Raw genomic sequence first — 144,179 nt, forward strand, 5'->3', positions numbered from 1 at the left:
CCCCTCTACCTATGCCTTTGATGCTTTCCTCTTTCATATTCTCTAGATGCTTTCTTCTTTGATCATTTCCATCATCCCTCTCATCTTCAATGTTTCTTTATCAATTTCTCCTTTCTTATTGCCTGCAACATACCTAGGTCTCTTCCATCCTTAAAAATATTCACTTCTCCCTGCCATGCCCTCTGGCTATTATCTTGTACCTTCTCTTCTTTTCATAGCCAAACTCCTAGAAAAAAAAATTATATTTGATGCTTCTACTTCCTTATTTCTTACTGATATTCAAGCTACCTGGCTTCTGACTCCACCATTTAAGTGAAACTGTTCTTGGCAATGTCACTGATAATCTTGCTGAAGTTAGTCTTTCAGATTTCATTCTACTTGACCTCTATGTAGTTTTTCATACTACAGACTATATATAGAAACAGGGGTCACTAAGACATACGTAAGGATTCCTGCAGTCACATATTAACATTTTAAAATGTAATGTTATCTTTTATTTTTATTTGTCAAATATTTCCCAATTACATTTTAATCTGGTTCCACAAACCAGGGTTTGACAACTCTGCTATATAACACCCCCACCTCTTTGACATTCTTTAAACCCTCTGCTTCCATCCTACCACTCTCTTCTGGTCCTTTTCCTGATTACTCTTCCATCTTACCCTTCTGTCTTTGCTGGATTTTCATTCATCCCCAGCATCCTAAATGTAGGTGTCCCACAATGCTCTGTCCTAAAATTTTTCTTCTTACATTGTCTCCTTTGATAATATCTCCTCCCATGGATTCGATTTTCACCCCTATGCAGCTAACACATTTATACACATATTATGGATGGATGGATGGATATATGTATGTATGTGTGTGTATGTATGTGTAATCTCTCTCCAGAACTCCATTCCTTCTCCAGTAACTGCTTGTTGGACATCTCCACCTAGATAGCTTATTACCATTTCAAATTCAATGTGACCAAAATGGAAGTTATCATCTGAGGCAGTTAGGTGATGCCACGGGTAGAGCTATCAGAAAGATGAGTTCAAATGCAGCCTCAGACACTTACTATGTAACCCTAGGCAAGTTTTTTACCCTCTGCCTCAGTTTCCTCAACTGCAAAATGGGGCTAATAATAGCACCTACCCACAGGTTGTTGCAAAGATCAAATGTGATGTTTGTAAAGCACTTGGCATAATGCTCTAATAAACACAGTACAATCTTAATGTTCATTCCTTTCTCCTACCTTCTCTCCTAAATCTATCCATTCTCCACATATCCTTATTTCTATTGACAACACCTCCACATATCCTTATTTTTATTGACAACACCACCAACCTTCCACTGACTCAGATTCAGTCATGGGGTCATCCTAATATCTTCCTGTACTTCATCCACCATAACCAATCAATTGCTAGGTCTTATCCACAATATTTCTCCTATCCATTCCTTTCTCTCAACTCCCACAACCACTACCCTAGTTCAGGTATTTATCACCTCCTACTTGGACAATTATAATAGCTATCTTATTGGTTTTTCTACTGTTCTAATTGATTCTCCACACTGCTACCAAAATAATATTCCTTAAGCAGCAATATGACTGTTGTTCCCCTGCTAAAAAACTCCAGGTTCCCTATTATCTCCAGAAAAAGAAAAATACAGATTTCTCAGCATGGCATTTGGAACCCTCAAGAATCTAGCTCCAACCTATCTTTCCAGGCTTATTTCACATTGTCATCACTGTTGTTCAGTCATTTTCAGTTGTGTTTGATTCTTTGTGACCTCATTTTGGGGTTTTCTTGGCAAAAATACTGGAGTGGTTTGCCATTTCCTCTCCAGCTCATTTTACAGATGAAGAAACTAAGACATACAGGATTAAGTGACTTGTCCAGGGTCACACAGCTACTAAGTGTCTAAACCCAGATTTGAACTTAGGAAGATGAGCCTTCCTGACTCCAGGCCCAACACTCTATCTACTGCACCACCTAGCTGCCGTTTTTCACATTACTCCCATTAAAGTATCCTGTATTTCAACCACAGTACCTAGCTATCCCATGAATTTGACAATCCACCTCCCATGTCTATGACTTTACACAGGCTTAATAAATGGTTGTCAGACTGGAATGGCTATCTCCCAAGCCTGGAACATATTCAATTCCTCCCCTTCAAATAGCTTCTTTTAAGACTCAGCTCAGATACCACCTTCTCCTCCAATCTTTTGCGATCCCATAGTTTATATCCTCTCCCTCCTCAAAATTATGTTTTATTGATTTACCTCTCTACTAGGTGCATTCTACCAATAAAACATACATTCTTGGGGGAGGGGTAACTTCTGGTTTTTCTCTATCCCTAGTGCTTGATGCTGTGTCTTGCAAATGTTTCTTTAAAAGCCTTAATAAAAAGGCTGGTATACTGGGAAAAGCACTATACTTGGTTTCCAAAGATCTGTATTTCAAATAAGGGTTCTGATTTACTATTTCAATGACCTCTGGCAAAATAACCTTCCTGGACTTCAGTTTCTCCATCTGTAAAATGTAGGTGATATGTTAAGTGATGACCAAGGTATGTCCCAGTACTTAATTTCCTGATCTTATCTGACTGAACAAGTGAGGTTGGCATCATTGTCAGTTACGTACTGCACAATTATTCTTCCCCTTCAATTTTCATCTTTTAAGTAAAAGGCATTGCAGATAAATGTTAGCATTATAAAATATTCCTCAATTAAGTAGAGAGTTATTTAATAGATAAATATTCTTAATGGGGCTTTCTAGTGGTTTTAAATAAGATGTGCAATCATTCTCACATGTCTCTTTGGCACAACCATATTTTTTACAAATGAGTTAAGACAGAGTGATCATAAAGAATGAATTAATCGGGAGGAGCCAAGATGGTAGAGGAGCATAAAACAGTACAGCTAAAATCTCTGCAACTCAACTCTAGTACAAAGATCGAGAAAATGTACCAGACCTACTCTTGACCAGATGATCTAAGAAAACAAAACACAGCGAGTCATAGTTCCAGTCCAAGTCAGCATAGAGAGACAAACAAGAGCTCCATGGCCACAAGGGATAGGGTCTGGACAATGGTGCAGAGCAATGAAGTTTAGAGGAACTGAAAGACATGTTAGGCTGTACACCAGGGCAAAATGAGATCCAGACCCATATAGGCCAAAAAAGTTAAAGAGAATGTCAGGTAGCACAGAGCAAAAACAAATGACCTGGAAATCAGATTAAGGAGAGAGAATTATATCTCTAAACTATCAGGAAACAGTCTAGTTTGGGTGTAGGATCTGAAAGGACAAGTGAATCATGTCCAGTTTGTTATCTTTCTGGTCAGCTGAGAGAATAGGAAGGCTTGACATTATTATCCCCAAATAGGGGATTGTTTTTCAGTTTAACCAAATGCCACAAAACACAGAAAGCAAGTCAAGGATCTGTGATTAGCTAGGTAGTTTTATCAATGACATTTTTATCAGCAATTTGGATAAAGACATAATTGGCAAGTTAATCAAATTTACAGATGGCACGAAGTTGACGGTAGGTTGCTAAAAATAACAGCTCAATATAATGCTTTCGAAAGTGATCTTCTGGAATAAAGCACAGGTCTGACCAGGTCACACACATACACACACACACACACACACACACACACACACACACAAAATCATCATTTAGTGTTCAGAGTTCATCATAACCTGCTCCCCTCCCCACTTTTCTAGTCTTCTTACATATTAAACCCCCATCATGTGCTCTGTGACCCAGTAACACTGACTTCCTCGCTGCTCCTTAGATAACAGTCTCCAGACTCTGGGCATTCTGACTAGCTTGTCCTCCATATCTGGAATGTTCTCCCTCGTTATTCATTTCCTGGCTTCCCTAGATTCCCTCAAGTTCCAGCTAAAATTCTACCTCTACAGGAAGCCTTTCCCCATCTCCATTAATTCTAGTACCTTCCCTCTGTTGATTAACTCAAATTTATCCTTGATATAGCTTGTTTATACTTGCCTTTTTGCATGTTGCCTCAAGAAACCATTAAGCTGTGAGCTATTTGAGAGGAGGAACTATCTGAGAGTCTCTTACCTTTTTTGGTGGGGAGGGTATCCCTACCACTTAGCACAGTGCCTGGCACATTGTTGCTGTTTTCAGTCGTGTTTGACTCTTCATGACACCATTTGGGGTTTTCTTGATACTCCAACTCATTTTACAGATGAGAAAACTGAGGCAAACAGGGTAAAGTGACTTTCCCAAGGTCACACAACTATTAAGTGTCTGAGGCCAGATTTGAACTCACAAAGCTGAGTCTTCCTGACTCCAGGCCCAGCACTCTATCCACTGTGCCACCTAGCTGCCCCTTTCTACCACCAACCCTTTCCCCCTGCCACCTGCCTGGCACATAGAAGGCATTTATCAAATATTTATTGAATGACTGCAAAGTACTTTGCAAACTTCATTTCATTTGATCCCCACAATCCTATAATGTAGGAAACACTTTTTAAAAAAATAAATTTTAAGCCAAGTTCACAGATCCTAGGCTAAGAACTCTCAGTCTAGAACAGGGGAGGTAATATTTCTATTTCTGCAGTGTTCTGCCTTGGTCAGGATACATCTGAAGTATAATATGTGATTCTGAACACCACATTTGATTGGGGATGTTGATAGGCTGAAACACACCCAAACAGGAAGGTGTAGAACGGTGAAATCATGACAAAGGAGAATCAATTGAAGGAACTAGTGATTATGGTGAATTGAAGCAGACTTGGAAGAACCATGAAAGCCATCCTCAAGTATCTGAAGGAAAGTATGGAAGTGAGATTAGATGCCCAGAAGGCATTACTAGGAGCAATGGGTGGAAGTTACAAAGAGACAGATTTAAGCTTGAGGTCAAGAAAAACTTAGTAATAATTAAGAGCAATACAAACCTGGAATGAACTGCTTGGAGTGATAATGGATTTATTCTCACTGGAGGCTGTCAAGCAAAGACTGGATGAGCACTTATTAGATTTATGGTAGATGAGGAATGGCTGGAACTAGAGAGACTATGAGACTCCTTTCAACTCGGATTCTGTGATTCATTACTCCAATTCAACCAATACTTATGTGTGTAGAACTACTGTACTGTAAAAAATAAACAAGTCAGATGCCTCATTTACAGCAATGGGGAAACTGAGAAAGTGCAGCTGTTGAAGGGAAAAATTATAAGCTAAGTTCTTAACCTCTCAGTTTCTGATGTTCTTGGGATATCTTTATTGTTTCCAAAAAGAATATGTTCCATTTTTCACACTTAAAAGAACAAGACCAAAGAAATTATCAAGGAAAACTTCCCTGACATCCTAGCACCAGAGGGAAAAATAGAAATTGAAAGAATCCACCTATCACCTCCTGAAAGAGATCCCAAAAGGAAAACTCCTAGGAATATTGTAGCCAAATTCCAGAGTTCCCAGGTGTAATGGTAATCAGGGAAGGAATTTTTGCTGTTCTTTTTTGGGATGCTAAGGCAACCAAGTGGCTTTAGTGAGTCTGGCTTTTGTTTGAATGGGGCAGGTAAAGTGAGATCTTTTGTCTTGGAAAGCTTCTCAGCACTGGGTCAGTGGAGAATCATTGATTTGTATATGATACGGTGCTGGTGGTTGAGGAGCTTTCCCACACCCTGGTTTCCCACACCCTAAATGCTAAGTTGGCCCCTGCCCTCGGGATCCCGAACAGGATATATGTACTGGAAGGTTAGTGTTTGACTTTTGGGGGTACACTCATTGAAAGGGTGTGGGTGACAAGACTCCAGGTGAGTTGTTGAAATAGTGCCCCCACCCCAACTTTGAAACCCAGATGTTAGTGCTTCTCTGGTAACTATTATGATTTGATCAGACAAGATGTCTTGATCTGTTTGTAATTTCTGTTTGTATTTGCCCTAACCCCTTGAAGTTGCTTTCCTTAGAAAAGTAGATCAAAGAACCTGTATTGGCAGCCTTTCTGTGTGCTCTTGTTGTTGGTCTTACACAGTGACAGTAGCTGCTAGCAACATTATTGTTATACCAGGTCAAGAAGAAAATATTGCAAGCAGCCAGAAAGAAACAATTCAAGTATTGTGGAAATACAATCAGGATAATACAAGATTTAGCAGCTTCTACATTAAGGGATCAGAAGGTTTGGAATATGATATTCTGGAGGCCAAAGGAGCTAGGATTAAAACCAAGAATCACCTACCCAGCAAAATAGTATAATACTTCAGGGGGGGAAATGGACGTTCAATGAAATGGAGGACTTTTTTTGCTTTTTTCTTTTTTCTCCTTTCTTTCTACTTGTCATTTCTATTTAATATTTTAGTTTTCAACATTGATTTCCACAAGATTTTGAGTTACAAATTTTCTCCCCATTTCTTCCCTCCCATTCCAAGATGGCATGTATTCTGATTGCCCCATTCCCCACTCAGCCCTCCCTTCTGTCACCCCACTCCTCCCCCCATCCCCTTTCCCCTTACTTTCTTGTAGGGCAGGATAGATTTCTAAGCCCCATTCCCTATATATCTTGTTTCCCAGCTATATGCAAAAAACTTTTTTTTAACCATCTGCTTTGAGTTCCAAATTCTCTCCCCTCTTCCCTTCCCACATACCCTCCCTAGGAAGGCAAGCAATTCAACATAGATCACACATGTATTATTGTGTAAAACACTTCCACAATACTCATGTTGTGAAAGGGTAACTGTATTTCCATCTTATCCTGCCCCCCTTCATTCAATTTTCTCCCTTGAATCTGTCCCTTTTCAAAAGTGCTTGCTTTTGATTACCTCCTCCCCCTATCTGCCCTCCCTTCTATCATCCCCCCTTTTTATATCCCCTTCCCCTTACTTTCCTGTGGAATAAGATACCCAATTGAGTGTGTATGTTATTCCCTCCTCAAGTTGAATCTAATGAGAGTAAGATTCACTCATTCCCCCTCATCTGCCACCTCTTCCCTTCCAACAGAACTACTTTTTCTTGCCACTTTTACATGAGATAATTTACCCCATTCTATCTCTCCCTTTCTCCTCTCAATATATTCCTCTCAACCCTTAAATTTATTTCATTTTTTTAGATATCATCCCTTCATATTCAACTCATCCCTCTGTTCCCTCTGTCTATATTCCCTTCAACTCCCCTAATACTGAGAAAAGCCTCATGAATTACACACATCATCTTTCCATGTAGGAATGTAAACAAAACAGTTCAACTTTAGTAAGTCCCTTACGAATTCTCTTTCTTGTTTACCTTTTCATGCTTCTCTTGATTTTTGTGTTTGAAAGTCAAATTTTCTATTCAGCTCTGGTCTTTTCATTGAGAAAGCTTGAAATTCCTCTACTTTATTCAAATTCCATACTTTGCCTTAGAGCATTATACTCAGTTTTGCTGGGTAGGTGATTCTTGGTTTGACCTTTGACTTCCAGAATATAATATTTCAAGCCCTTTGATCCCTTAATGTAGAAGCTCCTAGACCTTCTGTTATTCTGATTGTGTGTCCATAATATTCAAATTGTTTCTTTCTGGCTGCTTGCAGTATTTTCTCCTTGACCTGGAAACTCAGGAATTTGGCAACAATATGCCTAGGAGTTTTCTTTTTGGGATCTTTTTCAAGAGGCAATGGGTGGATTCTTTCAATTTCTATTTCACCCTCTGGTTCTAGAATATCAGCGCAGTTTTCCTTGATAATTTCTTGAAAGATGATGTCTAGGCTCTTTTTTTATTATGGCTTTCAAGTAGTCCAATAATGTTTAAATTATCTCTCCTGCATCTACTCTCCAGGTCAGTGGTTTTTCCAATGAGATATTTCACATTGTCTTCCATTTTTTCATTCCTCTGGTTCTGTTGTATAATATCTTGATTTCTCATAAAGTCACTAGCTTCCACTTGCTCCAGTCTAATTTTTAAGGTGGTATTTTCTTCATGGTCTTTTGGGTCTCCTTTTCCATTTCGTTAATTCTGCCTTTCAAGGCATTCTTCTCCTCATCGGCTTTGTGGAGCTCTTTTGCCATTTGTGGAGCTCTTTTGCCATTATTTTCTTCAGTATTTTTTGGGTCTCCTTTAGCCAGTCATTGACTTGTTTTCCATGGTTTTCTCACATCACTCTCATTTCTCTTCCCAAGTTTTCCTCTACTTCTCTTACTTGCTTTTCCAAATCCTTTTTGAGCTCTTCCATTGCCTGAGCCCAATTCATATTTTTCTTGGAGGTTTTTGATGTAGGCTCTTTGACTTTGTTGACTTCTTCTGACTGTATGTTTTGATCTTCTCTGTCACCAAAAAAGGAATCTAGAGTTTGAGTTTGAGTCTGTGTTTGAGTCTGAGTTCATTTTCGCTGCCTGCTCATGTTCCCAGCCAACTACTTCACCCTTGAGCTTTTTGTCAGGATATGACTGCTTGTAGAGAGTACTTTGTCCCAAACTTTAGGGTCCAAGCACTGCTGTTTTCAGTGTTACTTCTACTCCACCGTCACCCTAGGCTCTGCCACTGTAGTGCTCCTCCTCCCCCAAAAACCGCCAACCAGGACCGCAATACAGATCCAAGCAGGGTACAGCAAGAAAATCTATATTCATGCCCACAAAGCGCTCCTGGCACTCCCACTCTGATCTACTGCTAGATTCCTCCCACCATGTGAGCCAGGAACTCGGGAAGCAGCTGACACTGGAGCTCTGAAAGCAGCCTCAGGAGCTACCTGCTGCTGCCACTGCCACCACTGCAACACCTCCACCACCCCCGGGGCTGGTGGCCAGACCACTCTGAACTCGATCCTGCAGTTTCCCTCTAACCTGCTCTTTGGCGTTTGTGGGTTGAGAAGTCTGGTAACTGCCACAGCTCACTGATTCATGGCCCCAAGGCCTGTTCCGGCTTGCTGACTCTGGGTCTGGTCTGTCCTGGTGCAGCCCATGCTAGGCTGCGCTCCACTCCCAGCGACCTTCCAGGCTCTGCTATTTCCCTCTGCTATTTCAGGGGTTCCGCAGCACTAGAATTTGTTCAGAGCCATTTTTAACAGGCGTTTGGAGGGATTTGGGGGAGAGCTTAAGCAAGTCCCTGCTTTCCAGCTGCCATCTTGGCTCCCAAAATGGAGGACTTTCAAGCATTCTTGATGAAAATACCAGAGCTGAATAGAAAATTTGACTTTCAAATACAAGAATCAAAAGAAGTATGAAAAGGTAAACAGGGAAGAGAAATCATAAGTGACTTATTAAAGTTGAACTGTTTACATTCCTATGTGGAAAGATGATATTTGTAACTCATGAGACCTTTCTCAGTATTAGGGTAGTTGGAGGGAATGTGTGTGCATGTATGTATATGTATATGTGTGTGTGACACACACACACACACACACACACACATACACACACACGACACAGGGTAAGCTGAATACAAAGGGATGATGTCAAAAATAAAATGAAGGGGTGAGAGAGAAATGTATTGGGAGAAGGAGAAAGGGAGAGGTACAATGGGGTAAATTATCTCACATAGCCCTTTTCTCCTTTTCCTTCCACTCTTGCCCCTCTCCCTTCCCCTCCGTCCCCCTCCCTTCCCCCCTTCCTTTCCCCTTTCTTCGCCATCCCATCCTTCCCTCCATCCTTTCTCCTACCTCCCTTCCCCGGCCTAGATGATGCCGTGGTGGAGACAGCGGAGGAGGCCACGGAGCCCGCCGAGGCGGACATCACGGGGCTGTGCCAGGACATGTTCTCCAAAATGGCCACGTACCTGACGGGCGAGCTCACAGCTACCAGTGAAGACTATAAACTTCTGGAAAATATGAACAAACTGACTAGCTTGAAGTATCTAGAAATGAAAGATATTGCAGTAAACATAAGTAGAAACCTAAAGGACTTAAACCAGAAATATGCAGCACTTCAGCCTTATCTGGATCAGATCACTCTAATTGAGGAGCAAGTAGCAGCTCTTGAGCAGGCAGCTTACAAATTGGATGCATATTCAAAGAAACTAGAAGCAAAGTACAAGAAGTTAGAGAGGCGATGAAAGAATTCTTTAGCTCAGACTTTTAACTACAAGAATATTTTATAAGAGCTGAAATAAGTGGGATGGAACTTATCACTATGCTTCAATTCCTAAAAAGAAGCCGTGCTGCTCATCCAAGGAGAATCCCAGCCCCCACCTCTGGTTGGATGTGTAATTCTGGCCACCCCCACCCCCGCCGTGTTTTCCTAAACCTGTACCCCCCCAACCTCATCTTAATCATGTGCTTCGTTGTGTGCCCTGGACCAAGGCTCAGAAATCAGGATCAACCCCGTCTAGAGCAGACAGAGGAGAGACTCTGGTCTCCCTGTCTCTTCCCTCCCTCTCCTCTAGGCCCTCCCACACCCACCCCTTTCACAACCTGTTCTTGAACTTAAATAATAAATGCCAACATATGACCCTGAAAAAAAAAATTATCTCACATAAAAGAGGCAAGAAAAAGCTTTTACAATGGAGGGGAAGAGGAGGCCGGTGAGAGGGAATGAGTGAACCTTTTTCTCATTGGATTTGGCTTAAGGAGGAAATAAAATACACACTCAATTGGGTATGGAAATCTATCTTACCCTACAGGAAAGTAGTGGGGAAGGGGATAAGAAAGGGGGGATGATAGAAGGGAGGGCAAATGAGAGGAAGGGTAATCAGAAACAAAAACATTTGAGGAGCGACAGGATCAAAGGAGAGAATAGAATAAATGGGAGGCAGGATAAGATGGAAGAAAATATAGTCAGTCTTTCACAACATGACTGTTATGGAAGTGTTTGGATGACTACACATGTATAACCTATACTGAATTGCTTGCCGTCTCAATGAGGGTGGGTGGGGAGGGAGGAAGGGAGAGAATGTGGAACTCAGTTTTAAAAAAATGTTAAAAATTGTTTTTACATGCAACTGGGAAATGAGATATATATGCAGAGGGGTATAGAAATCTATCTTGCCCTACAGGAAAATAGAAGGGAAGAGAACAAGAGAAGTGGGGCGGGGGGCGGGGGTGATAGAATGGAGGGCAGATTGGGGAAAGAGTAATCAGAATATATGCTGTATTTGGGTGGGGGGAGGAAAGAGATGGGGAGAAAATTTGGAATTCAAAATCTTGTGGAAGTGAATGCTGAAAACTAAAAATAAATTAATAAAAAGAAAAGAAAAAAAAAGGACAAGGCCAAATATTTCATAAGGAGAGAAATAGCTACCAAATATGGTATTAACATGACATCAATTACAGAAAAACAAAATTGAATATAAATTGTACATGAAAAATGAAATAAAACCCAAGTCCATGGAGTTATTAAAAACCTCACAAATTAAAAAGTATATCTTTTTCACAAGCAGAAAACTTAAAGTTAGCACTCAATTTTAAGAAAATTATAAAATGATTACTAATATATATTAAGTATGTGTGTGTATATATATGTATGGATGTGTATATATACATATATATATATACACATACATATGTATTTGTATGTATGTATATATAATCAAAATCTTGGCAACAGAAGAGAACTGAAAGGTCATCTAGTCCAAAATTCCACTAAGTGTGGGAATTTCCTCGAGAGGCTCACTGGATACATGATCAACTATTCCTCATCCATACAATTCCAGTTATGGAAAGGTCATCACTTAACAAAGCAGAAAGCTCCTTCTAAAATTTAGTAAGTAATTCATAAAGATCCCTACATATATGAATGATACCTCTAAACAAGAAGCAAAAGTGAACATACACTCACACAAAGACACAAACACCACATTTGTAAAGATGTTAACAGCTTTTATTACAATAGTGCAAGGTAGTATTCATCCACCACTCACCAACACCAAAATGTTGTCTTCTATAAAACAGCTTCAGAAATTTCAAACAAGAAAACTAAAATAAATATCAGTTGTAATAACTCTTGTACAACACTGTTAGGTTTTTCAATTTCGTGTTACTCCAAACAAATCAGTATATCCTCTAGCAGATGTGTGGCAAACATTTTTGTCCAGTTTTGTCTTTCTGCCCACAAACACACTGGCACATGCCTTACAATGAAAAACTCTTTAGAACAGAACTCCATGACAGCGACATGGACTCGTGCTTATAACTCATCATCCAGTTGTACCAAATACCATAAAATACAAAATGATATGAAATATAAACATCAATTTGCATTTGTATTTTATTTACAAAAATAGGGTGGGGGAGAAAAGGTTTAGATCCCCATTTCCTTTCTAGGGGAGACAAGACTGCCAGTATCTCATTTCTTCTAATAATTATTTTAAACGATGTTTATATTTTCTCAGAAACTGAGATTTGCCTTTTAACTAGAAGCCCACATTTAGGAAGGAAGGAATGGGTAGGCTTAAAACAGTCAGGACATAAATGGCTTTCCTTGAAATGGTTCTGGATTGCATGTAGTGCTTCATCAACTTTGTGATCCAAGCACGCCCAAAGCTTATGGACATCAACATTTGACCATATCACTATTTACAGCAACTTGTATCTTCTTTGCTTTCAAAGGACACTTCTTGACCTACAAGAGACTACCTGAATCACTTTTTTCAAAAGGCAAACACTATGACATAACTCCAAAGACAGGATTGTGACGACAAATGCTAGGGCCATATTCCTCATAGTCCTTCTTGGTGTGGCAAACTTGAAAGAACTCCGGCTAAAAACAAACAAACAAAAAAAAAAAGTTAAGACTACAGACATGTTTCAATAAATAAATAAAATGAGTTACTAAACTAATCAGAAATCCAAACGATTTATTAAAAAACAAGTTATTCATACCCTTCTCTTTCCCATGACTATTGTTGTTTTTAAAAGCTTTACTGATACAGATTTAGAGTTTACATACATCGTATCACTTGAGCCTCACAACAAACCTGTTTGATACAGTGTCAAGATTATTTCCATTTTATAGATGAGGAAACTAAAGCTAACAGAGGAGAAACTACTTGTCTGAGGTCACATAATTTATTAGGTGGCAGCATCCAGCTCTTATCACTCCAAGTAAAAATCCACCACATTGCTTCTTTAGAATTTTTCATTTTATTACTTTTTATAACGGCTAAAAGGAACAGAAAGGGAATCTATTCTGCCTAGTGCTTGTAGCTTTTAATAAAAGGATGATTCACAAAGTGACTGAAACTACTGGATAACTTGAGATTTTTATACCATTAATGGATTTCACCTGTGCTTTCCCTGTTCTCTAATTAACAAAGGTATCAAAAGTTGACTAAGCTAAGATCATTAGTGTTGCAACTCATTTTTATGGAGTACAAAGTCAATTGTATAAATACACAGTATAAACATTTTCAGCAGTATACTGACAAAATATATTTAAAAATCATAAGTCAGCATAGAATTTTTTAAGTGTCTTTCAAATATACTTACAGTTGATGCAAGCATGGAGCCTCCAAACCATACAGCATAGCGCTGCATATGGTGTGTTATAACTTGAACTTCTACAGGCTTAGGCTAGAAAATAAAATGTTTTACATTTAGTTCAAGCCCTATCAATCATTTTTATTCCAATGTTCTGTCAACACAAAAGATACTTCAGTCTGATAACAAAGAAGTCTGGTCCCTAATCTGTGTTCCCTTTTCCCTATTACAGAACACAATTCTTACCTTTATAAAGTAATATCTCTCAGTCATATCCATTTCCAAAACCTTCTTCTTACTCTCTAATATTGAATAAACCTAGAGGAACTAAGCATATCTTCCTTCAGGTTGTAAAGTGAGGCTTTCTCTCCAAAAATCTAACCAACTGAAAATGTAAAAAATCTAGCCAGCCTCTAACTGAATTGACTGACAGTATTAAAATCACAGAGAAGATCACAAGTAATATTGCCCCAAAAGGCCAGAGAAAATTATATTCTAAGTGTCAGTATGGTCTCTTTCCTATAAAGCATCCGAAGTTTTTAATTACAGATAGCATATTTTACTGATACAATGGACAGCATCTAGAAAAGGGCAACCAGGAAATGCATCAAGATCATACCATATTAAAGTAATTAAGTGAAGGAAATGGAAATGTTTAGCCTAGAGAAGATTTAGTGAGATCATGATGGTTGTCTTAAAATATATGAAGGGATGTCCTTGAGAAGAGACTTGTTCTGTTTGGCCTCTGAGGGTAGAATTAGGAAAAATGGATGGAAGCTGCAAAGAGGCAGCTCAATATTAGAAAATTTAGGCTTGATGTCAAGAAAAACTCTCTAAGAATTAGAACCATCCAAAAGTGGAATGGGCTGACTAGAGGTCTTCAAAGGAGGCTGGATAAACTTGCTCAGCACGCTATGAAAAGAATTCTTGTTCAGGTATGGGTTAATGTGGATGGCCTCTGAGGTCCCTTCTGACTTGGGGATGGATCCTGTGACACCTCTATGTGTTCCTTCATAAGACCAGTAGCTCTAGTCAAAATCTCAAAGAAAAATAATAGAAAGTTAAGAAGCATATCTTTGGGAAGCACATTCTAACTCCCTGGTTATTCTAATTTAAGAGAGTATTTTTAAAGGATATTAAAGAACTGTATACTAAGTGAAGCTCCTTAGGATACTGGTCATTATCACTACATGCCTGCTCTCCTTCAATACAAAAAGAGAATTGCCTTCAAATATGGGTCAGTGACAGCATAAAATTGTTGTTGCCGCATCACTTGGTATATCACTCTTAAGTGCATACTTGGAATATGTTCAGACAACAAACTCTGAATGCAATTTCACAGTGTGGGTAGGAAAATGATAAAGACTTGTTTTTATTTCATGCTATTAAGCCAAGATTTTTCAGCTTCGTGTTAGAAGGTAAGAACCATTTCATTTCCAGTGTAGAGGCCACATTCCACTTATCACACATACAATTCTCATTTTGGACTACCTTTATCCTTCCACCACTGAGCTCCTCACTAAGTTTCAATCTGGCATCCACCACTCTTTTCAAATCTCTCTGTAGTCGACGTCCAAAGTCTCTGAACATTGTGGATCCTCCTGAAAGAACAACATTCTGAAAGGGTAAAAAGAAAAGAGTAGATAATCTTCCTTTAGAGCAAAATAAATGTTTATGGGGACAAATATAAATTGCTTTAAAATAGATATTGCTATGTGACCCCCCAAAATAAACTACAATTAACTACTTCACACAGCATACCCTAAAATTCCATAAAAGATGTTCATTAGATTTAAAGTTAATGTTACCAAACTAATTTAAGCTAATTTTACAACCCCACACATGTATACCTAGTTTATCTTCAGAAGCAGCAGGGGCATAATGTTTAGAAAGCTGGCCTCGGAGCCAGGACAACTTAAATAAGTCTACCTCTGACACATGGTTCTTTGACCCTAAGTAAGTCACTTAACTTCTCAGTTAACTATACAGCTGGGCAATTCTCTAAAACTAATAATTGCAAATCAGCTGCCAACCTGCACTCATAGAATTTCCTTATCTGGGAGTTCCTATAGCAACAAAATCATAGGTGCAATCCTATCTCTAATTTACTTGTAACTTTCTGGCATTTAAATTAGATAAAAATTCCAAGCTGCTGTTCTGGGCCACATTACAAATACTTGCAATATCTTTACACTATGAAACCAAAAGAAATGATATAAATCAGTATGCAAATCCTTGCAATCACTAAAAAATACACGGTCAAATCTCTATTGGTACTTAAAATGTTATTTTATATAATCATAAATTCTCTTCCTATGGGAAGCAAGAATTATGATCCCAGAAATAACATTAAAGTTCATATCAGATTTAGATAATAGTGTTCTCCCCATCCTATGAGAGCATATTATGGGATTCTCCAATCAGATCACTGTTCTCCTGAAACTAGAGCTTACAATCACATTTTACTGGATTTGTAAAGCTAATAGGCTGACAGTGTTAACCATGGAAAAGTATAGCACATGCAGCAGAGTTGCTCTGGTGGTAATGGGGTCTTGTGAAACAAAAACAAAATAAAAAGTAGCAATCCTATATATTAAATGGAATTTAATGTAGAAAAGTTATATGGCCTCTCTCTTTTGCTGAACTATGTGTTTATCTGGAATGTAGTTTTCCTTTAAATAGAGATGAATGCTGAAAAGGGTTTTATTCTTAACATATCTTTGTGCCCATGCCTATGTGTGCAGTTTTTAAAGCATATTTATAAAAAAGGAAGCACCAGGGCAGCTAGGTGGCGCAGTGAGTAAAACACCAGTCCTAGAGTCAGGAAGACCTGAGTTCAAATCTGACCTCAGACACTTGACACACTTACTAGCTATGTGACCATGGGCAAGTCAACCCCAATTGCCCTGCCTTCCCCACTCCAAAACAAAAAGGGAAGCACTGACATTTGGGGAAGAAAAATTTGACAACTGCATGATGGCTCTTCAACTTAAAACTAAATCATCAATAGCTCATGATGTTCAAAGCTTTTACTGGCAGTTGTCATGGGCTTTCTGAGTTTTTGCAATGTTTCATATTACAATGGAAATTTTAAAAATCAATGGCAAAGTGCTTTTTAGTCAAAAGACAGAAAACAAATAGAATTAATCAGTTTTAGAGGAAAAAATAAATAAGAAATGAACACATTTGATGTTTTAGATATTTCTAAAAATGTACTTAAATTTTTCTCAAATGCAAATTAATAGAGGTCAAAAACATTTTCAAGTAAATCTATAAGTGATAAATATGTGCTATCAGAGATATTACTAGCATTTGAGGGTGTTTTTTAATGGCATTTCTTATTTTTACATCTCCTTTATTTTCCAAACATATCCTTCCTCTCGCCCCTTTCCAAAAAGCAATCCCTTGAAACAAAGAATTTTAAAAAGTGGCATGGGGGGAGTGGGAGAGAGTAGTTTAACAAAACTAACCAACATATTTACTCAATCTAATAGGATATGCAGTGTTCTACATTCACAATGTTTTACATCACTTGCGCAGAGAGGGAAGTGCACTTTGGTCATTATAATTTCAAAGTGTTGTTTCCATTTACACTGCTGTAGTATAGATGATAGAGAGAGGCAGAGACAGAGATAGATTTATAGTGTGTTCCTGGTCTGCTTATTTTACTTTACATCAGTTTATATGTCTTCCTACACTTCTCTGTATTGTTTACATTCAAAGGACAATAATATTCCACTCCATTCATGTACCACAATTTGTTAAGTCATTCCTCAATCAATGGGCATCTATTTTTGTTTCCAGTTCTTTGCTATTACAAAACACAGTGCTATAAAATTTTGGCATATTTGGGACCTTTTGTCTATCTCTGACAGACTTATCTAATATGACTAGCAAGGGAATCTTTGGGTCAAAGGACATAGACATTTTGGTCACTTTCTTATTATAATTCCTAAACTGATTTCCACAATGCCTGGACCAATTCAACATTCTATATCATCTTTTCACAATCCCTCCAATGGTGCTATAGAGCTTTTGATTAATGACAGGAAAATTTAGACTGAAAGAGAGTAAAAAAAATTAGGACTAAGAATTTTTCTATAAGCATTTAATTCTAATTGACTGGCAACAATATCTCATACAAAGACAGTAACCTGCTCCTCAATTTACATTCCACATTGCTCCCCATTGCCTCAAAGGCCGATGATAGGAAAACTAAAGTTCTAGAGACCTCTGTTTAGAGCTGCTCTAATTACCCTCTTCCTTTGACTCCCTAAATTAAGGAACTTTTTCATAAAATGATTGCTTTCTATGGGAAAATTAAATCAGTATATAGCTACTCTTAGAATAAAATTAGTAACTCACATTTTAGAACTTTATAGTTACAAAGCACTTTCTATAATACTTTATTTGACCCTCATAATAATTAGGTAAACAGTGAGAGCATTACCATCTCCAGTCTATACATGAGTAAAGTAAGGGTCAGAGGAGTTGGGTGCCTAGTGAGGGAAGGAGCTTGTGTTTGAACTCTTGTCTTCTGCTACGAAATCTAGGACAGCTTATTTCACTATTACACAAGAAAAAGCACAACCTAAGATTAAATGCACTTTTAAAAAGCATATACATTTCTCATGGGAAAATTCAAGATGGTGTTAATCATTAAGACTATCCTGGGGAAACTAGATGTTAATAAAATGAGATCAATTCTAGGCATGTTTAATTTTAGGCACTGACAATACATATTAGGGAAGGTACCTTACAAATAACAAAAAATAAATGCCTGGAGAAAAGGGAGAAGGTCAGGACTGAAGATCTTTACACTTACACTCTTTATTATGACAAAAAAAAGTGTCTTTGGAAATAAAATGGACCTTTACATAAACTTCATTTCACTAATGAGGCAAAATGATGCCATATTCACAAACAGTCAGCTTCTTCTAGTAGGAAAAAACGTCATCTGTCTCAAAGTAAAACTAAAGTTTGGGGATCTAAAAAGTTGCTAGAAAGCTAAAAAGTAGGAAAGTGGTAGAGATTACCAGATATACACATTTTCAAACACTGCAAATGTCATTCAAAATATAAAATCAAAAGCATTAGCAAAATAGGTATTGAAATTTGCAAGGAAGAGTGCTGAGGAAGCAGCTACATGGCAGAGTGGATAAAGAGACAGACGTAGAGTCAAGAAGAAGTGAGTTCAAATCTAGCCTCAGACGTTTACCAGCTATGGGACCCTGAGTAATTCACTTAACTTTTGTTTCAGTTTCTCCATCTGTAAAATGGCACCTATCTCCCGGGGTTATTGTAAGAACGTATTTGTAAAGTGTTTTGCAAACCTTAAAGCACTATAAATGCCATGTACCATGTAATATCATATACTATATAAATGCTGCCAGTTATTATTATTCTCACTTCCAGGAGATAAACATCTAAGGTAGATCTTGTTTATAACAGCTCACTAAGTATTTCCTAATGATGACTGGTTGCTTATGTACTATTATTCATTAATTCACCATTACACTCTCAAAACCGATACAATGAAACAGCTAACATCACAGGCTTTTCTGTTGAGTGTTGCAGCAGATCAAACATTTACACAAGCCTTGGTTAAGTATGACTATGTTCACACTGAGTTCTTGGCACATCTCTCAAACAACAGCAGTTCAGTGCTCCTGACGAGAACATATACAAGGGTCATTGTGTATAGTGACAAAAAAATCTGGAGAGGGATGGGAGGGGAGAAAGAAAAAAAATAGAGGAGATAAAGAGAGAGATGGAAGTAGGGAGGTAGGGACGAAAGGAAGAACATTCTGACACTAACCCTACCTCTTGGGCCTAGGTCAGGGACAGACAGGACTTTGTCTTAGTCCATTATAACTCTCTGTAATGGAAAGCAACATGGGACTTTGCTGTTTTTTCTTTTGGAGTGCTTCTCAACACTAAGGCAATCAAGTACCTTTGATTGAGTCTTGCCTCTGAATCAAGAGTCCTTGATTGAATTAAGTGTCCTTCACTGGAAACCGTATGTGTACTCTGAGGTTAGCATTTTGCTTTGGGGCTCACTCATTGGAAGAGTGTTCACATGAGTTGGCAAGACGAGACTCTGGGTAGCCATTAAGGAGCCCCCCGGCTTTGAAAATCAAAATGTTGGTGCTTCTCCTTCTGGTAACTGTGTATGCATTGCTATGGACAGACAATTAGAAACCCTGTCTGCTGATCTGTGTTATTTGCTCTGTTTATATAATTTTTGCTTGTAGTTTCTGTTTCTATTTGCTCTGAAGTTTAGGGTGCTTACTTTTTCCCTTGAACTAAGTGAATGATATATGTATGTTTAATTAAAAGTAAGAGTGTTAACCCCTTAAAGTTGTTTTCCTTTAGAAAAGCAAATCAAAGAACCTGTGCTAGCAGCCCTCCTGTGTGCTGGTATTATTGGCCTTACACTTCCACAGTAGCTGCAAGTAACATTGTTGTTACACTCCCTACCCCCCTTTCTATAAAAGAAGTAGAGGAAATCTCTGAGACCAGCACTCATGCTCTCAGAAGCAACAATCAGCTCATTTTATAAGGGAAAACTTAAGTAAGCCCTGATTTCAAGTTTTAGGGTTCTGCATGGAACTGGGATCATTCATAAAACTAAACTAAGTGCCCCCCTTTTAATTTTCTATGACAGACCTGCAGAGAGTCCTAGCCAAGTAGTGAAATACAAAGCCCTTCATAGCTATCCCCCATTCCCCACACATATTCCAACTTCATTTCTCTAAAGACAATGGGAACAATAGGTTGCTGTGGGTTTTTTCAGTTACATCTAAATGGAGGAAGGAAGGAGACAGGGAGAAGAGAAAAAAGAGGCATCCCCAAGTACTTGGCTTTATGGGCAAAGAAGGAGAAGTGGAAAGTGGATAAATTTACCAGATCCCAGCAGTCACAGTCATAGTGTCATAAAGCATTTGGACAATGGAATTCATCCTACATCTAAAGTAGAAAATTCTAGATGTTTCCAAAGAACCAATGTATCAAAAATAAAGAGATTTCTTCATTATGGAAAAAAATTCATAATTCAGGTAGTAGTATAGAAGATAGATTAAAATGGTGAAACTAGAAGTTGTGATCCTATGTATGTGTCATATACACAGTGGGTGCTCAATCAACAATTGTTAAAGGTAATGACTTTGTAGTGACTTCCTCTATTTAGAATAATGAGGCACTCTTCAATATCTTCTCTATGAATTCTCTGTAATGTCTGCTAGAAATATAGATCTTAGTGATTTGAATATGAATATAGAAATCAAAGGAGAATTTTTGTAATTATATTGTATCTTTTTTAGGTAATGGGTATTCCATTATTTTCTGTCCATTTAAAAATATGAATTATTAGGCAAATACTAAATCTGATCATCTATTTCTTGGTCCTCAGTTTTTCATATGTAACAATAAGAGAGTTTTCAAATTCTATAGTGTATTCATTTGTCTTCTCTCTTCTCTCCTCCTGAACCCTCCCCTTTATACCCTTCCTCTGCCAGTAACCCTTTCTTCTCCCCTGGTGTATACCCTCCTTCTTGTAACTGCCCCTTCCCACCATGTGTAGGGGGAGGTAATGTACAGAGATATAAAGCATCTAATTTGAAGATTGTCCTAAGAAAATGTTTACTTATTTTTCTTTATAGAAATAGTTCAAGATTAGCTATATGTAGCATTAGACTAATAATTTATGACCTACAGATACAGATTCATCCTAAAAAGTAAAACTACTGCTTTATCTTGAAATACTATTAGTTCCTCTCAAACTTGGGAAAAAGACCTGGGGAAAATATATTTGCATTTAATCCCGTATTTTTCTTTTTGGTTATGTATTTAAGATGCCTGAGTAAATAAGAAAAAAAAACAGAAACAAAGAAAGCCTGTGAGGAAAAATTTTATAATTATCAAAATAACTTTTCCAACAAGCACTGGGTATCATAAAATAATAATTTTAGGCAGCATTCAAAATGTCTCCCCAATAGTATATCTGGGTGACAGAGTTTGGAGGAGATTACAAATAAATAGACCAAGTGGATTCTACCTTTCCTTCCTTCACTCCTTCTTATACCTGGTTTCTCCTGTGATATTCCCTGTTATTTAATCTATTCATCAAGAATATAGTTAATAAATTTTCAGAATGAAAGGCATTCTTTCAATCGTGTCATTTTCTCATATGAAATTTGATTATGAGATGGCAATAACATTACTTGTCATACTGAAAAATTGTTTGGAGTAGCCAAGTTGGGAGCCTGATAACTGACATTGTAGATGGCCACCTCATTTGTTTCTTTTATTTTAACATACCAGGAATAGGATTCTGGCCTAGAGAAATAGGATTGGAGCCTAGAGAATTATGTCCCTTTCTTCTATGTAAAACTCTATTTTGGTTTGAATTTAAGAGAAAAGAGGAAATTCAGAGAAGCCATTTTTAAATTAGGGTACTGTGAGTAGCAGGCAGTTTGAATGCCTGATATCAATTTAAAAAGCATTTACTAAACACCTAACATGTTCTAGGTACCAGAGATACAAAAACAAAAGTCAAACAATCCCTAATCTTAAAGACTTTAACATTTCAATATAGAAATAACATGTGCATACATAAGTATAAGCAGAATAAACTTCATAAAAATACAAGGTAGAGAGGAAGGACATGCAATTTGTGGGATCACCTGTGTTTTATGTGATGGTACTTGAGCTGAATCTTGAGAGAAGTGAGTGATTCTATACGGTGGAGGTGAAGAGTGAACGTTTTCCAGGCATTGGAGATAGCCAATGCAAAAGTAGAAATATTAGATGAAGTGCATTTGTGAGAAGCAGAAATAACACCAGTTTGGCTAGAATGCCGAGTGTGGATACGGGCACTATGTATAATAAGGCTAGAAAAACAGGTTGGGACTAGGTTGAATAGGGCTATAAAAGTTAGAGAAGTTTATATTTTATACTAGAGGCAATATGGAGCAAATGTAGTTTAACGAGTAGAGAATCTGTATTTAAGGGAAATCATTTTGGCAGTTATGTGAAGGATAGATTAGAGTGGGAAAGATTTGAGGTAGGAAGAACAATCTATCCGAATTTTTGTAAAATCAAGATTTTTACTTCATGTTTGTGGTTTCTAATATGGTTAGCAGTAGGAAGGGTCCAATCTTCTCATGTGGCTTTTTCATTAGCAAACCGTTTAATATCTATCATATACTCAAAGATGAGTTGTGATTTTATGTTTATGAAGAGGAGGGGAGAGGAGAGAGGAAGGAACAGAGGGAAAATGAAAGAGAGACAGAGAGAGAGACAGAGGCAGAGAGAGAGAGAATATGTTAGTGGTGGTATATCAGTTTAGTTCAGCGTAAAATCCCAGGGTCCAAGCCTAAAGAGTACAGTGGCCCATTGTAATATACACTGGTTCAAAGACATTAGGAATATTTGTTTTCAATTGCAGTGTCACAATTTTAAGAGAGATACTGGTGAACTGAAGTGAATTCAGAGAATGAACACCAGGACTGTGAAGGACGAAGAGGATGGGCAGGGGGGAATAAGATGACAAAACTGCTAACGTGAAACAGATGAAGGCCTAAGATGTGGGAGAGGGATTAGACTTATTCTATATAGCTCCAAAAAACAGAAACAAAAATCAATAGATGGGAGCTCTGGCCATAGATTCCACTACTCAAAAACCATCACTGGTTCCTGATCACCTATACCAAATGAAGTTAAAACTCATTAGGTTCATATATAGTTATCCAGAGTATGGCTGATCACTCTTTCTAGCTTTATCCCACTCTCCTCATTTTCACACACTTTACCCTACAATCAAATTGCTGCATTCATCATTCATCATACTCAAAATATATCCTGCAATCCTCAGCATTCCTATACATTACTGACAAAGCCCAACAGCAAGAGATAGAAAGAGAAATTCCATTCAAAGTTACTGTAGACACTATAAAATATTTGGGAGTCTATTTGCCAAGACAAACCCAGGGCCTATATGAACATAACTATGAAACACTTTTCACGCGAATAAAGTCAGATCTAAATAAATGGAAAAATATCAGTTGCTCATGGTTAGACCGAGCTAATATAATAAAAATGACAATTTTACCTAAATTTATCTATTCAGTGCCATACAAATTGAACTACCAAAAAATTATTTTACTGAGTTGGGCAAAATAATAACAAAATTCATCTGGAAAAACAAGAGGTCTAGAATATCTAGGGTATTTATGAAAAGAAATGCTAGAGAAGGTGGCCTAGCCATACCAGATATTAAACTGTACTACAGAGCAGCAGTCATCAAAACTACCTGGTACTGGCTAAGAAACAGAGGTGTGGATCAGGGGAATAGGATAGGAATACAAGATGGAGAAGTCAACAACTATAGCAATCCACTCTTTGATAAACCCAAAGAGGCCAGCTTCTGGGCTAATAATTCACTATTTCACAAAAACTGTTGGGAAAATTGGAAAATGGTAGGGCAGAAACTGGGCATAGACCAATACCTTACACCATATACCAAAATAAAATCAAAATGGGTTCATGGTTTAGGAGTAAAGGCTGATACTATAAGTAATTTGGGAGAGCAAGGAATAGTTTACTTATCAGATTTATGGAAAAAAAAAGAATTCATGACCTAACAAGAGATAGAGAGCATTACAAAATGCGAAATGGATAATTTTGATTATGTTAAATTGAAATGTTTTTGTACAAAAAAAGCCAATGCAACAAAAATTAGGAGGGAAGCAGAAAATTGGGAGAAAATCTTTACAACTAGTATCTCTGCTAAAGGCCTCATTTCTAAAATATACAGGGAACTGAGCCAAATATATAGGAATACAAGCCATTCCCCAATTGAGAAATGGTCAAAGGATATGAACAGGCAATTTTCAGAGGAAGAAATTAAAGCTATCTACAGGCATATGAAAAAATGCTCTGGATCACTACTGATTAGAGAAATGCAAATAAAAAACAACTCTTAGATACCACATCTCTCCTGTCAGATTGGCTAAAATAACAAAACAGGAGGATGACAAATGCTGGAGAGGATGTGGGAAAATTGGAACATTGTTACATTGCTGGTGGAGTTGTGAGATGATCCAGTCATTTTGGAGAGTAATTTGGAACTACGCCCAAAGGGCCACAGGAATGTTCATACCCTTTGACCCAGCAATACCACTTCTAGGGTTGTATCCCAAAGAAATCACACAAGAGGGAAAGGGACCCATATGTACAAAAATATTTATAGTGGCTCTTTTTGTGGTAGCCAAGAATTGGAAATCAAAGGGATGCCCATCAATTGGGGAATGGCTGTACAAGTTGTGGTATATGAAGGTGATGGAATACTATTGTGCCATAAGAAATGGGGACAATACGGACTTCATAACAACCTGGAAAAACCTACACGACATAATGCTGAGGGAGTGGAGCAGAGCCAGGAGAACACTGCACACAACCACAGATATATGGATTCCGTGAGGACCAACCCTGACAGACTTCGCTCTTCTCAGCAACACAAGGTGCAAGGACAACTCCAAAGGACTCACGATGGAGAATGCTATCTACATCCAGAGAAAGAACTATGAAGTTTGAATGCAGATTGAGGCACACTTCATGCTCGCCTTTTTTTTTCTTCTCTTTTGTTTTTGTTTCTGGTTTTTTTGGGGGGGGGGGTTCTGTTTCTTCTTTCTCATGATTCATTCCATTGGTCATAATTCTTCTCCACAATTTGACTAGTGTATAAATTAATTCAATGTGAAGTTATACGTGGTAGTTATATGAGATTCCATGCCATCTTGGGGAGGGAGGGGAGAGGGAGGGGAGAAAATTTGGAACTCAAAATTACGTAGAACTGTGTGTTGTAAACTAAAAATAAAAAAAAATATATCTTGCAGTTTCTCACTCCACTTAAATCTCATGTTCTTTTCACCACGCTAAGCTATTTCCATAAAAGATCTATTCTCATTGCTATTTTTCTTTCCTATAGAAAAGAGCTTTTAGTAAATAATAAGCCATAAGAACATATGAAGCCTACAAGCAACATTACAGAGGGTATCCCAAAAGCTTTGGTGCAGTTTTAAGCTATTAAGTCATAAAGCTTTAGCTATTAAAGCTTAAAACTGCACTAAGACTTTTAGGACATCCTGTGTAACTATCAAAATAACTTTTCCAACAATTACTGACTAGAATAAAATAACAATTTCAGGAAGCATCTAAAATGCACCCAATAATATATTTAGAAGGCAAAACCTATTTTCCTTCAAGACAATATTACAAATAGGTAGGCAAAGTGGTTCTTCCCTTCTTTCCTTTACTCCTTCTTATACCCCATTTCTCCTATAATATTGCATAGTGTTTGATTTACTTGACCCATGCCTGAAATGTCCTTCCCTTTAAGGAGTTGCTTTCATTACTGGGTTATTTTAGAAATCATAACTTCCATCAAATCCCATGCAAATATATTAAAAACATAATTTCAACACCCTATCTGGTAAAGCACAATCAAGATCAATGGCAAATAGCTCACACATTTGCTTTTTGTGTTTTAATGTTTTGTCTGCAAATACTGTTCTGGAATTTCAAGAAAAGCTATAACAATTACAAAGGTTATTTCTACTAACCAATTTATAAACTAACCTTCATAAAACAAAACAGATGAGTAATAGCAAGTGTTCAGAACACACAATGCATGCAGACAGCTTGAAGATCAAGGAGATATTAGAATGTGTAACTTGGTCACCAACTTCAAAAGGATTTAGAACTGAGGCAGAGAGGAAGGATGACTTTGAAAGCCACCTAGTCCAACCTCTTCATTTTACAAATGAGGAAACTGAAGTCCAGCAAAGGGAAACAGTTCACCCAAGAACAAAGAGGTTGTAAGTGGTGAACTCAGAAATAGACCCAGGGTCTCTGATTCTTCCTCCAGCTCTCTTTCCACTGTACCATACCGACTCTCTAGAACAAACCAAGGGATGCAAAGTGACCTGCATTAGTTTTAGCAACATCCATACCAATGGTGAAATTTCATTTATTGGAATCTGTTGTTACTCAACAGAAGATTACCAATCTTACAAAACACTGCCACTGATGTCTGAACAAATGATGAAGTACCTATGAAATGCAGGACAGAAATGTTCAACTTCACAGTGCTGCCAGGCTAATCTACAAATCAAAACTGTGGTTCACAGAAAAGAACAGAAGCTTATGACCTTCCCAGACCATATTGGAAAGAACCACATACAGAAATCTTACCACATGAATCATGATGAAGAGCTGTGAAGAACGGCAGGGGTAGGAGATACAGCGAGGGCAGCTTACTACATGAAGAGATCCATCGGTAAGTCACAAAGACAATGTGCGGACCATTAAACGTGTAGACTAGATCCCACAGGACCACAAAAGGCTAACTGAGACTGAAAATTCAGTGAAATAAGACAGTGGTCCAGCTGTTCTAACGGTATCATATATATATATATCATATATAAACACTGAGGACAAGATCATCAATTACAGCATTTGGTGAAATTTGTGTTCTCATTATGTCAAGTAGTAATAGATCTGCATAAACGGACAAACTCTTAACATGACTCCATTCCAAGATTATACATGAGTTTTCAGTTGCTTATCAGTCAGGGGACAAATTCTTCAGCTTCATATTCAGGGTCTTCCATCTTATCTATACAAACTCTTATCTTGTGACTACCATAACTCTTCCACTCTACCCTAGTTGTTCTCATTACTAATCATATGGAATGCTCCTTCCTGCATCCCTGCCTTTGATCACTCTGTATTGACTGGCTTTTTAAAGGAAAGAAAAAAAAGCAATTCAGCAAAATACTTCTTTTAAGGGCTTGGCTCAAAACCAACTTCGCCATGAAGTCTTCCTAGCTAGGATGGACTTTTCCAGCTCTTAATTCCTACAAAATCTATAGTTTGTATTAGGACCTTGAATTGTGAATCAATAACAAAAACAAAGGAAAAAAAATCACTGAAAACTGAATCAAATCTAAAGAGTGCTAGGTTTGGAGTCGGAAGATCTGGGTTCAAATACTAGCTCTGTCACTACATAGATAATCTGGGGCAAATCACCTTAGACTCTCTGGGCCTTGATTTCTTCATCTGTAAAATGAGGTTGAACTAGATAACCTTTAAGGTTCCTTCTCCTTCTAAATCAAAGATTTAGACCATTTTACTAATTGGGAAAAGGATTCCTGCCCTAACCAACTTATGCCCCCTACCCAAATCATCCATAGTTCCAGTTTTAAAAAAAGAAACAAATTTATTTATTTCCTAAGACCACTGAACCAGAATTAAAACAATTTAGTAGAACAACCTCTAAATGGTACCCTACCAAAACTGATTTCATTCACAATGAAACAATGATCTTAAAGAATGGGACTTATCTGTTCTATTTCTTTTATATCCCTTTCTACAATAAATGTCTGCTTAACTGATTATTTTCAAATACGAAGAAGACAAAGTTCCTTTATTTCTAAGTCCGAAAACACTCAGGACATATATTATGAAAATATGGGGAGATGGAATCCCAATGTACTTTATTCTAAAACTTAATTTAATTTCAACAGTAAGTAAAGTGATTTTCCATCATATAAAATTGGTACAATCAGTAAATTTTTCAGATCATAATACTGAATTCCATCAATAGTCCTATTAAAAATATCTTTCCAATACCCAATATTAATCCCTCTAACAAATCTACTGAAGATTCTAATTTGAAATCTAGTAACATTCAAATAGCTACTTAATCAGTAAAACATTTTGCCAGAAAGTATTTATTTTACAAGTTAGCAAGTGATGTAATCAGAGATTCATCCAATTATTATAAAAGATATTAAACACAGTCTTATTTGTCACATCAAGTTAAAACCAAATACAAACCCTGAAAATAAAAAAAATTCTTCACTTAAAACCAGAATACCAAAAAGTAATCAAACCCTTAAACTGCAATAATACACTACTCAAAAACATGAATTTTATACAAACTCCAATATGAAATTTTAAAATATATATGTGAAAGTGCTTTATACAGGATTAAATAAAACAATATTATTACTGAAGTGATCATTACTATTTCAGGTATGGATATTTTATTTCCAGTTTGATACTGGAACCATGAATGAAGTTCTAATCCTCACTCTCAGACTGTCGTAATAGGAAATCTCCACATAACATAACATCATTGACATCTTTGAGACATACAGGGATGAAATAAAAAGGCTGTTAAAATCAACTTTGAGATTTGTTGCTACAGAAATTGTTCAGGTCCATCTGACAATGGATATTTCAACAGAGTATGATTATACTGTTCAATACTTTGATGAAAAATATTGGCTATTTTTCACAAAAGTGATAATACTAATGACTTACCATCAAAACAGATTACATTTTACAACTGTTTGATTTGTATTGATTTATTCAACCTTTGAAACCTGTTTCCAGGCCCCCTTGTGACCAAAAAGCACATATATGTAAGAGAACTGGTCCAAGCAAAGAAAGTAACCAGTAGTTACAGAATACAGCAAAACTTTAGAGCTCCCATATGAAGCAACTATAAATTTATAACATTATTGGCTCAATTTTATAATCATGTAAGCAAGCCAGCCAGAGAAAATATAAGCATGTGATGCTGCTCAAACTTTACCGCAGTCAACAACATCTCCAAGTTGCTCAATGGAGACAGACTAAACCCAAAAGCCCTGGGAAGAACAGTGCTTCCCAGACCACCAGGCCTGCTTCCAGTCCATTCCCCATAGTCAGAGTGGCAAGCCCTATGGAGATGTGACCTGGTGGCTACATCTACAGGTGCTAAAGTCCCCACCTACTCAAGCAACTACAGCTACTGGAGAGATACAAACAAACATACACACACAGCCCAAAAAAAATCTTGACACCAAAGCACTGTCAAATGATTCAATATCAGAAATAGAAATGATTTTATAAGTGGAAACAATTTAAAAGAAGATGCATTATCATCTGCTTTGCTGCTGCACTTCATGGGCCATGGGACCTTTCAATTTAACTTGTATCTGGGACCTCTTCTACGATGTGCCTCCCATTAGAGTGTGAGCTCCTTGACAGTCAGGACCTTCACCATGTTTCCATACATGTCCCCAGTTCTTTGCCCACAGTAAATGCTTAATAAATGCTCTTTGTTTCATTCATTCTCTCTGTCATAAAAGGCACTTGTCTGTAGAGACCTATGAAACTATACCACCCCCTTCTGTGTTTTTGAACAAGTGAGAAACCAAAAGAGTAACAGAGTAAGGAGTTTATTATGGCTTCTATACCATTAGTAATAATATTACTATGCTCCTTATAGAATTCAGATTCAGAAGCCTCCACTTACTAGCCCAGAGTAAGGAGGAAGAATACTACAGAAAAGAACTAAAAGTGAGCTGAACTGCAAAACTAAATACAGTCACCTCTTCCACATCACAATTTTCCCCATTATGGTTCTGATATATCATGGGTTGGCATAAGAAATTAAATGAGAATTTTTGAGGAGTTTTGTAGAAGCCACAGACAACATGTGAAGGCCAGCAGGTGACAAAAAGCCTATGACCAAACACTTAACCCAAATTTTACAATAAAGTACTGTACACACCCCATAAAAGAAAAAGAAAAAAACTCAGACTTCTCTGGTACAAAGTGAGGGCCAAACAATTTTATGAGGATTTTCCAGATTGCAGGGGGCACCGTGCCCTTTACCCCATGATGTGGAAGGGATAACTATAAATACGTCTTAAATGGATCTAAATCTATGAAAGATAAATAAGTATCTTTAACAGACAAGGATTCCATCATATGATTCAAAATGAACTTATCAGGCCAAGTACCACTGACAGTACCCAAATTACCCAAGGATCTGTTAACATGAACTAAACCCTAGAAGCAATCTTTTTTGGAATATGAAATACAACAAGAATTAGGATTCTTTTACCTAATGATCCTACTATTAAGACTACAAACTGTAAAGATATTAGTAAAAGGCGGGGGGAGACTTCCCTGTACAAAAATATACATGATAGCTTAATTCTGTACTAACAAAACAATGTATGTAATCCAAATCTAATGATTGAGAAATAACTAAATAAATGCTGATATATCAATCAAATGGCATATTTTATTTTAATAAATTTAAAATATTTAGATTATAAAGAAACAGAGAAAGAATTACATGAAGTAGCACAGACTAAAGAAGGCAAAAATCAAAATAAACATTGAGTATATAAAATAATATCAACAACAAATTTCAAAAAAGTATGCAAGAAAATAGATTTTTAAAAAAGAAAACAAGAAGTTTACACTACTGTTTTAATAAAACTAATTATACTCTTTAAAAATAAACTATATAAAAAGACCTGGAGTCTGTCTCTTGGACAAGCCACAACCTCTCTGAGTCTTAACTTTCTTGATTTGTCAAAATAAAAGCAAACTTCTTCCATACTTCAGAGGATTATTTTATAAAATGAGATAATAGATGTGAAAGCACTTTTTTTAAAAATGGGTTTTACTGATGCCTTTTGTCTTTACGTCACAGTTACTTCCCAACCTACCACTTCAGAAAGAAAAAAGCCATAGAGCATAATGGATAGTAAACTGGTCTCAGAGTCAGGAAGACCTGGGCTCAAGTTTTGCCTTAAACAAATACTATCTATGTGAACAGAGGCGAAACACTTAACTGATCCACTCGCAACCCCTTTTCACCCAAGAAATTTCTAAGCTATCCTGGGTATATAGGCATATGAAATAGGTGTACAAATCAAACATTTACTGATAATAAATCATAAAGAAATTTATTTTAAAACAATTCTTTGTTATACATATAATTTTACCATTTATTAAAGACAAAAGCAAATTTGCACAGTAATGAGATGGATATGCTTGTTTATTTTTACATAAAGAATTAAATCCTGGCAGAATATTTGATACTGCAGGATATAGAGCATCTTCAACCTTTTTCAAAGTTGATTGATTGATTTTATAATCATCAATGCTGAAAACACCACTTCTCATAAATACGTAGCATAAAATGGCAGCAGTATGTTTAGGGCCATTTCAGAAATTGTTGAAAATTCTGTCCTAATCCCAAGCCAAAATTCATTTAACAATTTTGTATGTACAGTAAAGACACGGCAATTCATAACATTCAATAGTCTCAAATCTGAGCCGAGGTGTTTCTGGCAGCATTTGTTGGCGGTGAGTGGCATGACAGCATGGCACAGTGCAAAGTGCACATGTTGTGTGTTCAGAACCAAGGCTGCAGTGAAATTGTGTGATGCAACACGGGCAAGCACTGCCAGAAACATGTCAGATTTATTACACATTTGATTTTGAATTGTTAGTCGTTGTGCATTCAGAAACCTTTTACTGTCGCCAAATTTTTTCGTGACTCCCACATTCAGTTACACAACAGGGTCACAACCCACAATTTAAGAAGCACTGCTCTAGGCAACTGCTGACCTGCATTGGTAAAGAGAATTTCTAAATCTAGCAGTTCCCTATATCAATGAAACCACATGTCCTGTCCTTATCTTAACCTTTTCCTACAAACTGAACCTTTCCTTGTGACAAAGAAAAACCATTAAGCAAAAACATCTAACACAGAAACTACATCTGACAACATATAAAACATTCTGTCCTATTGGTCCTCTTACCTGTCAGCTGTAAGAAGGGATGTATATTTTCCTTATTTGGGATCTTTTCTTCTCTCTCTTACCAGCTTCCATAGATTCAATTATCTTCTCTATGCTCATGATTCTCAGATCTATTTATCCAGCCCCAATCTCTCTGCTGACCTCCAGTATCACATCTTCAACAGCCTAGAGGATATGTCACCTGGATATCGCATAGATATCTTAATCTCAACCTGTATAAAACTGAACTCTATTTTTTCTCTCAAAACTCTCCTGTCTTCCTAGTACTGCTGAGGGTATCACCATTCTCCCAGTCACCCAGTCTCACAATCAAGGTGTCACCTTCAACCCCTCACTCTCTCAACCTCAACATCCAATCTGTTTACAAGGCCTGGCAGTCTTACTTTCATGACATCTCTCAAATACTCCCACTTCTCTTCTCTGAAAGAAGTGCCACCACTCTGGTATAGGCCCTCTTCACCTCACGTCTGCACTACTGCAATTACCTTTTGGGTGGTCTCCCTACCAGATTCTCTTCTCCAGTATATCCTCCATTCAGCTGTCAAAGAGATCTTCCTAAAGTACAGGACTGACCATGTCACCTCTTTTTCTGGCCTTCAAAACCATTCATTACCTGCCTCCTCCTCCTGCCTTTCCAGTGTTATGCTTTATTCACTTCTATATACTCTGTGATCCAGTAACACTGACCTCCTTGGTGTTCTTCAAGCAAGATACGCTATCTTCCCACTCCATGCCTTTTCACTGGCTGTCCCCCGTACATCTCATCACACAGAAAGAATGCTCTCCCTCCTCATATAACAGTAATAAAGCATTTATATAGCTCCTACTGTATGCTAAGCATTTTACAAATATTATCTCATTTGAGACTCACAACAACCCTGGGAGGTAGATGCTATTATTCTCACCATTTTACAGATAAGGAAACTGAGACAGACAGAGGTTAAGTGACTTGCCCAAGGTCATATAGCTACTAAGTATCTAAGGCCATATGAGAACTCAAGTCTTCCTGATTCCAGACCCAGAGCTCTTTCTACTGTACCAGCTATAGCTGCTCCTAGACATCTTTGGCTCCTGGCTTCCTTCAAGTCTCAGCTAAAATCCCACTCCTACTGGAAGCCTTCAGCAATCCTTCTTAATTCTAGTGCCTTACCTCTTTTGATTATTTCCAGTTTATCCTGTACCTATATTGTTTGTACATGCTGTTTGCATGTTGCCTCTCTCATTAGACTATAAGTTCCTTGAGAGGGACTCTGCCTTTTTTTGTATCCCTAGCACTTTGCACAGTTCTTGGCACAGAGTAAGCTCTTAATAAATGCTTGTTGACTCACTGTTTTCTACAACCTTAATTGATTTTTTCAGTTTCCTCTTAATGATCTGTTTATTTGCACTGTTGCAAATATATTGTGTTTTACTGGTTCTGATTATTTCATTCTTCAGCAGTTCATACAAATCCTCTCACATTTCCCTGAATTCCTTATATGTATCATTTCTTACTGCCCAATATTATACTATTACATTCAAAAGTTTTTCATCATTCCCTCAAATGATGGATACTCACTTTGTTTATAGTTCTTTGCTTTCACAGAAAATATTTGGCTATGTCCTGGGTCTTATTTTCTGTCTTTGACTGCTTTAGCATATATGCCTAATAAGGGAATCATAGCTCTCCCCTTCTAATGAGTGGTAAGCTTCCTGGGGACACGTCTTATTTATGCTATATACCACAGCTTCCAGCATAGAGTTGTGCATATAGCAGGAGCTCCAGAAATGCTTATTAAATTGAACTACATTTCAAAAGTAAACATATGATTATGACAGCACGTAGCATACCACCTTCATACAGCAGACACACAGCCTAGTCTCTTCTTGCCTTTTCAGTATTCTCACACTTTGCTCCCCTCCACAGACTCTATAATCCAATAAAACCAGCCTACATGCTGTTCCTCAAACCCAAACCTCTCTTTCTCCTCTTTCCTGCCTTTGTCCTGCCTGTCCATTGTTCCTGGAATGCTCTTTCTCCTCATCTCTGTTTCTGGACATCAGTGGCTCCTGCACTACTCATTTAAATTGCAGGAGGCCTTCCCAATCCCCCCAGCCACTTTTGCATTCCCCTCTCTCTCTACTCTATTGTATACGTACCTATTTAGTTACATATTATCTCCCCCATTAGTACGTGAGCTCCTTGAGCACAGGGACTGCTTTTGCCTTTCTTTGTATCCCAGGGCTTAGCATAGTAACTGCCTCCTGGCTTCTTTCAAGTGCCAAATGAAATTCTACCTTCTACACATAATCTTTCCTAGTCCTCCTCTTAGTGCCTTCTCTTTTTTGATTATTTCCAATTTATCTTAGAGATAACCTGTTTGTAAGTAGTTATGTGCATGCAGCCTCCCCCATTAGACTGAGGGTTCCTTGAGAGCAGGGACTGTCTTCTGCCTTTTTTTTTTATCTTCAGTACTTAGCACAGTTCCAGACATGTAGTAGACACTAAATAAATGTTTATTGACTCACTGAGTGACTTAATAAATGTTTGTGCATACGTGGAAGAGTAGACTAAATGGACTTTGTTAGAATTAATTCGTTTTGAAAACAAATGTAGCTACAACTCACTAATGATTTCATGTTCTGCTATACCCAAAAATAAAAACCCACCCTCAAACACACAGAAACACAGTAAGTATGTGAAGCAGAAGTTCAATAAAAAGTTAAATCTTGAAATAAATGTTTGTTCATTAACTGATTTAATGAACTGAAAAATACAGAATGCCGGAAATACAAGCTCCTTTGATCTCCTCTCAGTTACCTATGGATCACAAATAGGCTTCTAAATAGGAAAAAGTGAGAGAGAAAAAAAATTAACAGATTGTTGAATATGCCTAACTAGAACTCAAGAGAACAAAGTTCTATTACCAATTTTGAAAGTACATGTATGATACTATAATAGCACCAAAATACATTTCATTTAAAGAGCATAATTCCTAAATTCTAAGGGTTATAGTCTAACACAGGAAGATGGCAATGTAGACAAAGTAAAGCTGCCATCTTTTTGATCCTTTATGTTTCCTTCTCCCCACCAAAAAGAAAATCCAAAGTGAAAACTCATAACCAGAAATGAAACAACAGATTAAGACAAGAAACTGGCTTCCAGGTTTTAACTAAATCCAAAAATATTTCTGCATACTTTTATAATTAAGCAGAAGCAGTATGGTATTGCATGTAGAGAATTTGATTTGGAGTCAAAAATGTTGGTTTCAAACTCTATTTCTTCCACTTACTACCCAGATGGTCTCCAAGGTTCTCTCAAGCCTTAAAGGGTAGGAACTAGAAAAATACTCTTAGAAGAGAAAGATGGTTAAAATGAGTTGAGAAGACTAAAATAACTTAAACTTTGTTCAGGAAAACACAGAAATCAGCATTAAGTAAACACAAGACCTAATGAGGGAAACAGACACTCTCTTAGCTGGACTGAAGAAACTAAGGAAAAAAAGTGGAAAACAAAAGAAAACAGAAGCTGAAGCAGACTAATAGAAGACTGAATTAAGAGGAAGATGCTTATTGATGAAGTGAGCAATGGCATACCTCTCATAGACTGGGTCTTCTTATCTTGCCCAGGCAATCTATGGGTCTAATTCTACGCCTAATCAGTAAAGAAGCTTTAACCTGCCCCATTTCCAACCTGGGTCAAATCACCCCTACTCAGACAGCCTAGTGGTCCCCTGCTCCCCCACAGCTCACAATATTGCCAGATTTAATGCAGACACTTAACACACTACAGTTCAGAATTCCAAGCTCAAACTATCCACCAGATTTAGCCTCCCCAGAGGCAGAAATTACAAGTGTGTTCCACCATGCTGCTCACACCACTGTTTTAAGAACAAGACTTAAAAGGACAGGTGAAAAAAATTATTTGAACATTTCAATTTGGTTCAAGAGTTTGCAAAAAAAAACAAACTACACGAATCCAAACCTTGTGTTACATGGTTAGAATGCTACCTCAGGCACAAGTAAGTCCAAAACCTAACTCTTTCCTCCTAGCTGTGTGACCTTAGACAAGTCACTTAACCTCTCTGAGAAGTTAAGCTGGGTGGCATCATGGATAGAGTGCAGAGCCTGCAAGGTTCAAATCCAGCCAAAGACACTTATGAGCTCTATAACCCTTGGTCTCAGTTTCCTCATCTGTAAAATAAGGATCATACTAGCAACTACCTCCCAAGGTTGTTGAGCATAAAATGAGATAATATTTGTAAAGTGCTTAGCATAGTGCCTCGCACATAATAAATACGTAATAAATGCTTGTCTACCTCTCCCAACTCAATTTGTTCATCTACAAAAAAAAACAATAGTACCTACTTCACAGGGTAGTTGTGAGGATAAAATTAATTAAGTTATGTAAAGAAATATGCAAACTTTAAAGCACATATGAGTTGTTGTAGTGGAGAAAACATTAGATTTCAAGTTAAAAGGCTTCAGCTTAAATCCTGGCTCTTCAACGTACTCTCTTACGTATCCTTGAAAGCTATATAAATATAAGATGCCATTGTTATCAATTCACTGGTCCACTGCTGAAATCTTAGGACATGATAGGTGCAAGAGTGTTCTGCCAAGATTCTTCGAGTACTTCTATTAATAAAGGCTCCTAAAACAGGATCCTAGTTTAAATCTGCCTAATATTGACTTCTATGCATTAGTAGAAAGCATTAGAGAGAGGATAAATTATAATTTACACGAGATTAATTTGATTTATTAAACAGTAATCTCACATAAGCCAACAATCTAATAATGAATGAATAATTAAAATACTCTAATACTTTACACATGAAAGGTACATAATATATATTTGTTGAAACATATATTCCATGTGATATATTAAGTCTTTAGAGGTAATATTAAGGTAATTTAAGAACTAGAGACTCAGAACAATAACAATGTTGTTATTGTTCTAAATAGAGTATTTTAAGGTTTACAAAGTACCTTATACATGTTATCTCTTTTGATTCTCATAAAAACCCTGTGAAATGGGAACCAGATGAATTACTTGTCCATTTTTTGAAGATGAGAAAACTCAAGCTTAGAGAGGTTATATGATCTCTTCAAGCTATTAAGTAGCAGAGAGAGAATTCAAACTCAGATCCCCTATGAAACTTGTATTTTTCCCATTACACCAATGCTACCAGGCCATGTTTGAGACTTAGAAGAGTGATATACTGTGTGAATATACCCTATGTCAGTTTCTCTATTTGTAAAAATGAAAGTAGATATTCCAATAATAGCTACTTCAAATAGGAAACTGAAAGACTAAGTGAGATAATTTTTGTACCATAAGGATTATTTCTAATAAAAGCATTGCACAGATCGTGATGGATTATTGTGGGGGAAAGAAAATGGATTCAGAAAATATAATAAAATGCAAACTATACTTGTCACTATTAATGAGTTTAGTTTTTAAAAGCATTTGATCAGTACGACAGAAATTAATATCTAATAAGATATAAATGCTTAAAGATAAAAAGAATTCCAATAATCACTACAATATTAAATATCAGTTTGACATTAGCGATTCCAATCTTACTTTCATTCTAAAGGACTCAAATCATCTTAGTTTGGCAGATACATAGTGCCATCTACCTTCCACTCAGTATAATTATAACTACTCCACAATTACTTATAAGATCAAGGATTCACAGAAAGAAAGTCTCTCTTTCTCCCTAGCTTTCCAGATTCCATGGTCATCATAAATTGAAATGTTTCACTTAGAACCTTGAGCCAATGAAATGCACAGAGTTGGGAAATGGAACACTAAGAAGGCTAGTACCATTGGAGCAATAAGGTATTTGTGCATCTTAAAATACAATAAAATGAACTTTACTAAAAAGGAAGGAACCAAATGTGAGAAACACTGCAGAGGTAGAGCAGATTGGATTTAGTAATTTATTCGATATGGGAGTTGGGGAGGAGTCAAAAATGACATAAAGGTTTCAAGCTTGGGTGGCAGAGGGGACAATGGTGCCACTGAGAGATATAAGGACACAGAGGAAGAACAGAACTTAGAAAATCCTAAGTTTAGTATGTTGATTCTGAGGTGTTGAGGCATTGCAGTTGGAAGTACATAACATAGGGTTGAAAACTCAGGAAAAGACATCAAGACCAGAGAAAAATGTTGGTGATGGTAGGAGCACTGGGAGTCAGGTGACCAAGGAACAGTGTGGAGAGAGAAGTCTGAGGACAGAACAACAGGAAGAGAAAAAAAAAGTACAAGCAGAAGAGATGGAGGAGTAGTCGGAGAAGTAAGAGGAGATCAGGAGAGTACAGCATCACACAAATCCAAGGCAGAGACTTTGAAGTAGGGGGAAATCAATAATGCCAAATGCAAAAGAAAGTACCAGAAGGAGTAGGCCTAAAACATGACCCTTGGATTCAGTGAGTAGGAGATCACCAGTAGTTTCTGCAGCCCATAGCCAACACAGAACCATCACTACTACTATGATGAAACAGCTGAGAGAGCAATTTCAATCTCTGCTCTAAGAAGATTTCAGCAACTTATCTATGGCAATCTAAGTATAGTGGGTGCTCCGCTCCCTTTACATCTCTCCGTGCTTCCTCATTTCACCAACTTGTATTCCAGAAACCTAGGATACCCTCAAGGGGTAGGTGCTACAACTACCCTCAGGCATCTAGGGGTAACCCGAGTAAATGGCATAGCTCCTGAGTCGCCACCACTGTGTTTACCACGAACATATCTCCTGGATGAACTCTTAACAAAAGCATTTACTCAAAGGGCAAAGCAAGAACAATAATTATATAACATTCTACCTATAAGCCCGAGGTGCACGCATCCAATAAGGAACACACTATCTATGAGAGAGAGTGGATACAAAGCAAGCATCATGGCAATGGGGTACAAGAAACATACATAGCCAAGGCTCCTCAGGACCTTGGCACTGCCAGTCTTAATGTTCTTAGGGACAATGCTCACCATGTGGGTCTGTACTGGACCAGGAGCTTTGCTGTAGTGGAGCCAGACTGCTCTGGTGCTGCAGGGCCATGCCACTCTACTGCTGGAGTGGGCCTCTCTGCTGCCAGGCTAATGCTGTACTCTTCCATAAAAGGCATAGCCCAGGATTTTTAGCAGCTCCTCCAGTTCTGCTGCCTTGGCTAGGCTCTAAGGGTCTCTACTTCCCAAGCATCAGGTGGCAATGCAGAGAACTATAGCTTTTCTTTTACTAGGCTCTAAAATCTCCTTTAACCCACCTTCCTTGGTTCATGGCTGGGTCTCCTCAGTAAAAGAATTCACCCTAGCTTATAGTGCTTATCTAGTGGATTTGAATATGGCTGGCTAAACCCTAAACAGGAAATATTCATTTGCCCATTATTCACAAAACAAAACAGCTCTAGAATTCAGGGTTCCCCAGCTTTTGACTCCAAAGTTTTCTTGCTGGTCCTGAACAAATGAGGAGCTGGGAAACAAAGTACTAAGTCAGTCTTTGCCTTGGGTGAGTCTACAGGGACTGTTTTCTTAAGCGGTCTTCACAAGCAAGTCTCAAAACTGTTTTCGTCTTTTTCCCTTTCAATCAGCAAAAGTAAGTTTGAAAGGCACATCCCCTTGGTATTCCATTAGTAAGCAAAAGGAATTTTGTATGAACAGCCCCTATTTACTCCAAAGACCAAATTTTTAAAAAGCTTTTGCTGTCTCTTTGCATTAATTTTTTTATCTGTCTTAAGAATCATCAAATCAATCAAGAAGTACTTGTTAGGTACCTACTGTGTTGTCAAGCGTTGTAGATACAAATGCAAAAGCTGAAACAATCTCATACTGCAATATATTTCAATTGTGAGTTATTACTGTTGTATCAAAACTAAACTTAGTCATATATTTCAAGCCTCTCTACTAAATGACTCTTCATTAGCTACCTGTTATTTCCTATTATACCAAGATCATTCTGCTCCTACACAAGGCAGATGGTCTGCCATCACATGTACACTTCTGGCTCAAAATCATCTTCCAATGCTTTCTACCAAATTACAATGCTACTTTCAAATCGCAGCTTAAATTTTACCTTTTTCATGAAGTTTCCTCGGACTTTGTCCACTCATCTCCAGTTATTCCAACACCCCACAACAGTTCTTAAGTATTTCTTTCTGTACAGTGTAAATGACCTTTATGTATGTTTATATTCCTATGATGTTACAGGTTAGAACTGTTAGATGACTATCCTATCACTCTCATTATTACAAAGTCCTCAAGGGAAAGGACAGTGTCTACTATATCCAGTGCAACTATGTATCAAAATAATTAGGTGTTTAATAACATCAGTTAAAATTATGACTCTGCTACCTGTATGACTCTGAGCAAATTACTTCACCTCTCTGGCTTTAGTTTCAACTGCAAAATAAGGGAGCTGAACTAGATAATCTAGGTGAAGTCCCTTCCAGCTCCAAATCTATGCTTTTGTGACATGTCCATACTGTCACATTATGAACGGAAGCATACTATAAGTAACACAAGGTGTTTTCCATGAATAAAGTAAAAGTTCTGAGGGGAAAAGGCACATCTTTATGTCCAATATTTAACTGTTGATAGGCAACTTCATTTCTTTTGGAATACTATTGAAAAAAATTTTTAATGGTATATGCTTCAACCTCATGACACAAATTCTGTCCACTGCCTTTGTCACCTACTTGGAGAGCATAGTTTAAAATTTTTAAGTGCTGAACAACAGAATAATAGGATCCAACATTTAGTTTTAGTATGGAGTGAACAACTTATATTATTTGTTAAGCCTTTATTACCTCAGTTTAAATTAGGCAGCTGTGAGATCTACCCCAGCAAACATTAAGCATGAAGTACGGCTAAGAACTATTTGTCTACTGATCCACTTTCTTCCCACTTTCAGTCTTTGTCAGGACTTAGCATTTTACTTGACTATTACACTGACTTAATTTTCTTATTATTCTTAAAAGAATTACTACACTGGAAGAAATTTAGGAAGAAAACACTGTAAGAACATGACTTACTTAAAAGTTCAAATTAGGGACACAGGAACTAATAATTACTGTCTAGTTCTAATATAAGCAAAAGCTTATAAAACCATAAAAATATACACAAGTTCAAAAAGTCTATGACATTTAGAATAAATATGGCAATTGCAGAAAACATAATTATTACTTTTAACTTTTAGTTACATGTGCATGGTCATAATCTAATTAAAAATACAGCTTTTCAGATGAAATAATAATATAAATGTTCCTTATTTACTATAGCAGTTGGTTTCCAAATACTAAAGTCCTCCATTTTTACTACATTTAATTTAACAGGTAGCTAGGTAGTGAAGTGGACAGAGAGCTAGACTTTGAGTCAGAAAGACCTGAATTCAAGTTCTTCCTAAGGAGTATTTCTATCTATATCATGGAAATGAATTCTATATATATTTATATTTCCAAGATAGGTTATAGGTTAGAACTGTGTTAGGTGATTGTTCTACTGCTCTGATTACTACAAATTCCTCATGAGAAGGGTCAGTATCTACTATATCCACTGCAATTATGCATCAAGATAATTAGGTATTCTGAGACAAGTCCCTTAACGTCTACTAGCCTATTTTCTCATCTATAAAATGAGGAAAACAGCACTTACCTCAAAAGAGTTCTTATGAGATATTTATAAAATGCTTAAAGTACTATATAAGCATTAGCTGTCATTATTACTACATCACTCCCTCCCCACCCCCCCAAAAAAAATCACACTCTTTAATTGTAAGGGCATGATTCCACTGATTATCAATCCATTTAAAAACTGAGTGATTAACTTTGTCAGGTAAAAACACCTCTTGACTGAATCAGTCCAACAAAATATGAGTATGAACACGGAGTGTACAGCTCCTTGAATCAATCAAAGCCTATGTACAAGAGATTTGGTTATATCCTAAGAACTTTATCTTTTAATCTGTCGCAGCTATCTCAGGAAAACCAGATATAGAGATTTTATAGAGATTTCTGAATTCAAGAGGATAGAGTAAGCATGACATTCTAGCCCACCTCTAAAGAGCAATGGTAGGACTGAGCTATGGCAGATCTGTCAAGGAGAGTAATAATTCTAAAGGTATGTCAGAGAAGAAGACCTAGGAGTCACAGACACTATAACAGAATATGCTATTTTGTTTGCCAAACACTTCCAGTAAAGTCAACTTCAAAAAGGCCAAGGCTTAACTAGAAATAGATATAAATATAAAGTTAGGTGGAGAGCCCAACCTCTGCCTAACCATTTGGAATTTTCCTACCTGGAGTTCAGAGGAATTGTGGCTGAACTTAGAACTTTCTACCGAAAATAAATTCCCTAAATGAAGAAGGAAACATGTGGATCTCAAGGGCAATTAAATCACCTCCTTGGCTTAAAACAAGCTAATTGTCGTAACCAGGTATTATATAAGTTTAACAGTCCTAATGATATATGGCATTTATGTATGTAAAATTCTAATAATTTTCTACTGAAACCAAAACATCTTACCCAAGTAGGTTTTACCTTATACAGTGGACGACGAACATCAATGGGGCAATTCTGAATAACTTCATCAACTACATCTGAAATGGACTCCATGAAATCTGGATTAGCAAACTAAACAAAAGGAATATAAGATTACACATTGTCTCAGAAAAAAAGAAAAGAACAAAAAAATTCTCAAAGTACTGCACAATGATTTATATTAGGAAGCCGGAACGGATGAAACATCAAAGTAAACCTAATTATATGTGAACAGTGTAAATAAAAAGCTGGCTTCCTCAAAGGATAAAATGTATGATAAAGAATTAAGAGAGACAGGCCAACAATGAATAATAAATAAGTAATGTGTCACCCTAAATAAGAGAAATTAAAACATGTAACTAACCTGAATAGCTAACATTTTTCTAACATTTGTGGAATATTAATATTATGAAACAATCACTAAAACTATGTCCAATGAAAGACTACCGCAAAACTAGGTTAAGAGGCTAAGGATTTTTTTTTCTTTTTAGAGAGAAGCATTTTTAAATAGAAAAGCATTAGTATTATCAAAAGAGGCAGCATGTAGCAAAGAACAGATTACTGGAAATGGAGTCAAGAATATTTGAGTTCAAAATAGTGTCTCAGAAATGTCCTAGCTTTCTGTCCCTGGATAAGTCACAACCTATCTCAGCCTCCGCTTCCTCATCTGTAAAACGGAGATCAATCCAATCAACAAGCTTGAGTCATTCCCCAACTGATAAATGGTCAAGGGACATGAACAGGAAGTTTTCAGAGGAAGAAATTAAAGTCAACAATAGTATTGTGAAAAAATTATCTAAAACACACATAACTAGAGAAATACAAATGAAAACAACTCTGAGGTACCTCCTCATGCCTATCAAACTGGCTAAGATAACACAGAAGGAAAATGACAAATGCTGGCGAGGATGTGAAAATATAGCTATGCTAATGCACCATTACTGATAGAGCTGTGAACAGGTCCAACCGGTCTGAAAAGCAACACGGAACTATGTACAAAAACTATAAAACTGTGCATACCTTTTAATCCAGTAATACCACTACTAGCTCTATAACCAAAGAGATCAAAGACAAAGGAAAAGAACCCATATATACACAAATATTTATAACAGCTCTATTTGAGCAGTGGCAACTGAGAAAACACCCAACAATTGGGGAATGGCTGCACAAGCATATGAATGTGATGGAATACTACTGTGATATCAGAAATGATGAAGGGGATGGTTTCCAAAAAATCAGGGATATTTATATGAATTGATGCAAAATGAAATGAGCAGAACTAAAAAAACAATCTATGCAGTAACAGAATTATTGTAAGGATAATCTACTGTGTAAACTTAGTAACTCTTATCAATACAATAATCCACCACAATTCCAGAGGACTTAGGATAAAAAATGCTATGTACTTCCAGATAGATTCAGAGTGCAATTTGAAACATTTTTTCTTTTTTTTCTTGTCCTCCAACACCCCCCTTTTCTCCAAGCATGACTAACACAGAAATGAGTTTTACATGACTTCATATGTGTGATGGGTGTTGTATTTCTTGCCTTCTCAATGAGTGGGAGAGGAGATGGAGGTTGGAGAGATTTTAGAACTGAAAATAAAACTGAATTTTAAAAATCAATCAACAAGCTTTATTAAATGCCTATTGTGTTAGAGGCACTGTATAAGGTTTAAAGAATGGACCCTGAGGACACAAAGACAAAAACAAAACAGATTGTATCCCCAGGTTCTGTCCTGGTTCCTGTTCTCTTTACTCTTTACTCTCCATCAGTGATTTCATCAGCTCCTGTGGATTAAACTATCATTTTTAAGCAGATAACTCCCAAACCTTTATCCAACTTTTATCTTTCTCCTCATTTGTATTCCTGAATATCCAACTGCCTTCTGGACATCTCTAACTAGATGCCTTTTAAGCATCTCAAACTCAATATGTTCAAAACTAAATTCGTCATTTTTCCCTCTAAACCAATCCTCCTCCAAACTTTCCTATTTCTGTCAACACGACCATTTTTCTAGTCACCCTGGTTCCCAACCTAAGAGTAATCTTCAAGTCTTCACTAAACTTCATGACTCTATCATCACACCCACTACCAAGTCTTGCCAATCCCACCTCCTCACCGTCTTTCAGATCTCTCTACTCACATCACAATCATCCTAGCTTTCTCTTAAACTATTATAGTAGTCTCCTAACTGGTCCCCAGCTTCCAATCTCTCCCTGAACTAATCCATTTTCCACACAGCTACCAAAACAACAGTCATAGGATGATGGCAGAGGGAAAGACCAGCTTAAAGGTTATCTAGTCTAAACCCTTCATTTTACGGATGAGGAAACTGAAGCCCGGAGAGGTAAAGTGATTTGCCCAAGGTCACACAGGTAGTGACAGAGCTGGGATTCAAACCCTCTAATTCCATGTTCTTTACACTATACCACAGATCTGATGATACCATTTTCCTACTCAAAACTTTTAGTGCCTCCCCACTACTTCTGGATTAAATGCCAACTCTGTCATTTAAGGCCCTTCACAATCTGGCTCCAACCTATTCTTTCACACACTGTTCTCTGTCAAGCACTCTATATTCTAGCTAAACTGGCCAGAACTGCTGTTCTCTCTACACGACATTCCATCTTCTGCTCTCATGCCTTTACATAAGCTGTTTCCCCATGGCTGGAATGTTTTTTCAATCGTGCCCTGGAGGAACTTCTGCTCTGATGCCTGCTGTCCTGACTGGCAACTGACTCTCCTGGACCACAATTTGAGGCAAACCCTATTCATGGTTCACTTCACATCCTACTCACCAGTTATCTCCTCCACAGACTTGCCAACCCACTTTACCACTCACTCCATCTCTTTTCTTCTGCCTCTCCCTATACACTACTCTCTCATGGAATTATGAACCAAAATCAAATCAACCTTGCCTTTGTTCTTAGATGGTGTGTGTAAATCTAATCTCCTATAGCCACACTCACCATTCTTGTACTTTTTAGAACCAAAGTGTCCTTTCCTGATCACAATTCTCTTACGTGTGTTGTCTCCCCTATCAGAATGTAAACTGCTTGAGAGCAGAGGCTGTCTCTGCTTTTTGTTATTTATATTCTCATTGATTAAACAAATTAGGGAGTCCCGGAAGAAATTACCAGTCAGATATATGGATAGAGGAAGAGTTCAGGACCAAACAAGGAATAGAGAGGATCACGAAAGGTAAAATGGACAATTTTGATTCTATAAAACATTAAAGTTTTTAAACAAACCAAACCAATACCTTCTAGCTAAAACTAGAAGAAAAACAAGTAAATGAGAAAAATCTTTGTAGCAAATTTCTGTGACAAAAGTCTCATTTAGTATGATATGCAGGGAACTGAGTCAAAATTTCTAAGAGTCGTTGATAAATGTTCAAAGTATATGACTAGGCACGCTACTCCTGTATTGTTGGCCTACTTGCAGTTCCTTAAACACATCACTACATCTCCCATCTCCATTGTATTTTGCTGTCCTCTATGCCTGAAATGCTCTACCCATCACCTCCACCTTCTAGTTTCTCTGGCTTCCCTCAAGATTCAATTCAAACCCTATTTTCTGCAGAAGACCTTTCCTTGCCAGCCCAGTTCCTGGTATCTTGCCCTGTCTTCTATCCAATCTATATTTTCATGTAGTTTCCCTTGTTAGAATGTAAGCTCTTTGAGGGCAGGAATTCTTTTTGTCTTTCTTTGTATCCCCAGAAATTAGCACAGTACCTGGTATATGGTAAGCACTTAATAATTACTCATTGGCAGACTGACTTACTGGGAGGACCAGGAAAGAACTCAAGCAGAATGTGGTGTTTTAATTGCGTCTCAAAGGAAACCAGTGATTACAAGGAGGAAAAGCATTCCAGGCATGGACAACTCATGCCAACACATGGAAACAGGAAATGGAGTGTCATCATATGTGAGTAACAGCAAGAAAGCTAGTTTATATGGACTGTAGAGTACATGGAAGGGAATAATGTATAATTAACTAAAAAAGGTAGGATGGGGACGGGTTTTCATAACCTGCTCTAAATGCCAAACAGAGGAATCTATATCTGATCCTGGAAGTAACAGGGGGCCACTGGCTTTTGAGGAGGAGGGTGGTGACATGATCAGACCTTCACTCTAGGAAAATACTTTGTTGGTGAAACCTGCCCTGTCTATCTCACAAGGCTGTTGAGGATCACACAAAATAATCTATGCGAAAGCATTCTGTAAACTATGACACATCTGTAACACGTTCTTTTTAAAAACAACATTTCTATAACCTTTTAAGGTTTATTCAGCACTTTCTTCCTAGCAATTCTATAAGGTAAGTCCTTGTTTTGCAGATGAAGAGACAGAGGCTCAGAATGGTAAAATGACTTGCCTAAGAATATGCATTAAGTGCTGGTCAGACGTAGAATGCAGATTTCCTGGTTCCCAGCCTAGCGTTCTCTCGAGTATGGTAGATGTGTGTGAGTTTAAAGAGATTTTTATATAAGTGGGTATAACAAGCCATCACCAGATACCCAATTTTCTCCACTGCACAGCTTTGTTGAAAACTTTTCTTTTCACAGTAGGTGGTGCTATTGCTCCAAAAAACACAATCTACAATTTATAAGCACACAAAAAAATTTCTTACCTCCGGATGAAAGAAAATTTCAGGTCCAAGAAACCTTTCATAACCAACATCTATAATGAACTTCTTCTGGTTGATTGCATTGATGCCGGTGTACTGTTTGATCCATTTACGTGAGTCTACATCATACTTCGCAAATTCTTTAACTATGTCAGGGCAAATATAACAGTACTTCTCCTGCACAAAATAGAAAGATCACCAGACATTAAGGACTAACTAAAGTGTATTTTCTCAATCAAAAAATACAGTAGCATTATGCAGCAGCCAAACCTGTTAATGTGCAACCTGTCTATGACTCTAACAAAAAATAAAAGGCTATATTTACTTTTACAGATTTTTTTACAGATGTTCCTTACTGTAATTTATCTAGAGCACAGGAATAACTAACAGTCTGATGTTCAACCAGCAAACTTTCTGATACTACAAAAATCCTTTGATTTGTAGCTTGATCCTACTGCTATTTGTAACTTAGTTATCGTCTTAGCTCTGCCCATCTCAGAATTCTGCCATATGATCTGATACTTCATTTCAAAGTATGGTTGTTAGCTTTCCACCCTATTGTTGCCTCACTTTAACTTCCCACACATCAAATGTCTGGATATCTTGCTGTCATCGATTTTTCATGTGGCAGCAAGCATTCCTTCCATGATGCATACTGGCTGGAATCCAGTGCTTCGTTGGTAGTCTTGTCTGTTCACTGTAGTTCACAGAGGGCACTGATCAAACTATGAGAGGCGTTAACATCTCTAGAGCATGGGTATATCTGGACACGACCAACCACCCTCAGCTTGATGCAGACTGCCTTCCAAACTCTTGTAGTCTTCTGAAAGACATTCTGGCTCCTTGAATATGTTTTCCAATTCCTTGTCAATCAGTATCTTTGCGACCAAGATAGCAAACTGCTTCGGTAATAGCATTCCACCATGGCTTAAAGCTCCACATTCTCAACACAAAGAATTGGCCATATACAGCTTTTCCTAGGAAGAAGCTTAACTATGAATCTGATCATCTTCAGATTTAGAATTCATCCACTGTGATTTGTAAACTCTACAGAGAAGTACATATAGTGTTTACCATGGCTTCTTGAGTATATAAAGAGAATCTTGAAGAATATCAGCCTACTGAATTTAAAACTTTTTAGACTTTCAGAATTACCAACTAGTAGAATATAAGCATCTTGAGGGCAGGGACTAATTTCATTTTTACCTTTATACGTCCAGTGTCTGGATCAAGGTTGCTGTTTATTAAATGCTTGCTGACTGAATTGAACCAAATCCTGGTGAATTTCTCATGACATCCCAACCACCAAAAGGCAAGGACAAAAATGGTACTATACTAAGATTGTGCTAAAAACTTTACAAAAGTTTATCAACCACCTACAGACACATACATTTGTGAGGTACAATGTAAGGGTGATTCTTTTTTCAGTATGACTTAAACTAGATGACCACTAGAAATCCTTTGCAACTCTAAAATTGTATGATTCTGATTTTTAGTTTGATGTGAATAGGACCGTTAAACATGAATAAATTTTGGTGATAGTATTTTCCTTCTAAAATGTTAAATATGAAATTATGTTTTTAAACATTTATTATGTGGGGGGGGTGAAAATTGGCTTAATTTTCTTTATTTTGCTTAAAAATTTCCTTGATTCCGATGTCATAATCAGGCATAATCAATGTGTTACTTTTAAGGGTTTTCTTCCCTTGTTTTCTCTATTACAAGGAAAGATTCAGAAAGCATAAGTAAAACTTTAACTAAAAAACAGAACAAAATATGACACCACCCCACACATATCCTAAGAGTATTCCATATCCCCAGATCTCCCTCCATTCCCCCCCCAAAAAAAAACCATCCCAAACTCCAATATTTATAAGCTCTGTCAATTCATTCCCACGGCAAAATTAGTTTCAGAAACATAATATGAAGGTAGAGCTGGGAGGTTCAAAGTAAAACACAAGAAAGCATAACCGCAGACTGTTTCCTTTAGGCAAGAATACTTTCTATAGCTTTCTTTTACCCTACTCCTCGAAGTTAAAAATTAAGGGAAATTAATATTTGATCCACATTGTAAAAGAACTGTGAAAATAAAATTCAAATTAAGCTTTATGACATGAATCTTCAAGAGTAAATATGGTGAATTTTCTGTTCAGTTAAACAATGCAACTGATTTTGTGACTGAGAGGAACATGTTGAATAAACCACTGAGAAAAAGGACAATCTCACTTTCCTATTTGTATCTCCAGCACCTGAGCACAGTGTTTGCCACTTAATAGGAGCTAAAAAGCCAGCTAGCAATAATTTATTAAGTACTTTCTATATGGCAAGCACTGTTCTAAGAGCTGAGGATATAAAGTCAAAAGACAGTCTCTGCCCTCAAGGAGTTCACAATCTAATGAGGGAGACAACATGAAAACAACTATGTACAAACAAGATATATAACTGGAGATAATCAACAGAAGAGTGTGCCCTTAAGGGGAATCAGGAAAGGTTTCCTGAAGGTGAGAGTTTAGCTGGGACTTGAAGGGGGGAGGGAAAGAGAAGGGGAGTCCAGGCATGTGGGATAGCCAGTGAAAAAGGCGAGTCAAGAGATGTAGTGTCTAGAAAAGGGAATATTAAGGAGGCCAGTGTCACTAGACCTCAGGGTTTGAGTGAGGTGGAAGAATACGAGGAAGGAGTAAAGTGTAAGAAGACTGGAAAAGTAGGATGGGACCAGGTGGTTCAGAGGATAGAGTGCCAGGCCTCAAGTCAGGAAGACTCATCTTCCTGAGTTCAAATCTGGCCTCGGACACTTACTAGCTGTGTGACCTTAAGTCATTTTAACTCTGTTTGCTTCAGTTTCCTCATCTGTAAAATAAGCTGGAAAAGGAAATGGAAAGGATCAATTAGTACTCCTGGGACCCCAAGAGAAATTTCAAGTGCCCTATAGGGACAAAGAACAATTTTCACTCCCCTAAAGTTAAATCAAATTTTTACATGCGGGTCGAGAGCAGAAGAGCCTCTTAGTGAGAGAGGGAGAGGATGAGTACTCCACCCTGCAAGAGTCAATGCTAATTTGAAATACTTGGTATCCAATTGAGCTCAGAGCAGGGGATATCCTTAATGGGAGAAGAAGAGGGTGAAGATTCTGAAGAGAAAAATGGTGACAGTAAGAGAACACTGAGCAGCCTCTGATAACTCAGATATCCTGGCCCAGATGAATTATGTCCTCTGGCACTGAAAGATCACAGATTATAAGATTTAGAGCTGGAAGGGATATTAGAGGTCATCTGGTTAGACTGATACATTGTACAGATGAGGAAATGAAGGCCTCAGAGGGATTAAGTGACTTATCATTTTTATTTCATTTTTTTTTACTTAAGCATTTATATTCTCTCTCTCTCTCTCTCTCTCTCTCTCTCTCTCTCTCTCTCTCTCTCTCTCTCTCTCTCTCACCTTTACCCAACTGGGGAAAAACAAACAAAGCAAATTAAAGCAAATAAAATTATAACAGATGTTCCTCAATGCAAAGATTGTATCAACTACAATATCGCCTACCATCTTTTACAACTCTTGGTAGTATTATGCAATAGTTTTTCAGAAGGGCTCTGCTGAGGTTTGGTTTTGGTTTGGTGGGTTTTTGTTTTCTTAAGTAACAAAGAAATGAGAAAAGTGAGGAATAACAATAAGGAACAGTAGTGACACAACCAGCGATACGGTGCTACTGATTTAAGGGAACAGGGAGCTGATGCCACTCCTGACTGCCCAAACTCATTGTAGACTTCTGGGCCAGCACTGAAAGATGGCTATCGCTACATTTTCTACCTAGTAGCCAACACTTTTCAGATTTCCCAGCTAGAAATCACTCAAGAAAGCATTCTCTTGCCTTTATAGAGTATGGGAGAAATGTCTTTCCATCAACTCCCCCTTACTTGTCCCTTTCACCTGAGCTGCCTAATGCCCAGAAAGGACTTCACCCAGAGGCCAAACCTCTAGGGTGTTGATAACCTACATGAACTTATTACTCAATGATTACCAAACTTTCACCTGGTCACATTCTCCCTACCCTAGTAATTCCGAATCCCCAGCTGTCATTATTCAAATTCATCTCTCATTGCCTGCTCTGTTATTACCATTCCTCACAAACCAGACCCTCTTCCCCTCCAATGTCCGACTCAAAAGCTATACACACTTTTTCATTACGCTATCTGAAAAATGCATGCTCCATGATAATAAACTTGGTTTTGTCTTAAATCTTTACCTTTCCTACTCCTTATATCTTCAGGCTTACATTGAAACCTGACTTCATCCTAAAAACACAGCTTCTTTGCTGACTCTTCCCAGTACTGGTTGTTCCAGTACTTTCTCTCATTCCCCCCAACTCATTGGTTGAGATGGAATTGGAATATTCCTTGCTCCCCACTGGCTCTCCTTCTGCCACCATCACTCAAGAACATCTCATTTGAGGTTCACTGAATCCACAGCTGCCACCCAATCAAAATTCTGGAAGCTGTGGTCTACTGACCTCCAGAATACCTCCCCACCACCACCTTTCCTTTTTCTCAATGAGTTCAGTGCCTAGCTTATAGTCTTTATCTCTTCCTTAACTCCTGCCCTCAAACTAAGAGATTTCAACAGATTCCCTCAAACACCCTAACCTCCAAGTTTCTTAATTTACTCATTTCCCATGACCTACTTTTCCACCCTACCTTAGATACACAGAGAGATGATCACACCCCTGATCTTGCCATCATACACAAATGCATTATTTCCATGTTTATGAGCTCTGAAATTTCCTTATCTGATCACACTCTTATCACTCCACCTTTCCGTCTGCCTTTCAACTTTAAACCCTGCTTTTTGTCCTCATCATAACTTCAGTCTCTTGACCCCTCAGTTTTTTTCTGGGGCCTTTACTGACCCCTTGGCAAACCAGTTAAACTCTATATACACTGTAGTCTTCTCTCGAGTCTCATGCCCCTTGTTCTATGGCTGATCTTGCTCTGACAAGCCTCAGCCTTGGATTACTCCTACCATCTGCTTCCCTCACTTCTATTTGTGTTGTTGAATGGAGCTGGAAAAAATCACAAAACCTTGCTTACTGGTTCTGCTACAGGTTTATGTTATATAATCTTAACTGGGCCCTCACTGCAGCAAGGCAGTCCTTTTACACCTCCCATTTTGACTCTTGGTCCCACTTACCACAGCAATTTTTACAAACTTTTTAATTCTTCCTCCAACCTCTAATCTAATTAGAGGGCTGAACTCACCTCTCCCTAAGACAAGACTTTAAAAAGAACTTTAAACTTTAAAAAGAAAACAAACTTTAAAAAGTCCAAAAGAGGCGTGGAGTTCCCCTACCAGAAAAGGAATTAAGTAGTTGGAATTAGTTACTCAGGGTTAGGCAAAGAGGAAAACATTATGCTGTGGACATAAGGTTCTTAGACAAATTGTCTGAACTCACGTTACACAGTAAGAGAAATGTCTAGATCTGCTCAATGTTTTGGTTTTTTGTTTTTTTTTTTTTAATGAGCAAAGATAAGTTCCCATAGTGTACTCCAGGAAAATTTCTAGTCACTAATATTCTATTTTTTTCATTCAATTTTATTTTATTTTCATTTCTAAATTCTCTCCCTCCTACCTCCATCTCCTCCACCTACTGAGAACTAGATAAACAAAACCCATTAAAAAATAATACCAAGCAAAACAAAACACACATATATATGCATAAACACTATTGTATGTGTATATATACATGTGAATACATATGTGTATACATACATATGTCTGCATGCTTCAGTCTACACATTGCACAACGGTCTATCACCTATCTGCAGGTGGACAGCATGTTTCATAATGAGTCCTCTGGAACTGTGGTTGGTTACAATGTGTCAAGTTCCTAAGTTTTCCAAAGTTGTTTTTCTTTAGAGTATTATTGTTGTATAAATTGTTTTCCTGGTTCCGCTCACTTCATTTTGTATCCGTTCATACAACTCTTCCCAGCTTTTTTTTAAAACCATCCTCTTCATCATTATGCACAAGAGAATTCCATCACACACACGTACATATATGTGTGTGTGCGTATAAATATACACCATAACTTGCTGAGCTTTTCATTAGTTTCCAATTCTTTGCCACACAGAAATAGCAGGCACCAGTGTTCTAGAGATACACTATCCATACTTTTCATATCAGCTTTCATATTCATAATGTATACAATAATAAACAGGCAATTCACACTTAAGTATTCAATAATGCAAAAGTATCAAAGCAACTGGTATGACTCATAAAGGAAATACATTAGAAGGCTAATCATCCAATCATAAAATTTTAAAATTCTTTTAAATTATAATTTTTCTTTAGTACATCCCAGCTAGGACATCCAAGAAGGAGAATTTCTCCAGCAGCCACCCAAATATATCCCACATACACTCTCTGGGCTCATTCCCCAAGGATGTCTGTTACTCCCAGGTTCTTTGGAGTAATCTGTGGTACTGTAACACAATAATTCATTGATTCCCCGACCTGTATGCATCCATTAGCAAACAGACAGTAGATATAATTTGCAACAGAATTTACTAAAATGGCATAGTAAGAATAATAGTTACAATATTCCCTCCATAAAACTGGGCACACTTCCACTCATATACACACTGTCCATGGAAAGAGTGGCTATAGAGTACAAGGGCAGTGAAGTACAAATGCAGAAATAACTGTGCAAAGGCAACTCATGACTCCAGAACTCCAAGGCCTAGCAGTCCTTTCTCTCTTCTGGGGATCCTCTCCACAGCCCAGCTCTGGATCACCAAGGCTAGCATTCTCTTCACTCCACAGCCAGCTCCCTTCTCTGCTGCCAGAGGATCCACTGCTGGGGACTGCTTCTTATCTTTCTGTACATTTGTCTGCCTAGAATGTGTTTTTGCTCCCCAATGGATACAGTCTCTCCTACCGATCAAGCAGTTCCCCTTAAAAGCTACATGGCTAATGGAGGGAGAGAGTGAAGAAAGAAGGCCCCTCCTACCACCCTGCCTTGCAGGGGAATCCCCCATAAGTAGCTCCTTATATTCACTCCCCCAAAACTGCTGAAATCATCCAGGGCTTAGCTATTCAAAGTCCGTAGGTATTTGTGCTTGTCCAGTGAGGCTGCTCCCTTTAATTCCATCAAAGAAAGGTGGCACTTTATAAAGGAAATCTTCAGGTATCAGCACATTGATGCCTCACTATCTCTATAGGTTAATCTTTAGTTTCTGTGACTTCATAAACTTGGGAGGAATTAGGAAGGAGATTTAAACCTCCCCTTCCATTCTTAACACTCTGCTTCATGGAATGTGTCATACATCTGTATTCATCTGAATGTCTTTGCTTCCATCTTCTGTGCATATCTTTTTAAAATACAAGTTATTTAGTAAATTCTTTGTACATTCACATCAATTCCTTCAGACAACTACTGCTCTTCCATGTCTCTGGAACTTTTTCTCTGTGATTTTACTATTTCATTCTTAATAATTTCCCATATCTCCTGGTCTAGCTAACCCCATAAAATTTTAGTCACTAAGATCCTACCTGTTTTTCCTATGAACCCTTTCAAATCTGCTCTCTTAAAATTTTGGTTTTATGTCAAGACTATATTCAACTTTCTTCTTTTCCTCTCTCACAAATTCTAGAGAAAAAATTTCCACCCCCATCCCCAGGTTCCCATCATTTCCACACAAGCAACCATGGAACTCTCCCATTCACAAAAAATTTCCAGAACACAATTTGGGAAATTTAGGAAATGCTAGATTATATTTACCCTTCTTCACTTATTACATTCCCAGTGATATCTGATGTTTTTTCCCCCATGGAAAACCCTACTTTTTGCTAAGGGTGATCGATGGCTGTTAATACCAATTCATACTCAGGAAATGATTGCAATAATAACCACCTATGCCTGAATAATTTCATTTTTGGACTTTTTTTTTGAGAAGCCAAGACAAAAGGAACAAAAATAAAAGACTGGGGTATGCCAGTGTCTAAAGTTCCTTCTAACTTGAGCTTCCTTTATTGGCTCCAACAATTGTTCCCCACCTTTGTTATGAGTCCTAGAAGCCTTTAAAGGACTTCCTGTATTTTTAAATAAAAGAAATTGGGCACTGGATAAATTTGTACTTTTCTTTAAAACTATCTTCATCTTTTTTTTAACTGCCAAAAAGATGACACCTTTAAAAAGTCAGTCAACTTCTCAAATCTGTATTATTTAACAATATAGAAGATTAGCACACCGGAACGCCAGCCTTCCAGTTAACTAGGTATTTTGTTTAACAGGGTTGAACAAAATAAATCTTTGCTTCAAACCTTATTATGAAAAGACTTTCTAAAATGTCCTGGATCCATATAATAATAAAGTACCATGAACATAATTAATTCCTTTTTTTTAAATCTTGCAATGAATGCCAACATTGATTATTTTTGGAAATGCAGCAGATATGCAACATGGTAGAATATGTACTGACTCCAGAACTATCCTGAAAGTAACAATATGCTAAACCCATGATGTTAGCTTTTTTTTCATTTGCCTCTTTCCAAAAAGTAAAGTGCTGAAAAAAATCCCAGTAAATTGAAAGTTATTACTTCATTAGAACTCATGTAGGTCAAGTTCCAATATATACATGTTCTTATTCATACTAATGATTAGAATGTCCTGCTTCAGACCTACAATACTAATTATAGATCCTAAATTTGATTCTTATTTAACACTCTAAAAGAATTTTGTTTACCTTCAGTTTAACCTTAAGAAACAGCATGGTATAGTATAGCTGGCCTTCAAGCCAAGAAGACCTGAATTCAAGTCCTGTCTTTCATACCACCTCTGTGATTCTCAGAAAAGCTCTTTAAAGCTTTAGGTGTACTTAAGTCAGGTGATAAATTCAGTGCATCTACATATTACTTTCAGGAGATTCTTCCCTCTCCCCACTGATTATCATCCCCATTAATCATCCCCTACAATGCTGACAACATTTGTTCAGCATATTTACTTCTCCCACCCATTTCCCTCTAAGGACTACGGGGCAAAGGGGGTCAGGGAGGAGGGGGAGACAAGGATAGAGCTTAGGATTCAGAACTCAGATACAGTTCAGAGAAGTTTAAGGTTACTAAGTGTCCTATTTCTGCTTCACAGAGGCTACTAAAAGTATTATTTCTGCTTCACAGTGGTTTAAACAGTTTTTTGTGGTTTAGCCTGGAACCCTAACCATCATTTAAAAATTGTTTCTATGGGAAAATGCATTCTGAATTCCAAACAATGGACTGAGAAATAAACTTTTGGAATATAAGCCACTCCCATATTTACTTTTAAAAAAAGAGAGAAAAAAAATATAAGAGAAGAGACATTACTTAAAAGAAAAAAATTATAGCCCCCCAAAAACCCAAAACCCATCTCTCTCATCCCCAAACTGACCAATTTTACATTAATTTTACCTTAATGGCTTTTGCTGTCTCCAGCGATTGCTCAGGAGGAATTCCCACCTCCCTCTCCCTTAGGAGCTGTTGAATGAAATATGTAATATCTCTACCTGCAATAGGGATGTGTTTGATGCAGCTTCCAATTACATAACCTTCTGCCTAGGAGGAAAGAAAAAGAGCTTGGTTGAAAAATTCCTTTTAAAGTTCTTCTACTCAGTATACATTTTTAGTTTACTTAGTCATCAATCACTTACTAAACTCCCATTGTGTGCAAAGCATTATATTGGGTGCCTTAAAAATCACCATATAAAAATTGCTTTAAAACTAAAACCTCAATAGCCTGAGAAATCAAAACAATTTAAGCAAAAATTGAGAAATTCCATTACTTACAAGATATGATGTCCAGCAAATACAAGTTTTCCTGCTAAAAGAAAGACTGCTTCATTTATAAAATGTTAATTCAATTGACTGCACATCTACTCTAGGCTATACCTCTAAAAAAAAATTTAGCTTGATGTAGTTGAGAACTCTTACTACTGACTCTACCTCTCTGAAATTCAATTTCTTCTGCTATAAAAATGGAATAAGTAATACTTATATTACCTAGTTGACAAGGTTGTTTCAGGAAGCAAATGAGTTGCAGTAGGCATAAAGCTTTGTAAACTATAAATTATTTTATAAATGTGAGCAGTTATTACTAATAATAACAAAACTGATTATTATTATCATTCAAAAATAAGCAACCTCAAGTACTAAAGAACAATGTTCTCTATTTAAAGCAATATGTCAATAGTACCTTAGTCATTTTTTTAGTCATGTCTGACTCTTCATTACACCATTTGGGGTTTTCTTGGCAAAGATATTGTAGTGGTTTGCCATCTCCTTCCCTGGCTCATTTTACAGATGAGGAAACTGAGGCAAACAGGGTAAAGGGGCTTGTCCAGGGTCAGACAGCTAGTAAGTGTCAGAGGTCACATTTGAACTCAGGTCCTCCTGATTCCAGGTCCAGTGCTGGACCTGGAAGGTAACATTACCTTAACCAAAATGTTACCTTAACCAAAAGCTGGCTGGTCTTACACATAAACAGATTTTCTCCCTCTGCCACTACATTATGCCATCCACATAGGGGAACTATTATCTATTAACATGAGAAAAAGGGAGATACCAAACATCACAAAGCATTAACAAAAGTTCCTCAATTTTTGAGCACTACTGTTCATAGGGATTCTAGTAGTAACCAGTCCTGACTCCAGAAGAACCCTAACACTAGCAGAAATCCAAAATTGGTCCAAGTAAAATCAGAAAATGCAAAGGCATCTCTCTAATCAGCCTTCAGGATAAATAATCTCAGGTGGGGAACTATTTAAAGCATCTCCACATTGCTCTAAACCTGAGGAACTTAACCTGGAATCCACCAACAATAGGTATCAGGAAGAACCTATGAATTTGGATTGGAAAAGATACACCTTTATTTTCACTAACCTCTAGGTTTCCTTTGTAATGCCTTGTATTTTATTTTGTACACTTAAAAACATTATTCTCAGAGCAGAGCCAAGACATCAGAGTATAGGCCAGGACCCAGCTGAACTCTCCCAACATTCCCCTCTAAACACCTTTAAAATAATGCCTAAAATCAAATGTTGGATGGCAGAGCCAACAAAAGGTCAGAGAGAGAAATTTATCCAGCCTAAGACAATTTAAGAGGTCCACAGGAGAGGTAGGTGCAGGCCCGGAGTACAGCAGGAACAGCAGTAGTGGCCATGACAGCAGAAGCAGCAACAGCTTCAGGAACTCTCAGACCAGAGAAGAAAATGGGGTTGGACAACTAGTCAGAAAATGATTAAAGAGCACCCTTTGCTGGCACTGGATGCAACTGGTGCTGATTGCCAACTCTATTGCCCATAAGCAGTTCTGGGTCACAGTTTCAGGTGGAGAGGAGCGCTAACACTTGCAGCTGTAGGGGAGCAGGGTAAAGACCAGAGCACAGACCTGAAGCACAGTGATGACATCTCTTCCTGGATCACATCACCTTAGAAGCACTGAAAACTTGCAGACCCCCAGAACCAGCTCTGAAAACAGCAGCATGAAAAAGTCTGAAGCTTGACACGGTACTTCCCAACCCCCAGGGTGAACACAGGCCAACTTTAACATAAAATTCAAAGTTAAGAAATAGTCAAGGAAAATGAGCAAACAACAAAAAAAGAACTTGACCATAAAAATCTACTAAGGTGGCAGGGAAGATCAAGACATAAACTCAGAAGACAGCAACATGACTACAACTACAAGCAGACCTTCATAGGAAAATGCTGATCAGATCCAAGCCCAACAAGAATTCCTGGAAGAGTTCAAGAAAGCGATAAGAGTAGGAGAAGAAAATTAGGGCAATGTAAGAAAATTATTAAAAGAGAATTGAGTTTAGTAAAAGAGGCACACAAAAAGAAAATACTAAAGAAAATAATTCCTTAAAAAAACAGAATTGGTCAAATGGTAAAAGAGGCACAAAAATCTACTGAAGAAAAGAACTTCTTAAAAAGTAGAACTGGCCAAATGGAAAAACAGGTACAAAAACTCACTAAAAAAAAATAATTCCTTAAAAATTAGAATTGTGTAAGTAGAAGCCAATGATTCCATTAGACTTCAGAAAACAATAAAACAAAGTCAAAAGAATGAAAAAAACTGAAGAAAAAATGTGAACTATTGATTGAGGAGCAATAAATTAAGAAATGCTGAACTACCTGAAAACCATGATCAAAAAAAGGGCTAAGAGATATATTTCAAGAAACTATAAAGGAAAAGTGCCACTGTATCTTAGATTCAGAGGGTAAAATAGAAATTGAAAGAATCCACCAATCAATTCCTGAAAAAGAGCCCAAAATAACAACTCATAGGAATATTATAGCCAAATTCCAAAGCTCCCAGGTCAAGGAGAAAATAATGCAAACATCTACAAAGAAACAATTCAAATATCATGGAGCCACAGTCAGGATTACACAAGATTTAGCAGCTCCTATGTAAAAGGAGCAGAGGGATTCTGAAAGGCAAAGGAGGTAGGATTACAACAAAGAATAACCTACCTTGTAAAACTGAGTATAATCCTTCAGGGGAAAAATGGACATTTAATGAAACAGAGGACTTTCAAACATTCTTGATGAAAAAACCAGAGCTGAATAATCTGACATTCAAATGGAAGACTCAAGAGAAGAATAAAAAGGTAAATATGAAAGAGTTATCATAAAATACTCAATAAACTATTTACATTCCTATATGGGAAGATGATACATCTAACTTCTAAGAATTTTATCGTTATTAGGACAGTTAAAATGAGTCTACATAGACAGAAGGCACAAGTGTGAATTGATTATGTTGGGATGATCTCAAAAAAAATTCAGGGGTGAAAAAGGGACACAGCAGAAAAGGTGGGAAGGGAAAGGTGGAATGGGGAAATTTTTTCACATAAAAGAGGCACATAAGGAAGAGCTTTTACAGTGAAGGAAAAAATGGGGGGGTGGCAAGTAATACTTGAATCACTCCCATCAAAACGGGTTCAAAGAGGGAAGAATACACACACACATATCTATATATTTATGTTTATATATTTACACACACAAAGTTGGCTATGGAAATCTATCTTACCCAATAGGGAAGTAGGAGGGGAAGGGGATAAGAGATATGAGATGTGCTGGGGAGGAGGAGGGTGTAATAGCAATTTAGATTTGAAGATCTTTCCCACCCATTGATAGGCCATGTGACCTGCTTACATCCCAGGAAGCCTAAGTCATATGTGCTAGGAGGAGCTTGCTGTGAGGAAAAGGAAAGTGTGTCACAGGAAATGCAGAGAGAGCAGTTAAGCCTAAGTCATATGTGCTAGGAGGAGCTTGCTGTGAGGAAAAGGAAAGTGTGTCACAGGAAATGCAGAGAGAGCAGTTAGAGCTGAGGAAAAAAGCAGACGTGGTGGCTGCACTGTGACTGTGATTGTTGGTGGCAAGGCCACAGCAAGGGGGGTGATGGCTTTGAGATGCAGTGGTTCTCTGCTGTGATATTGTATACTGAGTTCTTTGCTGCTGTGATGGATTGGGCTTAGTGGTTTGGGGATCTAGTTCTTTGGTGTCTGAATAAATGGTTTACTTCTACTTCTATATGGAGAGTCTCTTATATTTTGTGATACAGAACTACATAGGCATTTTGACAATTGTCATCTATATTGTGTTTATTGCCTTGCTAATACAGAGGGGAAGGTAGCACTGAGGATGATAAAAGGGAGAGTGGATTGAAAGAGACAGAAGCAAAACAGGCTATTAAGGAGGGAAAGGATAAAAAGACAGAGAGAAGGATTAACAGAAGAAAATAAGATGGATGAAAATACACAGTTAGTAATCATAACTGTGAATGTGAATGGTATGAGCTCACCCATAAAAGAGAAGTGGAAAGCAGAATGGGTTTAGAAACCAGAATCCAACAATATGTTGTATACGAGAGACACACTTGACACAAAAAGACACACAAAGAGTTAAAATAAAGAGCTAGAGGAGACTCCATTATTCATCAGCTGAAATTAAAAAAAAAAAAAAAAGGACAGGGGTTAGCAATCGTGATCTCAGACAAAGCAAAAACAAAAATAGACCTAATTAAAAGAGATAGCCAGGGACATCACATTTTGTTTAAAGGTACCACATACAATGAAGTAATATAAAAAATTTTACAGCAAATTTCTATAATAAAGGCTTCATTTCTCAAATACATAAAGAACTGAGTCAAATGTATAAAAATAAGAGCCATTCCCCAATTGATAAATGGACAAAGGATATGAACAGACAGTTTTCAGAAGAAGAAATCAAAGCTATCTATAGTCACATAAAAATGCTCTAAATCACTATTAATTAGAAGACAAAGTAAAAGAACTCTAAGGCACCACCCAGTGCTGGGATTCAAATGAATTAACAACTGGTTCTCCATGGAACCCAGCGGAGGCACTGCCCCCACTAACAACTGGTTCACAGCCCCACCCACCTCCCCATGAACAAGGGGTTCACAGAACTCAACCTAACATTAGGTACTGGTTCTACCAAATCGGTGTGAACTGGACGAATCCCACCACTCGTACCATCTTACACTTATCAGAAATGACAAATGCTGAGGAGATGAGAGAAAATAGGTATGTTAATGAGCCGATGGTGGAGTAATGAACTGGTCCAACCATTCTAGAGAACAATCTGGAACTATACCCAAAAGGCTATAAACTGTGCATATTCTTTAATCCAATAATACCACTATTAGGTCAATACCCCAAAGAGATCAAAGGAAAAGGAAAAGGATCTATATGTACAAAAATATTTATAGCAGCTCTTTTTGTGGTAGCAAAGAATTAGAAATTGAGGGGATGCTCATCAATTGGGGAAGGGCTGAACAAGTTGTGGCATATGATTTGACAGAATACTACTGTGCTCATAAGAAATGATGAGAGCGGTAGTTTCAGAAAAACACAGCAGGACCTATATGAACATATATATGTTAAGTGACATGAGAAGAACTGGGACATTATAGTACACAATAACAGCAATGTTGTCATGATGATCAACTATGAAAGACTTGGCTACTTGACCAATACAATAATCCAAGACAATTCCAAAGTACTCATGATAAAAAATGCTCTCTTTCTCCAAAGAGAGAACTAATGAACTCTGAATGCAAACTGAAATATAATTTTCTCACTTTATTTTGTTTGCTTTTTTTGTGATATGGCTAGTATGGAAATATGTTTTTCATGATTTCATATGTATTGCTGATATATTATTTGTCTTTTCAGTATGTACGGAAGGCGTGGGAGAGAGGGAAAGAATCTGGAACTCTAAATTTAAAAAGAAAAAATGTTAAAAATAAATAATAAACTTTAACATTAAAAAACAAAACAAAAAACACCTTATTTTGGGAAGGGGTCTATAGGCCTCACCAGACTGCCATAGGGGTTCACGACACAGAAAAGTTAAAAACCTCTGCACTAGACACTCTGAAGACTTACCACTATCAGGTAAACACTAAATGTAAATAAATGATTACAACAAACTATTAAAGGATCCAAAATGTTAGCAACTTTCTAATGTTAAAATTGTTAGTTGTAATGTCTATACTCTAACACATTAACAAATACATACTTACTAGTTATCAATACTAATAGTCATTTATTTATATAAGTACTAAATACCAGGGAGACCACAGAAAAAAATAAACATAAAAGTCTTTTTAATTAGTATAATTTTTTAGATTTCAGAGCTTGGGAGAAAAATGCTAAGACACACTAGATAAAACTCACACTCCTTGAAAAAAAAACCATTGAATTCTTCACTGCTTATAAGGAAACTGAAGAAGGAGAGGTGGTAGCAATACTCGATATTCCAAGTATCCACCCCTATTACCTGACCCTCTCTTGGCTTCCATAACTCTTTGTGGGAAGCACATCTCAAGAAATCAGAAAAACAGCCCAAAGCTTGAAAAAAAAATGCTCTATGTTTGGTCATAACCACATGGTATTAATAAAGGTCTATAAAAAGGACTGAGGGGCTTTTTGATGGATTTTGAAACTTTCAAATTCCATGTCTACCTCTTTAAAGGGATAGATGGTAAAAATCAAAGTGAATCTAACAACTTTATAATACCCACCTTGGACTAATTACAGAACCTGGAGTCCTTAAGCCAACTTTAGGGATCCTTGTTCTAGTATCTAAGGGGAAAATATCTATCAAAACCACTAGTGATTTTATGTACACTGTTGTATGTAAAGAGGATTTAGTTATCCTTTTAGAGTTCAGTTTCTTAGGATCCATGGCCATGGTAACGTTTAGTTTCCAGGTATTAGATAATAACTCTCAGAATAGGCCCAAGGATCCTAGATAGTAATTCCCAGAATCATAGTAATAGGCAGTCCTACTGAGACTGTGCTGTGAGATATAGGGGTAATATAATTAATATTTACTATGCTTGTGCAGAATGACAATATTGCTTAAGTTAACCTGTGAGCTTAATGTTGGTAAAATGCCTTCCTTGTCTGTTGCCCATAAAGCAAGTGGGCAGTGGGCAGTGAGTGGGGAAAGCATGGGGAACCTTTATGGTTGAATGCACAAGCTGGAAAGCTGTGTGTGCCTTTGGCCTCCATCAAGGCTTGGGGGGGAAATCAGTGTTTGCTTCAACTGACCCCCATTGAGGTTTGAGGGGATTTAGGGGAGTGCACAAGTTGGGCCTGTCTCGACTGACCCTATATAGACACAGAGGTAGTTGCCCCACTTCTCCCCTGTGAGAAGGGTGATTAGGGAATGCTGTAAGAGTTTGTGCTCATTATCAGCAACCTTTGTGAATAAAAGAAGATTATTAACCCCTTTAAACCTGTCTTTCCCGTCTGACGAGATCAAGAGTAAACCTGTGCTAGCAGCCATTCTGTGTGCTAGTGTTATCTGTCTTGCACCTGGCGTAATTGGCAGGATACAAGTGTTCTATAGCTAGGAAAAATTTTAGTCCTCTTTTATGTTGCTCTCTGTATCTTAAGATATTTGCATAAACTGAAAAAAACAATACTTGTATGAAGCAACTAATTTTAATACCTTTCTGTTTTTTTGAAAATAAAGAAAAAAAGAAAAAATCGTAAACTGACCAAAACCAACTTTTGCTCCCAAACCTGTATTCAGAGTGGACACCTCTAATACTTTGAAATCACATGTGAAGCAATAGTTTTCTTTAGTGAAAATACTAGGAGTTCAAGGTTTAGAACCTAAATAGCTGAAACTACCATGAGAGTCATTTATCACCGTAAAACTGCCAGGATGACAAAGCATCATCCTCTCTTCACCACAAATCGGAGTTTTATAGGATTCTTACAACTTTTTTAGTATTTTTTTTTTGCATAGGGAGAAAAGGGGATGACAGGGCAGTGGCCAGGTAGGCCAGAGAAGAGGACAGGGTCTGGTGATATACACATTTAATTTCATTGGTTTAAGAAACCACCAGCATTGAAACTCCTTCAAACAAAGCAAATAAAAAATTTCTATGTAACTTAGAGTCTTAAGAGAGCTGACTGGAATCACTGAAAGGCTGTGACTTGCCCAAGGTCACAAAGCTAGTCTGACTCATAGGCTATACTTGACTCCAAGGCTAGCTCTCTAACCACTACACCATGCTGCCTCCCTTTTAGAGTAACAGCATTTTAGGATTAAAGGAGGGGAAAAAAAGTAAAGAATTAGCATCTAAAGAGTATCTGTCAATTAGGGGATGGATGAACAAATTCCATACATGAATGTAATTACTAGCCTATATGAAATCACAAAAGAGATCATTTTGGAGAATCCTGGGTAGTATGTACTAACAAACACAGTGAAAAGAAGTAGGAGAACAATAAATATAAGAACAACAACATTTTAAAGGAAAAAAATACTGAAAGATTTTAAGAACTCTGGTCTCTAGAAGATCTATGAAGAAACATATTATCGTTCTTAAGACAAAACAGTGATAGACTGAAGGTATAGGAAAAAAAACCATACATTTTTGGACATAACCAATCTATAGATTCATTTTGCTTAACTATGCTTATGAATTACAATGGTTTGTGTTTTTTCTTTTTTTTTATTTAAGGGGAGATAGGAACAGAAAGAAGTTCATAAAGAAACACACAGATAAGCACATCAGGTTTTAAAGTAATTTGGAATTATATATACTTTTTAAAAAATATGCAAGGGGTATCATACTATCTTTTGGTGTTCTATTGTGTATGTCAAAAAGCTTTCTTTGGTGTTTAAGTTCAGAACTTTTTTAAGAGTACTATTATAAATTTTAAAAAAGATATCTAAAAAAATTGTCTTTCATTTTAAGGAAAGTTTACTGGGCTTTTTCCCCAACTTCTCCTCCTACCCCAATCAAAGAGCCTATTTACCAAGAAATTAAATATTAGAATAATATACCTACCACTGGGATGACATGGGTTACTCCATCCCCACTGTCAATGACTATTCCTGTCAAGGTGCGTTCACCAACTTGCCGAGATGTCCAAGATGCTGCTAAAGCTAATACTGCCTAAAATGATGAAAGGATAATTAACAGATTATGAGAAGGGAGGAAAAAGTACACTTATCCTGCTTATTCCCAAAATTAATCAACAAGTAGTTTCTCCTGTGATAGCAATGCTATCCTTTCCTCTATCCCTCTATTCCTCAGAATTTCAATTCAAATTTAGTTAATCACATTCTGATCAACTGTGTAACGATGTTAATAAGTCTATCATGGATCCAGCTTTCAATAAACTATTAAAAGGCCAAGATTTCTATAATTTGTACAACATCCTTCACGACATTCTTTAAAAGATAAAATTCATACACCAAAATAGCAAAGAAGCTAACACAAAGAAAAATGTTTTCCTTTTGCTTTACTACAGAATGAGAGGCCATGAAAGGTCATTTAGTCTAATGTCCTAAATCTGAATCAATATACCTAAAATACATCTAAACATATATACAAATTAGGAAAATGGACTAGAAGATCCCCCAAAATAAACATGGGTTTCCTAGGTCCTAAGATCTCCAGGAAATAACGGAAGAAAAAAATAAAAGCTATTAGAGGGTAAACCAACATAGAAAAAAATTTATCAGCATTTACAGCTCTTGTAGTTATATTGTTTCTGATGGGGGAAAAAAGGGACACTTTTGTCTTGGTGTACATAACTATGCTTCCCTGAATTCACCAAGATAAAGCAGGACAAAGAAAGACACGATGCCATTAAAAGGCATTTTAGCAAAGTAAAATGTTCCAATAAGTATAGTTTATGGGACATGTTTACAAAGAGAGTCCATATCACACTTCAGTACTTTTCTTCAACCCTGAACATAGACAGAAAATAAACCTTCTAATAATGACCCTTTGAAATTCATTTTACCAATTCATTTACCAATTATTATTTACCAATTATCATTATTAAATTCATTTACCAATTCATTTTACTAAACTCATTTTACCAGTCTGTTAGAGAGCTAAGGAGATTTAAGACAATGAAGAATACTTTTTTTTACCTGAACTGCAATGTAGAGTCCTGGCACATTAAATGATTCAAACATGATTTCTGCAAGGTACTCTCTATTTTCTGGTGTGTTCAGTGGAGGTTCTGTCTGTAAAAGAATCACTTTAATAAGCATTCTCTCTACTTTCTCCCAAATCTCATACAATTAAAATAATAAAATTTTAGAGCTCTAAGAGACTTTAAAGTGAGTCCAACACCTTCTCAATATAAATGAGGAAACTGGATCCCAGGGATATTAAAAGGCTTAAGTAATTTAGTTATAAGCTAGCCTCCTGCTTGACTACTCCAGGGATTCCTGTACAGAAACTAGCTTGAAATTCCTATAGAATATCTGCAGTAAGTAAGGTTACTCATTATAAATAGAATTAATTTATTTTCTGGTCACAGGAGAAATGGTCAACCTTTAAACTTAGATTATTAAAGCTACATTTTAAAAAGCTAATACAAAGAGGTGGCCAGAAGTTCTTAGCCATACATTGCTTAACTTCTAAGATTAATTTCACATAACAATATATATGTGCATGTGTGTATATATATATGTGTGTATATATACATATATATGTATATGTGTGTAACAGGTTCTGACTACAATATCTATACTACTTACCATAATAGGTGAAAGTAAACTTCATGTCAAAAAAATTAAAATACTCTATACTAAGTAGAGACATTAGACTTCATCAACAAAAGCCTTTCTCATCTTAAATATAAATGATAAAAATTAGAATTGATTAAAAGAAGGTAACCAAAGCTAATAACAAAAGACAAATTCTATTATTTCTTTTAACAAGACACTTATACTATGTCAGCAAAATAGCAAAAGGAAAGTATCTTTTATGGAGGTTTAATTCTTTTAGGAGAGGTATAACAGGCAAGAAGATTAGAAAAGCTATAGATATTGGACAAAAAAATTTTCCTACCAGCCAAAAGCTAACAAATTCCTACTTTAACTTGGATCTCTAATTTAAAGTTCAGTAAACAACTATAGCTCAAGTATAATATGATAGAGCAAGGGGCAATAAGTAGAGGTTGGAAAGAATTAGGTAGAATTAAATTTTTCCTAAGTCTCTAAGCTCTTTTAGAGTTCAAAACCAATGTCGAATCACATGTTCTTCCAGTAGCTTTGTACCTTCTACTTCCCAGTAAGCACTCTCTAAGTGTAGATGTCTTAAATAAAAATTTCCCCCAGCCTACACCCAGGCCATCAGGAAGCTTCAGACTAGACAAGAAGAGAGGGGCAACAGCAGACAGCCAAATCTTATGAGGACGCCAGGTTATTATAGCATATAGTTTGTTTCAATCACAAAACATCTTAAAACTTGCAGCTCTAGCCTCTTCTTCTCTCAGATTTCCCCCCCCCCTCTCCTTATGCTGTTCATAACTCTTAATTCCGGAAATGCTGACTTAGTCATATTAGAGAGATATTTATAGACTGAAATGAATGAATGGAATGGTTAACAGACAGAAATTCAGCAATGGAATAGGATTTATGAGCAATGCCCATAAAGGCAAAGACAAAACAGAGTTTATAAAACTTATGTAATACTGCTTTTGGAATTTAACAGTAATAAAACCTCTTAGAGCAGTAGCATAAGGTATGGAGTACTTGCCTCGAGTTCCAGTTCTGCCTCTTTTGGCTGTGTAACTCTGGACAAATAATTGCCCAGTACCCTCAGACAACTCACGAAATTGGCCGACAGTTACTAATCTACACTTATAGAGGGAGTTTTCTCACCAGATGCTCCCCTATACCTACGAAATCTCAAGTCTACACCTTCCCCTGCCCCTCCAAAAAAAGTCAGATGGAATATTTGTGAGAAGGATAATTAAGAAAAAGGGACAACAATAATAACAAAAATCCACAAATAACCCCCAATTTTTTTCTAGCCCCCGTTATAGCTTCAGGCACTTCCCCAACAAATTTAAACAGCAATGATTACGCTGACTGCTTTTTCCTGTTCTTGCTTCAGCTGTTCAGCATTCATATAAGCAGCAAAAGAGAAGTGATGTGAACAAATGCAGAAATAAGAAGGAAAAAAAACAAGGGATCTATGAAGTGGCAGGAGAAAAACTTTATAGATCCGACCATGAGATTTCAAGAGTAGGTTCTACTATAATATCCCAGGTACGACTATTTGACAGGTGTGACAATAGCTCTGAGACTGCGGTTCTTCAGGGCTTCCAGCTTCAATGCAGATGGGATAAAGAAATCAAACCTGGACAGATTTATGTCTTGGGTTCAAAAAAGCCATTTCACTGTTACAAGAAAGTGAGAGGTATGAAGTTCACTTTGAAAAATATCTTTACGTTTTAGTGCACTGATGGCTCTAAAAGAGTCAACAGTTAGACATGGCATAGTATCCAGAAATAGGGAGGTGAGTGTTCTATGCTGTACTCTAATATTCTAAGCCCCATATTTTATGAAGGAATAAAAAGCTAAAGAGCATGTAAAAGAAAGTGGACAGAAGGGGGAAGGGTCTCCACCTCCAGCTGGCGGAACTCAAGATGTTTAACACAGAAAAGACTTCTATCAAATAGGATTGTTTTGTTTTGTTTTCTGAAGGTCCGTCAAGTAAAACAGCCCTTAGAGTTAGTTCTGCTTGGCTCCAGAGGGAAAACTAATTGCAATGAATAGAAGCTGCAGAGAGATACCTTTTAGATCAATGTAAGGAAAAACTTCCTAACAATCAGGGTACTTCTGATATCTAACAAATGCACTGAAGATACTCAGAAGGTAGAAGGTTCCACCTCATAGGAAATCTTCAATAAAGGCTGGATGACCCCCTTCTCAAATATGCAGTATAGGTTCTTCTCAAGATAGTGCAGGTTCAGATACTGATAGGATTACGGTCTCTTCCAACTCTTAGATTTTTTTGATTTTATAGCTATATATAACTTGGGATAGGAACAAAAGAACAACTAGTAGATATGAAAGCAAACTTTCTGCCACCTATTTCTCTCTATTATATATATACATCACGGCTATAAGAGAATAAAAGATAGATTTTGGCCCAAAAAGCATAGTAAGTGCTGAGCTTGTATATAGGTACTATATAGCTTAAAAATCTTTGCGTTTCAAAAAAATAGCTTAAAAATCAGATTATTCTTATGGAAAAATCACTGAAAGTAACAATAAATATAAAGATTTATTAGTTATGGTAATATCACTATAAACAATATTTTAAAGCTAGAGAATAATAATCTCATATATTCCAATATTAGAAAAAAAAATTAAAAACTCAAACTTGAAATATTTGACAATGTACCTACATGGAAAAAATACAATAATAAATTAATTATAGATAGAGCTAGACTTTGAGTCAGAAGATTTGGGTTCAGATTCTAGTTCCACTACTTACTGTCTTTGGGCAGGTCACTTGCCGTCTCTGGGTTTGAGTCTTCTTATATATAGAAATAAAGAGATGAATCTAGATGGATTATAAGTCCATTCTAGCTCCAAATCTCTTGTTTTACGATCATGTCTCATTTTAAATATTTGGATCCTGTTACATAAACTTACTCTATAACATAAGCATTTTTCATGATGAAGTTAATTTTATCCTCAAAAAGATATTCCATGGTAATACATAATTTTGTATATGACAGCTAGATCTTCTATTATCAGACTAAAATCCTCTCATTTCTCTGTAATGTTTTATTTTGCTTAAGTAAAAGTAGTCAGGAATGTATCGATACTTTATCTTAAGACACACTGCATATTCTGAATGAAAGGTATTTTTAAAACTACTATTTTCAAGTATATAATAATGTGTTTGGTTCTAATTGCTGAAATAAATAGATGTGTAACTGTAAATAAATTACAAGATTTTACAGGTTATTCAATAAAACCCCTCTTTTGCAATTTTCTGGGGAAAATATAGTGGGAAAGTGTAAACCGAGAAAAACTACAACTAAGTAGTTAAGACAATGCTTGAGCTAACAAGTATAAAGCGGACTGTCAATTCTAACGGAGAAATGATTATTAAGAATCTCACTCATTTCAAAAAACCAAATGAGCCTTCTGGAAAGGAATATGATGACAGCTTCCCTTTCAATGCTGGCTCAAGCATGAATCCAGAAAGCATCTCCAAAGGTGAGGAACACCTGACACAGGGATGCCAGCCTGTGAGATTGCTACAAAGAAGCTACAATGTCTTACTAAATTACCCAGAACTCATTAGAAGCTTGCATATAAAGCACTGTCTGCTCATCAGCACTAGTTTCAAAAAGTATAAGAGACAAAGAACTGATTCATAAATCTTTTTAACCCCTCAGACTAAATAAAAGAAAAGATTTTTTTTAACTATGCACAGTCCAAGAAGATGTCTCAGGTCCTTCTGCCAATATATTTCAATATAATGTAGTTGCAGGGATGGGAAGCCAGAAGCCTCGAGGCCACAAGTGGCCCTCTAGGACCCTGACTAAATTCAAATTTCACAGAACAAATCAGCTTAATAAAAGGATTTGTTCTATGAAGTTTGGACTGAATCAAAGGGCTGCACCCAAGGACCTAGAGGGCCACATGTGGCCTCGAGGCCCCAGGTTCCCCACCCCTGGCACCCCTGTGTGCATCTCCCCATATAAGAAGACACTGAAAGACCCTTCCTACAACTTTCCTATACAATCTACCATGGGAAGGATAAAGAGGAGATTTTGTAACACATGTAAATAGAGGTCTAAAAAAAGTCCTAATAATTAAGAGGTCTGCACAGGCAAATGAACAGCAGTGATCAGAAAAGTAAATGGGGACACCAAGGAACTTGCACAAGTATTATGAGGAATAAAGTGCAAAGAATACATTAATAATACAGAAAATTTAAAGGGTTTGATGAAAATGTGCAAATTACAGAAAGTACAAATTTCTATTAGTTAAGAGGGTTTTCAGGTAATAGAAAACCTGACAGAAAAGTGTTTAAAAAAGGAAATTCCTAAATAAATGATTCCCTGTGATGAGAAAGTTTTGTTAAAAGGGATGGGTCTAAATTTTTTTTAATATAAAAAGAGATAATTTTCTGAGTACGGAAGGAGTATATTTAGAAATAAAGATAATATAAAAACAAAGATATCACTTTTTTGAGGTTTAAGAAAATGTAAAAATGACAACATGCTTCAGTTTTCTCTACCATAAAAATGGAAAAAATTCCTGTCATCCCCATCAGGATGCTCTTAAGAGGAGTTTAATATATCCTTAAGATTTCTCTAAAGGATACTAGCTTTTTAAATTTTCATGTCATTTTTAAATATGTACATCTTAGCATTCATAAAAAATATTTCATTCCAAAAAAAAAAATATTTCATTCCCCTTACTTCAAAATGCTCACCATTAAAAAATAGTGATCTTCAGGTTCAGCTCGAAGATATTTAAAAATTACTTGTTCCATGAATCTTTCCATAAGATCCCAATCTTCAATTATACCATGTCTTATAGGCCACTGATAGAAGATAAAGCAAAAATATGTGAAAGTTTAGTTCATAACATTGAACAATTGCCTAACAATAATTAATAGCATGAAAAGTTGTTAATAAAAAAATGTCTATTTTGTGGGAGTTAAACTTATATATGAGAATATATAAAAGCTACCAAAAATAATTTAGCTATATAACCAGACTTATTCTACCTACCTCTATGTTCTTCCTCATCCTCCCAGTAGCAAGTACCATATTTATCTTATACATTCTGGTGACAAGAGACTACTGTACTAATCATTAAAGAAAATCTGTTATTTCTTCATGTTTAGCCAACATTTAAGTCTATGAAACCAATTCTACCTGCAACCATAAATAAACTCCTCAAAGATAAGAGAAATTGAATTTAAATATCCTTGTAACACCTAGTAGAGGTCTCTCTCATATAATGGTGACACTCAAATGTTTACTAGCTAACTGAACTGGCTAAGAACCATAGTGGCACATTAGATAACAGATGAGTATACATTTGGTTGAAAAGTCTTACTCAAAAAAGGACTACATGATAAAGCTTATGAAAAATGCCAAAGAAATCAGGATTACTGATCCCAGAGAGAAATAGAATAAAGAGAGTATTGGGGCAGAGCAGGGACTTGCTTAAGCTCTCCCCCAAGTCCCTCCAAACACCTGCAAAAAATGGCTCTGAACAAATTATAGAGCTGCAGAACCCACAAAATAGCAGAGGGAAGCAGGTTTCCAGCCCAGGACAGCCTGGATGGTCGCTGGAAAGGGTCTATCACACAGTGTGGGCCACACTGGGACCAACCAGCCCGGAGAAGACCTTAGGGCCATGAATCATTTGAGTTGTGGCAGTTACAAGACTTCTCAACCCACAAACGCCAAAGACCACTGAGCAGGTTAGTGGGAAAACTGCTAGATCTGGTTAGAAAGCAGTCCGGCCCCAGCCCTAAGGGTGGCGGGGGTGGCGGCAGTGGCGGAGGTGGTGCACAGTGGTGTCAGCAGCAGCAGGAAGCTCCTGCAGCTGCTTCCAGAGCTCCAGCCTCAGCTACTTCCAGAGTCCCTGGCCCACACAGTGGGAAGAATCAAGCAGCAGACCAGAGCAGGAGTGCAGGGCTTGCCTTGCCCTGCTTGGATCTGGGTCGTGGTCCTGGTTGGCGGTTCTTGGGGGAGGAGGAGTGCTGCTGTGACAGAGCGTGCAGTGACAGTGGAGTAGCTCTGAAAACAGCAGTGCAGTACCTAAAGTGTGGGACAAAGCACTCTCTACACTACAAGCAGTCACACCCTGACAAAAAGCTCAAGGGTCGAGTAGTTGGCTGGGAACATGGCCAGGCAGCGAAAAAGATTCAGACTCAGACTCTAGAATCTTTTTTTGTGACAAAGAAGATCAAAACATACAGCCAGAAGAAGTCAACAAAGTCAAAGAGCTTACATCAAAAGCGTCCAAGAAAAATATGAATTGGGCTCAGGCCATGGAAGAGCTCAAAAAGGAGTTGGAAAAGCAAGTAAGAGAAGTAGAGGAAAAATTGGGATGAGAAATTAGAATGATGCAAGAAAACCATGAAAAACAAGTCAATGACTTGCTAAAGGAGACCCAGAAAATACTGAATAACACCCTAAAAAATAGACTAACCCAAATGGCAAAAGAGCTCCAAAAAGCCAAGGAGGAGAAGAATGCCTTGAAAGGCAGAATTAACCAAATGGAAAAGGAGGTCCAAAAGACCACTGAAGAAAATATTACCTTAAAAATTAGATTGGAACAAGTGGAAGCTAGTGACTTTATGAGAAATCAAGATATTATAAAACAGAAACAAAGGAATGAAAAAATGGAAGACAATGTGAAATATTTCATTGGAAAAACCATTGACCTGGAGAATAGATCCAGGAGAGATAATTTTAAAACTACTGGACTACCTGAAAGCTATAATCAAAAAAAGAGCCTAGACATCATCTTTCAAGAAATTATCAAGGAAAACTGCCCTGATATTCTAGAGTCAGAGGGTAAAATAGAAATTGAAGATCGCCTCTTGAAAAAGATCCCAAAAAGAAAACTCCTAGGAATATTGTTGCAAAATTGCAGAGTTCCCAGGTCAAGGAGAAAATAATGCAAGCAGACAGGAAGAAACAATTTGAGTATTGTGGAAACACAATCAGGATAACACAAGATCTAGCAGCTTCTACATTAAGGGATCAAAGGGCTTGGAATATGATATTCTGGAGGTCAAAGGAGCTAGGATTAAAACCAAGAATCACCTACCCAGCAAAACCGAGTATCATGCTCCAAGGAAAAATATGGACTTTCAATAAAATGGAGGACTTTCAAGCTTTCTCAGTGAAAAGACCAGAGCCGAATAGAAAATTTGACTTTCAAACACAAGAATCAAGAGAAGCATGAAAAGGTAAACAAGAAAGAGAAATCATAAGGGACTTACTAAAGTTGAACTGTTTTGTTTACATTCCTACATGGAAAGATGATGCGTGTAATTCATGAGACCTTTCTCAGTATTAGAGTAGCTGAAGGGAATATACATACATATAGACAGAGGGCACAGGGTAAGTTGAATATCAAGGGATGATATCTAAAAAAAAATTAAACTAAGGGATGAGAGAGGAATTTATTGAGACAGGGAGGAAGGGAGATAGAATGGGGTAAATTATCTCACATAAAAGTAGCAAGAAAAGGCAGTTCTGTTGGAAAGGAAGAGGAGGCAGGTGAGGGGGAATGAGTGAATATTGCTCTCATCGGATTTGACTTGAGGAGGGAATAACATACACACTCAATTGGGTATCTTACCCCATGGGAAAGTAGGGGGAAGGGGATAAAAAAGGGGGGATGATAGAAGGTAGGGTAGATAGGGGGATGAGGTAATCAAAAGCAAACACTTTTGAAAAGGGACAGGTTCAAGGGAGAAAACTGAATAAAGGGGGACAGAAAAGGATGGAGGGAAATATAGTTTGACTTTCACAACATGAGTATTGTGGAAGTGTTTTACATAATGATACATGTGTGGCCTATGTTGAATTGTTTGCCTTCTTAGGGAGGGTGGGTGGGCAGGGAAGAGGAGACAGAATTTGGAACTCAAAGTTTTAAAATCAGATGCTCAAAAGAAAAAGTTGTTTTTGCATGTAACTGAGAAATAAGATATATAGGGAATGGGGCACAGAAATCTATCCTGCCCTACAAGAAAGTAAGGGGAAAGGGGGTGGGGTTGGGGGAGTGGGATGACAGAAGGGAGGGATGACTGGAGAATGGGGCAATCTGAATATATGCCATCTTGGATTGGGGTGGAGGGGAGAAATGGGGAGAAAATTTGTAACTCAAAATCTTGTGGAAATCAATGTTGAAAACTAAAATATTGAATAAATTTTTAAAAAAAGAATAAAGAGAGTGTTTAAAAATAATGTCAAATACATAAAATAATGAATAGATGTTGATCAAAATACCCTAGTTTCCCTCTGTAACATTGTCATACAACAGAATTTCAAATAAAGTAGTCCCTTTCGAACCCTATTCAAAAAGGCTTGATTCCTGAAGACTGAATCAAAAGGAATTAGGTAAAGTAGGTTTTCCAGAACCTCATATGTCACAGATTGCAAAAATAACATTAGGGAGCATCTAGGATTTGCCATTTTCAAAAAAGAAAAAAAATGGAATCAGGAGAGTATTTAGATATCACATGGAAATTCTAGAGTAAAAGAGCTATTTGTCACTGAAATGTTTTGGCAAAAAAGGTTTCCTTCTCTGGAGTTACTAAAGAATGTCTAGGGATTTAGGTAAAGTAATGACTAGAAGTAGAGTTAAGATCACTTGCAGTCCTTTTCAAGCCTCTGATGCTTTGTCACCTTGCAATGATTACCCAACTCAACAAGCAAACTGATCAAATTTCGGGTCAGAGTATGAGTACACAAAATACAATCTACTTCATTTCTGGTAAGAATCCTCAGAGTGGGGGGCAGGGAGGTGAGAGTGGTGGAGGAATGTATTCCAGCAAAATTTTAATAGGGTACCAATAGTTTATAGAGGACAACTTTGAAACAAATATAAGATTTTTCTGAGGGGCAATTTTGGTTGTTTAACTAAGGCATAAGCATATACACATGATATCTCTTCAAAGCATAAGAATGATGAATTATTTATACGCATATAAAAGTAAGTAGGTATTACTATATCAGCAAAGAAGCCTTCCAGAAGATGTTACTATAATTCAATTACAGAGATATAATGTGATGTGGTGGGGAATGTCCTGGCTTTGGAAACAAAGGATTTGTATTCAAATCAGTTTGTCTAGACCAGAAAGTGAGGGAGATCCTGCAGAAGTCACTTAACCTCTCTGAGCCTCAATTTCCTCATCTGTAAAATGGGAAGACTGGACTGGATGACCTCTAAGGTGCCTTCCCCTCCAAAGCTATAAGCAAGTCTATGAAAAAAAGAAAAATGTACCTTCTAGAAATCCTAGAAGCTTGCAGATAGATTTATCTTGTATAAAATTAAAATTATATCTAGTGTGTTTTTTCAAATAAAACAAGTTTCTTTTTATTTGCACTTACTGTTGAAATTTATTTTACTTACATTTATTGTTGTATAGTTTTGAACTAACCACATAAGTGGGATAACATGCAGAGTATTGCTTCATTATTTTATCTTTAGTATTATTTCCCAGACGAGACATATTTTCAAAAATAATCACAAAAAACATTTCAAATTCCCCCAAAATTGGCAGATTATTTACCATTCTGCATCAATCGCTACACTTTAAATAAGCAAGCTTTTGCTTCAATTTTACCTTTGTAGCATATGTAGGTTTATCTATGGCTTCATCTCCTATGAAAAAGTCAAGGTCATCAACTCCCCTCAGTACCCTCCTTTGGGCCTGGTCAACTACTTTTGCTGACTCTCTGATAGCAATACCTAAAAACAAATGCACAAAAATGTCCAGCATGAACATCAATCACTTAAATGAACAAGGTAATAAACTGTAATTCTTAATTACAACGCATAATTTCAATACAGTACATTTCAATCATCATTCCTTTTCCTTTCCCTTACAACCACGCCCTCCTCCAAAAGAAAAATCATTCAGGAAACATGTTACAAGAGGTTCATGAAAACCATCTGTTATTTTCAGTATAGTTCAAAGGGACCAATCCATTCAGCTGCTATTAATGCCAACAGAAGATACATAGTTCAATCTCCCATTATTACTCTGAAAACTTCTGTAAGACAAGAAGTTCCCGGGTTACAACACATCAAGCAAGCTAGAAAATAAAAATGCAAGATGAGTCACAGCATGTAAAGAGTAAGTAAAAAGAAAAAAAATGCTTGAAAATCATCATCAATTAGGTATGATTCTGAGCAAGACCAAATCAATTTAAGTTTTTAGTGTGATTACTGAAAAACCTCCACTTTAAAGAAGAGGCCCAGGCCAGCCATGTCTTCTTTTCTCTCCAGGCTACACACCAGCCTCCAAGGCTTTCTTTACAATACACTACTGCAAGTGCCTTCACCTCCCCTACCCAACTCTTTTCATCTCCTTTTTGTGTGTTATCTTCCCCCTCTAGAATGTAAGTTCCTTGAGGATAAGGACTGTCTTTCTTTCTGCCCATATCTGTATTCCCAGCTCTTAAAAGCAGTGATTGACAGATACTGTGCAGTGCTTAACACATTTGCTTGCTGACTTGACATGAACCTTTGGATATGTAGAAGTTTCCCATTAAAAGGAAACAGTAGAACCAACAAGTTAAAGGACAACTCTGGCAAGAAAGTTTGAAGGCACCAACAATCCAAGATAAACAATGACCTAAAGTACTGCACTATATAATACATTGTTATTTATGGTTTCAGGATGTTATTTTAAATAAATTATTAACCCCATGCATATGACAGTGTATAACAACACTTACCTTCATCTCCGTTGTAAAACATATTTATTCATCTACAATTCAAGTTCCTCAAAAACGTTTTTCAAGTCTTTCCTAAAACTACACATTTCCCTGTAAATTCATGAGCTTGAAGTATCACCTGTTAACTCTTTATCTAAAGCCACAAAAGTGATTATTACACGCTTAAATATCCCTCTCTATACCTACACTTATTTAAATGTGATCCTAAAACATATTAACAGAATTATACTGCCCTTACAGTATTTATGATAGAATGCAAATGCACACACCTGACTATATCACTCTGCTACTCAAAAACCTTTAGAGGCTTCCTATTGTCTATAGGGTAAAATACAAAATCCTTACTCTAGCATTTAAAACACACCAATCTCTTCCACTCCTTCATTCCTCTCCAGGCTCCACTCCTGACTCTCCAGACTTCGTTCTCTATCATGTCCCAGCAGCCTTCCTCAACCAGAAAAATCCCTAGTCCCCTGAAGTAATTTCCTGTTTGGTAGGGGACTACTGGAGGTTAACCTCCATTATAAGACAGTGCCCAGGCCAGCCATGTTCACTCTTGCATTCCTCTCCAAGCTCAGCTCTTGACTCCATGCATTTTACCCCCATTCCATACTCCAAACCTATTTCAATGTCCTTTTTATGCCTTGTCTTTCCCCATTTGAATGTAAGTTCCCTGAGGGCAGGGATTATCTTTTTGCTTGCACAGTTCTTGTATACTTAATGCTTAGCATAGTGCCTTGAACATAATAAGCACTTAATAAATACTGACTAGACTACCTAGTTTCATGGTCTTATTTCACACTATGTTCCTTCATACACTAAACATCTCAAACAGGACTACCTCCACCTTGATTTCACTTTATACTTCTCTCCCTCCACAAAGCTGTGGAGATGGTTCTCCTATCCCTGGAATAGACTTCCTTTTCATCTATGCCTGCTTCAATCCTCTCCTTTTGAGGTTCAGCTTGAGAATCATATGCTCCATGAATCCTCTTCTGATGCCCCAAACTCCCAGATGAGAAGAGCTCTCTATTAAAACTATTCAAGAACATTTGGTCTCTACAACACTGTGCCTTTTATCATACTTATTTGTCTACATGTCCTGTTCCAAACATTCCCTCCCCATCCCTCCAGTTTGATTGGTCAGGGATAGTGAGGGTTTAAAAAAAAATCTTTACCTCTCAAGATATAGCAAACTATATAGATAATTAGTGCTTTAAATTAAACCACCAAGAATCTTGCTCTCATAGGACGTGGCTTAAGGAGGGAATAACATACACATTCAATTGGGTATCTCACCCTAAAGGAAAGTAGCGGGGAAGGGAATAAGATGGGGGAGGGGATGATAGAAGGGAGGGCAGATTGAGGGAGGAGGTAGTCAAAAGCAAACACTTTTGAAAAGGGACAGGGTCAAAGGAGAAAACTGAAATAATCGGGGGACAGGATAGAATGGAGGGAAATATAGTTAGCCTTTCACAACATGACTATTATGGAAGTGTTTTGCATAACGATACATGCATAACCTATATTGAACTGCTTGCCTTTTCAAGGAGGCTGGGTGGGGAGGGGAGAAGGGAAAGAATTTGGAACTCAAAGTTCTAACAACAAACGTTAAAAAAAATTGTCTTTACATACAAGTGGGAAATAAGATATACAGGTAATGGGGTATAGAAATCTATCTTGCCCTACAAGAAATTAAGGGGAGAGGGGATGGGGGAAAAGAGTGGGGGGACAGAAGGGAGGGCAGATTGGGGAGAAGGCAATCAGAATACATGCCATCTTGAGGTGGGGGAGGGTAGAGATGGGGAAAAAATTTGTAACTCAAAATCTTATGGAAATGAATGTTGAAAACTAAAAATAATTTAAAATAAAGTACAAGATTTTACAAAAATAATTAATTAATTAAACCACTAAATGGGAATTCATTTAACTGGCCTCAAACAAAAGATGTCAAATGATTTTGTAAAGTCAAAACACTCTTAACCAGAAAATAGTCCAATAGTGTTTAACTCTAATTCGTCACTACTTTAACAAAGGACAGTTTAGGTTTCCCACATTTCTGGGAGATTTGATTTGTGGTTGTGGGTTGGGGTTTGTTTTCCATACTGTCCACTATGTATTCAGATCTAAAGATCAAGATCAAAGAGAGTACTGGCTAAAGATACTATCACAAAAAGACATAACTATAAATTCATATTTCTGTTTATGTTCTTTGCTAGCACAAAATACATCTAAAATTTACTCAAAGCTTTTAATGTAGACTTGAGAACTGCCAGACACACGGTAAAGTGCTATATAAATGTTCACTATTATTAACTGAGCCAAATAAGATGCTAATTGGGTCGTACTTTGAAATAACTGTTTACAAAACATTCTAAAATAAAATTTCAAAAACATCAAAAAACTGCTGAAATAAATAGGTTATCTTATATTTCTGTAAGTTCCCACTTCATCAAGGCTAACCATCCACTTATAAGGGAAAAAATTAAGGAGAAACTGAAGACTTCCTGACCCCCCAAAAATGTATCTTGAGGTGACTAAGGGAAGGATAGGGAAGATGAAGGACAAAAGTTCCCCAGCCTAGTGCCCCCTTCACTACAGACTCTCAATATACTACTATTTACATATCCTTTGAGGTTTAGATTTGAAAGACCAGGGAGGCAACAAATAAGGAAGGGCTAAGGATATACTAGTTGGCACAGTGGAGAGAGTACCTAAATTAAGAGGCCCATAGACCTTTCTGGGCAGTCAGATGGTACAGTAGAGTGCCAGGCCTGGAGTCAGGAAGATTCATCTTCATGAGTTCAAATCCAGCCTCAGACACTTATTAGCCATGTGACCCTGGGCAAGTCACTTAACCCTGCTGGCTTCAGTTTCTTCATCCATACATGAGCTGAAGAAGGAAAGTAGCAAACTTTCAGCAACAACAAAGGGTATACTAGTGAGAGTGGTAGAAGGAGTCAGTGCTGGAAGTGAGTCTAGAAAATCGGGATGAAAAATTAGATTAAGTGATTAAATTAGAAATTGGATCTGAGGATACAGAAAACAAGAGTTATGAATGGACACAAGAGAAGACTCAGTTACAGGCAAAGTATTGGCTAAAGTTGTCTATGCAATAAAAATCAAAAGATCCATCTGGCCTGGCTGTTTCATTCAGTGACACATACAAAGAGTTTATGACAGACACTAACCAAACAGAACATGAGTTCAAATTAAATCTCTCAGCTAGTGGAGTGGTTTTATAGAGCAGTTATTTCCAAAAGTTTTGAAGACCTATTTCCACTCCAATTTAAAAGAAATTTTTCAACATACACCTCTAATTACGAGTATTTATTTGTGAATTTTATGTGTATATATATATGTATGTATATACATATACTATTGTACTATGAATTAAAGATTATAAAACATACACAAAGTAGAAATTTTAAAAATATGAGATAAAAATTAAATAACATTTTAAATTTTAATGTGTTTAATTTCAATTTTAAAGCTTAATGTGTTCTGTTTCGGACATGGTAAGTGTGAAATGCATATGGAACATCTAGTTCAAAATGTGTGAAACACAGTTTTTGACATATGTCTACAGCTCACAAGACAAACTAATACTGGATATAAAGATCTAGGAATCATCTGCATAGAAATATTAATTTAACCCACTGGAGTTGATAATATCACTGAGTAAGATAATACATCTCAACAAGAACCCAAGAGATCTTGAAGAACATGAGATTAGCTGGCATGACACAGAAGGATCAGAAAAGGGACAAAAAGAACAGTCAGAAAGAGAAGACCAGAAGAGAGCAGGGTCACAAAAATCAAAAGGAAGCAAGAAGAGACTGATCAACAATGTTCAAGGCTACACAGAGGTCAAAAAAATTTTGGAAAATGCTCTCTAAGGTGCTATACTTCCAATCCCATAAAGTAAGACTCCGGAAAGAAGAAGCAAATTTTCTTAAAATATTAAAATATATAGAACTCAATTAAACTTCTCACTCAAGTTCACATAAACGATTCTCCATCACAGATTTGATGTGACAATAAAAAATAAAAGTTTCCTCTACACAGCTGATATATCCATTAGGACAATTGCCTCTATCTCCAGAAATGTTAGACTAATTTCCCCAAAAGGACAATTGTTGCATGGGCTATGAGAAAACAGGCACATTAATAAAATGTTGGTAAAGCTGAGAATTGGTCCAGCTATTCTGGAAAACAATTTGGAACTAAACACCACCCCCCACACACACACAAAGTCACTGAACAGTGACCCAAATATATCACTACTAGGCCTATATCCTAAAGTGATCAAGAAAAAGGAAAAGGGACAATGTGTACAAAAATATTTATAAAAGCATTTGGTTATAGCGAAGAGCTGAAATCTAAAGGGAAAGGGTCTAACTAGAGAATGACCGAATAAATTATGGTAAATTGTTGTAATAGAACATTATTGTGCTGTAAGAAATGATGGTAATGTATTGTTTCAAACATAACTGGGAAGGCTTATAGGAACTGGTGCATGGCCTGGAGAACAATTAAACAATAACAACGCTACAAAGACAAACAACTTTGAAATACTCAAGAACTGACGAATTTAATGACTAGCCATAATTCCAGAGGACCAAATGAGGTGAGAGACTCAAGATGTAAATTTCAATAGCATAAAATTACATCGACTTTTGGAATATCCTGTATCTTAGGACATGTCCAATGTGGGAATATTTTTTTTGGCTTCACTATGCTTATTTGTTACAAGGATTTTAGTTTTCTTTTTCCTTTTCCATGGAGAAGAACAGGAGAGAAAGAAAAACATGTTTGTTCATCAAAATAATAATGTTTTGGGTTTTTTTTTTCAATTTAGGTGAGCGGAGGGGTTAGAATAGGATAGTCAAAAAAGAAAGAAAAGAACACCACCAAAACATTTTTAAATACACAGAAGAGAACAGGAGGAAAGGCAGAAATAATCAAAGACAAGCAAGACAACTTCAAAAGTTATATGTTTAATTTATTATATATTTAAAATGAAAAAACAAACTGTACATAAGAGATTTGTAGTTTCAGGTACAATCTTCTTTTTTGGTTCTGTCCTCTATTTCCAAATATAAATGCCCATTTTATTTGGTGTTTGTTAAGTTCAAAAAAATTTTTTAAATAAATTTAAATTTAGAAAAATAAAAAAGGCAAAAAATACAACAATGTAAGGCTAGCAAGCTCTCTTAAGGTAGGCTTCACAAGGTAACTGTAGTCTGGAGGATCTGCTATGGTCATGGATCTCTCATCTTCTGATCTGCAGAAATTCAGAAATTCAATTTTATCAGCTTAAAATGGATACCAGTCACCAGGTAAATGATAATGATATGGAGACAGCCAACCTCACAAGAAATATTCATAAACTGAAATGCCAATTAATTCATTTACAATGAGTATATGTCTTTCTAGTTACCAGAACACTACCTACTATACAGGGTACACTTTCCAAGTATCCAAGTAACTATGGAACCAAATTAGTAATCAGTTCGTATAATTGGTATGAAATCAGAATAAAGAGGACTAAATGATCATAAGGGATATTTCATCTCTACACTACATGAGTCCACTGAACTATATTTGGTTCCAATGTGGAACATGTTTTTTACTGACTAGACCATTCAGCTTTATCAGATGAGATGTCTTTCCCCTAGTCCTAACAAAATTTTGTTTTAACTTTTTTTTTCACAATCCACATGTCAAATAAGAACTTGCAGGCCCCTTTCTCTTCTAATATATAAAGGAGATACACGCTGGAGAGTCTCCATCTATGGGAGTTTATCCAAGGGAGGGGAATCTTCAGCCTCAAGGTCACAAGCGGCCCTCTAGGTCTTCAAGTGAGGCCCTTTGACTGAATCCAAACATCACAGAATAAATCCTCTTAATAAAAGGATTTGTTCTGTAACACATGGACTCAGTCAAAGGGCTGCACCCAAGAACCTGGAAGGCCACATGTGGACTCGAGAGTACAGGTTCCCCAATCCTCATACCTATCAGTAAGGACTAGTTTTCCAATAGCTAAGCAACAATGGTGGCCACTCACCCTGCAACATACAATTGTACAATGCTCCCTAGGGTCACAAGTGTTTTTAAGAACTGGCCTGCAGCATGTACCACTGGTACAGGTAGCCTAGATTCAAAAAATAAAATCAGTAAACCTGATCAAGTCCTCCAAATGTAACCCATGTGTCATCTGGAGGTCCCAGATCCTTCTCTTTTGGTAGATGTACCAAGTTGAAGCTTAAGGACTCTTCTCTAATACAAACTTCAATAGTCCATGTTTGAGCTAAACATTCATTCATTCATGTCACAGAAAGGCAAATATCTCCTATAAATCCACTGGGCTTTCCCATTTGCCCTCTCAATCAGTCCTCTGGAGCACCATTCTTTGCCATCTAGACTGCTGACATACCCTCAAGAAAGCAAGGCCTTGTTATTCATCTGCCTATGCACCCCTCCAGATGACTAAATTCGGTCACTGATCCTGATGCTCTGTCATCTAGAGTCTAGTAGACTCTAGATCACCAGGCCAGCACCTGAAAGATCTCCAGGCATCACTATTTGTCCTGCACCATCCTATATCCTTCTTATTAAGATGTAAGCTCCTTGAGGACAAAGACTATGTCATTTTCATATTTTTGCCTCCAGCACTTAACATATAGTAAGTGTTTAATAAATGTTTTTTTCGTTAATTCATTCATTTAATTCATTTATTATTTTATTTGCTCCCACTTAGTCCCTGTGAAAATCTGAATTTGATTCATTTCTAGTTCTCCCCTAGTAATGATCAGTCTTCCTACAATCAACAATCCTCCAAACAACATCTGGGTATAGTTTGATGCTATCAGGCCCACCCACTACCCCACCCTCCAGAAGCCCACCTTTGGCAAAAGGCAAGGGAGAAGAAGAGAGAAGGGTGGCCCTTCCCTTACCGCAAAGGTCAAGACAAATTCCACCCCAAGCCTTACTTCCACCTATGCTAAAATTAAAGTACATTTTATGTTACTTACATTTTGTGTACCTCTACTTCTACATTTATCTCCAAATAATCCATAATTTATAGAGTAGAACTTTGGTAACCCCTGGGCCAGATTAGCATGGATAACTAACGCTCTCCATTGGATAATGGTTCTTGTTTATTTTAATTCAATTCAACAAACATTTAATAAGTACCTAATACGTGCCAGGCACTGTGCTAAATGCTGGAGGCACTGTGCTAAGTTAATTACAGAGACCTGCAGATTCTATCCCAGTTGTTGTTATTGTTGTTCAGTCATTTCAGTTGTATCTGACTCTTCACAGCCCCATTTGGGGTTTTCTCAGCAAAAATACTGGAGTGGTTTGCCATTTTCCTTCTCCAGCTCATTTTACAGAGGAGGAACTGACGCAAACAGGGTTAACTGACTTGCCCAAGGTCATACAGCTAGTAATTGTCTGAGGCCAGATTTGAACTCATGAAGAAGTCTCCCTGATTGCAGGGGCCTGGCACTCTATCTACTGTGCCACTTAACTGCCCAAAAAGGTCTATAAGCCCTCTTAATTTAGGCCAATAAACTTTCATTTACTAACTAAAATTAAATATAAACATGGAGAGAGAGAGGGGGAGGGGGGGGAGGGGGAGAGAGAGAGAGAGAGAGAGAACTCCTTCAACAGGGAAAGCAGTGCAAACTAGACAATTTGGCCCAAAACTTTATTACAAAAAAAGGATAACTGTTCTTTTATTTGAAGTTGCCAGTTCATTTCAAGGACAGACAGGCACATTTCCCAGGTCATACAGGTATTTTGAAGTGAAATTATAAGTATCTCTAGGCAAAACACTAGCTAAATTAAGTTACAGGTTGAAATTCCAGGAACCATGATTAAGGGAAACCAAAATAGAAATAAAGAAAAAAACTAGCAAACTGTCTCTAATAAGTACTTATAAGAACCTAAGGGTAAATTCAGGATGACAGAGCCAGGAAAAATACCACTTTCTAGCTATAAAAGCAATATGAAGGAAAAAGCATAATCTTTTAATTTACTTGAAAACCAGTATATTCAAAACATTTTCAGAAAACGTAATCTTCATGAACATAAAATTTAAGTATCTACTTACATGATGGTATAATGAATTGGGGTTCAGTGTTGCCTGCATAGCCAAGCTTGGTATACCTATAAGCACAAAATCATTAAAAGATGTTTAGACAACAACAGTCTTCATATTTTCATAGCCCTGGAATTGCAAGACTTAACTTACTACAATGAAATGGGTAAAATATTTAATCTCAAATTTTTAGATATTAAAGCAATTATAAAAGCCAAAAACATTATTTTACTAATTTTTAAATTATATCCTAAGTGGGATTTTCTTTTCTATTTCACAAACTTCATTATTTTGTGAATCTTCTATTAAATGATTTTAGAATAGTGTACCTAGTCTATTGGGACAGGTACGAAGCACAGTGAATAAAGTACCAGGCCTGAAGTCAAAAAAACTCTTTGTCCTGAGGTCAAAACTGGCCTCAGACAATTATAAACTGTGTGATTCTGAGCAAGTCACTTAACCCTGTTTGCCTCAGTTTCCTCATCTGTAAAATGAGTTGGAGAAGGAAATGGCAAACCAAACCAATTTCTTTACCAAGAAAACCTAGGATAGGATCACAAAGACATGACTGAAAACAAATGAACAACAAAATCTAATCTATTAAATCAGTCTAGAACAGTCTGGAAGCACTTCTTTCTTATCTCTCTCATTTCAGAATATATTCAAGTTTCTATCCAGAAACTCCATAAAAGAAACTGCAGGAGTCTTGACTAAAATAAAATGTTAATATACTACATCCTGCTCCATAAACATTTGTTAAACTCTAAAGTGTGTGTGTGTGTATACATCTTTTTAAATGGAACCATCTGCTAGATACAAGAAGTTGGAAAGCAAGAAGTAAATTGGAAAGTCTCATCAGCTGTTCTCTTCTTATTAAGACCTCTGCAATTCATAACAACACTTAAAGAGTTCTGGGCAATGATCTATCATTCTGAACTAACGTTTGAAATGAATAAAAATTTGTCAAGTTATTTGCAAGTTATCTCGAGATGTGTTCTACCAAATTCTTAAATATGGCAACATTTTAACCTACCGTATACATATAATTCTTCAGAAAATAATATAGGTATTCAGAGCTAAGACGGCAGAGTAGAGGCAGCATTATACATAGCCTAGTCCTCCCAACATTCCCCTCCAAACAATTTTAAAATAACACGTCAAATCAAATTCTGCAGCAGCATAGCCAACAAAAGGTCAGAGTGAGACATTTTTCCAGCCCAAGACAACTTAGGAAGTGAGTAGAAGAGGTCTGTGACACCCATCTGGGGGGCAGCCTAGAGTTCACACATTGTCAACACCAGTAGTTGATCTTGAAGGCAGCTGCTCAGTCCCAGAGACAGTAAGGGAATAAGCCAAATGGTCAGAAGGAGATTACAAGGGACCCCAAGTTGACACTGGGCACAAGACTAGGCACTGTTAAGCAATTCTGCTGCCTATATGCAGTACTAAATCACACTCTAGGTCTAAGAGTCACTTGTGGTCAGTCACAAGCAGAGCACTAGCACTTGTGGCTGCAAGGGAACAGAGGCTCTTACTGGGTTAAGACCAGAGCACAAACCAGAATGATTACATGCTCTCCCAAGAAACTGCCACCTAGGAAGCACCAAAAACTTGCAGAGCCCCAGAACTGGCTCTGAAAACAGTAGCATGAAAAAGCCTGAAGCTTGGTACAATGCTTCCCCACCCCCATGTGGGCAAAGTCCAATTTTAATATGAAGTTCAGAGTCAAGAAATAGGCTGGGAAAATGAGCAAACAAACAAAAAGAACTTGACCATCAAAGCTACTGTCCTGGCTGGGAACATCAAAATGCAAACTCAGAAAAAGACAACAATGTAAAAACAGCTACAAGCAAAGCCTCAAAGAAAAATACAAACTGGAAACAAACCCAACAAAAATTCCTACAAGAGTTAAAGAGATAAGAGAGGGAGAGGAAAATTGAGAAAAAAACTGAGTGATGCAAGAAAATTAGGTAAAGAGAATTAACAACTTAATAAAAGAGGCACTAAAGAAAATATTACCTTAAAAAACCAAAAATGGCCAAACAGAAAAGAGGCACAAAAATTCACTGAAGAAAAGAATTCCTTAAAAAGCAGAATTGGAGAAATGGAAAAAGAAGTACAAAAGCTTGCTAAAGAAAATAATTCCTTAAAAATTGGAATTGGGCAAGTGGAAGTTAGTGATTTCATGAGACATCAAAAAACAATAAAACATAGTCAAAAGAATGAAAAAATAGGGGCAGCTAGGTGGTGCAGTGAGTAGAGCACCGACCCTGGAGTCAGGAGGGCCTGAGTTCAAATCCGGCCTCAGACACTTGACTCATGTACTAGCTGTGTGACCTTGGGCAAGTCATTTAACCCCAATTGCCCCGCCAAAAAAAGAATGAAAAAGTAGAAGAAAATGTGAAATATCTCAGTGGAAAAACAACAGGCCCGCACTTAAGATTAAGTTAAATAAAATTAAAATGAAATAGGATTTAGTGGAGATAATTTAAGAATTATCAGACTATCTGAAAGCTATGATCAAAAAGACAGCCTAGACATATTTCAAGAAATTATAAAGGAAAACCGCCCTGATATCTTAGATCCAAAGGGTAAAAGAGAAATTGAAAGAATCCACCAATCAACTCCAGAAAGAGATTCCCGAATGAAAACTCTCAGGAACATTAAGGTCAAATTCCAGAGTTCCCAGCTCAAGGAGAAAATATTGCAAGCAGACAGAAAGAAAGCATTCAACCATCATGGAGCCACAATCAGGATCACACAAGATTTAGCAGCTTCCACATTAAAGGAGCAGAGGGCTTGGGATATAATATTCTGAAAGGCAAAGGAGCTAGGATTACAATCATGAATAACCAACCCAGCAAAACTATAATCCTTCAGTTGGGGAAATGGATATTGAATAAAATAGAGGACTTTCAAGCCCTCCTAATGAAAAAAACAGAGCTGAATATAAAATGTAATATTCAAATACAAGATTCAGGAGAAGCATAAAACGGTAAGCATGAAAGAGAAATCATAAGGGACTCGATAAGGTTAAATTGTTTACGTTTACGTTTCTACGTGGGAAGATAATACTTGTACCCCCTAAGAACTTTACTATTATTGGGAAGTTAGAGGGACTCTACATAGACAGAGGGCATGGGAGTGAGTTAATCATGTTGGGATGATCAAAAAAAAAAAGATGGGCAAGAAAGAGTGATGCACTCGGAGAAGGGGGAAGGGAGAGAAAGAATGGGAAAAATTATCTCACATAAAAGAGGCATACCAGGAAGAATTTTTACAATGTAGGGAAAAAAACAGAAGGGGCAGGCAATATTTGAACTTCACTCTCATCTCAATTAGTTCAAAGAGAGAAGAATACATATACACACTCAACTGGGTATCCCTGTTATCTTACCAAACGGGGAAGTAGAAAAGGAAAGGAATAAGAGTCAGATTAGCTAACGTGACAGAACAGGAAAATGACAAATGCTGGAGGGATGTGGAAAAACAGGGACACTAATCCACTGCTGTTAGAGTTATGAACTAGTCCAACCATTCTGGACAACAATTTGGAACTATGCCCAAATGGCTATAAAGCTGTGTATATGCCCTTTAACCCAGCAATATCACTACTAGGTCTATATGCCAAAGAGATCAAAGAAAGAGGAAAAGGACTCATATGTACAAAAAAGATTTATAGTGGCTCTTTTTGTGGTAGTAAAGAATTAGAAATTGAGGGGATGCCCATCAATTGGGCAATGGCTGAACAAGTTGTGGTATATAATTGTGAAGGAATACTATTGTGCTATAAGAAATGATAAGCAGGATGGTTTCAGGAAAAACTCGAAGTCTTATATGAACCGACGCAAAGTGATGTGAACAGAACCAGGAGATCATCGTACAAAGTAACAGCAATGTTGTAACGATGACCAGTGAAAACCTTAGCTACTCTGATCCATACAATGATGTAAGACAATACCGAATGACTCATAATGAAAAATGCTATCCACCTCCAGAGAACTGATTAACTCTTGAGTGCAAACTGAAGCACAGTTTTTTCACTTTCTTCGTTTTTCTTGCTTTTTTGTAATATGGCTAACATGGAAATGTGTTTTGCATGATTTCAAATGTATAATTGATATCATATTGTTTACCTTACCAGTAGATAGGGAAGGGGCATGAGAGAGAGATCTGGAACTAAAAATGTTTTAAAAGAATAATATTATAAATAGTGATATAAATAAAATAATATATAATATTAAATATTTTCTGGAAAATAATGTAGGATTTTAACATGCACCTAATCATATATTAACACTAATTTTAAGAAACATATTTTTAAATTAAGCATTTATGTGCTTACTATGTGCCAGAAACTATGCATATGTATTTTAAATGGGCTATTCCAGCCACAGAAATGTAATTTCTTTTCTCAGTCACCCCAGCAGCTCTAACAAAAACTAAGTATTTGACTATTCTTACTCATGTATCACTAACACTTAAAAAATCACAACAATAATATTTGTGACGAAGGTTTTGTTTTTCTTTTTTTAATAGGAGAGAAGTGGAAATGAGAAAAAACAGATTTTTGTTAAGTGAAATAATTTTTTTTAATTGATGACAACATAATCCACATGCTATTTAGGAACAGCTGCTACAAATTCTAGCTTCTAGAACCAAAAGGATCATCCAAAATGACCATACAACTGGCCACTGAGTCACATAGCTGCTTTATGTTTAAGCACCCAGAGCAGGGCAAACATGTTCCATGACCGTGCTATAATAATATTGAAAATAACCATTTTTACAGTATTATCAATGCATTCAAATTATCTTTATTTACCCTTCCTTTCAAGACAAAAGCAAAAATGGCCTTGTTTAAAAGAGATAAACTGGGAAATTAAATTATGCCGGAAGGCATCATAGACACTTAACTAATGCACTAAATGTCATAGCATCTAAATATTAAACAAAAAGTTAGGGCAGGTAGGTGGCGCAGTGAGTAGAGCACCAACCCTGGAGTCAGGAGGACCTGAGTTCAAATCCAGTCTCAGACACTTGACACATTTACTAGCTGTGTGACCTTGGGCAAGTCACTTAACCCCAATTGCCCTGCCCTCCCCCAAAAAGCCCAAACAAAAACAAAAGAAAAGCTAAACAAGGGGCAGGGAGAGATAAAGAGTAAAACTATAACAGTGGTGAACTTCAAATACCCATTTCTAATGCAGACAATTCTAAAAGAAATAATAATAAACAAATACGTGAAGGATCTGAACAGAATTTTAGAAAACTTGAACATACCCGATCTCTAGTAGTCATTGAATGGGAAAAGAAAGACGTGTATTTATTTCCCAGCTCTGCAAGGCACATTTATAAAAACTGTACATATATCAAAGTATAAAAACCTCAAAATGCAGAAAAACAAAAATATCGAATATCCATTGCAAGCCACAATGCAACAAAAGTTATATTCAACAGGGAAGGAAATGTTGAAGAAAGTGTTAAAAATTAATCAGAGACTAAATAACTTAATCTTAAGGAATCTGTATGTCACAAATGAGAAAATCATCAGATAATTTTGTCAAAGAAAATGACAATAGTGAAGCATCAAATCAAAATGTGTAGGAAGAAATAAAAGCAGTTACTGGGGAAACTATATCTTTAAACATTTTCATCAAGAAAAGAAAGAACAATGAGCTGGACAAGCAACTGAAAATATAAGAAAACTAACAAATGTCAAAACCCAATTAAACACTAAAATAAAAATTCTGAAAATCAAAAAATATATCAAAATTGAGATTTTTTTTTTAAGTTAGCAAGGTTTTGGAGGGGGGGGTAGCTGGGAGTCAAAAAGATAATAAACCATAAGATAATTTGATTCTTTTAAATAAAAAACTAAATTATGAGTATCAAAAAATGAAAAAGAATTCACAATGAAAAAAAATGATTAGAAACTATTTTGCACAGCCATATGCCAAGAAAACTGACAACTTAAAAATTAAATAGATGACTAGTTACAAAAATATAAAATGCCCAGGTTACCAGAAAAAGAAATAGATAATTTATTTAATTCAATCTCAGAATAAGAAATTGAACAAGCCATAAGTGAATTCCTAAAGAAAAACCCTAAGTCCAGATGGATTTATAAGGAAATTCTCTCTTAACATTCAAAGAAAAATTAACTCTAATATTACATAAACTGCAAAAACAGTAAAAGGAAGGATCCTACCTATAGTCTTGATACCTAAACAAGGGAGTCAAAATAGAGAAAGAAAACCAGAGCTCAATATTCCTAATTAAATGTAATATGAAGAATTTTTAGCAAAGCGACTGCAGCAACAAATCAAAAGATCATATATTTCCAGGTTGGCTTTATCCCAGGAATGTGGGGCTAATTCCCTATTAAGAACACTATGAACATAACAGATTATATTGATAACAGAAACAACAAAAATCATATGAATAGAGCAACAGAAGTGGAAAAAACTTTTGAAAAAGTACAACACCCATTTGTTTTTAAATAGAAACTAGAAAACATAAGGGTGATAAAAATAATAATAGCAGCTAACATTTAGTTATATATGGTGTTTTAAGTATTACAAAGTGCTTTACAAATATTATCTTATTTGATCCATGCAACACCCCCTGGCAGATAGATGCTATTATTCTCCCTATTTTACAAAAGAAGAATCTGAGGCACAAAGTAATTATTTCTAAATCACACAACTAGTAAATGTCTGAAGCTGCGTTTGAGCCCAAGACTTCCTTATTCAAAGTCCAATATTCTACCCATTTTATCACCTAGCTACCTTTTTCTTACTATCATAAGTAATACTTATCTAAAGCCAAAAATCAGTATTATACATAATAGATGCCCTTCCAATACGATCAGGGAAAAATTAAGGGTATCTACTATCACCACTATGTGATATAAATTCTATCACCACTAGTGACAGAAATGCTAGCAAGAGAAATACAAGAAAAAAGAAATTGAGGGAATAAGCATAGTCAAAGAAGAATCACTTTTTGCAAATAATACAGAGCACTAGAGAGTCAATTAAAAATTAATTTAAACATCAACAAAGTTGCAGGATATAAAATACAGCCACAAAAATCATCACCATTTCTATACGTTACCAGTAAAACTCTGTAGGAAGAGATAGAGAAATTCCGTTTAAAATAACCAAAGAATGTATAAAATACTTAGGAGCCTACCTACCAAGACAAAAAACGATATAAGTAGAACTAAAAATCACCTTCTAAAGCATTAGACAACTATGCATTATTCAAGGTAGGCTAAGCCAATATAAACATGAAAATAACATCTAAATCCAGATGACTCCAGAGGAGAAAGTGAGGCTGGTGACTTTACACAACCCTCCCTCACTTAAATCCAATTCACTTGCATGTCATGGAATCACCTGACGTCATGGTCTTCTTCCAGAATGAAGGACAAACAACAATGAGAACTTTCCCTATTCAATGACATATCAATCAAAATACCAAAAGATGATTTTATAGAAATTGAAAAAACAATAGTAACAAAATTCAACTGGAGGAACAAAAAGTCAAAAATTTCAAAGGAAATAATGAAAAAAAAAGTGCGAGAAGCCTCATAGTACCAGATCCCAAACTATACTACAAAATAATAATCAATAAAAGACTTTGGACCTGTTTAAGATACAGAGCTGTCTATCAGTGAAATAGATTAGGTACACGACATGCAGAGTCATACAATACAGATACATACATGCAGATAAACTCAAAAAAACCCAGCTAATGAAGAGATTTTTTTCAATACTCAGCATTTGCCAAAATCTCAGAAAACTGGAAAGCAGTTTTCAACATCTCACACTACACACCAAGAAAGATTCCAAATGCGTATATGACTCAAACATAAAGAATGACATCATAAATTAGACAAGTAAAGAAGAAATTACCTTTCAGATGATAGAGAGGTATTCGGGACCAAACAAGGACAGAAAAGGTCATGCAAGATAAAATGGGTAATTATGACTATATAAAATTTAAAGGGCTTTGTACAAACAAAAAAATTAATAAAATTTAGAAAGGAAAGATTTCACTGGAGAAAAAATATTTGAAATGTTTCTCTTACAAGTCTCATTTGCAAGACTGAATAACTGATTCAAACGTATAACAATGAGTGTCATTCCCCAAATGATAAATGGTCGAAGCCTATGGGCAGGCAATTCTCAAAGGTGGTTTTCAAAGGAAGAAATAAAAACTATAAAGAATCATATAAAAAAATGCTACAAATCACTAATAATTAGGTATATGCAAATTAATGTAATGTAATTCTGAGATCCTATCTCATATCCATCATATTGACAAAATGACAAAAAAAGAGAATGCCAAATATTAGAGGGTATAACAAAAAAAAAGATATATTAATACATTGTTGGTGATGCTATGAATTGATCCGACCATTCCAGAAAGCAATTTGAAACTGTGCCCCCACAAGTTACTAAACTATGCATGCACTTTGACACCATACCACTACCAAGTACAACCATTTCTTTTATACTGCCTTGTAAAATTCCCTTTCTCTTTTAAGTGAGTACTTTGACCTTGCCATTCGTTTTGCTTACGCTACTTCAATCTAGTTATTCCCACAGGCTCTCTCCCTCTCTCTCTCCTTGTTTTGCCTATTCTATCTCAGATTCTTTTAACATAAATTGTCAACTAAATAAAAACAATCTATTTCCCCCATTCTCTTGTCCCTCCTTTCCCCATCTCCGGTATCTTCCTCTCGCTCTCCCCTAACCCACACTCCTTCTTCCCCTTCCTGAAAAATTACAGGAATTTTAATTCCTTTACAAATCACCAACAAACTCGGTAGGGGTACATCACCAATTCCCCAGTCCCCTCCGCCTCTTTCTCTACTCATGTAACATCTCACTCCACTATTCCCTCTAACAAAAGATACTGATTCACATCTTTAGGATCAGGGATTTCGTTTAAAGTGCATCAAATTCAACTCTTACATCTCCCCTTCCAAACTCTTTAAAATCTCCTTTCAATCTTCAGTCCCTTAGGTTCTTTTTATCCTTTGATGATTCCTCTTCCCCACTCTCCCCCCAATCGATCTTAAAGCAATAACCTATAAACATGAATTGATTTCATTAGTCTTTCTTTGATAATTGTACTTATTAATCCTACCCCAGAGTAAGGGAGGAAATAAGAGAAGAGAATTGGGTCAGTTCTACCTGACTTTCCTGTCTCCTTTCCATTAGGCTCAGTACTCTGTTCCCTCTTAGACTATGGCTCTAAAGTACCATATGAACAAGCAGCCTTGCCCAATCCTCCATCCCTCCCCTTCTCCGTTCCTTGAAGTGGCTGAGCAGAATCAGCATTTGTGGTTTCCTCATAGGAGAAAAATAATAATGAGACTTATAGGCAGTTACTTGGCCTGGGGTACCCTATGGCCAGACCTCCAGGTCCAATCTTTGAGGTCTGTTTTGTGTTCACTGAAGGAGGGGCAAAGAACCAGTTGGAGCTGGGGATAAAGACACTGACAGCTCTAAGTACTAAAGTTAAAGTAAACAGGGCTTCACCTTGTGATAGGGCAAGAGAGGGGGTTTCCTAGTTTTAATTACTCAATGGAGATAGGAACTGGATCAGAAATTTCAGGATTAGAGTGGCCTAAAATATTAGGAGGTTAGTGACTTATCCAAGGTCATACAGTTAGCATGTGTCAGACATGGAACTTGAACACAAGTCTTCCTGGTTCTGAAGACAGCTTTATAACCATTACTCCACACTTCCTCTCTGATGCATAATTACTCTATATTTTGAGCATAATTAATTTTTTTGTGTTTCCAGGTCGAGAAGATTTATAAAAGTGACTATTGAAACACCCTACTCATCATATTTCTGTCACTGAATTCTTGAGATTTTGCAGTGTTCTCAATTGCTGAATAAAGTTTAATTAGGTTACTGGTTCAATATTGCTCATATGTATTACCCACTTCTCCACTCCCACTGCAACTACTGTAGCTCAAGCCTTCCCCTTTCCTGACAATAGGCAATAGGAGCTTTCTGACCGGCCTTCCTGCTTCCAGTCTACCCCCATTTCCAAATGATCATTGCCATCACTGATAACCTGGTTTCACTGATCCTTCCTAAAGAAAGAGGGTATCAAGGTTGTTTATCATACAAATTCTCCCAAACAGTAATCCTATAAGCAATTCCTGACAGGAAAAATGAAAAACTGGGGCTAAAGTCAATAAGGCACAGAAAGCCTAGACACTATTTTAAACATCTTATTAGAAATCCAGGGTGGAAAAATGTGAGCTAGAAGTTTTAAAGTATCACTTCACTCCTTTCACAGATAAATGATTTCAATGATGCAGGTAATGCATATGGCAAAGAATTGGAAAGAGGGGACGTTCATCACCTGCGAAATGGCTGAACAAGTTACAGGATATGAATGTGATGAAATACTATTGTGTCCTATAAGAAATGATGAAGGGGATAGTTTCAGTAAAACCTGGGAAGACTTGTATGAAGTAATTCAAAGTAAAATGAACAGAACAAGGAAAATAATTTATACAATAACAGCAATATTGTAAAGATAATCAACTATGAAAGACTTAACTCTGACCAACGACAGTTCCAAAGGACTCACAATGAAACATACTATCTCTCTCCAGACTCAGATTGCAGACTGAAGCATATTTTCTTCTCTGTCTTTCTTCTCCTTTATTTTTTGTTTTGGACATGGCTAATGCAAGAATTTATTTTGCATAAATATATATATATATATATACATGTAATAGATTTGGATTTTCTTGCCTTCTCAATGGGGTGGGGGGAGATAATTCAGAACTAAAAATAAAAGGTTGTTTTTTTAAATTAATGTGTTGCAACCTACTTATTGCCACTATTCAAAAGAAAATGGATAACCACTCAAGTTAAAAGGACTCTGTTAAGGAGAGAAGGAAGGAGGGTTGTACTCTTTCAAAAAACTGAATGACAGCTCAAGTGAAAAGAGGAAAGCTCCAAACGTCTAGAACAGGTCAGGTGCAAACTAGAAATGTGGCAGGCTAAACAAGAATGACAATTCTTGTAAAATGACACAAAAATTATGAGCAGTTACTTACATATATTGAAAATGAAAGCCAGTAAAAGAAGCAATGGTATAGAATTATCTCAGCATAAGACTGTTAGATTAAAAGTTTGCAGAGCGTGAGTATAACCGAAGCTGTTATAACTGTAAAAGGTCCTGGGTCATGAAGTATTTAAGGAATCATAGAGATTAAAAGGATAATTTTTGTTAATTTTTTTGTGTAAAAGGTTATACAGATCAGGGTCAGGATGGGTAAAGACTTTGGAAGGAAAGAGAAAACTCAGAAGAAAAAAAAATTATTTTCAGTAATGGTTCCTAGTCACGATTGCCTGTAAGCCTCAACTAGACTGCAAAATTCTTAAAAACAGAGTTCAGGTCTAGTTTCATCTTTGTATATCCCAGTGCCTAACATAAAGCCTTGTACATACTAGGCACTTGTCTGAATAACTTAATTTTAAAATTTCTGTTTTTGTAGTACCCATGTTAAAATCCAGGTTTTTCAAAACTATAAATGTGACATGACTATTTGCTTTACAAAAGGATTCAGACGCAAGATTACCTTCAATAACAAAATCCTTTTGGCACATTTAGAATTATTCCCTTTATTTTAAAAAATCTATTCAAGAACTTGTTAGGGACATAGCAATTGTATAAATAGGATCTAAATTCACAAGGGAACTTAATTTCTATTAATCATTATTTTTCCATAGCTATAGGAATGAAAGATTTTCGGAGTTGTATTAATATTATGTAGTCACATGCTATTAAACAATTCCATCTGCCACAGAAAAATTGCTAAAACACTACAATTTTAAGCCAAAGAAAGGTTAAGGAACCATTTACTACCTTAGATTACATAGAAAGCTCTCATCAGTTAGTCTACAATACTACTACTATCTAAGTGCGAAGTTCTCAAGATTTTTTTTTAAAAAGCTTGTTTCCTTACTAAGACTTTATTATGACTATTCAAGTGGTTTTTTCTTATACAAAATCTTTAAATATGTTTGAACTAAAGTCCTCTGTAGCTATTATATTTCAAAAAATAAATGCCTAACATAGTCAATTTTTAACTACTATCTTCAGGATAAGATGCCAATGCTATACTTCAGTTACTACATAAAACAGGGCTGTCCAACCTTAGGTTCTATCTTAGGACTGCATTAAAATAAAATAATTATTCGAGGGCTGCACCCAGAATAAAAAATATAGTACTCTAATAGAAAGTGGGGGAACACCCATCATCAGTACAACAGGCAAAGGCGGGAAGTGCAAAAGCAAACACAAAACAACAAAGCAACAACACAACAGTATAAAGTTAAGTGCATACTGACTGGTCTGCATCGTACAGACTGAACGCATCGTACAGACTGAATGCATCCCACAGATGGACTGAAAATTCCAGGCAATATGTTCTGTCCAAAATACTACTTAAAAACACCAAAGAAAATTAACATCAATGAGATTATTTATTAGTGATGGAATTTTAAAAATCTAATATGCATTCCATGCAAATTATTATTTTTTTTCGCTCATGAAAATTAAAACCCATAGGTGGGCCGCATAAAATCACACTGCGGGCCACATGCAGGCCATATTTTGGACAGCCCTTATATAAAGATGCGAGCTTCCATTCTGACACATTAACATATTTCCAAAATTTTCCAAAGTTCTGATTAGAGGACCTACAAAACTGATTCTTTCAAGAAACTGACTGCGATCAAAATTATAAAAATACTAAAAGTGTTATGATGAAGTATACAAGAATGTGGCAAAGCTCAATTAGAAAGTTCAAGCAATGCTTTTAAGAGTTTCAAAAAGGAGTCATGGGGCAGCTAGGTGGCACAGTGAGTAGAGCACCAGCACTGAAGTCAGGAGGACCTGAGTGCAAATGCGGCCTCAGACATTTGACACACTTACTAGCTGTGTGACCTTCGGCAAGTCACTTAACCCTGCAAAAAAAAAATTTAAAAAAATTAAAATTAAATTTAAAAAAAAGAAGAGAAAATAAAGGAGTCATGTATACTAAATGGATTTTCAAGGTTAGTTTTATTTCACAGACAGCTATGCACAAACTTAAAGGCATTATTTGCAACAGTTTTGTCAGACTAATTAAAACAGTTAAAACAAGGTTAGTTTCATTTCTCACAAATCAAACCTTACAAATTTTTAAAAAAACATTTACAACAGTTTTGTTAGACCAAGGAAAGAAAGGAGATTGGCAGAACAATCAAGAGGGGAATTGTGGGCCACACAAGAAAACTAACATATACAAATCTATTAACTGAAAACTAAAAGCACAAACCCAATAAAGGCAATGCAGAGAGAACTTCATTTTGATGCTCAGATATATCTATGATATCATTGGCATTAGGTAGTTCTACCAGCCAAGACTAAAATTTCTCCTTAGAAGTTCTCCTTGTCTGGGTTTTTAGTAAATTTTCAAAAGAGGATAAACTCAAATGTTCTGAAATACTTTAGGGATTGTTGAAGATGTTTTGGTTTGTTCTTTTTTAAATCTGAATGGTACCAGTGTAGCAATGGGGCTGTCTGTCTACTACCTCTATCTTTGCTACACAAATTGGTCTGCCTCCTTTTCTGGTTATACTTGTCTTTGATTCACCCTTTTTACCCTTTCTTACACAAAAGTCATCATTAGTAATATGCCACAGCTTACTTAGAGCCACCATTACATTTTTCTCATGCACTTCAGGTCAATCTGAAATTTTTAACTTAATAAAACTAATCACCATCAACTAACAAACATTCAGTCCTTTGGCATTTAACAAGGTAGAACCAAATGAATGATAAGCAAACCAAAGCATTCTGTGTGTCTCCCCTTTTGGGAGTGTCTGAACTTTAACTACCTCTGGCATTTTCTTCATTCTTATGTAAAATACATAGTTACAGACAATGTGTATAGAGTTCTGGTTCTGCTGATCTCACTTTGCAGCATTTTATTTTCTTCTATCCCCCAGGTTTTATCATTCTTTATGACACTATAATATTCTATTACATTATTATACCATAATTTTTTCAACCTTTTTCCAAATGCTGGATATTTAGCCTGTTTCCTTTTTCACCATCATAAATAGGATAGCCATGTCTGCATAGATCCTACGGTGGAAGAAATATCACAACCCCTCTCTCCCAGGCAATCTAAGTTAGTTTGTTTTTGTTTTTGTTTTTTTTTCCTTAATACAGGCCTGGGCTGCTGACTTCACTTCCTGGTCATCTGAATTAAAAAAAAAAAAAGCCACAAGGAGCTCCAGGTACTGTGGTCTCCTTGATGAATACATATCCTTGTTGAATATCTTTCTGCTATGATTAATTGCTGAATGATTCATCAGGGTCTCTATCTGTTCAATATTGAACATAAACTACCAGGGGGCTGACCTGAATCAGGATCAGACCGCACATGTTCTTCTTTCCTTTTATGGTATTTTAAACAATAGAATCATTGGATCCAAAAGGATAACCAGATTTTTAAATTACTGCAAATAGCTCTATTGCTCTCCAAAATATTCATGCCTATGTAAAGTCCCAACAACAAAGAATTCCTTGGATTTTTTACATTTATCATTTCTAATAGCACCTAACATTGATTTTAGCTTAGAAAGCACTATGTAGGCATGTATATATGCATAATATGCCATACTTTATCTTCCATTCTTCAAATTTTGGACACATAGGTTGTTTTTAATGTTTTGCTATTACAAATAATGAAGCTATGAACATTTATTTGTATACAGATAAGTGCATGTCTCACTCTTTTTTTTTTTTTGTTCATTTTGTTCTGTTTTTGGATGGAGTCCTAGAAATGGAATCAAGCTCAAAAGGTGTGATGTCTTGTGACATTATCTATTGCTTTCCAAAGTTTGTAGCAGTCTACAGTTACACCAACAATTGATTAAAGTGCCTGTTTCCCTTGCAGCCCCACTGACATGGGGTTTTATAATTCTTCCTTAATAATTTTGGTAATTTTAGTGAGTATCAAGGTGGCATCTTAAGGTAGTACTGAATTGCATTCATCTGATGAGAAAGTCTGCACATCTTTTTATATGGTTATTAGTAGTCTGTATGTCTTTCATCATAAATTGTTTGCGTCCTTCAATTACTGCTCCACCAGGGAATATGTATCACTAGCCTCATAGATCATTATCATGATACAAGAGAAAGGGCATAAGAACTTGAATTCATATCCCAATTCTTCTACTTACTGCCTGTGTGACCTTGAGTAAGTCACTCAACTTCTCTGGTCCTTAGTTTCCTCATCTGTAAAAAGAGGGATTTGGAACTGATGACTTCTAAAGTCCCTTCTAGTTTTAAATCTATAAGCCTATGCGATGTGCATTAGTTATTTATGGATTCTAGCTATTTGATATATTTATTCCAGGTATTTTTCCCAACAAATTTCTTTTCTTTCAATTTTTTTAACTTATTTAATATATTTAGTTTTCAGCATTGATTTTCACAAGAGTCTGAATTACAAATTTTTTCCCCATCTCTACCCTCCCCCCACTCCAAGATGGCGGATACTCTGGTTGCCCCATTCCCCAGTCAGCCCTCCCTTCTGTCACCCCACTCCCCTCCCAACCCCCTTTCCCTTCTTCTCTTGTAGGGCAAGATAAATTTCTATGCCCCATTGCCTGTGTATCTTATTTCCTAGTTGCATGAAAAAATGGGGTTTTTTTGTTCTTGTTTTTGAACATCTGTTTTTAAAACTTTGAGTTCCAAATTCTCTCTCCTCTTCCCTCCCCACCCACCCTCCCTAAAAAGGCAAGCAATTCAACATAGGCTACACGCGTATCATTATGTAAAATCCTTCCACAATACTCATGTTGTGAAAGATTAACTATGTTTTGCTCCTTCCTAACCTATCCCCCTTTACTGAATTTTCTCCCTTGACCCTGTCCCTTTTCGAAAGTGTTTGTTTTTGATTACCTCCTCCCCCCATCTGCCCTCCCTTCTATCATCCCCCATTTTTTATCTTCTTCCTCTTTCTTTCCTGTGGGGTAAGATACCTAATTGAGTATGTATGGTATTCCCTCCTCAGGGCAAATTTGATGAGAGCAAGATTCACTCATTCCCTCCTCACCTGCCCTCTCTCCTCCTCCCACAGAACTGCTTCCTCTTGCCACCTTTGTGCGAGATAATCCACCCCATTCTATCTCTCCCGATCTCCCTCTCTCAATATATTCCTCTCTCATCCCTTAATTTGATTTTATTTTAGATATCTTCCCTTCATATTCAACTCACCCTGTGCCCTTTGTGTGTGTGTGTGTGTGTGTGTATACCTACATATATACATACATACACACACATATGTGTGTGTGTATATATATATATATATGTATGTATACACACATATATATGTGTATATTCCTTCCAGCTACTATGATATTGAGGTCTCATGAATCATACACATCATCTTTCTATGTAGGAATGTAAACAAAACAGTTCAACTTTAGTAAGTCCCTTATGATTTCTCTTTCTTGTTTACCTTTTCATGCTTCTCTTGATTCTTGGGTTTGAAAGTCAGATTTTCTATTCAGCTCTGGTCTTTTCACTGAGAAAGCTTGAAAGTCCTCTATTTTATTGAAAATCCATAGTTTGCCTTGGAGCATGATACTCAGTTTTTCTGGGTAGGTGATTCTTGGTTTTAATCCTAGCTCCATTGACCTCCGGAATATCGTATTCTAAGCCCTTCAGTCCCTTAATGTGGAAGCTGCCAGATCCTGTGTTATCCTGATTGTATTTCCACAATATTCAAATTGTTTCTTTCTGGCTGCTTGCAGTATTTTCTCCTTGATCTGGGACCTCTGGAATTTGGCAACAACATTTTCTTTTTGGGATCTACTTGAGGAGGCGATCGGTGGATTCTTTCAATTTCTACTTTACCCTCTGCCTCTACAATATCAGGGCAATTCTGCTTGATAATTTCTTGAAAGGCTCTTTTTTTGATCATGGCTTTCAGGTAATCCAATAATTTTTAAATTATCTCTCCTGGATCTATTTTCTAGGTCAGTGGTTTTTCCAATGAGATATTTGACATTGTCTTCAATTTTTTCATTCCTTTGGTTCTGTTTTATAATTGATTTCTCATAAAGTCACTAGCTTCCACTTGCTCCAATATCATTTTTAAGGTAGTATTTTCTTCAGTGGTCTTTTGGACCTCCTTTTCCATTTGGCTAATTCTGCCTTTCAAGGCATTCTTCTCCTCATTGGCTTTTTGGAGCTCTTTTGCCATTTGAGTTAGTCTATTTTTTAAGGTGTTGTTTTCTTCAATATTTTTTTCAGTATTTTTTTGGGGGCTCCTTTAGCAACTCATTGACTTGTTTTTCATAGTTTTCTTGCATCATTCTCATTTCTCGTCCCAATTTTTCCTCTACTTCTCTAACTTGCTTTTCCAAATCCTTTTTGAGCTCTTCCATGGCCTGAGACCAGTTCATGTTTTTCTTGGAGGCTTTTGGTGTAGTCTCTTGCACTTTGTTGACTTCTTCAGGCCATATGTTTTGGTCTTCTTTGTCACCAATGAAAGATTCCAAAGTCTGAGACTGAATCTGGGTGCGTTTTCGCTGCCTGGCCATGTTCCCAGCCAACTTACTTGACCCTTGAGTTTTTTGTCGGGGTATGACTCCTTGTAGAGCAAAGAGTACTTTGTTCCAAGCTTGAGGGGATGTGCCGTTGATTTCAGAGCTATTTCTATATAGCCAGCTCTGCCGCCCCAGCACTCCTCCTTCCTCAAGAACCACCAACCCGGACCTGACACAAATCTTCAGCAGGCTCTGCACTCCTGCTCTGATCCGCCACTTAATTCCTCCCATCACGTGGGCCTGGGGCCAGAAGTAACTGCAGCTATAATTCTGTAGCTGCACCTCCCCCGCTGCCCCTGGGGCGGTGGCTGAACTGCAAACTCCGTCCTCCGCAGCTTTTCCCACTAACCTTCTCTGTTGTCTTTGGTGTTTGTGGGTTGAGAAGTCTGGTAATTGCCGCAGCTCACTGATTCAGGGTGCTAGGGCCTATCCTGCCCAGCTCCTGGTCTGGTTCGTCCTGCTGCCTCCCACGCTGAGCTCTGCTTCCCTCCACTCCATGCATGATAGACCTCATCCAGTGACTATGCAGGCTGTCCTGGGCTGGATCCCTGCTTCCCTCTGCTATTTTGTGGGTTCTGCAGTTCTAGAATTTGTTCAGAGCCATTTTTTATAGGTTTTTGGAGGGACGTGGTGGGGAGCTCACACAAGTCCCTGCTTTCCAGCCTCCATCTTTTCTTTCAATTTTAAACATGATTTTTGTTTATATGATCAAAATTAAATATTGTCTCCAATAACTTCTATTTTTGATTGATAAAAACTTTGCCTTTTCATAGTTGAGAAAAAATATGTTATTTCCCTTTCCATTTTTATGATTTAAAAAATACTTAACTACTTATGTACTCATCTATGACTCATCTACTATTGCAGCCATTATTTAAAATGTTCTGTGAAGCATAATAGTGTAGGGTATGGTAGAAGATGTGAATCCAAACCCATTTTTTCCAATCCAGTTTTCCCAGTAATTTTTATTAAAGATTTTATTACCAGGTTTGTGAGTATGGGTCACTACACCAATCCTTTATATTAAACATCACTACACTAATCCTTTATGTTGCTTGAATTCTATTTCTAACAAGAAATTAGATACGGATTTTTGCTTAGAATTTTAGCTTAGAAAGTACTATGTAGCTCCTCCTCACTCTATCTAACTCTTGGCCCAGCTGACTGTTTATCTGCAACACCAGGATAAGATACACGGAGGCAGCAACAAGTGGTAGTAGGAAGAACAATGGATTTGGAAACAGAAAACTCAGTTCAAATTCTAACTATTACTACTTAGGAAAAATGTAAGAACTCAGAAAACCATTTAGCATTTCAAGGCCTTACCTTTCTCATCTATAAAATAAGAAGGTTAGATGAGGTAATTTTAAGATTTCCACTAGTTCTAAATCCTACAATCATTGCCCTGAAATTATATCTCGTTTTATCTATTCATGGAGTAACTCAGTGCACTATCTCGCCACATTTCATGGTCTAGAAAAATGTGTTTTTATTCACTTTGTTTTCTCCAATTTGAAATATTATAAACCAGAAATGAACAGTGTGGTTTTTGTTAGTTGGGTTTTTTTTTCAATTTTGTGTAGAAGAGGATGGCTATGGGAGGGGTACTAGCAATAGAACTGTCCTGACCCTGATCTTCCACATCCTAAAATAATAAGGAAGGAAAATGATATGATAACACATGCAATAAAATAGAAGGAAGGCCAGAAAGAATGAGAAACCTTTAAAAGTATTGTTTTGAATTCATTATTATTCAAAAAGAAATTCAAGCTAACCACATTTGTTCCATGTATAATCCTCTTTTTCTATTTTATGTTGTATATAAAATGTTCATTTCATTTTGTGTTTGTGATTTTCAAAATTAAAAAAAAAATCAAATATCAAAAAAGAGACATATTATAAACCAATTTCTTCTTAATAATTATGGATATTATTGAAGAAGAGCTTTGTGGCTATTTCAAGGGCTTAAAACAATTACTATGAAGTCATCTGTTAACAGGAACATTTGGAGAATATTCACAGAGATAAGGAATTCTTTACTTGGACTCTGCACAGGACATCTTCAATAATATCAATGAATAGCTTTGGTAAACATAATGAATCCTGCATGACTCACTTTATGTTACTATTCAGGGGCTCAATGAAGATAATTATCTCTATGGCATAGGAGAAAACTGCCTGAACATAAGCTTTTAGAGCTCTACTTTGTTTTACTTTAATTTTTTTAAAGCAACTAAACACAGAAAAAGCAGGATCTTATATTTTCTACGCTTCTGAGTGAGTTCCATGATTGTAGAGAGGTGGTCTGCTGCAGAAAATCATCTTTCAAAAACCTATTATTTTCTCATGCTTTCAAGAATATTCTCATGCAGAGAACATTTCCACATAAAGATCTCAATAAGGCAAGGACAGGAGATAGGTGAGTCAGTAGTGACCGTAGAACACCTTTCCACCATCAAGGCAACTGGAAAGAACAAAACCAGAACAAATGATCATAACAGGTAGGAAAAATCCTAACTGGCATCAGAAAGATTGAGGGTGAAATGAAATCACACAAAGGGGAAAGAAGAAAAAAAGGACACTGGAACATTTGAGGCTAAAAAGTTAGTTTAAGATTACTCTCAAAGAGCTCTAGAGCAAGTTCCAGTGAAAAGAAACTACTTGTACTTTAAGGGGTGATGATGCGGGTCCACTGAAATTATCCAATATGAAATCATACAGTAGTCAAATGAAGAGGAGATTTGTAGTGATAGCTGGTGACTCCCAGTTTAAGGGGATTTAGGTAACTATGTATCATCAAGATAATAAAAGAGAAGTCTGTTGCCTTCTTGGGGAAATATATACATACTTAACAGGGAACTCCTCAAGATATGTAAAGCAAATTATTACTATATATTGCTGATAATTGACATGGCACAATTGAGTCTGCCTTCTGAATCCAGAAAGTATTGCTAAAAATTATAGTGTTGGGTAAGAAACGTGAACATAAAGTAGGTTTTCATCATTGCTGCCCATCAAAAGCAAGAGCTTCAGATGCAAAAGGCAGATCTCAAAGTTAACAACTCCTTAGAAAGATGGGGTATAAAAAGGGATATGAATTTCTGGACCATTGCTACAAACACAGTAATGATTAACCTCTATCCTAGGTTAGCATGCCAGTATAATAATAAATAATATATGTACTATATATAATATATAATAAAGGCCAGTAAAACAGCATTGACTTGTCTTTTAAATCTAATCAAAAGGGTTTTAACCTGAAATTGAAAGGGGGGCGGGTGGTAGGGCAGGGGAAAGAACACACAAAGAGACAGAGAGAGGAGAGACAGAAAACCTATAGCCAAAAATCTAAATACCATAAACCAGGGGTTCTAAATCTGGGATCTATGAACTTTTTTTTAAAAATGTTTTGATTATTGTATTTTAATATAATTTTGATTTCATTTGTAATTCTATATATGTTATGAATTTTAAAACATTATTCTGAGACGGGGTCCATCAACCTCACCAGACTGCCAAAGGTGTTCATAATACAAAAAAAAAAGGTTAAGAACCACTACCATGAATTGTAACTATCATGTAAGAAAAAAACACACACACACAAATGTTCAGAACCAGGAAAATCAAGGAAAAGCAGGGGCAAAAACCCATGGCTTCCAGTGTCTACATAAAAATGTACAAAATATGTATAACATGAAAAATAAATTAAAGATCCACATTTGTATGCCAGTAAGGTGCCAAAAACTACCATTTAGGACTGCTACGTTCCATGCCTTCTCATCTTTAATCCACTTCCAGAACTAAGGAAGATAAATGCAGCAGATGTGGAAACAATGCCACTAGGTATATAAAACAATATTAGGCCCCCACTCCAACAGTGTGGCAATAGTTTGAGAGGTGCTGATAGTAACCTCTAATTCATTCCCTCCAATATTTTAACAGCCTTTTCCTACAATGCATCTTTAACAGCAGTAACGTGTTGATTCTTTAATTCTGCAATGTCAGGTGGATTATTCTGACTGCTGTCAACTCGACATTTATATAGAACTAGAATGCCTCCCACAACCATGTGCCTTAAACAGAAGGTAACTTGAAGTGAGTTCAAATAATTACTGTTCAGAAATTGAAAAGTAACTTCTTTAATATGACATGTAGCAATCAAGGTCAGTAAAAGAAAATGAATTGAATCAAGGAACAAGTAGCCATTCTGATGTAGTCATTAACACTAGAAGCATCAGAAGAGTCAATTGATACAAAAATTTAATTATAATTTTACTTTGAAATAAAAAATTTTCATTCTATCTCTATTTTCTTTTCCTTATGGATTTAAAAAAATGCACTGCATCAACTGACATAGACTGGTCCTTCAGACAATCTTAAATTCTTTCTAGTGTTAAATAAGAATTTACATATTAAACAAAAACATTAATATATTCTTTTACAGGGGTCTTTGATGTTGATGGTGAGCTGAAAAGATAACTGAGAAATCATTTGAACTCAATACATATATACATATACTCATGGTTCTTGGTTATCATTGCTCTCTTTCAATTAACCGTCCTCTAATCAACCTTTGTAAGATACAGTAAAACAATATTTTATCCTTGAACTCAAAGGCTGGGAAAAGGTCAAGTTGCCATACCAAATAAAGTGAAATAAAACTCACTCATCCTAGAAAAGTTAAAAAAGTTTTAGCCCCTTGGGAAACATAATGCTGGATGGGAATTCATAAAACACTAGTTACCAGAGCAGCGTTATCTATTTCAAACCTTCTGGGGAAAACTCTTGACATTATTACTTCTGGGCAATGGAATAATAACTATACCAGAAATAGCTTTATTTACTCATTGAAATAGTACATATCACATCTTAATTCTTTTTTTCCCCCAAAAAAGGAAGAAATGAACAGCACAGTTTGGGAATATGAAGCAATTAAATAGAAACTATTTCTCCAATATTAACATGCATTGTCCCCCCAAAAAAATTCAAATATTGATAATTTACTTTATCTCTACCAAAAAAATTGAAAGTAGATACTTAACAAGAAATTAAGACATGAAAGGTCTAGCTTTATTGTTATCTTCCAGAAATGGTTTACAATGAAACAAATATTAAAAATCCAAAAATATAATCAAAGTTCTCAAAAACAGATGCTAAACTGTTATTTTAAAGATCTTTTTCTATAATCTTCACTCTTTCACTCTGAACACTGAGGAAAACAACATTCCAAGGGAAAGAAAAAGAAAGAGGAAGCCAACAATTTCTTCCCAGGAGTTTTAACAATACTGACCTGTGCTTCAGTTTTGCACACCAAATTAACTTCTGAATGAAAACCTATAAAAACTCCCAATACACAGTATTTCAGGGATAACTGTTAGCATAGAAAGTAATTATAAACACAAACACTAGTTTCAAAATCTAAAGGAAAGTATGGTCAAACTGAAATAAACTTGAAAATTTTACAAAAAACATATCCCCACAAAGTTGAAAGAAAATCAAAATCAAAAGGAATCAAGGCTGTAAAAAATATACTAAGAAAAATCTTGTGACAAACATGATTAAAAACTTCTTTAAAGTCTTTTAAATGTTTAATACCAGGCTATTTTGTTACATGCCTCATTCATATGTAAGAATATAAACTAGATGTAAACTATATGTATATAGGCTTGGTAATTTGAATATATTTATATTTGAATATGTATATGTGTATACATATATAATAATGTATATCTATACATAAATATATATATTAAAAAATCAAGAGGATGAGAATTTACTTTTAGCACTTCATCATCTGTCTAAAGCAGACTAACTCAGGCAACTAAAAGTACATGAATTCCTCAGAATTCAAATGAGTTGAGTTCTTATGAATTCAAATATAGAATCTTCTTCTTACCAGTACTATTTTAGGAGAAGTAATCACACTGAAAGTAAGAAAAAAAACTCTAATAAAAAAGAAGAACTTTCACAAATGTAGACTTTCCTAAAAATGGAATATGTCATTTTCACCCACTGCATTTTAAGGTCCCCAAAAGTGTTTTAAATAAATCTAAGACAGGAGCTCTGTAATAATTAACCTTTAGAGTATGTGGTTTTGGTATTGGACCAGAATAAGCTAGAGTATATTGTTTTAATATTTGAACAGAATGATGAGGTATGGGGAGGGCGGTGAAGAGTAGGGAATAGCTTGATATGTTTGTCACTGGAAGAGAAGTGGACACGAATTATCAGGAAATATGCGTGGTAGAAAGAACGCTGAATTTAGAGTCAAAATCTGCATTCAAATCCCAACTCTGCCACTATTACCTGTGTGACCTTAACTAAGTCACTTCTTGTTTCTTCATCTGCAAAAAGAAAGATTGTATTAGATGACCTTCAAGAACCCTTCCAGCACTAAATCTATTTAGAATCCTGGAGTTGGAGTAGGTTAGATGATTGTACTTCCCAAGGTGCCTTTAGTGATATGGAAGAAAGCAGAAACTGCAACTTGGTCCATAAAGGAAGGAAAGATAAGGGACAGAAGTAACACAAACAGTAGTGATTCACACTGCCTAATGAAAACTATGACCAGTAAATGGAAAACAATGAAATGATGATAGGAACATCATTCCTACACAATGAACGAACAGCCCTAGTGATGGATCATTGGATTTGAAGGCTGGAAAGAACTTTGGAGCTCTAATGCAACACCCCCAAAATTCGCAGATGAAGAAACTGAGGTCTAGGGAGGAAAATGACTTTCCAAGGTCAAAGAGGCAGTAAGTACCAGGGCTGGAACTCTAACTCAGGTTCACTGATTCCAAATACAGCACCTTCTCACCTTTTAACAAGATGAGAAAAGAATGAGGCTAAAAGACAAGGTCTCTTTATTCCAGAGGTTCTTAACCTTTTTTTCTGTCATGGACCACTTGAGCAGTTTAGTGAAATCTATGGACCCCTTCTCAGAATAATGTTTTAAAATGCATAAAATAACATACATATGATTACAAAGGAATCCAATTTTACTGGAAAACAGTAACCAAAATATTAAGAAAAAAAAAGTTCACAGGCTTCAGGTTAAGAATCCCTTCTTTAATCTTACTATTTGATCCATTAGGAGGTGGGACAAGGAATACAAAGCAGGCATGGTTAAATTGGGTACTATTTCATTACGTTTCTGATACGATAAATTTTTTCTCTCCACGTGGTCCAGTGAATTTCCATTTTCAGTGGCCACATGAGTAAAGCTTTGAATGGCATATATAAGTATTGGACTTTGAGGGGTAGGAGGGAAATAATTAAGTCCCTGAGTGAAAGGGAAGAGGATACAAAATTATAGGAGAGAGAAAGGTACTCTCATCCTTCCTCATGTGTTTAGGTAACTGGAAGGTATAAGATTATCGGGGATGGAAATGGGAGTAGAGAGGGATAAAGTTTGGGGGTTAGGGGATGGGGGCAGAAGATGAAAGAGAGGTAGTAATGAGGCAGAGAGGGAGATGAGGATAAGGACGGGAGTAGGAGGAAGGTGGGGATGAGATGGGGATGGGAGGGAGGGTGGGATGAAAATGGAAACAGATGAAGATGGGGATAGGGAAGGGAGCGAAGTGGCGATGGAGATGGGGGATTAGATATAGGGGCCACGTAGGGGGTGGGAAATGAGGATGAAGGATAGGAGGTGGGGATGGGGGTGGAAATAGAGTTGGGGATGGAGACTGGGGACAGGAGTTAGGAAAATAGGGGATGGAGGTGGAGGATGGGAGAGAGGTGAGGATGAGGACGGGGACCAGGATGGGGATGAGGATGAGGCCAGGCACGGAGATGAGGATGGGAATGAAAGGGGAATGGATGGGAGGAGTGGAAGGGAGACTGGGAGGGGATGGAGGTGGGGAGGGGGAGCGCTGGGAGGTGAGGGTCCTGCCCGCTCAGCTGACGCCTCAGGCTGCGGAGCTGGGGCGAAGGACAAGGGAAGGGTGTCGCCCAGTGATGGGAGTAGGGCCAGGTGAGGAATATGGAGAGCGAAGGGAGGCCGGGGTAGAGGCGCGGCCGAGGGTGGGAGAGGACGAGCGGCTCTTACCCGGTGCCACAGTCCACCACGCAGGGAGGCAGGTAGCTCGCCATGCTTGGCAGGCGTTGTCACCGCACGCACCTCGCCCCGCAACCGGGGAGCCAACCGCAGGCGCCGGTCCTACCTCTGCGGGGATCCCCGGCACGCTCCGGCGGCAAGCACAGCCTCCCCTCGGCCGACAGCCTCCGGGCTGCTGCCGGCCTCTACTCTGCCCGCCCCCTTCCCTCCCTTCCCCCCAGGGCCCAGCACCCCGAGCCGCCCCGCGCTGCCACAGGCGAGGCCGCACGGGAGCCCGGATGCACCCAGCTCGCGCCGGCATCACGTGACGCCCCACTCCGCCCCGTCCTTCCCCCAGCCGCCTGGAGGCGGGGCCCCGTGTGAAGCCCCCATGGCCATCTTCGTTGAGGGCAAGGAGGGTTCTTTGCCCGTAGCTTTCCTCTACTGATTTCTTGCTTGGGAAGGATGGGTGTTTATAGTAATGAAGGAAGCTTTTGTTTCAGGGTCGACGTTTCAGTCCTCAAAAAACACTGACATTTGCCTCCAAAATATACCCACCAAGGCCTCCTGTGTATTCCCACCCTTAATACCTCTTTTTGACTTAAGATAATGTAAGAGAGGGTCTGCCTTGAAATCCAATGCCTGGGTTCAAACCCTACCAGTAGCACGTGCTAGTTTTGTGGCCTCCCATTTACACTGTATATGTCTTGTATGGACATCTTGTATGGTGTTTACATGTTTTCCCCCTAACTCAAACCTGAGGTCAAGAGGAGGCGGCGTACTACTGCCTTTTCCATCTCCAGGACTTAGCCCAGGGCCTCCCACATAGTAAGTAAGCACTTAATAAAAGCATGTTGACTAACCACTTCATTTCTCAGTGAATTAAAAAACTTAAGATTAAACTACTTGAGTTGCCAATCTGCATCAGTGCAGGGAGTTTCTACACTGGGAATTCACTTATGAAATCATAGATCCTAATCCTAACCCCCACCTCCCAAAAAAAAGATTATTTTTAAAGTCTTTCTGAAGGAAAAGCAGTGTAGTAAAAAGAAATGGACATAGGAGAGATCTGGCTGAGCATGAATATGTCCTGCCACCTCTAAGTCACCAGCTCAGTATGCTTGGGTTTCCTCAACTGTAAAATGAGGGGCTTAGACTAGCTAGATGATTTCTAAGATTCCTAACAGTATTGATGGTGAATTCGAATTAATGCATGATACTACATAGGAAACCAGTACATAAAATATTGGGCTTAGAGTCAGGAAGACCTAGCATCAAATTCCACCCTGTACTGTAGCTGAGTGCCCCTCAGCAAGTCACTTAACTGCTACATACTTTGGAAGATTCTCACAAGGAGAGTTCACCATAACAGCACACACAGTTCCTTTGCATATCTGTGTTGTATGTGAAGAAGCTTAGAAAGGCTTATACGGTTGCCAGAAACCAACCTTGCCCACTTCACATTTGTTCCAAGTACCATGAAGGACTATGTAGATTATTCCAATAGGATTCCTATAAGAGTGTTGCCACATGACATGAATGTTTAGCAGAGAATGAGTACTCAATGTTATAATAATATTAATAATGAATGGATCTCTGATCTCATCCATTTTGTACTCCCTCCAAAATTACCAATCATAACTCATTCATGCCTTCCCATTTTGTGCAAGTTTTGTCACAGTCATACAGTAAATGTTCTACAGGGGTCCACCTAATACGCTAGAGGCTGATCTCTTGGCACAGGTTCAAATATATCGCTCTTAACTGTATTAACGACTGACCTCCTTTACCAGTCATACATCTGTTTGATGGTATATTTTATGACAATTTTGCACACAATTTTTTAATTGGTTACACGCACAAATTTGAATCCTTAGAAATCATAATGTTCCATGATTCATACATATATACATGTGTGTACATATGTATCTGTATGTAAGTTGCACGTGTATGTATACATGTGTCTATATTAATCTGCAAGCTATATATAGATACACATGCATACATGTATTTAGCCCCTAGGTGTCACTATAGTGCTTGGCTATCTATGTCCTCCCTCTCGTCCCTCCCAACTAGAAAGGGGGAGAATCAAAAACCTTTGGGACCATCTGGGGCAGGACTATGTCCTCCAGTCCCCATTCCTCTCACCCCGCACCCTCCTCACTCCATTCTCTCTCCTCTCTCCTCTCTCCTCTCTCCTCTCTCTATCTTTCTCTCTCCACACATGCACAAACATAAAAACTAGGGGATGGAGAAGAGTAAGATATTTTGCCCCAGGAACCCACCAATTTCTTTCTCTTACAGTGAGCCATACCTGGTGACTACAACCAATAGACATGAAAGACAGTTAAAATTGTTTTTGCATGTAACTGGGGAAAAATAAAATACTAAATTAAAAAAAAAGAAATGAAAGGCAAACTTGTTTCAAAGAAAGACAAAAAAGGAAACCCCAGGTTCCACTCAGTTTTCCTCTTAGGAGTATAACTATAAAACATACAGAATAAAATAACTCAGAAATATGCCCTTAGGTGGTATCCTTGACCATCAAGTCAGAAGCAGGGTGCTAGCTGATGCGTTATGTGAAATATAAAGCCACTTCAGAACTGCCTCCCCATCACATTATCATACTAGGATTACATTTACCATCATACTCAGCAAAACAATGAACAAACCAATTCTTTATCTGAATGAATCAAGATTAAGGGGGCAAAAAACATCAATATACAGTGAAAAATTTGTGTAAAGGGAATAAAAAGTTCTAAGTGGAAAAAACCATCTTGGAAGAAGATGGAGGGGAGCAAAAGATAGAAAAATATCTTCATACATTTGCCTTTACAGCCAAGGGGGTAAAACCACTCCTGTCACTCCTCCACTCTGGTTGCCACTGACCTCTCTGCCTCATAGGCAAAGCTGAACTCATTTTAACAATCTCTGATCTAGGGGTGGGGAACCTGCAGCCTCAAGGCCACATGTGGCTTTCTAGGTCCTTAGATGCAGCCTTTTGACCGAGTTCAAGTTTTACAGAACAAATCCTTTTATTAAGGGACTTTGTTCTGTGAAGTTTGGATTCAGTCAAAGGCCCACTCTTGAGGACCTAGCGGGCCACACATGGTCTCGAGGCCACAGGTTCCCTACCCCTGACTGAGTCTGATCTGTCTTCTTCACTGTTAGCTTGGTACCTCCAAACTTTACACAGTGGCAAGATCTCATACTCTCTTGCTCAAACTCTGAACAGCTCCAATTATAAACTCTCTTCTCCCAGGGCTCAATATAAGTATATAAGCATCATGGAAGAATATAACTTTTAAAAAAACATGGCTTTCTGTTTTAAAAATAAGTTCAGGATAAGTGAAAATGTTATTCAATTCCCCAAATGCAAGACAGATCATTTTCTTTTGGCTATTCAAATCTAGGTCTAGTTTATGGATCATCTGCAATATTCAAGACATATGTACTGAAAGACCAATTTTATGGACTATCAATCCAACTGCACATAATAGTTCAGACAATAGGCCTTCTTCATCTACTCGTTTATTCCTATGTAGATAGTTACACTGAACTCTTCTGGTTAGGAATCTCACTTGGGAGCTTCAAAAGCAGGGGTTCTTAACCTGGATTAAAGATTTCAGGGTTAGAATTTGGATGAGAAAAATATCATTTTATTTCCACTGATCTCTGAGATTTAACATCTTCAATTATTTAAAAACCTTATTTTGAGAAGGGATCCATAGGCTTTACCAAACTAGCAAAGTGGTAGGTGACCAAAAAAAAAAAACGTTTAGAACTCCTGGCAATGTTCCAGGGGCTTAATGAAATCAGCACAATGTCATATGGAACAGGAGCATTTGGAGGGCCTCACCATGTGTATCAGACATCCTCCATGATAACAGCAAATGCTTTGATGAACATATGTCTCTCTGTTTTGAGCTTCACTGGTTACCAATGATCATCACTGACTATAATAATTCTCTAATAATAAACTTAGTATGTTAATTTATGGTTTTCAAAATATTCTAAAATCACAAAATGATTTTTAAAAGACCTTATGGATCACATAGTCCTACCGCATGGTTTTACAGATAAGGACACTGAAGCCTAAAGCCATATAGTTCATTAGTGACAGAAAAAGGACTAGCTTTCACATATGATATCTCATGTGATCCTCCCAACAACCCTGTGAAGCAAGCATTAATAATCCTGTGTTACAGAAGAGGAAATTGAAACTCAGAAAATCTAAGTGACTTGTCCAAGATGCGCTATTAATAATGATGGAAGTGAAACTAAAAACTAGACTTGCCATTCTATTCTGCTACTCTACCATGATGCTTCTTAATTATAATACAATATTGTCCTTATTTGAAAATAATTGCTTCTCCTCTCCTCCCAGTCATAACCATTCCTTTTTTGCACTAGCCCTCTATTTGCTCCTACAAGTGGTGCTCAGCTTCTTGTATTAGTTAGAGAAATTAAAAGAGTTTAAGGATACTCCAATGATGCTGTGCTTGGAGTATTCTTATATGAATATGGCTATATAGAGAATCCCAAAGAGGCATTTTCACTTTTAATTGGCAGTGATTTAGGACCAGGAATCCACTGAGCTGACTGGCTAGCATTGTCTTAATAAGGATCTTCCACAAGCATGGCAAGAACTCTGTCAACAAATGGGAAAAGTATTGTTTTTCAAATGACCAGTCATAGTCCAAGAAAAGGACCTTTTCATTCAAAAACATAAGAACCAAAGAATTCAGCCTTCCTCCCATGCTGACCATGCCTCCAAAGATAAGCAAACTGAAGTCCAGGCCAGCTGTGAATTAATGCCAGCTGAGTCCTATCCAAGAGAAAATCATCTTTGAGAGCACACATACACTGCTATGTAAGTGTACTTGTTACACTTCCACAGCTTTGGACCTCCATGAGAGGTCAATGGTTTTTCAGCCTCCCTATGGCTTTTCATGCTTCTATTAAACGTTGTTGGTTTTTTGTTTTTGGTAGTGGGTTTTTTTTAGTGGGGAGGGGATTCAAAAGCTGATGCTAACAAACCAGTACACTATACAAAGTATACTACATAGTATACTGGGCAGCTAGGTGGCACAGTGGATAGAGTGCCAAGCCCAAAGTCAGGAAGACTTATCTTCTTGAGTTCAGTTCTGGCCTGTGACATATACTAGCTGTGTGACCCTGGGCAAGTCACTTAACTTTGTTTGCCTCAGGGCCTCATCTATAAAATGAGCTGGAGAAGGAAATGGCAAACCATTCCAGTATCTCTGCCAAGAAAGCTCCAATTAGGGTCATGAAGAATTGAACAGAACTGAAATGATTGAACAACAAATATAGTATACTATATAGTATACTCCGCCTAAGTAGGCATTTAACAAATGCTTGCTCTTCCTCCTCAAATTTTCCTAGGACACTTTGGATCTCCCATTTGCTCCTCTCATACTCTACCTCCTACTATATTTATCTGTGTGCAAATATAATATCCTCCCTAGGAGAATGTTAGCTCCCTAAGGATAGGGACTGGTTCGTTTTTAATTTTTGTGTTTCTAGTGCCTTGAATATAGAAGGCACCTAGTAAATGTTTGTTGTTGGTTAAGATGTTGGTAAAAAAAAAAAACTGCATACAAAATTGAAAAGTAAAAACTTAGGCAACTTCCCTATGTCTAACTGAGCTGGGCCAAGAAGGAAGGAAAAATCAAAAGCCAAAGTCCCCCTTCAAAAAAGGCTGAGCCACCAGCACTGCGAATCTTAAATCTCAGAGCTGAGAGCAGTAGCATTTTGTCTGTTCTCAGTTGCCATGAGGATGCATGCAAAGCTAAGTGATCTCTAAGGCAACCAAGGTCTACTCATCTAAGAAGTGGCCCTGAGCACCCCATTCTTTTCAAAGCAGTTGGCATCTACTACTGTCAAAGGAGGGCGGAACTGTCACAGGCCACAATGAACTGTGCCAATAGCTCTCAGCAACAGTGAGGGGCAGGGATCCAATGTGCAGGATATTGTCCCATTCAATAACTCCTGAACCTTATTTAGCGTTGGTTCAAAATCAGAGAGATAATCTAGGCCAAGAGCTACAAGGCAATGAATTGCTGAGAAAAACAAGACTTTGTCTATGTTGCTTGGCCCTCGAGAACATCCTTCATTAAGCTCAAAACAATTCCTTGCATCCAAGACTTGCTATAAGTGCAATTTTCACCAAAATTTAGATCCACTACTCAGAAAATTAATTCAATGATAATTTCTCAAGCACTTCCAGCGTGCTAAGTGCTATGCCAGAGAAAATTCAAATAGATCATATCATAGAGCACCTTAAGGTTTGCAAGTACTTTCCTTCCCAACAAACCTGGGAAGTAACGTAATTACCATTTTTTACTTTTTGAGAGAAGAGGGAGCTGAAATTCCTAAAAGTCACTTACCCAGGATTACACAGCTAAGGAACATTTGAGCTAGAATTCAAAGCTACATTTGTCTGGCTGGGAACACAGTCTTCTTTCTACTATACTGTGATTCCCCTCATGGAGCTTATTGCCTAAAATGAGGATGTCACATATGCAAATATCAATAATGTACAATATAATACATGAAAAGCATATTAAATATTTTTCAAGAGTGGTAGAGTGAGAGGTTGAGGCCAAATCAAGTTCTTTCCACCCCTACCCCTCAAAAAGTAAGAAATAAGCCAAGTAAGGGAAAAGAACTACAATCAAAAAGAAAGAATAGGAAGAAATTCTAGCATAGCAATCTCTGAAGGATATTAAACGAAAAAAAGATAATGCATGATTAGTCCCATATTTTCTCAGGTAGCATTCTTGGATCCTCCCAGGCCTTCAACCCAAATTCTGGCTCCCAGCTGGCTATGGTTGGTGCTGAATCAAAGAAAGTTTGAAATTCACTACAAATGATGGAGACAATCACCAAAAACCCCAGAGTCACTCTGATAAAGGCCATAGAGTGCTGGACTTGGAAGGAAGAGAAGACAGGTTCCACAATATCCTGCCTCAGGTTCTTACTAGACATGTGAACCTGGGTAAATCAGCCTTCCTGAGCCTCAGTTAACTCATTTATAAAATGGAAATAATAGAATCTACCTTAGAGGATTATTGAGAGGATCAAAGGAGATAAGGTATGCAAAACATTCTGCAAATCAGTATCAATGTGAGCTCTTATTGTAGTTAGCAGCTCTGCTTTACCTACCCTGTTAAAGTGTAGAGTTCCTTACTTAATTTGCTTACCTCTGTAGCCACTGATTAAAAGAAAGCTTGAAATTATTTACTGGTGGAATAAATACCAACCAAGGGTCTTTACCAGTGATTCCTGGTAGAGTTTGCTCTCAAAAGCAATTCAAACTTCTTCACGCTCAGAGGGGTGGAGAACATATCTGTGAATATCCTGAAAAAATAACGGACAAAACAGAACTAAAAAAGTGGATCACACAACAAAAATCAGAGTAAAGTATAACGCACATGGAGAAAAATTAGAATATGTGATGTATCTCATCAAAAACAACTTACCTGTAAAATGGGACATAGAGATATTATTTTAAAAAGCATCATGCTTCCAGGAGAGCATAAATTTTTAAAACCCTAAATAAGATATTTCAAAAAGTCATAAAAGAAAAATTCCCAGAAGTATTCAATCAAAGACAAAATGTGAACTGGTAAAATCCTCCAATTACTTCAGACAAATACCCTTGCCAAGTGTCACCTAGAACTTCCAGGTCAAAGAAAAATGTTTTTGAAGCATCTGGGAAGAGAGACAAAATATACCATTTATCCCTAGTCAGCATGCTATAAAATTGCATATTAACTAAAGAGAAAGGAAAGGCAAGATTGGAATATGATGTTATGAAAGACAAAGGAAATTGATTTCTAACCAGTAATAGATTATCCTGCGAAGTCTAATATAAATCTATAGGGAAAAAGTGAACTTGGAACAGAATCAATTACTTCCAAGTAGTTAATAAGGAAACAGAGAGAAGATGTATAAGCAATGGCATCAAATTCAAATAGAAACTAGGGCCACTAAACCATATGTAAGCATCTCTTTAGGCCACATATTGATTTTGAAAACCATATATTAGCATTATCTATTGTCAACCAGATGGAATTGGCTTCTAACCTGTGGAGGGCTGGAGCCAAACAGAGCAAGATAGAGACAGGATAGTCAGGAATCAAAAAGAAGCTTAGTTTCAAAGTGAGGGAAATGGCTTGTAAGCAGGGACACATATGCCAAAACTTATACCAATGGCTGCACAGTGAGCTGTAACCCTGACAAAGAAGGGTAACAGCAACAGTGAGACAAGTTTGATTCATACCAGGGCTTCATGACCAGAAAATAGGTACTTGTCCAAGCTCAGAGAACTCCTGGTGCTAGTCAAACCAATGCCATATTTATATGAAACAATTCTGGGGTTTTTTGCTGTGGCTGAGATCATCAAGAGGGTTGTTATTATGCCAAGTTCAGGGCACAGCTTATTTGCTGGGCCTTAGCTCTTAAAAACGGGGTGTCTCCTAATATCTTGACACTATATTCTATTATATTTTTATTTATTGTTAAACATTTCCCAATTACATTTTAACCTGGTTCAATGGTATGCAGCCAGCACCACCTCTAGGATAGGGTATTCAAAACAAGGAAGGGTAGAAAAAATTCTAGTAGAAAAATATTATTTTTTATCACCATGATGCTACGGTAGATTTTTCAAACTTAGAGGTAAGGTAGGATGGAGGAAGAAAAAGGAAGAATTAACTTTTTAAATTATTTAAATAAATTAAAAGGAAGTAATAGCCCAAATAAGATTAAGTAAGGGTAAGAGTAGTCTGTAACAATTAGGAAGAAGAGAGGAATTTGAGGGAAAATCCAAAGAAGACTTAAGTGAGAGGTGAGGGAGAAGAAATTTTTTAAGAGGACTTGAAGGAGGTAAAAATGAGTTTAACAGAAATAACTGTGTTGCCAGGCATGGTGGCCCATGCTTAAAATCACTGCCACTGTGGGTGGCTGATGGTGGCGGATTACTTGAGTTCAGGAGTTCTGAGCTATAGTAGCAATAAATCCAATCAAGTATCAGCACTAAGTCCAGCACAAAGATGGTGTGCCCTAGGATGTGAGAGAAGGGAGGAGGTGGGAAGAGAGAGTCAGCAGAATGCCTATGGAAGAGTAAACAGGCCCAGGTAGAAAAATTTTAAAAAGCAGGATAAAGCTTCTATTACAATCCATATGAGAATCAGACCAATGAGTGTCCACTATACTTCTAGCCTGAGCAAGACATTAAGATTCAGTCTCAAAAAAAAAAAAAAAGGCACAACCATGAACATGAATGGGATAAACTCACCAGATAAATGAAGCACAATGTTGAAATGGATCAGAAAGCAATAATAATTCAATTTGTTATTTATAAGAAAAATATTTAAAACACAAAAATTTATACTAGGCTAAAATGAGGGATTGATATAGAATTTATTATACCTCAGCATCTGAAAAAGCAGGTGCAGCAATCTTGATATCAGACAAATCAACAGTAAAAATCAATAAAGTTAATAGAGACAAGAAATGAAAATACATTATACCTAAGGGCAACATGAAAGATTAAACAATATGGATGTTAAATATGTGTGTGTGAGAGTCAGAAAAACCCAGGTTCAAATCTAATTTCAGACACTTACTTGCTGTGTGATCCTGAGAAAGTCACTTATTCTAACTGCCTCAATTTCCTCATCTGTAACATAGGGATAATAATAGCACCTACTTCCCAGGGTTGCTGCAAGGATAAAGTTAGATAGTACTTGTAAAGTGCTTTTTAAACCTTAAAGTGTTATGTAAATGCTAGGTATTATTACTTAAAGGATAAGCTAACTGAATTCCTGGAAGACTTAGATAATGTAAAAAATTATCAGGAACTCCAAACTACTTCTTTTAGACTTACAAAAATCTAACATGTAAGTAGGCAAGAAGTTAGAGTTTAAACAGAGTACCAGAAAAATTAGATAGGATAGGACTTTGGTAATTGCAAAATGGGAATATTAAAGAAAGCATAACTGTATGGTACCTTTACAAAAACCAACTATATCCTAGGTCATGAAGAACTAATGAATAAATGTAGAAGAGCAAAAATATTAAACATATCCTTTATAGATTATAATACAATAAAAAATTACAATTGTAAGCCGTATTTTAACCTCTTCTTGGAGACTCCAGGTCCATAATACTAGATCCAATACTTAGGGCCTCAAAAAAGGTCATTTTTTCTTTTGCTAATTGCCCTCACCTAGAGGTGTGCTTATGTCTAGGTTTCCAAAGATATGGTTAAAAGGGGTAGAAGACAATCTTTATTTTACCACACAAAAAAATATAGATGTCACAGTGGACTAACAGGAACTCATAAATAAACGTAAATAACTCATTAAACATTCTCATTTGGTCCCTTTGGAAGGAATAGAATTCAAGGTTGTCATAGGGGCACCACTCCAACATTTTGGTGAATCACTTGTTCTCCCACAGAGTTCTACACAGCCCCTCCCAAACTCATAATGCCCCTGGGGTTTAGACTCCTCCCAAAAAGGCAAATACCTTTTGGCAATGCTGGACAAGCAAACTCTTTTCAATTGAATCTGCACTATATGAATCACTCAGTGTAATAGTGGGTCCTAATGTAATTCCTTCCTCTGTTTTCCCTAGTCATGCCTTTAACCCTTAATACCCTTCTTGCTACAGTAGCCTCATGGGCAAGCCTTTTCTTTCTCAAAGAGGAGTACTGCTCAAGAAATCACTTCCCTCTCTCTAGAAGGTCTAATCCCCTAGCCCTCTAACTTTGTGTGATAGGTCAGCCCAAAATGGTAGGTGGTATTCCTGCATATGTGAGGGGAAATGTGACTCTTGATTTTCTGAGAGCCTGATGTTGCAAGCCTGCATGATTGGAGAAGTTGCTTCTTCATTCTGGAAGCCTTTCAGAGAAGCAGGTTCAGACTTTTGAATGGTGGATAATAGATCTTCCTGCAACTTCCTCCAACCTGTTAGTTAACTTCCAACATTTCCAACCCTTGAGAAAGCTAAAAGGTGCTCCTCACCTCCCATCCCCCTTTGAAACTCTTCTCTCCTTAGTTGAGTTGAGGTGTTTTATCTTCCTCCCAAACTAAACAGTTCATTTACTCTGGTATATTATGTTGTGTACCTTAATTTGTCTGACTTATCTCATTTCTTTTTATTGTTTACTTTGTTACAAAATTTACTAGTTATTTGCAATGTTCATTTGTGAAACCAGCATTTGGTTGGACAGAGTTAAATTGATGATGGGGGTCCATTTATACTGAGCCACCCATGTTACCCCTAGAATACAATACCAATATTTGAGGTTGTGGAAGATAGATATAATTCTTGTCCAACACTCCTCTTAGAAATAGGCAATTCCCCCTAATAAACACTAGTTGATTCTGCTCTGCTCTGGTTTGTCCTCTGGGCAAGAAAAAGACAGAAATAGTGAGAAAGAAAAAAGGGAGAATGGTTTCTTAGTTGTCTTTATAGATTGGAACAGAGGGGCAGATTCTAACAAGAATCTTCTTCCCTAGAGTCAGAGAGCCAGATCATCTTAGAGGCAGCCCTAAGCACTGGTAGGTCATTCAAAACATATCTGCTGTCCTTTCAACAAGGTGCCAATGGGCATGTACACCCTCTCCATGGAATGCCCATTAGATGTCAACAAACAAAGGTTTATAAGCTCATCTAATTGATCAAAGAGCTCATGAAATTGAGTATCCTGCTCAACCCCTCTTCCATAATCAACTAAGAACAAAGGACTTAAAATTAATAGCTCAAAAGAATCATAGAAATAACAAATAATTATATTAAGGAACAATCTAACAAGATAAAATACCAAAAATTTCTAGGATGTAGCTAATGAATAAAAATAACATGGAAGGGAGAAGGGGATAAAAGAGAGAAAAGAAGTTGCCCTCTATAGCAACAAAAGTAAGAAAGAGCTTTCTAATGAACTGAACATACAACAACAACAAAAAAAAAACAATAGAAAAGTAACATTTCCACCAAAAACAAAAGTAGAAATCCTAATAATCAAAGAGAAAATTAAATTTAAAACAAAAAGACTACTGAGATGATAAAAAAAAACTAGAAGCTTTTTTTAAAAGTTTACTCAAATAGACAAGCCACCAGTTAACTTGAATGAAAAAGGAAGACCAAATTAGCAAACTTTTTAAAAATAAAAAATGGAAGTGCTTCATAAATGGAAATGATTTTTTCAAATTGTCACAATTATGCTTAATCATTTGTCAATCTAAAAGAAATGGGGAAATATTTAGAGAGTCTCACAGATCTAGATTGCAAAATATCTAGATTAAAATAACAGGAAAGAGAAAATCTAAGCAAATAGTGTGGGCAGAAGAAATTGAACAAGCCATAAATGAAGTCCAGAAGAGGGGGAAAATCCCTGGTCCAGATGGATTTGCAAAAGAATTTTTCAAATATTAACAAAACAGTTAACCCCTATGCTATATAAACCATTTGCAAAATTTAAGAAAGAAGGCACATTACCAAATTTCAGTAAGAAAAATATGGATATGATACTCAAATTAGGATGAAGCAGAAAGAAAACTATAGATCAATATCATTAGAAAATATTGATACAAAAGTATTAAATAAAATATTAGAAAAGAAGCTGAAGCAGTATATCTAAAAATTACTCATTGGAACCAATTTTGATTGATTTTTATCATTAATTCAAGAAAATTATAAATGTAATAAATCATATCAATAATGAAAAATATAGCACCACAAATAATTCTACATAATGCCTTCTATTGTTTATAGCATACATTATATTAACAATGATAAAACATAAAAATAAAAAGATATTCACAATTTGTAACACTAAATGTTTTCTCAATAAAATCAGGGATAAAGCAAGGATGTCCTTTGTTTACATTATTCTCTGATATAATTCTAAAAATGTTATCCATAACAATAAGATGGGAAAAAGAAATTAGGTAATAAATGTAGACAAAGAGAAGGCAAAAATATTCCTAGTCACATATGACATAATGAATTATACAGAGAACAGCAAAGAGTCAATGAAAAAAATTAAGTGAAATAATATTGCCTTAGTAAAGTAGCAGGATACAAAATAAATAACCAGTTTTTCTTTATTTTACTAACAAAATCCAGGAGGAAGAGATAAAGGAACTCCATTTAAAATAATTCAAAAATACATAAAATAATCCTACCAAGATACACATAAGACCTAGACAAATGCTACTATAAAACACTATTTATGAAATTAAATGAAAGCTTAAACAACTAAAACATGTTCATTGTTCCTAATTGGACCACGCCAGTATAATACAAATAAGTATATTAATTAATTTATAGATTTAGCATCATATCAAGCTATGAAAAGGTTGCTTTATAAAGCTGGACAAAATATTAATAACCAACTTCATACAGAGGAATAAAAGACCTCGACTCACAAGTGAAATAATTAGAAAAAAGTAGGAATGAAGAGGGCCTTGTAGAACCAGATCTCAAATTATATATCATAAACCAGTAATTATTAACATAATATGGTACTGGTTAAAATACAGTAAAGTAGATCAGTGGCACAGGCAAGATAAATAAGACCTAGAAGCAACCAAACATATTAGTCTAATATTTCATGAGCCCCAATAGAAAGAACTCTCTATTCAACAAAAACTGCTAGAAAAAATGGAAAATAGTTAGGTATGCATTAGACTTAAATTAATATTTTATTCCATCTAGCCTAATAAAGTCTCAATGGATATGTAAGCTAAATATACAAGATCACATTATTTTTAATAGTATTTTATTTTTCCAACTAAACGCAAAAACAATATTTAACATTCATTTTTAAAAATTTTTGAGTTCCACATATTTCTCCCTCCCTTCCTCCTCTTCTTAAAACAGTAAGCAATTTGACATAGTTCATGGCAATCATGTAAAATATATTTCCAAATTAGTCATGTTGTGAAAGAAGAAACAGACCAAAAGGAAAAAAAAACACAAAAAAAGTAAAGAAAGTGAAAATATTATGCTTCATTCTGCATTCAGACTCCATCACTATTTTCTCTGGATGTGGATATAATTTTCCATCATAAGTCCTTTGGAATTGTCTTGGATTACTATATTGCTGAGAAATGCTAAGTCATTCATAGTTGATTTTCACACAATGTTGCTGTTACTGTGTATAATTTTCCCCTGCTTCTGCTCCTTTCACTTTGCATCAGTTCATGTAAATCTTTCCAAGTTTTTCTGAAATCTATCTGCTCCTCATTTCTTATAGCACAAAAGTATCCCCTGACATTAATATATCACAATTTGCTCAGACATTTCCCCAAATGATTGATGGGCATCTCCTCAATTTCCAATTCTTGGCCACCACAAAAAGAGCTGCTATAAATATTTTTGTTCATATATGTCTTTTTCCCTTTTACATGATCTCTTTGGGATATAGACTTAGTAGTGGTATTGCCCAATCAAAGAGAATACACAGTTTGATTACCCTTTGGGCATAGTTTCAAATTGCTCTCCAGAATGGTTGGATCAGTTCGCAACTCCACCAGCAGTACATTGGTGTCCCAGTTTTCCCACATCCTCTCCAACACTCATCATTTTCCTTTTCTGTCATATTACCCAATCTGATAGGTGTGAGATGGTACTTTGTAGTTGTTTTAATTTGCATTTCTCTAACTAATAGTGATTTAGGGCATTTTTTTCATATGACTATGGATAACTTTGATTCCTTCATCTGAAAACTGCCTGTTCATATCCTTTGATCATTTACCAATTGGGTAATGAAGGTCAAATTATTTTTCTAAAATAGAGGAAAATAAAATAACCTTTCAAATCTTTGGTTGAGGGAGAATTCTTAAATGAGGAATAATAATGACCCTAGAAAATAAAACAAACATTTAAAAATACATAAAAATTGAAAGGTTTTTACACAAATAAAATAAGTGTTGTGAAAATGATGGGTAGAATTGTCCTTCGGAGAAAAAAAGCTCTGCATCAAATCTCTGATAAAAGTTTGATATGCAAGATGTATAGGTAATTGACATAAACATATAAGCCCCAAAGCTATTCATTCCTTAGTAGATTAATGATCAAAGGGAATCAACAATTAACTTTCTGAAGAAAAAATTATTAGTAACTATATTCTAAATGTTCCAAGTCACTAATAATAAGAGAAATGCAAATGTAAATAAATCTGAGGCAACTTTGACAAAGATTATTTTAAAAATGGAAATAGTCCATGCTAGAGGGGTAGTGGGAAAATAGGTAACATAACATGCTGTTAGTAGGGCTGCAAATTTGTCTAACAATTCTGAAAAACAATTAAAAACTATGAAAGAAAAAAAGGTAGGGAGTGCTACAGATGTGGAATGCTCTTTCATGCACTTTCAGATGAGGTCACTATATTGTTGGTTTTACCTAACTGCTTTATTTTGTTACAAGAGATCTCTCAGGAGTAATCCATAAATGTTTGTCATTTAAAAAACAATATATGAATAAAACTTTTTTTAAAAAGAAAAAAATCAATAAACTATTTGTGCCCTTCTCCCATGACAGAAAAAAAGTTTCCACAAATAAAAAAATATTCATAGCAATAATTTTTGGTGGGAGGAGAAACCTAGAAATAAAGTAAATGACCTTGCATTGACTGGGGATTGGCTCAACAACTCAATATATATTACAATGTATAGATGTTATTGTATTGTAGAAAAAGATGAATGAGGAATTCAGAAAAACACAAGAATACTTTTATGAATTAATACAGAACAAAGAAAAGAAAGATGTGTGTGTGTGTGTGTGTACTGATACAAATGAAAATAAGACTAAAAAGGAAAGGAACCCAAATTAACTTCGAAGAACAATTCTGGTTCTAAAGCACAGAGGACATAATACACATCCCTCTTTCAGTATGTAGAGCATTATATAAGTTGTCAGGCTTGGTTGCTTTGTCAGTAAGTTATACTTAATTACTTTTCTTTGTTACAAAGGAAAGTTCAATGGTGGTTGGGAGGTGGTAAGAACTATATCAGGAAATGATTGAGATGTTTTGTTTTGTTTTTTTAAAAAAAGACATCAATAGAATTAAACAAGTGTACTAGAGAGATACCAAAAAAAAAAAAGTGGCATGTGAGGTCTGAAATTGAAAGTTGTTACCAATCCAAATCAGAGAAGATTTCTTTGGGGGATGGGAAGAATAGTAAATCTACAATAGGGATAAAGTAGCAAAAAGAAACAGAGGCACAAAGAGAGAGGAGGGAAGGAAGGAAGGAAGGAAGGAAGGAAGGAAGGAAGGAAGGAAGGAAGGAAGGAAGGAAGGAAGGAAGGAAGGAAAAGGGGTCACTGAAGCAGCTTTTTTAAAAATGTGGAGACAAGAGCAGAAGGAAAGCCTGGGAAAAAACCCCACAAACAAGACATCTTTTAAACTATCCTAGCCCTGTATTGTCTGTTATCTCCAGGTGGCCTTCAGCTATTTCCCACCCTTAATCTCACTCCTGGAGTCTTGACCTCTAGTCACCCCAGTCCCATCAAGATCCTCCTTAGACTCCTCCTCAACACCCTCCCTAAACCCCTCCTCTAGTCACCCCAGACTACTTGACCACCCCAAAATCCCTCCCACAATCTTTCTGTATATAAGTCTCATCTTGCCTTCATGAAGGCACTCAGATTAATCTGGCCCGCTGGCATTGGCAGCATGAATGCTCAGACTCCCTAAGAGTCAACCCATTATGGAGAAACTTTAATAAACTTTGTTTTTCTTTGGCTGAGAAGGCTTGAGTCAAATTCATCCAGCAGGATGAATCAGTATTTTGGGGTCTCAAGCACCCCTAAAATCCTGTGGTTCCCTAACCTCATCAATTTCTTTAACTTTATCAGTTTCATGGGGTTGAAAGAATTCCCTCACTTTTCTTTTTTGTTGTTGTTTTTTTTGTTTGTTTTTACTCTTTATCTTTATTCAACAAATTTTTAATATTTTACATCCAATTAAAATCTTATGAAATTGATTACTAATCTGAAAGAATGATCTTTAATTCTTAACATCTGGGAAAACATCCAAATAATTCTCAGCAATTTTTACTTTACATATTTTTTTAATTTAAATTTATTTATTTAACATACTTAGTTTTCAGCATTGATTTTCACAAGAGTTTGAATTACAAATTTTTTCCCCATTTCTACCCTCCCCCCCACTCCAAGATGGCATATATTCTGGTTGCCCTGTTCCCCAGTCAGCCCTCCCCTCTATTATCCCACTTTCCTCCCATCCACTTTTCCCTTTCTTTCTTGTAGGGTAAGATAAATTTCTATTCCCCATTGCCTGTGTATCTTATTTTCTAGTTGCATGCAAAAACTTTTTTTTTGTTTGTTTTTGAACATCTGTTTTTAAAACTTTGAGTTCCAAATTCTTTCCCCTCTTCCCTTCTCACCCACCCTCCCTAAGAAGTCAATCAATTCAACATAGGCCACATGTGTAACATTATGTATAACCCTTCCACAATACTCATGTTGTGAAAGACTAACTATATTTTGCTCCTTCCTGACCTATCCCCCTTTATTGAATTTTCTCCCTTGACCCATCCCCTTTTGAAAGTGTTTGTTTTGGATTACCTCCACCTCCATCTGCCCTCCCCTCCATCATCCCCCCCCTTTTTTATCTTCCTCCCTCTTCTTTCCTGTGGGGTAAGATACCCAATTGGGTATGTATGGTATTCCCTCCTCAGGCCAAATCTGATGAGAGCAAGGTTCACTCATTGCCCCCTCACCTGCCCTCTCCCCTCCGCCCACAGAACTGCTTCCTCTTGCCACCTTTATGCAAGATAATCCACCCCATTCTATTTCTCCCTATCTCCCTCTCTCAGTATGTTCCTCTCTCATCCCTTAATTTGATTTTATTTCTTTTAGATATCTTCCCTTCATCTGCAACTCACCCTGTGTCTGCTCTCTCTCTCTCTTATATATATACACATATACCTATATACATATATACACATATATATATACACATATACACACAGATATATACATACATACACATTCACTTATATATATACATGAACAATATATATATATATATATATATATATATATATATATATATATGCATATTCCCTTCAGCTACCCTAATACTGAGGTCTCATGAATCATACATGTCATCTTTCCATGTAGGAATGTAAACAAAACAGTTCAACTTTAGTAAGTCCCTTATGATTTCTCTTTCTTGTTTACCTTTTCATGCTTCTCTTGATTCTTGTGTTTGAAAGTCAAATTTTCTATTCAGCTCTGGTCTTTTCACTGAGAAAGCTTGAAAGTCCTCTATTTTATTGAAAATCCATATTTTTCCTTGGAGCATGATACTCAGTTTTGCTGGATAGGTGATTCTAGGTTTTAATCCTAGCTCCATTGACCTCCGGAATATCGCATTCCAAGCCCTTCGATCTCTTAATGTAGAAGCTGCCAGATCTTGGGTTATTCTGATTGGGTTTCCACAATACTCAAATTGTTTCTTTCTGGCTGCTTGCAGTATTTTCTCCTTGACCTGGGAGCTCTGGAATTTGGCAACAATATTCCTGGGAGATTTCTTTTTGGGATCTATTTGAGGAGGCGATCGATGGATTCTTTCAATTTTTATTTTGCCCTGTGGCTCTAGAATATCAGGGCAGTTCTCCTTGATAATTTCTTGAAAGATGATATCTAGGCTCTTTTTTTGATCATGGCTTTCAGGTAGTCCAATAATTTTTAAATTATCTCTCCTGGATCTATTTTCCAGGTCAGTGGTTTTTCCAATGAGCTATTTCACATTGTCTTCCATTTTTTCATTCCTTTGGTTCTGTTTTATAATACCTTGATTTCTCATCAAGTCGCTAGCTTCCACTTGCTCCAATCTAATTTTTAAAGTGGTATTTTCTTCAGTGGTCTTTTGGACCTCCTTTTCCATTTGGCTAATTCTGGCTTTCAAGGCATTCTTTTCCTCATTGGCTTTTTGGAGCTCTTTTGCCATTTGAGTTAGTCTATTTTTTAAGGTGTTGTTTTCTTCAGTGTATTTTTCAGTATTTTTGGGGGTCTCCTTTAGCAAGTCATTGACTTGTTTTTCATGGTTTTCTCGCATCCTTCTCATTTCTCTTCCCAATTTTTCCTCTACTTCTCTAACTTGCTTTTCTAAATCCTTTTTTGAGCTCTTCCATGGCCTGGGACCAGTTCATGTTTTTCTTGGAGGTTTCTGTTGTAGGCTCTTTGACTTTGTTAACTTCTGTCTGTATGTTTTGGTCTTCTTTGTCACTAAAGAAAGAATGCAAAGTCTGAGACTGAATCTGGGCACGTTTTCGCTGCCTGGCCGTATTCCCAACCAACTAACTTGACTCTTGAGTTTTTCAGTGGGGTATGACTGCTTGTAGACTAAAGAGTTCTATGTTCCACGTTTGGGGGGGAGGTGCCAGCTCTGTCACACCAGCGCTACTCCCTCCCCAAGAACCCCCAACCCGGACTGGGCTTAGATCTTCAGCAGGCTGTGCACTCCTGCTCTGATCCTCCACTTAATTCCTCCCACCAGGTGGGCCTAGGGCCAGAAGCAGCAGCAGCTGTAGCTGCCCCACCTTTGCTGCCCCCGGGGCTGGAAGCCGAACTGCAAACTCCTTCCACTCCCGCAGCTTTTCCCATTAACCTTCTCCACTGTCTTTGGTGTTTGTGGGTTGAGAAGTCTGGTAACTGCCGCAGCTCACTGATTCAGGGCTCTAGGGCCCCCTCCGCCCGGCTCCTGGTCTGGTTGGTCCACGCCGCTCAGGCTGGGCTCTGCTCCACTCCGTTCCCAGCTCCAAGCTCCCAGCTCCGTGTGGGATAGACCTCACCCAGAGACCATCCAGGCTGTCCTGGGCTGGAGCCCTGCTTCCCTCTGCTATTTTGTGGGTTCTGCAGTTCTAGAATTGCTTCAGAGCCATTTTCTATAGGTTTTTGGAGGGACTCGGCAGGGAGCTCACGCTGGTCCCTGCTTTCCAGCCACCATCTTGGCTCTGCCCCCCATTCCCTCACTTTTCATTGTTAATTACACTGCATTTTATTTTTGACAGTCAGTATGATCTAGTGCAGGGCTGTCCAAAATGCATCCACCGGCATGCGGCCTGCAGTGGCGATTTATGCTGCTCGCCTACAAGCATAGATTTTTACAAAAATGCTTTAGTAAATGAAGCCAAGCTACCACAGAGCTCTCACTAAAATGGCAAATCAAAATATATTGTCTATTGTTTCAATAAAAACCTGGACAGCCCTAATCTAGTGGATAGAATGATGGAAATGTCATCAGAAAGATGAGTCTATATGCCATCTCTTACTTTTTTTTTTAAGTTTTTGGAGGGGGGAAGGCAGGGCAATTGGGGTTAAGTGACTTGCCCAAGGTCACACAGCTAGTGAATGTGTCTGAGACGGAATTTGAACTCGGGTCCTCCTGACTTCAGGGCTGGTGCTCTACTCACTGCGCCACCTAGCTGCCCCCATCTCTTACTTTTAATAGTTGTCCGCATCTCTTACTTTTAATAGCTGTGTGAACACGAGCAAGTAACTTAACCTCTTTGAAGATCAGACAACTAAGATTTATACACCAAGTTTTAATCTGTGTTTATATTTGAAGGTCTCACACTAACAAAATTCGTACCTTGGTAAATTGACATATGTTTTTGCTGCTGCAAAATATTTTACCAATGACTACTATATAATATTCAGCTGAACTGAATTCTTATGTCAGTTATACCAAAGGCTATGCACTTGGTTGAGAGAGGCCACTAGTCTAGGGTTAGGAGAATATTCCTTTCAGTAATCTGTAGCATTCCGTTGCTTTCTGGCACCACAGCCTTTTAGCAGTAATAGCTTAGTTCTATCTATGTATCACCTAGCCTATGTTCTTTGTCCCACTTCATTCTTATCTTGTTTATTGGGCAGTAGGTATCAAAATATAAAAGAAGACTTCACCTTTTTCTGACTATATTTTTTTGCCTAGACCAGTGAATTTTAACTTTTCTGGAATTTTGACAGCCTATCGCTATTTAATTTTCTAATACCCTTCCTTTCCTTACTACAAGGCATTAGGTTGATTTCTTTCAAGGGCTAAAATGAAGCATAAATCATTTAATTCTGAAAATTGAGAACTATGTAACATAGGGGTGTTGGGGGGAAGGGGTTGCTGAAACCAACTTGTACCAGCTCTTGAGCCAATTGTTAAATTTTCAGTGATTTTCAGTTTGAATTTTTATGACTTCGGAATCAACAAACACCACCAATCAGAGCTTGATTTATTGTTTTATTGATTGTCTGGACTTAAGGAAGTGATGGAGAAAATGTTAGTAGTGCAGATTAAACTTAAAACTGTTACACTCTTACATTTTCATTCTGCAGAGCTAGTTGTTAAAACACTTGCAAGCACACCACTGTAACATTCCCTTGCAGGAGTGCTGCAGTAACAAGAATTATTAATGTAACGTGAGTATCCCAGAATTTTAGAGATGAAAAAAGTCATAGAGATTGCATGTTAGTGCATCCAGTCCTTTTACAAATTCAAATATGCTTTTCTGCTTTGGAGATATTTAGAATTACTTTTCTATTTCCACTAGCATGCACTCTACAATTAAATCAGGAGATTGCTATATGTTTTGGACACTGAGTTGTACCCAATAAAAATCGAATTCTGCTGCTGACAGGAAATGATGTTGCTGAGTAATGTAGTTATACCCCTTGCAATGTGGACAGAGATTACTGCCCAAAACTAATTCCCAATATTTCTTGTCATTGTGTAATCTCAAAAACAATAGGTTTCAAAGGCTACAGCTTCCCTGGGGAACCTTTTTCTCTTCCTTCACATCAATGCCAGAACACTTTTAGAAGTGATAACAGCAAGAGCTATCACATGATTATGATTGAGTGAATGAAGCAAAACTTTGCTATTATAGATCTTTACTAGAGAGCAGCAATTCATTCCTTTCATCCAATAAAAGAAAATAAGTTGAAGGTAACTGAAGAGGTTAGGCAAGTATGGCCTATATACTGAAATTGAATCGGCAGTTAAAAAATCTTTGCAGTTAGGTAGGGAAGACGTCATGAAATGCTTGATAACAACAAATATCAGATTCTTAGTTTGTAAAAAAAAAAAAAAAAAAGGAAAAAATAACCAGTAAGAGATGTAGATAAGAATAACTAGGAGCCAACTGTACCCTAAAACTGTTAGTGCTGTCTTTTAAATGCCCCTCTGACTTGTTGACATTAATATGTAATATAGTTTAACATTAAATATATGCTACAGTTCCTGACTCAGTACCTTGTACATAGAAGATATGTGTAAAATATTCTTTTATTTGATAAATTTTACTTTATACAAAATGTCATCATTTCTTTAACAATCACTGAAACACACCGTAACTGCACTAGATTGAACATGTCCAAAGAATGGGGGATCATAAGATTCTAAAACAAGATTGCATAGGAAAAAATTGAAGTGAGGAGACACTGAACTTGACACACTGAACAAATGATACTCTGAAGCTCAATATCAAATTATTTGGTATAATTGAATAGCCAGAAAATCAAAGGAATAAGCAGATCAACAAATAACCATTCTGCTATCAAAGAATTAGGTCTTTTCAAGCAAAGGCAATCAGTAGACTATAAGACCAAGGGACACAGTCTCCAAGAACCAATATCTACTAAAATAGCAGCCCAAGTCTCAAACAGAAGGACAATTGTTCATGAGTATTCAATGTGACTCCTGGTCTCACTTTGGTCTTTTCAACTCCACAGGCACATCTGAATAACCAACATCAGTGGCATAAACTGTGAACAGTGACTCATATATTATCATAATAATCATCCTGATTTATACAATATTTACAGTTTATGAAGCACTTTCATCACAACTGTCTAAGGTAGATATTTACCTACCTTATTATAATACTCATAAAAATAAGTATTATAATCTTAATTTTTCAGAAAAGGAAACTGAGGCCCAAAAAGCTTAAGCCACTTGCCCAGGGCCAAAGACCTAACAGCTGTTGGAGCTAAAGGTTTATACCTCACATGTCACAGCTCCATGTTCACTGATCTTACCACTCATTGTGTTACCCTGTATAGGGAGCCTGCATAGTATAATGGAAAGTGTCAGAATCTCTGTGTTCAATTCTCAGCTCTGACATTTTGACTAAGTCACTCAACTTTTGTTTGCTTCATTTCTCTACTTATAAAATGGGAATGATAAAAGTAATATAATTACCCAGGGTAGTTTTGGGAGAAACACCATATTTATGTGACCTTTTATATTATTGCCATACAGGAAAGTGTAGATACGTGGACCAACCTCCAAATTGCCTAAATTCTGAGAAAACTTTAGTGTCCTTCAAAATCGTTAGGGCTATTAGCATAAACTTGAATCAAAAAAAGTAAACAACCCCTTCCCCCTAATTCAGGACTGTTGCTTTTAGAAACTCATTACAGGCTTAAAGTGTGAATATCTTAAGTACCTGCTAATGGGATAATTGCCTAGTTTAGTGCTAGTCAGAGACAACTTGAAATTTGTTTAACCAAAGGCTCTCTTTCAAAGTGTGTTGACACTTCATTTTGTTTTAAATGGTCCTGAATCAGCAATGAATGGAAATGTCAAGAGGCATCCTTCTGAGAAAGAGAGAATGTTTACCTGAGAAAGGAAAGGATTCTGGAGAAAGAGAGTTGTTGGCTGAGGAGAAAGACAATGAAAATGAAGTTGGTCCGCAAGTTGGAGGAGTAATTGAGGATTATGATTAGAATTTGGAATTGCTTTAAGGTATGTAACTCTAACAAAGCCAATGCAACCAGGATTGGAAGGGCAGCGGAAAGCTGGGGAACAATTTTTACAACCAGTATCTCTAATAAAGGCCTCATCTCTAAAATATATAGAGAACTGAGTCAAATTTATAAGAACACAAGTCACTCCCCAATTGATAAATGGTCAAAGGATATGAATAGGCAGTTTTCAGATGAAAAAATTAAAGCCATCTATAGTCACATAAAAAAATGCTCTAAATCACTATTGATTAGAGAAATGCAAGTCAAAACAACTCTTAGGTACCACATCACACCTATCAGATTGGCTAGCACGACAAAACAGAAAAATGATAAATATTGGAGAAGATGAGGGAAAATTGGAACACTAATACATTGTTGGTGGAGTTGTGAACTGATCTAACCATTCTGGAGAGCAATTTGGAACTATGGCCAAAGGTCTATAAAACTGTGCATACTCTTTGATCCAGTAATACCACTACTAAATCTACATCCCAAAGAGATCATAAAAAATGGGAAAAGGACCCACATGTTCAAAAATATTTATAGCAGCTCTTTATGTGGTGGCCACAAATTGGAAATTGAGGGGACCCCAATCAATTGTGGAATGGCTGAACAAGTTGTGGTATATTAATATAATGGAATACTGTTGTTTCATAAGAAATGATGAGCAGGCAGATTTCAGAAAAATCTGGAAAGACTTAGATGAACTGATGCTAAGCGAAATGAACAGAGCCAGGAGAACATCATACACAGTAATAGCAACATTGTGTGAGGACCGACTTTGATAAACTTAGATTTTCTCAGCAATGCAATGATCTAAGACAATTCTAAAATACTCATAATGCAAAATGCTATCCACATCCAGAGAAAGAACTATAAAGTCTGAATGCAGATTGAAGCATACTATTTTCTCTTGGTTTTTTTGTTTTTGTTTTTTCTTTCTCGTGGTTTTTCCCTTTTGTTCTGACTCTTCTTTCACAACATGACTAATGTGGAAATGTTTAATATGATTGTACATGTATGGGCTATATCATATTGCATGCCATCTTGGGAAGGGGGCAGGGAGAGAGGGGTGAAATTTAGAACTCAAAATCTGACAAAAGTGAACATTGAAAACTGAAAATTAATTATTTAATTTTTAGAAACAAAAATAAACATATGTAACTTCTGTTCTCTAGGTAGAAAAATACTGCATGTGCCATCAAACACCATCACTGTGTCAGATGATTTTGTTTAACTGATTTTCTTTGTTATAAGGGATGGTTTTATGGGAGTGGAAAAGTTATATCAGGAAGTGGCTAGTGTAAAAAAAAAAGGCATCAATAAAATTCAAAGAAACAAAAAACCCTTGTGTCTTCACTCCAAGGTTCTGTCCTAAGGCCTCTTCTCCTTCTACATTCTCTCCCTTGATAATCTCTTTGTGCTTCTAAGGATTTAATCATGGTCTCTCTGCACATGGGTCCCAGGCTTATACATTCAAGCCTAATCTTTCTATTGAGTTTTAATCCTAAATCACCAGTTACCTACTGGACCTCTCCAAATGGCTATTCATAGAAATCTCAAGCTCAACCTCTCTAAAATAGAATTTATCTTTCCTCCCAAAACCCTAAACCTCTTTCTATCATATAGCAATTTCCCAATTTAATTGTAGAGTACATGCTAGTGGAAATAGAAAAATCATTGTAAATATCTCAAAAGCAGAAAAAGCATATTTGAATTTGCAAAAGGACTAGATGCAACAACACACAATTTCTATGTCCCTTTTCATCCCTAAAATTCTGGGACACTCACGTTACATTAATAATTCTTGTTATTGCAATGCTCCTGGGTATCTCTAGTTATCTCAAGGGAATATTATGGTGGTGTGCTTGCAAGTTTTTAACAACTAGCTCTGCCAGAAAAAAAATGTAAGAGTGGAATACTTCTAAATTTAATCTGCATTATTAACCACCATTCTTCTAGTTACCTAGGTTTGCAACTTGATTTCCCTCCTTTCTCTCCATTCAAATGGCCACCACCTTAGTTTAGATTCTTAGTATCTCTTCTCTTACTATTGTAATAGCCTCCTAATTGGTCTCTTCCCTCTTGTGGTGATAATGTGATTGAAGAGCTTTCCCACCCATTCAAAAGGCCTCAGGTGGGGCCAATTAAAGGGCCCTTCCCCCACCCCACCCCCATTAAAGGCAGGCCTACACCTTCCTGATAAAGTCAGGCCTTCATGATGCCAGTGATTAGAGATCTTTCCCATAGCTTTTTGCTAAGTAGATGCTAATGCTCAGGCCCACACCTTTTTGTTTACTGGGCATGAAGCCCTTGAGCCCTAAAAAGAGTGTATATACTCAGAAGGTAGCCATTGAGAACTGAGAATTCAGAAGTCAGAAAGAGAATTCAGAATCCAGTCCAAGGAAGAAGTAATAACTCAGAGCTGCAGAAAGAGTATGGAGAGTAGAAAACAGGGAGCTGCAGAGGAGGAGGGGAGAGGATGCAGGCAAGCTAATAGTTAGGATTTGTGAGTATTTACAGGGAGGCCCCAGCAGAAGAGAAGGTTATAGGATGACTTGGTTCCTTGCTATAATACTGTGTTATAATTTCCTTGTTGCTATATTGAAGTGGGCTTACTGGTTTTGGAGTATAATTACTGCTATATCGAATTGGAGTTATTGGGATTTGATCCTCTGGTGTCTAAATAAATGTTATACTTCCTCTGCCTTCTACCTAGAGAGTTTTTCATACTTTGCGATTCCAAACCATACTCGAATGTTCATGGTCATCCTTGAGGTCATGAATCTTGCCTTACTGATACAACTCTCCTATCCATCCTAGACATAGCTGCCCGAATGATAAATCATTATAGAAGATCTTCCATATTATAGCGTAAGCCCAGCTTTTCTTCCTTCCCCCAGTTCCTGCAAGATCTTTAGACTTTCCAGCTTGGAATAAAGAATCAGACATTCCTCTCCAACTGATAAACCATCAACAAGAATGAACCTCTCAGACATTCCTCTCTGGCTGATAAGCCCAAACAAATAGTTGAATACACTTCCACTAGGAGATAGGTCTTGAACAAAGGACAGGAAATTCTGAAACTGCTTCTTGAGGACCTAGCCGGTTCTCAAAAACAAAATGATTGACAAGATCTTCCCCTCCCGAGGGGAGTGGCTACCCTCACTGCCTGGGAACATCCAGGACAGTTAGCAGTAAGCCTTCCTTGTTTGGGCCGCTATAAAAGTCCCTGCGTGGAACAAGCAAGTGGGATCTCACTCATGGGGAGGAAGCTTCCTGGGATCAATTTCCCTCTTGAGCCTTGATTGAGCTGAGCTGTGTAAACCTGGACCCCCTCAGCTTTGAGAGGATCAAGTGCTGGAGTTCCCCCGAGAGGTGATGAATCTATGTTGCTTGTGTCTTTGACTTTGTTGCGTTAACTGTGTTTGTTAGAGTATGTCCCGTCTTTCAATAAAAACCATGTTCTGTTGGGAGTGTGCCTTTATTGCCAGTACAAATCTGAATCCAAACCTAACTTAGCTTGATCGAACACTGCCAAAGTAATTTTTCTTAGTCACAGATAAGACCATGTCACCCCCTATTCAATAAACTCCAATGGCTTCCTATTGCCCCTAGAATAAAATATAAAGTCCTCTTTTTGCTTTTTAAAGTCTTTCACTTCCTGGACCCAACCTACCTTTTCAACCATATTATTTACTCTCCTTCCCCCCACTCTATGGCCTAGAAACTGGAATTTTTGTTGTTCCTCATACAAGTCATTCCATCTCCCATATCCATAACCTGTTACTGCCGGTCCCCCATGCCTGACCCCTGCCTCTTAGAATCCCTTATTTCCTCTACAACTCAGCTCAAGCACCACCTTCTACATGAAGCTTTTCTGACCCTTACCCCCAGACGCTAGTGCCCTCCCCACAAAAATTACCTTTTATTAATTTTGCATATATTTAATATATACTTTTATGTGTGCAAGGTGTTTTCCTCAAAAGAATATAAGCCTCTTGAGGGCAGAAATGGTTTTATTTTTGTCTTTGCATACCTGGCACCCACGATAGTTCCTAACACAGTAGGTGCTTAATAGAGGCATGTTAATTCACAGGTCCTTGGCTCCTCTTTTAAAATAAAAGTTTTTGGCTTTCCTACTTGCACCCATAATGCCATCTTTTCCCCTCTGTTCTATGACCTTCCTATTAGTCATTCCACATCTATCTTGCATCTTCGATCTTTTCTTTTCTATAAGCTCTCCTGTGCCTATAAATATAGTGAGGTGTCCTCTATCCTGAAAAAGTCTTTTGGTACAAAGTAGGTGACTATCAACTAGGGAATGACTAAACAAAACGTGGTAAGTTAATGTCAAGGAATGCAACCGCACCATAAGAACTAATAAATATAAGGACACACAGCAACATGAAAACACTTGTATGAATGAAGACAGAGCAAAATAGGTAGAGTTAGAACAAAGTACATGGTGACCACAATAATGTAAATGAAAATAACACTAAAAGGCAGGGAGTATCAAAGTCAAATACTCAGCTGCACAGATCGGGAGCTGAAAGGGACCTCAGAGGCCCACTCTTCTACAGATGAAGAAACCAAGGCCTATCTAGGGGAATAAATGATTTGCCTAAGGTAACACAGGTAGTTAGTGGAAGTAGAACTTGAACTGAGGTCCTCTGATTCCAGAGTGAGTACTCTTTCCACAGTACCAAAGAGTGTGGGGGAAGAGACTGGACACCGGACACACTTTAAAAATTTAATTTACATAATTAACATTTTCTTTATCTCTTTCGTATGTGTAGACAATCAACAAAACAATAAATCAAGCCCTGATTTGTATCATTTGCCTATTTCCAAAGTACAAATGCTCGTAATGAAAATTTTAAAATTGTGGCAAAATTTTATTATTTGTTAATATTGTTTGAACCCAGCTTTATGTAGCTAGAAATTATCTAACCCAAAACTTAAAGTACAGGTCAGGCTGACTTCAGAGATGTTCTAGGGAAGCTGGAATCTACATCAAGGAGTGCTTGGCTCTACCCAAAACATGGTGCTTTAGGCTAGCTCCCCAAGGTCTTGTTTTCCATCCCCTCAAAGCTTGTATTTTGGCTTTGCTCAAAGTACACTGAACATTTATACTTACTTACTGATGTATATCTCAAACTGACCCTTTCTGGAAACTGCCTAACTGGAGCCAACAAAGCATTTGTCCTCATGCCCTTACTTGAATTCTATATGATATAAATCTCCTAGAGACTTGAAGAGAACCACACATATTTCTGACTCTTTTTTGCCAAATGAACAATAAGTATTCTCTAAAAACTTTTCTAGGTTTGGGGACTTGTTCTCCACCAATACAAATGGTTCTCATGATCTGTTAGAGCTTGTTCCTGCACACCCCTTATTATACATACTTTCTCCTTTAATTGCAATGATCGATAACTTGGTTCAAGAGAACAGATGATGGAATGATGGAACACCCTCCGCTCTCCTCAGCAGAGAGATTGGATATTACAGTTGTATAATCCTGTACATGATGTTAAATGAGTATTTTGTTTGTTCATTTTTGCTGAACTGTTCTTTGTTGTAATGAGAAGGCTGAGGGGAGGAAGGGGCAATACTGGATAATGATTATAGTATAAAAAATAAAAGGTACAAATTAGACTAAAAGAAAGTCCTTCTTTGAACCTGTTACCTCTTTGAACTATTCCCCTATGTATCTTTTCTCTCTTACTGCCAAAGCTCTTGAAAGAATGATCTATATTGGCTACCTCTTGGTATTTTCCAAACCAGGAATATTTTGCCTATTAAAATTCTACCTGTGCTCTTAAAAAATGCAACTCAATTGCCATTTCAACCACGAAGCTTTCTTTGATCCCTCAAGGGGAAGTAATCTTTTCCTCTTCTGACCTCTCAGCACTTTCTTTTTGCCTTTCCCAACTGTTCATTCCATTTTATTTTATATTATGTTTATTGTTATAGATGCAACACCAGGTTGGTCACAGGGTGATTAACTTTTCACCCACATGGAATCTCAAAGACCATTTCTGGTCTTTGGACCATAAATTTAGGTCAATAGAGGGATACAATCTTCATTGGTGGAGAAAATACTTATACAGAAAAAACTAGATGTTTTTGGAGTATTATAGTTAATAGAATAATAAATGTAAAGCTGGAAGGTATCTTAGAGGTTATCTAATCCATACTCCTCAATTTAAGAAAAAAAGAAACTAAGGTCTAGAGGAGCAATGTAATTGACCCAATACCATACAAGTCAGAATTTGAGCTCAGGCACTCCAGATTCCAGATCCAGCACTCCTTCCACTCTACTGTGTGCCTCTAATATCAGGTATCTTCTCTCTAATACTAGATTATAAATTCTTTGAGAAAAGAGTTATATCTTATCATCTACCCTAGCGCCTAATTTGGTACCTTGCCTGAAGATGCTTACAGTCACTTAACCTCTTTTTGTGTTAGTTCCCTCAAATGTAAAATGGGAATAATGATAGCATCTACCTCACCAGGTTGTTGTGGGAATCACATGGGCAAATTCACAGAGGTAGGAGATTTTATGTCAAAAGACAACAGCAGAAAAAGTAGGCTGAGGGCAGATTGTACAGTCAGTCAATAAACATTTATTAAATGTCTACTATATGCTGAGCCCTTGTGATAAACCTATGCAGGTCCTGAAGTACCAGAGGGGGTTTTTTGGTTTGTTTTTATTGCATTTATCTTATAGGAGAGCCACTAAAGGTTATTGAACAGCAAAGATTACTTAGTCAAAACTGTAACTTAGGACAAGGGGAAGGGAATAAATATTTTGTTAGCACCATTTGCCAGGCACTGTATGAAGTGCTTTCCAAATATTATCTGATTTGATCCTCACAACAACCTTTCAGGTAAATGCTGTTAATATCCTCATTTAGTTCATACTTCTCAGTTTAAAGATAATGAAACTATTTTGTAGTTATCTTTTTATCTCTAAAACCTTCCACAGTGCTTGGCACATGGTAGAAACTTAACAAATATTTGATTAATGGAGTCATTTTCAGAATAAAATAGAGGCATGTTAATGGCTTATTTCTAGGTCTCAATCTTAAAATAAATATTAAAATAACTTTTGAATCATTTATGAAAGTCCTCCTCAGAAGCTTCATTATTCCAGAATTGACCCTGGTTTCTAGAATGCAAAGGTCTACCATACTGAAGAAGCTTCAAGTAAAGTCTTAATGACAAACAGTTGTTGTCCACTAGGTAATGAATTCTTTGGCTGTTGTAACCCAAGCAAACAAAAAAACAGAACAATATGCTCACTTTCCATTTAAAAAATTTAATTGTTTCAAGAGACATTTTTAGTGTGATGTCATGTTGTTACGGGGGTTTTAGAACAAACCATCCATAACGTTTCTTGTTGGAGATAGCCTTGATACCAGCATTCTCTTAGTTCCCGGTTGATGTTGGGATGAAATGATGCACTCACAAGTAATTGGTCAGTTAGCAAAAAGGATGTTTAGTTTGTCCCAATGCAGCTATACTGTGCAACCAGGATATAATGGAACATAGCTTCTATGGATGGGGCTCCCTTTGTCTCCATGTGGAAATGTGTCTGGTCATAAGGGCAGGATATGATGAAGGAAATGGTGACTCATGATGTTCTCAGAAATCCACCAAATTGCACATTATGCGGGACTTTTTATTTTATTTTAGGTGACCAGGAAGAGGCATCAGGGAAATAGGACACTCAGGTGCTGGAACATCTTTGTCTCTTTTTTAGGGAAGGCTAATCTCTCTCACAGGAGGGAAAGAGGAGTAGGTGAGCTTAATACATGTGGTAGGGGAATGCAGGTAGATATTAGTCTTACGACAACCCACGAAATTGTGGTACTAGGGCCCTAGAAGGTTTTAATCCACCATTGGTTCCAAGGATAAGCCTATGTCCAAATAGTCAGCTACTAGTTATGGTGAAATAAACACAGACAGCTTTTGTAACCCAAATATATTTGAAGTCAGTAATTTGTAATGGTAGGAGATAAAAATGTATGTTGCTTCTCCCTTAGCAGGCATTTGTGTTCCTGTTAACAATTGTTGCTTTCCCCTGATAATGTCCCTGGATATGGAATTTGACTGAGTCCATGGCACACATCCCAGTTCACTGGCTCCTTCTCTGACTGAATACAATACATATAAAAGAGAAGGAATGGATTGTCCTTATCCAAAGATGGTGCTGCACATGTCAGGTACAGACACCCACCTTCAATAGGGCATAAGATACAAGTTGTTTATTAGTAGTGGGGTTAGCTTGTGTTGAGCCATCCACACTCTCTTGTTAGGTCTGTCTTGTGATTAACAATGCTCATTTGCCAGCTTGAGCCATGTATGATTACATGTTATAACTATGAAATAGAGGTTTTCTCAAACTACACAACAATAAACTGACAGCTTTTGCCTTATCTGCATTGTTGTTTAAACCACTGAACTAATTAAGCCAGACAACATAAATGACCACTGACAAACCAGATTTTTTTTCTGGGTTTCCCTTTTCAAGAGAGTTGCAACACTGCTGGCTTTCCAAAAAAAAAAAAAAAAAAAAAAGGGGGAGAAAAAAAA

At 37.0% G+C, this 144,179-nt stretch overlaps 2 protein-coding genes across 2 annotated transcripts; one reads left to right on the forward strand and one right to left on the reverse strand.

Annotated features, from left to right (window-relative positions):
* Positions 1–9,598: 9,598 nt before the first annotated feature.
* Positions 9,599–10,179, forward strand: LOC118851846 (biogenesis of lysosome-related organelles complex 1 subunit 2). The gene has a single exon (XM_036761414.1). It carries the CDS (start codon positions 9,668–9,670, stop codon positions 9,965–9,967), a length of 300 nt encoding a protein of 99 aa, XP_036617309.1. The 5' UTR covers positions 9,599–9,667; the 3' UTR covers positions 9,968–10,179.
* A 1,529-nt stretch (positions 10,180–11,708) lies between these two features.
* ACTR3B (actin related protein 3B) lies at positions 11,709–112,105 on the reverse strand. The gene is made up of 12 exons (XM_036761879.1): positions 111,774–112,105; positions 86,069–86,124; positions 76,830–76,954; positions 71,943–72,053; positions 66,614–66,709; positions 65,517–65,624; positions 56,589–56,732; positions 47,157–47,330; positions 42,522–42,614; positions 14,820–14,945; positions 13,338–13,421; positions 11,709–12,609 (listed from the first exon to the last, which is right to left on the reverse strand). Exons 1-12 carry the CDS (start codon positions 111,815–111,817, stop codon positions 12,514–12,516), a joined length of 1,257 nt encoding a protein of 418 aa, XP_036617774.1. The 5' UTR covers positions 111,818–112,105; the 3' UTR covers positions 11,709–12,513.
* Positions 112,106–144,179: the final 32,074 nt, after the last annotated feature.

This window comes from Trichosurus vulpecula, chromosome 5 (assembly GCF_011100635.1).
Source record: "Trichosurus vulpecula isolate mTriVul1 chromosome 5, mTriVul1.pri, whole genome shotgun sequence".
In the NCBI taxonomy this organism is placed as follows: Eukaryota; Metazoa; Chordata; class Mammalia; order Diprotodontia; family Phalangeridae; genus Trichosurus; species Trichosurus vulpecula.

Excerpts from the sequence above, each read along its gene's own strand:
- LOC118851846 (XM_036761414.1), top strand. The coding sequence starts at position 9,668 with ATGTTCTCCAAAATGGCCACGTACCTGACGGGCGAGCTCACAGCTACC.
- ACTR3B (XM_036761879.1), bottom strand. The coding sequence starts at position 111,817 with ATGGCGAGCTACCTGCCTCCCTGCGTGGTGGACTGTGGCACCGG. Across the intron at positions 47,331-56,588 it reads AGACAGCAAAAGCCATTAAG|GAGAAGTACTGTTATATTTG; the intron begins GTAAAATTAATG and ends TATTTTGTGCAG. Across the intron at positions 12,610-13,337 it reads GCTCCATGCTTGCATCAACT|CCGGAGTTCTTTCAAGTTTG; the intron begins GTAAGTATATTT and ends GTTTGTTTTTAG.